This window comes from Brachyistius frenatus, unplaced genomic scaffold (genome assembly GCF_029030835.1).
Source record: "Brachyistius frenatus isolate BFR_SWC_R1_liver_20210118 unplaced genomic scaffold, ASM2903083v1 Contig_101, whole genome shotgun sequence".
Classification (NCBI taxonomy): Eukaryota; Metazoa; Chordata; class Actinopteri; family Embiotocidae; genus Brachyistius; species Brachyistius frenatus.
Window position 1 is genome coordinate 645,729 of NW_027210700.1, and position 136,166 is coordinate 781,894.

General features: G+C 41.4%; 3 protein-coding genes, 1 long non-coding RNA gene and 4 other non-coding genes across 12 annotated transcripts; 4 read left to right on the plus strand and 4 right to left on the minus strand.

Moving 5' to 3' along the window:
• The first annotated feature begins 69,053 nt into the window (after nt 1–69,053).
• ctps1a (CTP synthase 1a) lies at nt 69,054–80,164 on the plus strand. The gene is made up of 18 exons (XM_069711528.1): nt 69,054–69,239; nt 70,511–70,685; nt 70,757–70,927; nt 71,019–71,119; nt 72,265–72,381; nt 72,974–73,057; nt 74,476–74,556; nt 74,641–74,792; nt 74,927–75,059; nt 77,272–77,360; nt 77,459–77,553; nt 77,658–77,720; nt 78,908–78,951; nt 79,033–79,129; nt 79,198–79,253; nt 79,337–79,433; nt 79,519–79,663; nt 79,742–80,164. The coding sequence occupies exons 2-18, from the start codon at nt 70,517–70,519 to the stop codon at nt 79,824–79,826; spliced, it is 1,779 nt and encodes a 592-aa protein (XP_069567629.1). The 5' UTR covers nt 69,054–69,239; nt 70,511–70,516; the 3' UTR covers nt 79,827–80,164.
• Nucleotides 80,165–80,298: 134 nt separating this feature from the next.
• Nucleotides 80,299–81,687, minus strand: LOC138628469 (uncharacterized). Its single transcript, XR_011311463.1, has 4 exons — nt 81,080–81,687; nt 80,856–80,906; nt 80,542–80,624; nt 80,299–80,345 (listed from the first exon to the last, which is right to left on the minus strand). It is a non-coding gene; the product is annotated as an uncharacterized lncRNA (long non-coding RNA).
• On the minus strand, nt 80,423–80,498 carry LOC138628476 (small nucleolar RNA SNORD99). Its single transcript, XR_011311467.1, has one exon. It is a non-coding gene; the product is annotated as a small nucleolar RNA SNORD99 (small nucleolar RNA).
• Nucleotides 80,691–80,821, minus strand: LOC138628474 (small nucleolar RNA SNORA44). The gene has a single exon (XR_011311465.1). It is a non-coding gene; the product is annotated as a small nucleolar RNA SNORA44 (small nucleolar RNA).
• On the minus strand, nt 81,224–81,361 carry LOC138628473 (small nucleolar RNA SNORA16B/SNORA16A family). The gene has a single exon (XR_011311464.1). It is a non-coding gene; the product is annotated as a small nucleolar RNA SNORA16B/SNORA16A family (small nucleolar RNA).
• Nucleotides 81,688–83,005: 1,318 nt separating the features above from the next.
• rab42a (RAB42, member RAS oncogene family a) lies at nt 83,006–88,447 on the plus strand. The gene is made up of 2 exons (XM_069711514.1): nt 83,006–83,382; nt 85,456–88,447. The coding sequence occupies exons 1-2, from the start codon at nt 83,168–83,170 to the stop codon at nt 85,895–85,897; spliced, it is 657 nt and encodes a 218-aa protein (XP_069567615.1). The 5' UTR covers nt 83,006–83,167; the 3' UTR covers nt 85,898–88,447.
• Nucleotides 88,448–91,207: 2,760 nt separating this feature from the next.
• LOC138628475 (U11 spliceosomal RNA) lies at nt 91,208–91,341 on the plus strand. The gene has a single exon (XR_011311466.1). It is a non-coding gene; the product is annotated as a U11 spliceosomal RNA (small nuclear RNA).
• A 229-nt stretch (nt 91,342–91,570) lies between these two features.
• On the plus strand, nt 91,571–107,311 carry gmeb1 (glucocorticoid modulatory element binding protein 1). Of its 5 annotated transcripts, none has more exons than XM_069711516.1 (10): nt 91,571–92,700; nt 93,056–93,252; nt 93,397–93,449; nt 93,550–93,665; nt 95,976–96,079; nt 98,232–98,380; nt 99,465–99,590; nt 99,699–99,836; nt 100,096–100,233; nt 103,991–107,311. In XM_069711516.1, exons 2-10 carry the CDS (start codon nt 93,116–93,118, stop codon nt 104,842–104,844), a joined length of 1,815 nt encoding a protein of 604 aa, XP_069567617.1. In that variant the 5' UTR covers nt 91,571–92,700; nt 93,056–93,115; the 3' UTR covers nt 104,845–107,311. The 5 variants fall into 5 exon arrangements, with proteins under 5 accessions (XP_069567617.1, XP_069567621.1, XP_069567620.1 ...); XM_069711520.1 differs by having other exon boundaries at nt 100,111–100,233; XM_069711519.1 differs by having other exon boundaries at nt 91,571–91,886.
• Nucleotides 107,312–136,166: the final 28,855 nt, after the last annotated feature.

Here is a 136,166-nt window from a genome sequence, read left to right on the forward strand (position 1 = left end):
CATTATTGAATACTTGTCCCTCCTGATCCACCTCCATCTACAGTAATACTAATACATGAATGTTATCAGTCAGTGAAGTTTATCATTTGATTATTAAAGACTTTTAGCATATCTGTTCCACTCTATTGAGAAATGAAGTATTAAATGATGTCGAATATGTGTTATCATCACCAGCGCAGAGTTTATTGAATATCTTCCTGTTTACAACTAGCCAGACACTGCACATGGACTTCTCTACAATATACTAGAAGCCATTGCAAGCTCTACTGTCTTGGAGTAGGCAACAAATTAATTGTCAATAGTAAAATGGCTGCATATTAACCAAATAGATCATTTTCAAGAAAGAAAGTAGAATTTGACAGCTAAGACATTACAATATCTTTTATATATATATATATATATGTGTGTGTGTTAACAGAAAAAAAAATGTTTTGTTGCAGTATTAGCATTGAATTTAAATTTAAATAAACATTATTTTCAGAAAGTAGTCAAGCTGCTTTTTGACCAAACAGCCAAAGGAACTAAACGTTCCTTGTACACATTCCTGTTCCTGTTTGTACTGCATCTAGAAAAGTGTGACAGTTATGCAGATTAGTGAAGCTGTGTTGCATGAGAGTAAATTTTTCCCACCCAAAACGAAACTGTGAGATTAAAACTGTGCACAAGCTGCAGCAGCTGCAGTGTAGTGAACTCTGCTATGAGTCATGGGCCACCAGAAAGTACTACCTCAAGAAGGAGCCTTTTTTGAGGCCAGGAACTGTATTGCAAATTAACTGAATGTACTTGTACTTTGTGGTCTTTCTGGTCTTAACACAGATACGCTTAAAGATGCTGTAGAGTAGACATGAAAATGAGTTATTCACACCACAGAAGTATGGGTTGTTAACTATCCATCCAAATTTTAATGAATAAAAACACAGACAAGTTTGTTAAATTAGGCTTTGAAATTGTGAGAAAATCATCATTATATCACATGTTAATTCACTATATCACATGTCAATTCATCACCACATGTTAATGAATTATATCACATGTTAATTCATTATATCACATGTCAATTAATTGTATCACATGTTAATGAATTATATCACATGTTAATTCATTATATCACATGTTAATTCATTATATCATGTTGATTCATTATATCACATGTTAATTCATTACATCACATGTTAATTCATTACATCACATGTTAATTCATTACATCACATGTTAATTCATTACATCACATGTGCCGGTGCGACGGAGGGTGAACGGCCGGGAGGGTGAAGCTCGGTTCGGCTCCGCTGCAGGAGGAGCGGTGCGTCCGTGAACTCCGTCCGTCTCCGGTGGAAGTTGAAACTATCCACCATGAAATGGTCCCTGTTGGTGTTAATCCTAAACTCTCCATCAGCGAGGCTCTTCATGAAATCAATCCACCTCTTTTTCCTTTCTTCATCAGTTGGACATTTAAATAGTGATGCAGCGCTGCTTTGGAGGTTCTTGCTTCCAGGAAAGATGAACTTCCAGGTGGAGGGAGACGTCCTGTAGCAGCTGGCTGATGTACAATAACTATCTGACTACAGCAGGAGTAGAACTGAAGTCCAGTGGGACGACCTCTTATGCAAATGAGCTCCAGGCTTGTATAGCGTTTCACCGTGAGAGGAGGAGCCATGCAGAAGGTCATATAAACCGTCTGTGTGTTAGCTCGGTGACATACTGAAGCTAACTTTTAGCCCCGCCTTAAAAAACCTGAGCTGAAGACGGATGAGAAACTGTTCAACGGTCTAACGCCACATTTCAGTGCGACAGCGTTTTCAAACTTTGCACATGCTTTCAGCAACTCATTTCAGACGTATATGTTGTATTGAGAAGAAAATCTTGGAATTTGCTTTACAGCATCTTTAAATACTTAAATGGTTCCTGGGCCTTCAGAAAAGTTCCTGCATGTAAATGAGCTACTGGTTGTAACGTAGATCTGCAGAAGTATTTTATGAAAAGGAGACAGAAAACATTCATCTTTTTTTCCAGTCGCAAATATTCAGGGTTGCAAGCACTGACCCTGAAAAGTTCCATCTGAAACTGTCCGCAGAGCTGTAACAATTTTGGGGCTGGAATCGATGATCCATAGATAACGGGTTTAATCTTAGTCAAAACAAAGTGTCTCCCCCCCAAGTCATTCAGCCAGATTCGAGTCTGGAAACCTTGTTTGCATTAAGGTTTGCTCAGCCACATTGAAGTGTGGCTGAATCAGCAACCAGTGGGGTCAAAGTGCGATGACATTGATGTAGTTTTAATAATGGCAGGGGTGGCAGAGTTTCAGCACACAACATAAGGTGTATGGTAATCAGTGTCGATTGGTTAAAGGCTGTTCCAAAATTAACAAAATTAACTTGAGGTTATATCCAGTAGGACGCAACAACTTAAAACTATCCTCAATCGTGGACAGACACAGATATTCAACTTGGATTTGGTAATAATTGGCTAATCAAAACTGAGATGAGATTTTAAAAAAAGAAAAAATGAGATAAAGAATACAGATTTATGTCATGAACCAAAAAGTGTAAACAAAGCAAAATACTGTGTATATAATACATTTAATTTCAACAATATGATCACATTTTGCTTTGATAACAACCTCACACAGTTTTGGCTTCATGAGGTCGATATGGTTACATAAGGTTCCTGTCATTGGCAGCACCTGATTAATGTTTGGTAAAGATCATGGTCAGGTGTAATTCAGGAAAGATCCACAGTGACTTGTGATAAAACATGTTTTTTAGCACTTCATCAAAACAACAATACTTCCTCAACTGTATCCAAAGTGATATTTTTTGCCTTAACCAAATGACAGAGGGACTCTGGAAGACAAACCTCAGTCTCTGGATGTTTGCTTTGTATGACCATCCTCCACCCAAACTATCTCACGCTGACTCAGTTCTTCAGTTCATATATGAGGTGCTTCATTCATTAAAGAAAAGTTGACTCTGATTGTAATCTAGCCAGTTATTATATTGTACCTGAAGGTCATCGGGAAAATTCAGTTGTATATGAACACCATTTTCAGGAGACAGGTAGAACAAGAAGACTTTAACAAATAATGACAAAAATTTCACAAAAGCATATACTGTATATGCATATATTTCCATCAAGAGACTAAAACTACATCAAAACCAGGTCCCAAAATTTACACCGGATCTGATGACATGTTAAATAACTGAGAACACACAGGCCTTAAATGTTGACTTTGGGTCCTCCAGGCGAAGTACAGGTAAAGTTCCTGAGTTTTTCAGAAGGTCCCTGTGTTCCTGGAAGTTCCTATGGTAGGAAGTGAGGCATTCTCTCTTTTTAAAAAGCATTTACCAAGAGCTCACTCCCTGGCTCCAAGCTTTATGCTCCTAATCAGCCAACACATTGCTGTCCCCTCTGGATGCTACTAATGCAAAATTGGTTAATCCTACACATTGCAGTATTGATTTTGCTGCTGTATCTTCATTCATGTAGCTTCTGACTGTGTGATGATTGTGGGGTGTCAGTATTTATTTAGTCATGAGGTGTGAAAAGGAAGAGCTGATTCTGTAATCACAGTCACACAGCGTCGGATCAATACAGTTGGAGATGCATGTTGCTGCAGAATATGGCTCTGCTGACTCTAGGGGCACTTTACCAGAGCCATGCTTCATAATCAAGTGCTCAAATCACAGGAGATGTTTTTATTCTAGTGTGAAACGGGCTTCAATAGCCAAACGATCATTTTTTAGCATTCAGTGTAGCCTGTGTGAAATGGACGTAAAATAAGGATGAGCAGCCACTGGCATCAAAAGGTATCAGTCAAATGGAGCAAAGAGGCTAAAAGAAAAGGACAGTGGAACGAGGACAGTGGATCTTTGCTGCCTTTCTCTCTGCTCTCTGTCAGTTCAGTCAGCTGTGATTTCCATATCAATATTTGAGTGACACTGAATAATTTAGAGGCGTGCAGTGACACAACGGGATGCAAGGCTGAGTGGCGCCCTGCCACCACTCCTATTGTTTGTGTGTGTGTGTGTGTGTGTGTGTGTGTGTGTGTGTGTGTGTGTGTGTGTGTGTGTGTGTGTGTGTGTGTGTGTGTGTGTGTGTGTGTGTGTGTGTGCGTGTGCGTGTGTGTGCGTGTGTATTTGTGCGTTTTGCTGGTTGCATTCAGAATATATATTTGAATGTCAACTGACAGAAATTGAAAAAGCAATCATGTATGTGAAATGCAGCATTGGTAGAATAGGCTGTGAAATGGCCTGCCAAAAAGCACCTCGCTTCTAAGGTGCACTCTGCGAGCAGTTCAGACTAATACAAGAACCGTTGAGTATTTAGTATTTATAAAGCAAACATTCATAGGATGAATGATGCCAACTGAACACAGCTTATCTGTCAGATGATATTATAGTAATATTGTGTATTCATGGAGTACAGAAAAAAACATGCCACAGAAGTAGCATCTGTTTTCCTAGATTATAAAGACAACAGATATTTCCGATTTTGTCAGCTTGTAGATCACAAGAGCCCCAAATCTCTCGCTAATTGTCGTAGTTACAGCTGATGAACCCTCCCGATGAGTACAACTACAGCAGAAGTCATATATTTCCCTCATCAGATGGAAGCATGTTAAACTTATACTTATTTATACTGTTATATAGAAAGGATATAGAATGCATTTTTAAATGTAATAGCATATTATTGTCTGTCTCTCTGTAAAGTGCATTAAAATATTATAGCTTCTATCTTCAACTTGATTATTCACTGTAGCGTATAACAATATGATACAGAGCAGTATAGGAGAGACAATATAAAAGACGATATAACAGTATTGTAAGATTTAATGAAGAAAGGAAGTTTTATAAAACCAAATACCCACGTCCTGTGGAACACAGTTTTAAGGGGGTTATTTAGGTGTAGATAGATTTGAGTTAAATGAAAGATAGTATACAGTAATGTGATGTATTACAATATATCATTATATACAGTAGTATACTATACTATGAAAATGTGATGATTGCTGTACTGTTTTAGCATAGTCTAGCATACAATGATGGTAGTATAACATATGCCATACCATGGTGTAATATTTTGTACTATACCATATTATTGCAAGAAATGTATTATGCAATATTGTATGTTCTGAAATATGCTACCATACAATGGCATACTTTACTGTAGTATTCCAGTATATACCCTGATGTAGCTTACTGTAGTATACAATATATACCTTGATGTAACCTTCATCCTTCATCATGTATTGTACTACATTATACCATAAAAGCACATTCTGTCAGGCTGTAAGATTAGTTGGACACACGGTCGGTACACGTGGAGGCTGAACCAGGTTCTGAGGTACTCGGCTGTTGCCATCGTGAAGAGGAGAGTGGAGGCAAGAGCAGGGAAGAGTGGAAACAGTAAGGCAGCTAGTAGTTTTGTTAGAGAGGGAGAGAAAAGCAGAAGAGGAAAAGGGTAGGGGTGCGTCCAATAGCGGTAGGTTGTCCAGGGTTCATTGCTTGGTCAACAACAGCGATATTGAGGGAGCTTTGAATCTGTGGACGAACCTGCAGCAGACAGTGAGGGAGATGAAGCAGCTGAACAGGCCGGTCTTTGGATTTGGTGTGAAAGTAATGGAGTTGGTGGTCATGGGTTGCAGGTATGAACTTGTGGCTTTGAGCAAAGATAACATTTCCAAAATATGTAGGCACAGGTCATACTAGGTTCGATGGTAAACAGGTAGAGCAGGGTGGTGGGTGGGACTATTGAGGGGAGACGTTCTGGGACGCCAGGACTCCTGTTGAGTCTTCCCGAAACACCGGTGAAGTGAGGTGCCCACTTAATAACCCCCGTGAGATACTGCACACTCTCACTGTGTTCCCGAGGCTTTGTTATGGGTGGTTTCTAAGTTGTAATATGACCATAGCATGTAAAATGTTAGTTAGTGAAATGTTTGGCAGAAAATGAGTCAGTTGACCCCTGCAGGGTTATCCTGCATTCATTTGGCACTTTGTGTTTTGTAAAACTAATGCAGCATATACTGTAGTATACCAGAGTGTAATATACAATTATATACAGTATCTATTATTAAAGTTGAATAAAAAAAAGTTAAATATTTGTATTATAGTACACTATAAATTAACAATTAATTGAGTATGCTAAATTATTCAATTAAGCCCAATTTACATACAATTGTACACATTATATATTAGTATAACTGTTGCATTGGTATAGTATGACTTATTTAGGATGGTTTAACATTGTATACATGATATGCACAGGCTGGTAGTATAACACAGCACAGTATGGTATAACATGGTCTAATGCAGTAGTAGTCTATCAGTACTGTAGTATAGTGCCAGTATGTGTGTAGAATAGACTGGTGCTGTGGTCAGTGTGTGCTTTACAGCAAGTGAGCGGCTGCTCTTTGTATTCCACTCAGCCACTGTTGACCCAAAGACTTTGCCCCTGTCTCTGTGACTGATCAGCCATTTATCAGCTCCAGATCTTGTGACTAGAGGCTGCTGTCACTGCCTTCCTCACTCTGAGTTGCCTGGAGACTGTTGCCCCTCTATCCACTTCAGGTACAAGGACAAAGGGGATGATGCACTAATCCGCTCTGGAATATCGTGGCACAGAGCAGTGTTTTTTAGTGGACTGCCTGATCATTGCTTAATGTGAAAAGGGAGAGTCAGGGTGTCAGTTTAATGGTGCACATTCTGATCCACTTAGAGGACTATTTATATCCCCATGCATTAACTCAGTACGTACAAAATGGCTTTACATCAGATTGTAGAAATATGTCAGAGTTAAACATGTTCTGTGAAGTCTGAAAAGCAGGATCAGAGTCATATCAGCCAAACCAACCTTCCAATCAACTCTTAGGTCCTCATAATAGTAATTGAAACACTTGAGTATCTGACATGCAGACAGTCAATCAGTCTGGATGCTCTCACTCCCGTTCTTTTTTCTTGATGCCATCAAGGAGCTAAATGAGAGTCTTGAGGCCTTTGCTTTGATAACCCATGCAGCGGCATTGAAGGATGTTAGTCAGCTAGAAAGCAATAATTATTCTGATAAACAAGAGTATACAACAGAAACTCATCAACTAATAGCACCACATGTTGCTCATTTTCAATATCTGGTTTCAAGAAAAAGGATTTCTCAATATTTTTCTGTTATTAATATCAACAGTAAAGAAAATAAATCATAATAATTAGAGAATTGGAAGAGCTGAGCAAAATCTAAATTTGTAAGTTTATCTCAGACATGGATGTGATGAACCAAGGTGTTCTATTCTGTGTTCATGAAGCATTACCCGGAAAGACATACCAATCTGCTAAAGTTGTTGAATCCACAAAACTCAGTCCCCCCACCAGTTAGTGGTGTTACAAAGTCAATCTTTCTCTCCCACAATGGGCTTCTCAAGGGTCGTGGGTGAAAACAGACACCTGACTGCAGTAACAACAAAGTTGAATGTTGGTCTGTTATCTGTCACCAGTAACATTTTGTCATTTTAAGCAGCAAAAGATAAGAAGAAGCTGCTACTTTTGTGCAGCTGAGGAAAAACATCCGGTGTAAACCACCTGAATTTTGCGCTTTCTGCTTAATTTTAGTTCGATGGTGAAATTGCAAATGTGCAGGTACCAGTGGTAACAAAAACACAAGCAACTTGTTGATCAACCGACATACCTTGGAATATTTCCTCACAAGAGTTAAAGCTTGTGTACCTCACTGTGCTGGGCTCTGTTTTCGCTACAGGAACGTTTGAATCAACCATTGTATAGTGAGATGCAGGTTGAGGTTGACAAATCACAGCAGAGAATGAATGTCCTTATTGTAACTGATATTAATCCATTAATTGAATCAGTTAATCAAAATATGCTTGAAAACAAGTCAACATTCTATTGAACTATAGTATATCAGCCAACCCATTAAAACCCATTCAAATATTCACCAGTCAGGTCTGATAATGATCAGTTCAAATATTCCAGGAACAAAACCATGACCAGTCTATTAAGATTGATTGGAACTGGTCCAATACTGAACCATTAAAAATGTCTGGGTCAGGTCTGATACTGATTATCCAAATTAGTTGGATCAGGGTTGATACTGATCTATTACAATATGCCTGATCAAATCCAATACTGTTACATAAAAGTATACCAGGATCATGTCCAATTAAGATCCATTAATTTCCTTCGGATCATCACGGGACATCTGTACAACTACCTGACGTCTTCCACATCAGCGCAGATTTGTATCAGTAACGGAAGATGGCAAAGAATTTAGGAAAAAAAAGTTGCCTCTGGAGGCATGATTTCATGCCAATGTTACTGGGTTTTCTTATCATTCATTACTGGATGGAATAGAATAAAAAATATTCAACTAATCAGTATCTTGTGAAACATCAACTGCTATCTCTGGGCACCAGCCACTAAACAGCTTTTGCGGACTTTATTTTGGTTCCACAAACATAACAGGGACAGATATGACTGCTCCTACCTCCCTTTGATTTCTGCCTTCATCTCTCTGACCGTTTGTCAGCCTTGTCAATTTCAGCCTCCCCAGGCAGCTGGATGGTAGCATGTAGCCAGGCTCATTGTTTCATTGCACCAACTATTTCCTTCTTCTTTCTAGCCTCTGGATACATGAACCAGGCTCCACTTGGCACATGCACACACATTCATGGAGAGAAAAAACAACAACAGGAAATCAAGAGAAAGTGAAAATGGGTAGAGAGGGGAGGGGTGGAGGTAAGACAGACATATGACTGGAGGCCATGTTTCCAATCTAATTCTCTGTTTGTCTTACAGGATCTCTACTTTTAAAGGGCTTGACATCAAATTCAATAAGCAGATCTCCGGCTGGCATACTACAGTGCTCATTGGCTTTCAGTCCCATCTCTCTGTGCAAGCTCCTACCACTCAATACTCTGTGGGTTTTAGGGGTCACAGTGATGAAGGCCCTGCTCGAATCTGATTTAAAAGGGCAGCCATGATCTGAGCACATCATGCCAAAATGGGAACAATGTTCTCCCTGGTCATAAAAGCTTGCGCTGACACACCTCTGCTGCTTTGAAGCCTGACCTCGAAATAAACTTGATACCCTTCGTTGTTCTTTGAAGAGAATTCATTGTGTCTACCATGTGTGGTCTTTACGTTTAAATTTATGCAGAAACTTCTGTTTTTCCACATTTGCTGATGTGAACAATCCTCCCACGCAAAGTCCTTGAGTGTGGTCACCTTCACCGTGGTCACACATCAGAATATAGCCTGGAAGAAGGGGGAGAAAAGAGGGGGAGAGACGGAGGGATAGAGGACGAAAGGAGACGCTGAGGGATTTTGGGGAAAATAGCAAAGGTGGAGGGCTGTCGTTTTACTCATTATGACAGACAGAGTCAGGGTGGTAAATATCCCTGCATCCTTAAACAGAGAGCTCTGGAGAGCGGTAGTACAAAATACTGGAGACACTTACACATATTCATATGTCTATGTTGTTTAGTGTTCATGTTGTTGCTTGGTTTTAGTCATAATGAGTCTGTACACACTGCAGGTCTGTGGTTGATCCAGGAACAATCGTAAGCAAAAATGACAATGTTAGTGAAAATATGAATGTTCCTAGTATTATAGAAAAAAAGGATATAATTTGTTTTCACACCCCTAACAGCATCAGAAACTACATTTAACAAAATTCCATTTCACTTTAATGCAATATGTTCTATTGCTGCTTTTTCATGCCATTAATTTAATATTTTTTCAAAAATATTTTTGTCAGAAGTACGTGAACGTTACACAGCGAAAAAGCAACTTTTTTGTTCGCAAGGAGCTTTAACACTACATGGCATCAAATAATCAGATTGTGTCAGTGAAACGGATTTCACATCACAACCCCGAAGGACAATGTTGGCTGTCGCCACCGTGTTATATGACATATGGCATGGACAATGATCTAAAGGGCAAAGTATGAAGTAACTTCACTGAACAACTGCTCTATCAGGATAGTGAGTAGTTAATGTAGTTTACTTTTGCATGTAATAGGGTTGATAGTAAACAGGCATTAGTGTCACAGTGGGTTTGGCTAATGTACCAAAATCTCAGAACAAGATTTTTTATCATCACTGGGTGATATTGATGATTGTTTTTCTGAATGAGCTGACGCAAATCTGTTTTTGAACAGCTGTCACAAACACTTATCGTCATGTGTAAATGCGTCCAGGTTAATAATCCTTCTTCTAATATTCTGATGATCCTTAGCTTTAGTCAGACAGTTACTGGAAGTGCCACTCTATGTGCGCAGTATTTGGTATCTAGTCCCATCACATTCAGCGGTCTGTTTCTCTAATTTTTATAAAGTGTTTTCCCTTGTGGTGTTAGCAAAAAAAACTGCAAGAACTCTGTAAATAATCATAATCGCTTGCTTACCTTTCCCTCAAGGTGACTGCATTGATTCAGACTTCTGTGCTGTGGATTGAAAGTAAAATGTTTTTTGGTCCATCTTTGTAAGATTGCCATTGTGAAGCTGTCTTGAGACATAAAGGTTTAAATCTTGAGGTCTTACCTTGTTTAATATCTGATCTTAGCAGCAAAAACCTTAAGGCGTCTCGAGAAGAACATTCATCCATCCATCAGTTGAGATCCTTCAGTGTGGCCTCACTGACCAGCATTGGCATCTGTAGAGCCACACTGCTACCGTTACCAAAACACTGTAGCCCAAGTATTTACTCATTTATTTTTGTGGAGAAAATTGCCTTTGAAATGTTTTCTTTGTAGACACGGGTTGAGCCTTTGGATCTGAAGTTGTTTGGCACCACCTGCTCCAGACCTAAATGCTCCAACATGTCAATGTTATGGCTTTCAGATAGAATTTTTCAGCCTAGTGCTCTTTACTGTAATCCACCACTATCCTAGACCAGAGTATGTCATGTACCCATACTCTGTCATATCCAATTTATGTGTAAATGATTCTGTCTGACTGTATTTTTATTTCTCACTCCTGATATATCTCTCCACGAATAGGCTCAAAAACAGCAGGTCTGTAACTGTTATAGGTAGGGAGCGGGGGTAAACAGTGAGTGGACGGGGGTACTTGGGGAGTGGTCAGAGGGATGGGGAAGCTTGCTCTCATTGATTTTCTAGGGGCTGCAGCCAAGCAGTTTCTAACCACTCCTGTAATAAAAGGTCTGTGCTGAAAAATAATCAATGTGCAGAGATTCTTGCCTATTTGTTGGTACATTGTTTTTCCTGCTCGAGGTTCATGGCCTTATTACAGCTGACACATCTGGCAGTAAAGACATAAATTTCCCCACTGAGCATATAGATTGATTCAATGATTCGTAACAGCTTCAGTAATAATAAAGCCTTTTAAAAGACAAATGTTATTCGGAAAGCAGACTCCCCCAACTGCGGTGGGGCTACTGTGGCTACTGTTGCAGCTGTAAAACGTTGGATTAATTGTTTTGAGCATTACAACCCCAACAAAACAACTCAAAATGATATGATAAAATGATAGAAGTGCTGCAATAGAGAAAAGTGACATATTGTATCCTTCAAGTTAGCATTAGGCTAAACCGTAAGTCTTTGGCACAGATGCTCTCCACACAGAGGATGGTCTATATGCATCCATCTGGCCAGTGTGGAAACCAGGGGCTCTATTGTTATACCCAGCACAACACAGGCGCACCGTAAATCCAGGCATATTGGCATTTTGGTGTGGTGGAAAGGGCTTTTATCAACTCTTCCACCAATTTACAATTTTCATATATCAACATGAACCCGGCTATGCCGAGATGGTCCAAATGGTGCAACAAGGAATGTGACATTAAAAATGTGCCCGTGCAGTGCAATTTTGGTGTCAAAGTTAGGCCTTGCGCCTCCGCCAGTTTAAACCAGATCTAAGTGCTGCAACAAAACACCAAAAGAAGTGGGACACACCTACACAAGTAGCTCCTGATGCACCTGCACTTGCGTTGCGCCTAGTCAGACAAAAAAAAGGGCCCTAGGTCATAAAACTTTGTATACTGTGAAATACAAATCATGTGAACGGTGATAGGTTTAACCAGCATTGTGCAAATGTTTAGCAAGGGTTTGAATAGTCATTAATTTTTATGTAAAAGTTCAGCACTATAGTTTTAACACTTAGACGTGAGACAGGTTTTGATATTCTCGTCAAAAGGATGTAAATAAGTCCTGTCAAAACACATTAGATATTTATATTGAAAAAGGAAACTATAAATGATAATCTAGAGGGCAAACTAGTTTGAAAGATGCAGACAAAAGAAACTAAATGTAAAATAGTCTTAAACAGCCTGAAAAGGATTAATAAGAATTCCAGGACAGTCAGTAGTGTATGTTATACGTGACAGTAGTGGACATCATAAAATGTATTTTTTTTTTTTTTTTTTAACTTACATTCTTCCAGGCAGGATTGACTATGACTTGAAGGTACTTATTTTAAACAATCATCCACAAGCTTTCACAGCGGGGGCTGCTTCAAACCAACTACATCAATATCTTGTTTCTACTTGTTATAAATGGCCACACTTGAAGGCAGGGCAAAAAGTCTGCTATTACAGCCTTCTCCAGGCTGTCTTTGTTGACTCACTTTTAGACAGTCTCTCCTGGAAGGCATTCATGGCATACAGATGAAAAGTGACAGACTTTGTAAAGAATAAAAAAAAGCTTGAGAAAGGAGTTCAAACTCTGCCAGCTTTTGTACACCTTTCCAATTGTTACATAATGTGGGTCATATTATGTGTTTCCATCCACCCGTTTCCATGCATATTTTCAATTTGTGTATAAAGATGAGTGGAAAATGTCTGAGAATTTTTTTTTTTTTTAAGTATCAATAACAACAAAGTGCAGCAAATGGAAACTTGGCAAATAAATCATGAGGCTTGTGGCTTAAGGGACCACTACTCCATTAGACCTGACGAATAACTGAATATGTTTGGGAAACTCCTGCCCACATTGTTTTGACCTCGGATTAGGGGCTTATATGTCTGACTGTAACATTTGATTTCTGACTATAGACTGTAGGTAAAAGTGGACGCTGCTTCCGGGTCTAAAAAGTGAGGAAGTGACATAAAATGCAATACCATCAAGTGCCAGTCGAGGTTGGCTCTTAAACAGGCTCTGGCTCCATAGACTCCCATACAACTTATTTCATGAAATACAAAGTCAATAGATTCTTTCCATAAGTCATAATGGTGTCATTGGCTAAAGTCACCCTTCTTATTCGTTTTCTGGTGGTCCATCTGAAAATAATTCCATCATTAATTAGATATTAGGCCTCAAAAAGTGGTATGATTGGGGGTATTTCTGTTTGATTGACAGGCTTGTGGTGCAGTCAGGGTTCCACTGTAGGTATGCGGGTGTACTTTTTTTGGGTTGCTAATCAAATTGAATCAGATTCACTGCTTGCTCCTCCCCAACTTGTCAAAATATGGTCAATTCTGGCCCCAAAATAGCAAGATGGCAACAGACGAAATGCTGAATGTAAGGCTTAACAAACTAATGGGTGAAGTTACCGATACAGCCATGAGAAACTTCTTAAGGTTTAGTTCTGATTTAGCTTATTCCAGCACTCTATTAATAGATGAAAACATCAGATGTGTCTTAAGGGAGAGTGTACTAACCAAATTAAATGTTCCTGTTTTTTTAAATTACATCACTTGTTGCAGCCTCTTCTTCTGCAGTGGTTTAATAGCAAGTGATTATTTATTTCAATGACGGCATTATGACACACCATTTATTCGAGAAGCACAGTCTTGTAATCATGTCATACTCTACAAAGTGAATGTACTCACATGGAGCCATTTCAACAAGTTCATTGACTAAACCATAAAGCAAAGGCTTGTTTTCTTGCCAGTGTATTGAATCTTGCTTGAAACAGACAACAGTGATGGAGCAGATGCTGTTGAATGAAGGCCCTGTCAAGACCAGCGGTCTCAGACAGTCTGTCCTTTCTTCTGGAGTCTTTCTGTGCTTTCCGAGAGCCCTCCGGCCATGCAGCCTCTTCCTCATCATCTGTCGGTGGCAGACGTCAGGTCTGCTCAAAGAGGCAGCAGGTGGTCTGTAGTGACAGTCAACCTTTCCACTCCTGACTGACTGAATTGTGAAACGGCTCAACACACAACATTATCGGCTCAGCCCATCTCGGCAAGGCCTCTGCATAGCAGTGTGCTCGTACCTGTACTGACAAGTCAACAGCTGCTGATCTAATTTGACAGTAGAAAGTCCTGTGTTTTCAACTAACTCAACATGTGGTGAAAAGTTACTGGAAGCTACAGTTGAGAAGTTGCATTCAATGTGTGTTTTTTTTTTTTTTTTTTCCCATGGTGTAATCAAGCATGATACCCATCCAGTCAAACTCAAGATTGATTTCCCTTTGAGTCGTTCTCTGACAAAGAAGAAAATACAGCACTAGGTTGAAAGGTTCAGACATAACCTATAGAAGTTGGACTCTTAAGATGACAGGAATCAACAGCTTCAAAGGTGGACAAGAACATTTTGACAATACATTTTCAAGTTCTTGATTTCAAGGATGTTGCCTGGAAGCCTCATCTCAGAGGATGTTACACTGGCTGGACCGGTAGCCCTTCAGCTTCTTATTCTCTCTTGAGCTACGTGGTTATTGTAGGCATACTGGACTGCTATCAAAACTGGATAATCAACCACAAACCTTAACCTCAAAACCTCAAAAGCCACTGGTTTACCCTTCTCCACTGATTTTTGCAATCTCATTCAAATCAGTAAAATATCATTCAAGGTTTAGTCCTGCATCGTTGGCTGATAATCTCTCCCAGTGTTGTGGATGGGTTCTGTGTCAGACAATAGGTAAAAGAGCTTCATCATTTCAGTTGATATTTTCATAGCAAATTAAGAGGACCATTTACGTGGACCTTTATTTTCCAACGTCACACATGCCTTTTGTTTACAAGTGTTACCCCCCAAAAATCTTAGACTTCTCCATCTTGTCTTGACTTTGGTGCATGCAGGTTATAATGACTGTGGCAAGCTCTTGTTAGCGTGTTGCTGGAAGGCTAACCCAGGTCTAATTCATTAGCTGACTTATTAGTCAGTTAGTGAGCTAAGCTAACAAATCAGGTATGGTGAGTATAGATACTGATACCTGCTTATTAGTGGCAATATGTCAATAGAATAAAAATGATTTGCACTCAACGAAAGAACTTGCGCGGGCTTCTTGGATGGTATGATAGTACAATTAATTGCACAGTAAGGTATATTGTTCTCTACTTACCTACAGTACAAACATGTTTAAAACAAATGAGTTCAGTGATTTGAATTAGCTAAATTGACTGGTGATGCACAATTGCAGCTGGCAGCTGTCAGGCTTCGACCAACCAGTCACTCAAAGCAGCCCGCCCTTTAAATTATGCATAACTTTAAGCATTATTATAGTTTAAATGGGTGCGTTATATTAAATATTCACCCTGCCGTACAGTTGTCATGAATGGAGATGTTAGCTTTAGTGTGCTAATGTATTGGACTCAATTGAACAACCAATGACAACCAGGTAAAAGTTCACGTTCTTTACATGAGGCAGGTGTAAAAAAGGCTAAAGCACCAAGGTAGAATCCAGAGGTCAAATACACAGAACAGTCCAATGGTCAAAAACAGGTAAGCAGCAATCAACCATGGTACAAAAGGGCCAAGCAACACACTGGGTCAAAAAGGCAAAACAAGTCAGTACACAGGTAAAACTCACAAAAACGAGGAAACAAAGCTGGAACGAGGAGCACAAGGACGACAACAATCTATTGCTGCGTTCAAATGTGTTGGTACTCACCGTAGACACCAGAAGAGTTCATATGAACGCCCCAGAGAGGGCTTCACAACGTCGGAACTCTGAATTTTCTATTCGCCTCAAATTCACGCGTTGTGAACGGAAACGGCAGAGGCCTTGGAAGTTCATTTTCCGTTGGATGTTTAGCTAATATGCCACAAATGTAGAGTTTGCCTTCATAAGGTAAATAACAGCCTCCGTCTGAGGATAATGTTGATCTTTCCAACGGCCTCATCTTTTCCTTCTCTGTGCATTACGTTCCCCCCGTTAGCTTGCTAAATTGTTAGCCTCATGGGGCTTTGAAAAGCCGTCAATTTTGCCGTTACCCAGCCGTGGCATATTTAGGGCTTAAACGCCGAGCATACGGTGCACACAACTTCCCGTGTTGTAACCACGAGCTCATGAGTTCCATTTGAGCAGAGAATAAAAACACAGGAGGGCGGGGAGATGATGGAACACAGGTGGAAACAATCAAAGCGGACAAGACACTCACCACAGCGGGAAGACACCTGAAATGAGAAAATACAGTAAGTATCAAAATAAAACAGTAAAAGAAAAAACTAAGAAACACAACTTAATGATGAGCACGAGGTCATACAGAGACCAAAACGTTCTTTCTACCAGACTGTAAACATGTTTATTCCATTTGTAAAGTTGGGCATTTTAACATAGCGGTCGATGGGGATTGACTTACTTTTAGAGCCAGACTCAAGTGGCCATTTGAGGAACTACATTTTCTAACCCTTCTTCACTTTCAGCCCCCCGAGTTTGCTACACAAAAAACACACAAAGTGTGTCAGACAGCTGTTAGCCGTTGGTTGCCTGGTCTATGATATGAACTCTCTTCAAATGAGCACTGGGCCATGAGTAATGCACTACTTCTCTCTGTAATCATTGGTATGCTAAAGAAATTAATGACTTGAATAAAACACTACGACTGTCAGTGACTAAAAGCTGAAAATAGAACATGATGTAGTCTAATACTGAAGCAACAATCCTCAAAAATAGAAAAACAAGGAAAAAAACCTTGAGCCTCTTCTTTTATTCATTGATTTTCTCAATTTAGTCACGCTGCGTTAAAGGTCCAGAGCTTACGCAACCTGCCTGCTTCTGTCAGAAATAATTTACTTGTTGCATTCACATCAGGTCTGCAGGCATGTTTAAAATAAGTCAGGTCTCTAAATTAGATCACCAGTCGGCATTTTTTCACTCAAATCTGATTTAAAGTCCTTGTCTTCAGTCTACACCTCTGGCTGTTAAATTCTATATTTTGACACAATTTCAATTTATGTCATTTAATAAGACAAATTCCTGTACCCTGATGCATGAATTCTAAACAGACATGGCCAAATCCTGTCAGACATTTGACAAGTTGTGTAGTGGAAGCAGGGAGTAGCTCTTGGGATGGGCTCAAATTACAATGAGAACATCTGTGGTTTATGGCAGTCTGGGATAGTACGTTACTTGCCACACCCTGGCTGAAATGGTTCCAAATGTATTTAGTGTAGATTATGAAGTAGCACAAACATCAGGAGAAGTTCCTTTATTCACTTTGTATTCTCTTCAATTTGACATGTTTTCACTTCCAGGCTTACACTGCTCATTCACAAGTAAACCAGCCCATTTGAGCCAAAATTACACACAGTTTAGTCATTCCACCAGGATGAAAGCCAAAGGGTGCAGTCAAAACCAACCTGATTCCAGGCCCAGTATGTTTCACTCAGTATAATTGGACTTGTTTGCACCTTTCATTTAAATTCTCGTGTTGATGCATGAGCACAAACCTTTGTATTGTGAGGATTTTTGATAGTTTAAATGGTTTCTTTCTAATCTGGCCCAACAAACTTGCCTAAAGGGTTAAATGCTTAAATAGTAAAGAATCAGTGATACATTTGAGTTCAGCTTGTTGGAATTCAGGACTGCTTGGACAGATGCATACGCTGTGTTATTGTTGAATGCTGGTCAAACACATGTTGATTAAAACCTTGATTAAAATGACAACAAACTCCATTGTTAACAGCACTAAGCTTAATGCTGTCATATCTGAGTTACTAAAACCAGTAGTTTCCTATTTTGTAAATAAGTCGCATTACTGAAAGCTAGATTTAGCTCAAAATTTAAAAAAAATAAATAAATTTAATTAAATTTAAAAAAAAATTCAAATGAAGGCAAGCAACCACAGATGTCCTACATCAGCCAAAGTTGGCTATTAAAGGTAGTTAAACACTGTAATTTGATTGGTCTGACAATTTGGTCCAGAGTGTATTAAATGGATTATCCTAAATATGTTTGCACCAGCTAGTCAATAGCTTGTTTTAAACTAATCTTTTTGACCTTATCCTTTTGGCTTTGAGGACAATAAGTCAAAAATACATGGCAAAAGCAGCACCCCAAATCTGATTCATTTTTATCCAGAAAGTGTGCTGAATCATACCGAACTGAGCAGGACCCAGGTTGATACTGGACTTTGACCTTAAATGTAATAACTGAAGAGCTGTTGAACTACAACATTGCAGCTCTTTATATCCTCTGAATGCTATTTTTGACACTGAAATGGCACCACATTCAAGTTGAAAGTAAATTCTTAGAATTTTCTTCCCGTTGAGTGTTCTACTCACAAATGCATGGAATGAAAGTAATGTCAGCTGCCTGTGGATAAGAAGGTGCTGTGTGTGGCAGTAGGTAGTTCACTCCCCAGGAGGAGAGTGTTGGAGAGACTGCCGGCCGTGACCTCCTTTCTCGGCTTTAGTGTTGTTCCTTAATGTGCTGAAGAGCCCCAGAAAAGTCTCGATTTTACATTACACAGTTTTTAGATGAAGGGAAATGCATGCGGACGTGTCTCCATGTTACTGTTGTGCAACGGTACTACAACGAGGCTCACCACTGGTTTAATCACTTCTCCTTATTGTATGTCCCCGGCTGGAGGAAGGACTGGATGGAGAAAGATTGCATTTCCTTTCAACAAACGGTCACCTTGTGGGTTTCTGTTGAGCAGACGTGCATTCAGCAGGCTCTAATAGGCAGCTGCTGGTGTCTTTTTTTTTTTTTTTTTCTTTACTGAATGGTTGTAGTTGTAGTTGGTGGTTGTGACGGTGGTGGTGGATGGAGGGATGGCAAGAGGGAGATTTGTAACCCGAGAAGAGGTGCATCCCTGGGGTGTTAAGTTTAGTAAGAGGACAAGAGCCGAGAGAGGCAGAGCGTGAAAAGAGAGATTGAGATGCAAGCAGAGATAGCCCAACTGAAGAGGGAAGGAACATTATCTGATTGGGTTTTAATGGCAACAAGGAAGAATTAAAAAAAAGAGCTAAACGTAGGCTAGACTTGGCTGTAAGTCAAGTATTACTGGTTTGACTTTGATAAACACATGTATTCTCTCATGCCATGCTCACTTGTGCACAAAGCAATCAACATATTACGTCTATAATGACCATAACCTTTCCAAAATGCAATGCCAGTCAATGTTTCATACCTTAATTTGAAGGCAGCATTTCAGCGCTTTTACATTCCTGTAATAACATCATTCAATGTAAATTCATACATATTGATTACAAATGATCAGTTTCTGTAAACCCACAAGCATCAGTCTTTAAGAGTCCCATATCACTCCAGCCCTGAACAACATACAGTGTTTTGCCCTGTTCTCTGCACGTCCGTGGGGTAATGCTACACTCACAATAGCACGTGCGCACCCAGTCCATGAATCATTAACCATCTGCTTGTTGGGTGGAAAGGGAGAGGGAGGAAGGGATGACAGAGAGAAAGAGGGAGCGCAGAACAAAGTCTGCTTTTTTATGGCTTGTCTAAGACTCAAAACAAAGGATCTGTTTAGTTGCCTGAAGCATGATGGGATGATTGGGATTGGAAAGGAGGGGGGTGTAAAACAGGCCAGAACATAACAGCTCAGTAATATGTTGCAGTGGTTAGGAGGGATTGATATTGATATTTGATATTTTCTTTGAATCATGATACATGTGAAAATTATGAGGTGATCAAAAAGTTCAAAGACTGTTTCTGCAAACAGAGCGTAACACAGGGACGTGCACGGAGCAGAGGGAAGCAATAGGACTGATTAACATCAGCACCTGTGTTACGCATATTGACTGTATATAAAAGTGAACGTAGCATCCGGATTGTAAAAAGTAGGCCAATGCGAAAGTGAGTAAGCTGCAATACTACTGAGTGCCACTAGAGGTTAGTTCCAAAAAGCCTCAGGCTTCATAGACTCCCATTAAACTAGTCTCATTAAGTTCTAAGTCACTCTTTCTTATTAGTTTTCAGGCAGTCCATCATGAAATAATCCTGTTATTTCTTAAAAAATAATGTTCAAAAAGCCGTGTTTTTGGGCGTCTATTTGATTGACAGTTCTGTGGTGCAGTCAGGTTACGGCTATCGGTAGGCGGGACATAGCATCGCCGGGTTTCCAATCAGATCGAGTCAGATCCATCGCTCTCTCTCCTCACCTCGCCGGAATAACCGTCCAAACGCTCGGAAGAACAAGATGGCACCAACCGAAACCCGAACTCGAGGATTCATTACAGCCGTTCACAAGCCAATGGATGATGACACTGTTGGTTAATGCTTGGTTACACATGTTTTTGTGACCACTGGTACGTACGCATGTGTAATTTACACATGAAGTTGTGCAGAGAGCACAATACATTTAGTGTCAAACCTGGAAATTAGCAACAGAGACCCATGAAATGTTTCAGAAAGTGTGAAGTCAGTAACTAGATGGGTTTTCTTTGTGAGGTTGTGCACCATTAATTCCTGATTGTCAACACTGAGTTCTACTTTGACATTCTGAAACATCACAGGGAAAACATTCTTCACGAGCAACCTAAACTCTTGTCTTGGCGCTTGAGTTCTCCAGCAGGACAACGCAGCCTGTCTTTATGACAGTCAAGTATGACAGGGAAGAAAGCGACCACTAAGCTAACTATCTTAAGTAATAATTATTAAAATCAACAATAGCTGCTAACAGTCATCTTTAACTGGTGTTGAGAGCAGATTGACTTGCGTTTGTTGTTGACTTTTATAGTAATGCATAAGTAGTACATCTTGATGTCATCCGGGCATTTTTGTCAAACATAACTGCAACTGTTTTTGCAGTTGTTCATAAGGACTAAACTGATCTTGTGTAAAACTGGTTTCGGCATGAACGTTCTGGACCTCAGATGAGCACAGAAAGCAGTTTTGAAAGCTTCCAGCAAAAGAAACACTTCTGAGGTCAAGAACAAACTTACTTAAACCTTAGTTAGTAGGGACGAGCAAGTACACTGTTATCTGTATCTGGTAAATCAACTAAATTATCTTTATCCGTATCCGTACTCAGAAGGGGCGGGGCTTAATCCGGAAGTGGACTGTGCCTAGACAATAATGGTAGGGAACTAACCTAAATTGATAGGTAGTTGATCCGAAAATGCTATATTTATTATTCATTAGAAACCTATTTACCAGCCCAGAACCTCCTTGCTTTGAAGTGGCAGTTCTCACTACTGTGCCACCCCGTGAAAAATATCCAAATGCCAAATAGATGAGTACAAAGTCTTGTGCAGACATTCAGAGGAAACAGAATTGAGTTTGTCAAACAATGCAGCAAGCATGCCCTCTTTCTGCAGCGATTAGCAGAGAACTTTGAACTTTGCTCTCTATGTCACACTTCAACAACATGAAAGCCTGCTGAGAGACTCTTTAACAGTGATCACCGTTCCCCAGATTTGTAGAATTTAGTGTTTAGGAATACAAAGGGCCGCCTTAGAGGGTGGCCATTGTGAATAGGCTTAAACACTCTTGCCTTTAGTCGTGGTTGACATACACCCCCCCCCCCTCCTTCATGATGGTTGGCATTTCACTCTGCTGTTTTGAGACAAAGGATTTACAAACTAGCTCTGATCAAGCATAACCTGACGCTCACTAATCACAGTAATGCTCCGTTACCTAGACAGTTTGGGGGTCTACTTGTTCATTGTCTAAGTGTGGATTTGAATAGAGAGTCACTCTTGTTTGATTTAGTGGGCAGTTAAGCCAGCTACGGGTCTTTTAATTCCTGATTAGTACAAACTGTACAGAGAATCTTTTGAAATGAGTATTCCCATGTTTAATTGATGGTGGCTGACTTTTTACTTTGACTTTTTACCCTTGGAGTTTGGCTGTTCCGACCTGGTCTGAAAATGCTTTTGATTTTTGCAACTCGATCGAACACCATGCTGTACAAACTGGTTCTGATCAAGCATTACTGATTCCTTACTAATCACAGCAATGCAACGTTGGTCTTGGTTGGTTTAATGGACATCCAGCTAATGGTTGTTAGCCTGGAGAAGAGACTGGAGGTATGGGAAGGTGGTTAGCTTTAACTAAAAGAGGAGAAATGCCATAGTTGTGTGTTGTTATCTGGCCTGCTCTCATCCACTGGTATGCCAACACTTGGGAATGAGCTATCTCTGTTCAGAGGTGGAGAGTGTGTGAGCCCTCGCTTTGTAAAACACAACTTTTCAATTTCTTGACAGTTTAATACAGATCGTGTAAAGTGCAGCTGCGGAGGAGTTGGAGTCATTTTAAGGCCTCTTTTAACTTGCCGAGTTCAAAAGTCGGTAATAAGTAACATATCTTATTACTCTGACTGTTGAAGAATTAGTGAAGCTGTGTAAACAATTTTTCAGCGAGAAATATGAATTAATCAAAAGAACACAGTTTTCAAGAACTCATTCAACACTTTCAACGAGCCACTTCATTTCAAGCAGACCGAGCTCAGCCTGCTGCTGGTGCAAACTGATTTATTGAGTTTGGTGCAAAAATGTATCTGTATGAGCAAACAGTAATCGTGGTTTGTACAAATGTTTGAGCATCCAAGTCAGTGCTTCGTAAACTTCACTTTGGCAGATATCATAGACTGTAAAAGGCTTTTTGTAGCTTGTAGTGAAAAAAGGAATCATTTTTGGCTGCAGGGGTTGTATTTACTTCTTTTCACTTCAAAAATCAACGAAATGTGTGATGTACGAGTGCTCAGGCTTTTACATACATATGTATAGCATGTCTGATTTAACAATGGCGCTTTCAGCCACAGCTGAAGGAAGCTTCAAAGCAAGAAGCGACTGATCCAGTTAGTGACAGTGATGATTCAGTACACTCAGCGTTGAGGACTCATTCATGTACTGAACCTCTCTAATTGCCATTTGGTGGATTGGCTGAATGTGTAAGCTTGTGAGGCCAGAACATCTCGGGAGTCTCATAATGCAAAAAGCACTGCAGTCGAAATTAGTAGGTATAAATATGGGTCATTGAGTGCTGACTCAGCCGTGGAGAGCGAGGGAGATGAATGACACCGATGACAAATGCTATAATTCATAGGTCCCATATTACTCTTTATTGTGGCATTTTCTTCTTACAAACTGTATGAGCCACTAGAAAAACACCATTCAGCCCTGCCAAGCAGCACTTTCCCTTTAAGCTGATGCATAGCAGTAAAAAAATGCTTTTGATTTCTTAATGGTGCCTCATGACAGTTATTACAAAGGAAAATTAACATCATAAAAATCAGTAACCTGTGGTGAGTGTTTAAACACCTCTCTGACAGCGTCAACAAAAACGGGAAGCAATTACATGCCAGAAGCAGATTAGTGCGGAGCTGTGCGGTTAGATTGCAGTGGATTGTACAGGTGGGTCCAAACAAAATTGTCTCATTACTGCATAAGATTCAATATCTTTAACTTCATGGAAACTGCAAAGAGGGACAAACAGGGCTCATACTGATAAGCCAAAATACTATGACCACCCCTGTTGTTGGTCCTTTGAATTCCTCCATAACACCTCAGACCGGCCGAGGCGTTAACGCCACAAGACCTCTGAAGGTGTTCTGTGATATCTGCAGCGAGAGGTTCTGTTGTGAGTTGGAGCTACTGCGGTTCAGATCTTCAGCACCCTGATGCCGGTTCATGGTTGGGTGACTGTCAGTCGGTACATTGCTGCTGTATGGCACCACTCCATCAACCTGGCTGTTTCTGAGATGCTAAGACCCAGACATCTGGCAACCACAGCCTGGCCCTGGTCGAAGTGGCTCGATCTTTACATCTGGCTATTTCTCCCACATCTAACAAATTGATATGAAAACCGACCAATATCTCAAACTAGCGCAGCTGATAACTCCTTTTATTTGCATCATCAGGTTGTGGTCGGAATGTTTTGGCTCATATTTAGCCATACCTAGCCTCACAAACTTGACATGATGACATAATAATCCATCTAGGTAGAGTAGGTAGGTAATTACTTTATTAATCCCCAAGGGGAAATTACTGAAATCTACCGTAGTCTATAACAATTTCCAATTTAAAAAAAAAAAAAATTGGAAAAGAAAGCAAGGCTTTAAAAAAAAAAAGATGAATGCTTGTAATAATGTTTTCAAAATGTTTTTCAATCTAAAGAAGAAAAATCCAGTTTCCATTACTACAAAATGCAAAATTTGGGAAATATCATCAAAAGGTGAACTGGAATCCAACATCATATTTTTAGTGAGTAGCAGCAACACAACATTTTTTTGTGTTTCCTTAAGTATGTAAAATGATGTATGTATATGGGGAGATATCTTCCACGGTTACATTAATAGAAGATTAACTGATCTGGCATTGTAAAGGCCATTATTGATTATTTAGTTGAAAATACACCAGGCTACTCATAAAAGCTCCCAAAAATAAGCTAATAATTCTCTCGGATAGAAAAATAGAACATGTGCTATGGTTTTGGAAATGTAATCTAATTAAATATAATTAATTAAATATAATAACGTCCTCACAGGCTATAAAAAAAAGTCTAATAGCCTATTTTTAATTTTTTTATTACTATTGCACATAATAATAAATAGGCTAAATAATACAGCCTTGTTGACAATGCAACAGCTAGTCTAAAGGCAAACAGAGCAGAAAAGATTGCTTGGATCTCTTGCGGGTGTTTCCAGAGAGCACACTAACACGCCAAAGTCACGAGCGTCGTTAGTTGCCGATGTTTTCATTGCGGTCTGCGGTCACCTTTACTCATCTTGACAGTGGAAAATGAATGCCCATACATAGCGATGAAGGCATCGAAGGGCATATTTAATTGCGGGGATATTAGGCGTGACCTTCAGAGCCTTTCGATGTGCTGCAAGAACCTTATAGATCATCAGCTTTTGCTTCACGGCCTCTCCATCCTTTTCTGTAGCACAAGACGTAAACACAGGAAACAATATGTGAACTCGATGTCTTCCTCTACATCATATCCTCCATAACTTGCATCTTGTCTTGATTTGACTACTGGAGGAGAACAGATCCATTCTCTGATATGCAAATTACTGTTGCATATTTGGATGAATAGCCTGCATGGATGAGCGCTTGTTGTGTAACCTGTTGTGACACAAACATATACATAAATAAATTAATAAACATGATAGTGGATGGGAGTAGGTGAGGGTCTCTTCATTGGTCTAAAACCCTGAAGCCCTTCAGCTGTGTTCAGTTGAAAATTACAAATTGTTATCATTTCTTTATTATTACTAGAAATTGTGCATTTGCTGGCTGTAATGCTGCCAAAAAGTGAACAACACCATCCTGATGCGGATGCTCTTCATACTGTGAACAGGGTTCCTCTGACCCTGCATATTGTAGGCACCCCACTGTTGTTCTGCACTTTTTCTGTGCTTATTTATAGACTGGAAACAACCTTCAAATAACTGAACTCCCAATGTTGTATCTGTTGCTACTGATGTTGAAGGGTCAAGGTTAATATTAACCCCACAGACGATTTCGTATCAATTTGTGAATGAAAAAAACACATTTTTAGTTTTTTTTTCCATAAATTAGATTTGGTGTTAGTAGATGGTTTGATATCCATTTAAAAAAAAAAAATCTGTTACGAAACCATTTTGTTTTTCTGTTTTCTGATTTACATTTCAGAACAGGAAAGGTACACAGATGGGATACAGATTTGACACAGAAGTTTTGCCTAAAGTCTGCAAGAGTCCAGTCTGCAAGTCCAGGTGGGCATTTATATTCCGCCGCAGAAGATCAAGTAAAAATTACAGGGCAGGTCACGAGGCCACTCGAATCATGCCACATAAAGGCTTTTTACACCTAAGTGGCACTGCAGAGCTTTTGTCTGAAGTTTTAAACTTTTTGAGCTTTGACATACAAATGAACAATTACTTTCTGACTTGTGAGGGAACAGAGGCTAAAGACTTTAAAAAGAAGAAACCACCATATCAGCTGTGTCACACCTTCCAGTTTTATCTGGAACCTGCTCTGCAGGGTGAGCTGCTTCATAAAAGAGGTGCAGCATGTTTTACTGTCACACAGACAAAGGAGTGGATGGTATAAACACGTCCCATTGAATTGGTAGTGTTAACTGTAAAGTAAGAAATCCTTAACTGCATTACACCGAGTGACTTTATACACCTGAATTACTGCATCCAGGCGAACCCATTCTGTAAGAATGCAAAAACTAATTTCACAGTCGCACTTTCTGGTCTTATCTGCCACTAAGTAATGTTAGGTAATATTACTTAATGACTGTATCTGCAACTACTAACTCTGTGGCTGCAAAATACAAATTAAAAAGCCACTAGGTGGACCTTGCATTGGGATTGTTTTGTTAAACTAAATCTGGTTTATTCAAGTCTTAAGTTTAAGATTGTTATTTTAATTATTTGATTTAGCCTCTACAGGACTTCTTGCCTGAACACCAGCTGATTTCACCTTTTATGGTCCATGGTTTTATTATAGCACTTTGCATTTTTCCCAGCAGCCACAACACATCACAAAATAAAAGCATCACAAAAATAAAAGCCACTGAAAATTCATTAACCAAAACATCCTTGGTGGGCCTGTTTTGTTTGCCTCAGTGTGTCATTGTGCACGAGATAATGCTTTCAGAGTGTATGTGTGTGGCAGCAAACAGCAGTGTGTAGCAGTAATGGCAGGGGGGCAAGGATCGAGCATAGCTGCAAGCTGTCACACTCCTGACTTAAAGAGGCAGTGCGCTAACTCTGCACACACACACATTCACAGCCAGTCACACACCAGCTATTATACCCAAGCAGCCAGTCTGGAGGAAATGAAGCATCATTGTCATATGCAAGCACACACACAAGAAAACACACATCACAGCCTCAAGTGTTCTCTTTTGTTGAGGGGGACAACAAAAGACAGTGGGACAATGAGAGGAGGAGATGGCTGCCTCTGAGGGAGCCAGTGAATAAAAAGAAGAGATGGAGGGAGGAGAATGAGAACAGAGGTGGTGGTGTTGTGATGGACAGGTGAAGGCATGCTGGGAAATTGGGGGGCTGGATGAGCAAATGTCCATTTGTATGGCATTTAACCACTAGCCCCATGTTAGTGTTATTGTGTAGGTGGTGGTGAAGGGGAAATTAGTGTGCAGCACAAGATTAGGTCACTTGCATGCAGGCAGCAGACAGCTCTACAATAACCTTGTCTTTTTATCTAGGTATGGGGCTTTCTGCATAAACAGCATACGTGAAAAGCCAGGGACATGACTTGTAGCACAGTTGCCATATTTCTTGTATTTATCGCAGCCCAAGGTCATTAACCTGTTCCTGCTCTGACCAAACCCTGTGATTTGTCCTTCACTTTTAAATCCCAGCCTCTCCACTCAGATCGCCTCAACATTCACATCACACTAACACCTTCCACCCGCCGTGCACACACAGCTGTGCACAGACGCGCACCCAGATACAGCTCCACCCGCACCCCCTCCAGAGCCAAAGCAGAGAGGGGCTGCAGATCCCTGATACCTCTGTCAGGGACCCAGTGGCAGGAAAGTGGTCGAATACATGTGCAAGGATGGGGGAGGGATTAGAGCTATTTAAAGCTGTGCGCGTCTGTCTCTCCAGCCTCAAGCACCACATACCCCTCCTCTTCTTTTTTTTCTTCCTTTTTTTTCCACAGAAAGCATCCAATGCACCACTGTGGCTCGGTAAAGCAGGCATGCAGGCCTCTGCTCCTGGGCTCAATCCACTTATGTAACATCGTCATTGGTGGAGAAGGAGCACCATCTGGGCCTCGGGCTACTGTACTCACTGTCCTCTGTGTGTGCTGTGTGTACGTGCCTTTGTGAGTTTGTGTAACTGAAAGGGAAAGGGTACTGCTACTTATCATCTGGTCTCCCGGACATTAAAGGTCACGTTTTGTCACATGAATCTATCAATGTAACATTAATTGTGATGTTTCTGTATGATAAGTCTGAAAGAAGACGATGGAGATGGAGAGTGGTTCAAATTTAAGACCAAGGTTGTCATCAAATTGTAGGATTTCAGAGTTGTTTTGCATAAACTGTGGGTGAAAGACAGGACTTATCTTTCTGCCTTTGGGTTTCTTGTTTCTATTCATTCTATTTATGTAGTTGCTGTTGCTAATGGGGCAGAGAGATCATCTGGAGGAGATAAGCAATCCAACACGGGGCGCCTCAGGGCTTCATCCTTTGCTCAGATTTGTTTTGTGAATTTATATGTTCCTCCGAAGGCCTTTCCTTTTGAGACTGAATCAGAAGCTATTTGACACTGATTCCCACCTTTAAATCGAGTGCCACAGATGTTCCAGATGTTGTACTTGTGTACTAACATTCACTACTATGAGTGCATCAGTTTGTTCACACTGTCAAGTACAGAAACATGCAGTGAACTACAAGTACCAGGATGATGCACTCTAAACGGTGTGAAACATTGCACACTTTCCACTCTAAACGGTCGCCATCTTGGCTTCATAGAGGAAGGGGCGGGGCCACAGACTTAAAGGATTTTCAAATTAAGGTGTCTGAGGAAGCTGCAGCTGTTCCTGAACACAAAGTCTTTCTTTTTCACTGCTGCTGCTGGACACAAGAATCTGTGTTTATTGAGTGTGTTAAACAGAGGACACGAAAACCTGTTCATTTCTGAGTAAAATAATTCAAGATGCAGGTATTTCATCAGGTGATGCTGAGGTCATTTCCAATTTGAAACAACACTACTCTGTCAAAATGTCTGTATTAAGTAAGAGTCCCAACATGTGAGAGCAGTATTTGTTCGTGTACTAAGGGAAGTATGTCATTTGGAAGACACCATAGGTGTTCTTAATGTCTCGATGTTTTCAACATTTTACTTTCAGAAGCAGCTGTTAATGCTCGATTATCACTGGAAGAGAAATTCCATTAATCAACAAACTGGGTCCTTATGCTCCTTATTTTGGTTATGTTGACCAACAAGCCCTCCAAATTAAATGCCAAACATGTTTCTTGTTCACACAATCAGGAATGAGGCATACATATTTTTGGATCTTATGCAGGACAGGACATCGCTGGATTGGTATACAGTATGGTTAAGGTTTTGTTTAGGCACAAAACCAACTGGTTACAGTAATAAACACGTTCTAATGTTTTGAGGATGACCATGGTTGGGGCTACAAGAAATGACCGGTAGGAAACTGGAAATGAACAACAGCCTCCTGTGTTGTACTGCAGCATTTTGTTGATGCATCCATATTCGCACTGACCTCCTTTCCCTTCCATCTTTGTGATCTTATAACACAATCACACTATGTTCTCCTTTGCTCCCAACAGTCAAGAGTCATATTTACTATATTTACTGTATCTATAATGCTGCTGCAGCAAAAATATGTCCCCTTGTGGGATTAATAAAGTAACTATATATCTATCACTGTTAAAAGGCTTTCTCACTAGGAAGTTCATGTTTGTGGTTATTTGCTGAATTGACTTCCACGTTCTCCTCTGACGATGGGTCATACTAACTTTGCACTTGGTACCCCCACTATTGACATTCAGGAAACACAGCTTGCATAAAACAACATGCATCTGACAAGCAACATGAAGCTCTGAATGCTTTACAAAAGTTAGTTTCCGTGCTTGTCTTTGAGTATAACAGGAAGTAAAGGCATGTTTGCCCTCTAGATTAACTACTGCAGTGAAGTCTAAACTCATTACAGCAACATAATAATCTCATGTTGTTCTTTCTTGTGAAACCATTGGTTTACGCTCAACAATTACTTTTGTCACTTTTCAACATCATTTTAATGTAGCGACTCACAGCCACACTGACATCCACAGACTTGGACCTAATCTCATACCTCATAACCATAGATCTTTGTCACGGCTGCATTTCCACCAAGGACAGGTCAAAATGTCTGAGGTGAAAAAGATCTGTTAATGTTAAAATGTCCCTTATAACACTATAATAATTGCATTTTAGAAATGCTCTAATGAGCCATGCTACTGGTCCTTTCCATACCAACAAAACAGCTCCGACCCACTGAAGGAATCCATTCTTTAAAACTTCTGAAGGTGACCTGTGGTATCTAGCACCAATCTGTTTGCAGATCCTGTAGGTTTGTGGTTTGTTTGTGGTTTGTTTCTCCGTGAGAGACAAATCTTCATTATTGCTTTGGATCAGACTTGTTTTAGCACATCCCTTAACACTCTGTTACCAGTTCATTATTTGTCCTGACTAGAGGCACAACACAAGCCGTGCAGTTTCGTAGATAATCTGATCCAGTCATCTGGCCATAACACTTTAACACTTGTCAAAGGGTCAAAACATGTTCATGACGAGATCCAACTGTTCAATTATTGTCTAATATATTCCAGACCTTGACATGCAGCAATGTATCAATATAATCAATATTATTGGCCTCATCTGTGAGCAGTCATAATGGTACTTTACTTAGTCAACTAAGATGTCAGTTATTTTTGTTGGGTCTCTTGAAAGTAGGAGTAACCACCATTCGTCATGAATAATCCCTTTCCTTCAGTATTCAAAGAGTCAAACAATCAGAACCGTGTAGGAATTGACGATGATGATGCTGTCTTTACATTCTTGAGAAATAACATCTTTACCATCTTCTTCACTAGCCACCACTGGAGTTTGTCTTCTTTGTCTCACCTGATCTGTCCACTCAGCTGCTATTCAGGTTCAACCAGTCACAGTCCATTGACTAAAAAGATTATTTTATTTGTTTCATTAATTGTCTAGTCTTTATCCTACTCTGCCTATTGCTTCCTTTTGACTGAGTTTTAAACAGTGTTTTAACATGGCTGCTCTGCCTCCTGAGTCTGCTTTTGGGAGCAGATCTATAATCTAGTGTCACACCTGCGGTTTTTAACAGGAGTGCAATGATTATATTCTCATATGCATATGAGAATATAATCATTGCAGTTAGATGGCGTCAAACAAGCAGGGGGGCACACTTTGGAGTTCATCTTGTCATCTGATATGGCTATGCCATTATTTGTATAATATACCTCATCACTGTGTAATCAGAGCCATTGTTTTCAGTATGAATCTCTTTTGTTTGAAGTTATGAATGCTGTTGTTCTGGTAAGTAATTTATGCGGCAGATGATTGAATGTGAGTTATCATGGATTGTGGAAGTGAAAGTGGAAATCAATGCGTTGTCTACCTTAACAATACTACAGCTGGTTGGAACTTTTGATCCAGGTACATTTAAGATCTGAATCATCAATACAAAGATTTGAAACTATATTAGAAAATGCTTTTATGAACCAACAAGTTGTTTTTGACTTTGGGAACTGAATGTGTAACAAAATATTTACAACTTTTAGGTTTACTCACATTTGTAAGACCTTAGCTTGGTATTTCAAGACCCAAATTGATTTCTTAATGCGATATCATATGACATCGGTTGTGTGCTGACACTCAAGCTGTAAATGTAAATGTTGGTAAATAACCAGTGCAGACTTTGCAGACTCCGGTTTTAATTCCTCGATATTTGCTAGCATTGCTACAACTGTTTGCATAGCTTTATTGAGTTTCACAACTGCTGCCACTGTTGGAGCTACACTTAGAAATAACCACTAGACTTTAACATCATTGCACTAAGCCACCCCGTTGGTGGCTGACTAGTCCGATCTTCTGAGTGGCTGAACAGACCTTCAAGCAAACAGGGTTTCTGTGAGCAGGAGGCGGGTGGACTAATCCCTTCTCAGGACAGAGCCAGAGTAAGACAGCTACCTTTGTATAGGGGATGCTATTGTTACGCTGGTTGACACATGTACAGTCGTGACAATAAATGTATTGTAGGTACACAAGTGGGCCTACTGAAACTCCATATAATCATGTGAAAAAATAAGCACTTCCCATTGAAATTGTTGGCTCTTTTGACATCCTGTATTTAGACCAGCAAACATTTGATCTTTGATATAGTTGTTGTTCATAAATGTCAAATAAATTGACATTTTGTGGAATTTTTATTCTTATATTTATTTTTATTTTTATTTGAATAAATTGAAATTAAAAAAAAGAGATCTGTCCCATGGAAAAAGTAAGTATACTTTTACATTTATCATACCTTCAAATTCATAAAATTAGAATCCAGATTAGGTGACAATGATTGGGACCTCCTTAGGGAGGTGGAACTTCTTATTTAAACCTCTGAGACTGAAGGTGTTATATTCTCTTTGCTAATGAAGTGTGTGCTGTAATGATGCCAAGATCTGAAGATCTCTCTAAGGCCTTTAGAAAAAAGGTTGTAGATGTCTATGATTCTAGCAAAGGATACAAAAAGAACTCCACATTAATTTAAATAAATCATTCAACTGTATCAGGGTTACAGTAGTCTTTTATTTGACTCTGGGTTTTGTTCTTCCCATTTTACATTGTACAACATAGTTCAGTAGTCTTTAAATCAGGTTGTTTTTTTGGGCTTTCTGTTTAATTTTGAAATTGTTCACCTCTTCTGTCTGTCTTGTTTCACTTCCTGCACTTTGTATGATTTTCTGCCCCGCCCTTATTAGTTTCACCTGTCCCTCAATGTCCTTCCACCCTATTATGTGAGTTCACCTTCCCTATTTTGTACTTTGTGTCAGTTGCCTGTCCGTTCCCATTTTGAAAACGTGTACGTTCTTTTTCCTGTCTTAGCTCCTCATGGCAGTTTAGTCTTAGTTCATTCTGTGTTCTAGTCAGTTTCAGTATCTTAGTTATATGATTTTGCATTTTAAGTTTGTTTTTGGATCTGGCTAAAGCAGACCCACTTTTTTTTTGTTGTTGTTGTTTTTTTTTTTTAAATGCCTTGCCTTTAGTTATTAAAGCCTTTTTGTTTTTGATGAAAACCTCATGTTCCTGTGCCATGCGTTTGGGTCCTGCCTGCCTCTGAATCACAACACCACTGTATGAAAAATCATCTACAAGAAGACTTCAAATGATTACAGATTTGTCCAGGATCAGTCGCCCCACATATTCAGCCCAAGAGCAGATTGGTTGATACAAAAAGAAGTCTCCAACAACCCTTACATTTCATCCCAGGATCTGCATGTAACTGGCAACTGTTGGTGTCAAAATGCATGTGTCTACAATAGGAAAAAGATTTTACAAATTGGACCTAAAAAGGGACTGTACCTTTGTTGTTCAAAAAGGACGCTTGACCAAAACTACAGTTTTCCAATAAAAATACAAACAAAGACCAGAACTTTTGGAATAATGTGCTCTGGCCAGACAGATTAAAAACAGAGTTGTTTGACTGCAGTAGCAGTAGACATGTTTGTATGTTTGCTCATCAAAAGGACGTAGAGTCCGCTGGAATGGCCTAGTCAAAGTTTGGGTGGGTGAAATGGGCAGTACATGCAAGATAACCCTCAAACATTTTAAAACTGAAAAAATGTTGCATTGAAGAGTAGTCAAACATTTCAGCAAGCTGATGTCAGAGACTGGTGTGCAATTATACAAAATGCTGACAAGAAGTTATTTCTGCTATAGCATGCAATACTATTGCCTCTGAGGCCAAAGGCAATGTTGCTTTTTCTACAGAAGAACATTATATCTATTGGTATTAAGATTAATAATCTATAGAAACTGTTTCAAACAGAATCAAGTGTTTACTTGTTCACATATGTTAAAAAATTTTTTTAAAGAATTCCATGGAAATTACTGTTTGCTTTGTCAGTGGACCCCCTGAATACCTGCAATACATGCATTATCACAGATGTACTAACGATTCAATCAAGAAGTCAATTTAAAACACAATTCCAACCCTTCCCCTCAGCATACTGGTTTTACAACATTATTTCCATTACAGTTATATACTGTCCCCGGTGTGTCTGTTTTGAAAAGTAGACTTGATATTCACCATATTGTGAAAACCAGATTATCAATACAATCAATGAACTGTGGTCTTGTACTGGATCTGTATGAACTGATCCCACTCAAAAACGTCCAGAGACAGTTAGTGTGCAGGTCAAACTGATCATATTCTCTCCAATTTGCTAAAATCTCCCTGAGTTCTCTGTCCATGTTATTTCATGCCTCAGCAACTAAATGGCCTCAGTTGTTCTGCTGCAGGTTACAAAAAACTCAGTAAGTGGTTTCAGTTCAAATGTGACCTGCTGCATTTTAGCAGAGAAAAAAAGGCCAGCACAGGAGAGTGTGTGAATGCTGTATCGAGCCCCTGCAGCAACTTTACACCCACCCCACCCCTCCATGTTTCCTCCTCCTGTGCAGAAGGGCCAGCAGTAATGACCTCCCTCTGCTCTGCAGAGCACCTTCAGCCTGGCCGTGGGCTGAGGCAATCTGTCGCTTGTTTGTGCCGGTGACATCTGCTCCCACGGGGACCTAGGATTGTTCCTCCTCTCTTTTCCAAAGTTGTTGAATGTGAACCTGTGTGTTTGGGGATTTTATTGCATGTGGGGGTGTGATGGCTGGGAGAGACCGTGAGAAGAGCACTTGCATACACAGATACTGCTGTTAAGTGAAAATTACCCTTTTGACCAGTATGGACTCCTGAGGGCCGAGGCTGATACTTTAACACTCTGAAGGGTAAATACGCTGTATGTTAAAAAACAAAAAACAAAACAGAAGATATGACATGCATGCAATTGCTTGTTGTTGCGTGTATCGAGCAATTGATAACCCAGGAGTAGTAATGTAAACTTCGTTGTACTGGTGTGCAATGACAATAATGGCAATCTATTCTATTCAGTTCTATTATATTCTATACTAACAGTTGATTTAAATATGTAAGTGGCTCTCAATGATGGATAGCAATGATGGTCAGCTTGAGTGTGCTGATACACGACATACTCTGCTAACTGCACAAATGATACCTATCCTTTGCAACTGTGCCTTTGCTTGCCAGCAGAAGTGCAATACAGCCTTGATAGAGTCATAGAACAGTACACTCACTTTATTAGACCAAAGATTCAAGACTGAACAATTCTAAATTTGCAACTACTCATAAATCACCAGTCTACAGTAGTCTGAAACCTGCCACTTCACACCAAAGCAACCAGACGAGACAGTGTTACATCTCCACAGCAACGACTTGCTGTACTTCTGTTTTAACTGCAGGCTTTTCAAGCTTTTTTGTAGCAGGGTATAATTGGTAGTGTCTTACAACACTAATGAGGACAGTGACAGTGACTTACTTGCAACAGTTGAATTTTTAGTGATGAAACGGTGACAACATAAAAATCAAGAGGGTCGATGGGGTTTATGCAGATTTATGCAAAGGAGATATCTTTTGTCAACTTCTGGCATTTTCTTCTTCTGGCAGAGCAGCTCTGTCGTTTAGAAGAGTTGGCGTATCCTCTAATATGCAGAAGAAACACTATCATGTTTTACATTCTCAAACTGCCCACATGTGATTTATCAACCTGAGTCACAGGCAACAACATTAGCCAACTTGAGTTCAAATGAGACAGTCCAGTTCACACTGTTGCAACTTAAACGCTCTAAAATAGCTTTGTCTCATCTCAAATCTTTGGTCTGAACCAAGAGGCAAACAACAATGACATCACCCATTGGTTTGCAAACTACCATTCTGCGGCCTTGAGTTTGATATATTGGCTGTCGTCTTCTTGCAATATTGGAGCCAGAAGTTACCATATTTGGATCTGGGGAGGAGGCACTACACCCAGCCCACCGGAGTGCACCACAGGCCTGTCAATCAAACAGACTCGCCCCAGAATACTGCCGTTTGAGGCTTAATATCTCATTAATGATGGGATTATTTTAAGATGGACTGCCAGAAAAGTAATAAGCTGGAGTGACTTTAGAGAATGACACCATTTCAAATGTTTTGAAAAAATGTATTGACTTTGTATTTCATTAGATAAGTTAAAACGGAGTCAAACCCTTGTGGCCCTCTGTGGTATTGCAGGCTAAGGCCGTTCTGCATTGACCTAATTTTCCCGGAAGTTACATCCACTTCTATGTGCAGTCTATGGTCTGAACTGGACTTCAGGATCACCTGTACACCTACTTATGAGGTGGATGGGCTATAAAAGCAAAAGACCATGTCTGGTTCCAGAAATTTAAAGCTGTAGTGGGCACAGACTCACCAAAACTGTACCGTTGAAGGCTGGAGCTTGGTCTAATGAATCTTAATGTCTGCTGAGGCTGCAGATGGTGGGGTCACATATTGTTATTAACAGCATGAATCCACAGAGCCAACCTGCCTTGTGTCAACAGTTCAGGCTGCTGCCTCCCCAGTCACCAGATCTGAGTCCAGTGAACCCCTTCGCGTTGGGGAGGAACAGCAGATTGACAGTGTGAATGTGCAGCTGACAGATTTGCAGATATGATGTGATGCAATCATGCGAACATGAATCTCACCCAGTATGGTGTTCCCAATAAAGTGCTCAGGAGTGTAAAGTGTGATGACTTCCCAAAGCTGTAGAGTGTCGAGTGGCATTATAAACAACGTGCTTGTTTTCTTTGGTTTGGTTTGATAATCCTTCAAACAAATGGATCTGTTTTTAAACCAGAATTGCTGGTGTACTGTATATTTCATGAGTTACAGGCGCTGCCAATGCATCATTTTGCATTACAAGTCATGTTAGACAGAAGTGTCGGCCGGTCCATTACTATGGTCCATACGGAGGTCTCTACAACTATTCAGTAGATTTCTGTGAAACTTTGTAAAGACATTCTGGTATAAATAATATAAACGATTTCAAAGTGAAAATCCTGGTAGACTACATTTAAAGCATTTCAATCGAAAAGAGCAATTTCATGTCAACTGACCTCCGTGTATCTCAATACACAGTCCTCTCCTGTCAGGTGTTTACAGAGAGACTGAGGGGAATGTTTGTGTGTAGCCATGATGGGGATCCAAGTCAAACCCACCAACTGAAACTCTTGTTTCAATTGGAGCCCATTATGAACTATTCAACTTGCTTTTTCATTTAAAGGTTTTTCATTTTAAATACATTTTTTTGATGCAAAAAGAGGCTCCATAAGCAAAATGCTCAAGTCTGTGACTGAAACCAACAAAACGGTAAGGATCATTTGTTTGTTTCTCAGTTAATCTATTTTTACATCGAAATGTGTTTTTTTTGCAAGTGCAAGAAATTTGCTGTCTAAACTATCTTTTATGTTTTCATTAAAAGCTTCATACATTCTCCTTGACCTCATTTAATAATGACTGGAGTTTTAGTCTTTTTTACTGCAGTTTTTTTTTATTCATCTCCTTCTTGCCAAAGTATACTGTGGAGCTGGGATTAGAGGTATTGTGAACTACTCTGTGTTTCATGTGTGCAGCAGAATCAGCTACGAGTTTATTTCTTCCTCACAGAGCAGAGCTGCAGGCTTTACAGCTAAAACTCCTCTCTACTAAGAAAACACAAGTATAAAAATTCCTCATAAGGATAATGGTACAAACAAGTGTGTGCGTGTTTGATTCTCAACGTGCCCCGTGCAGTAGCCCCACAGCAGTGTTGACTGATATTTTTTATGACCACAATAAAAGCCTCCTGAGCTAGATTATGACTGCAAACACCACGCACCAGAGGAAACAGTGTGAAGAGGAGGAAAACAGTGAGTTACAATGTCCCTGGGCTGTGAAGCATTGGCAGAGTGGGGGAGAGGATAACTGTATATATGGTAATGTATGTGTTTTACATTCTTTGCACGAATACACAGCAGTGCTCTGGACCCAGTCGCAACTTACTCTCAGTCAGCATTCAAACAATCTGACTGCTCCCTGCACAGCAGATTCAAGCCATCGACTTGCTGTGAATCAGAACCAATTATGTCCGCTCACATGGACACAGAAAGGAGAGAGGGAGAGAGAGGAAAAGGCTCTTGAGGGGAGGAACAGAGCATGTTAAAGATCATTTTAGGTTATGATATTAAGCAGTGATGTCGTCTTAAGTCAAAGGTTGTGTAAATTGAAGCCCCCAGGCAAGAAGTATTTTGCATCGTTGTCATATATCGACCCAAGTGTTTCTCCGGTGTGTCATTACACTTAAAAATGGACACCATATTGGAAAATGATCTGAAATATAAGTCTTGCAGAAAATGTGCAGGTGCCTTCAGTCACTCCCAGGCAGCTTTTCATCATTCAGCAGTTCAAAACTGTCAGACTTTTCCTTTTGAAATCCATTAAGTCTATCACAGAGCACATATGGTAATCTCATAAAGGTAAAAATATGTTAAAATAGTTCAACAGAATCGAAGAGCCAAAGGCATGACAACCAGGAGGGTCAAATTCAATGAGAAAGGTTTTATTTAACTAAATAGGAGTTGAAATATAAGAAAAGAAAAGCAAGTCTAAACTGGGCGGAAATCCAAAACCTAAAGTCCAAAACATAAACTGGCGACAAACTGACAGAAACACGGAAACCCCCAAAAATACAAAGACAAAGAAAGGGTTGAACATGTCCGGCGGACTTGATATGAGGAGTCACAAACATTGCACCATAATATTTTTATCCCAAACTTCCTCTGTAATATTAATGCCATCTGTGATGGAGCGGCCCCGTCACTGACCGCGTGAGGAGCATTCAGACACATACAGACACGCACACATGCACACACACCGTTCATTCACACTCCATACAGATTACTATGTTGGAACCTGGGAAACTTCACACTTATTTGCCAGTAAATTATCAAAGTGCACACCTGGTAGTTTTAGCACAACTTGACACCGCCGGTCACTTACTGTAGATCCTGTTCCCGGGGCTTCCCGTTCAAACTGAGGCAGAGGCCAATCACTTGTTTATACACCTGTAGCAGTGTGCAGCTTTGTGGCATCATCAGTATGTGACGGTCCCCGCTATTAAAAATACAATTGTTAATCATAAAGACAGGTTTATCTGAGAGCTATTTGTTGCACTCAGTAAAGGAAAAAAATATTTTTTTTTCTGTTTTGTTTTCTGCGGTAAGTAGACGAATGATAACCTCTGGGTGAAGATATCTGCTTTATTGTATGTTTTATTATAATCAATTAGCCTGATGTGAGGGACTTACTATATTTAAAGGGGCCTCCTCAGGATGGCGGGGCAGCGTGAGCCTGGTTACAGAGAAGTTAACAGATACGCCATTGACTTTTGTTTGTTGGTACCTTTTTCTACTTGTAAATATTTTTGCCACCAATCTGCACTTCCGGGAGACAAGCACAATAAATGTCACCATCTCTCTACTTAACACTATGTTTTTGTTATGAGGGCCGAGGTTGAACCCTGTCACCCATCCAAATGGCTGTCACGCCAGAAGCTTTGTGCCAAGGCACAGTGTTGCTTTGAGCTAAATGCTAACATGCTGATGTTCAGCAGGCATTGTTAACCTCCTAAAGTAAACATGTTTGCTTGGTCTGCTGCCCCACCACGACCCGATCCCGGATAAGCGGGTGAAAATGGATGGATGGAGTATCATTTTTCCGTGTATTTGCATAATTGCATTTGCTAATTAGCACAAAACACAAAGTATAGCTGAGGCTGATTGGTGTGACATTTGACGTTTTTCAAATTCATCCTTTGCTTTAAAAACGGGATTTATGGGGAGGTCAAGGCTGGTTGTTAATCACAGCATTTTTGTGTTAGAGCTCTTCATTTTCAACACAGAATACTTTATTAGTATACTACAAACAGCAATCTTTCCAACCTCCTCCAAGAATACCACATAATATATTTATTTATTTATCAAATACAAGAAGATCCATTATTACATTTTGCCCCACTACCAGGGTACAATGTAACTATAAGAGTGAAGAATTAGAGATTGATACCACACCACAAAACATCCTCCTGAATAAGTTTATTTACCACATTGCAACACTTTGTGTGGTCAGACAAAAATAACTCACGTCTCACTACGAACACGTTTTAAGAATGACTGTAATCCACACTATCAAGCTGTTGATACTTTTGCAACTTTAAGTCTGTCTGTAAAAGTCTGTAAAGTAGGCCTTTTTCACGGCAGACATTTCGACTTGTTATTGTAGGGAAAAAAAGAGGTGTATCAACTGTGGCTCAGTTACAAGAAGTGTCCAAGTAATGAGAGTGATCCAGGACACACAAAAGCAGGAATGCATCCATCATTAATCCACCTGGGCTTTCCCTTTCCTTGACAAGTCAAAATGTCGGCGTTCAAATGGAACTTGTAAGCTTGTGGTTACACCATGGGAAGTCACGTGCACCGTATGCTCGGCGTTCAAGTTGTTAAGCTGTAAAAACACAGTTGCTAGGCAACGGCAACATGGACCGCGTCTAACAGCCACAGAGGCGAACAATTTAATGCAGGAAATGCAAAGTCACAAAGGGAAAAGATGAGGCTGTTGGGAAGAGCAACAATTTCCTCAGACGTAGGCTCTTATCTAAGTTATGAAGAGAAACGTTACATGATTCAAATTGCAATACATTTAACATCTAATTAAAAATTAATTTCTATGTCTTCTGTCTTTTCCATAAACGTCAGCACACACGTTACAACACGTGAACTCGATGCTTATAAAAGATTCAGGTTGCCGATGACGTGAATACCACGAGGACATCGTTCATATGGATTCCTCTCGTGCACACCGTAATTACGACCCCATTTGAACGCTACAAAAATGACTGCTGTGAAAAAGGCCTTTATCCTCAACAGGTGATATGCAAGCATAATGCACGTTGGTTCGTTTATGGTACCGGGCAGAAGTTTGGACACATCTACTCATATTCATTCAAGTTTTTTTCTTGTCTTTTTACTATTTTCTACGGTGTGAAACAAAACTTTAAACTATGAAATAGCACATATGGAATTATGCAGTAAGCAAATAAATGTAAAATTAAAAAAAAAAAAAAAATACACTATGTTTCATGTTTTTCTTTGAATTAGCCAGTTTTCTTTATTGACAACTTTTCAGTGTCAGCAACATCATAAACAGCTTTATGAGGTCATCACTTGACAGGTGAACCTCTTCTAAAGGTAACCAATCAGATGTCTTGCCTTCTTAATGTGTTTAAGATCAGAACAGTTGTGTTGTGCTGCAGCAGTGTTAGTATTGAATGAAATGAATAATGGAAATTATAAAGAAATTTTGAAAGAGTAATTGTGTCCAAACCTTCAAGAAGAGAGCAAACGTTTAAAATATGTTACAGAAGACCACAAAGAGACTGAACTTTTAAAATGAAATTGGTTTAAGACAAAATAAAAGCGACAGAAGAATAACGACTGGTTTTAATGATAGAAGAATAACGACTGGTTTTAATGATAGAAGAATAACGACTGGTTTTAATGATAGAAGAATAAGCAGGTGAAAATGTTAAGCATCTGAAAAGATGGTACTTTCCTCAGGCGGGCCGTGTGGGTGTGTTCCTGCTCTGCTGATCTCACTCTGTGTACTTGTTTTCCTTTGAACTGTTCTGATGACACAACATTTATAGGAATTTGTTTTGGAGCTGGAGGAGTAATTGACCAGAGTAATGAGTGTTTTTACACACAGACTCAGAGCCTTATCAGCAAACTGCATGTTTGAAGTTAGTGAGACATTCTGTTCTGCAGGGTCACAGGAAAAAACAACTCGTCTCCATCTCTGTCTCCGTACACAAACAGGGTTGACTCAGAACAAAGACGGGTTCGACCAATGCAACTGTCTGGGTAGTACTGGTCTTTTTAAAATTTCTCATTTTGTACAGTCAAAGGCAGCATTCACTAACATTTCTCTAACATGGAAATATGTCCCCACTGACTACTTCATGCTGCTGCTGTGTCTTTTACAGTCTTAAACTTCCCAAAAGTGATTTTCCACACAAGCAGAATCAGACAGCAGCCATGGAAGGACAGTGATGAGTCAAATCAGCTCCCCATCCAATGGTTTACTGTTAGCAACTAAGAAGTGTCCAGTTCCAGAGAAAGAAAAGAGAGGCTAACTGTTGGCAACTTATCATCAGGTAGTATCACTCGCCAATCAGCTGATAGATCAGTCAGCAGTGGTGACAGTGGCCTGTGAAGGGATGAGCCATGATCCGGTGACAGGGTGTTGAGGGATGTGCTAGAACAAGTCTGATCCATGTCAGTTTCGACTTACAAGTCTCCGTGTCTCGTTGGGTTAGAGCTGGTTCAGGGACACAGTGTGGGCATTCAAACGCTCAGTGTTTTATAGGAATTCTGCTCATATTGGACATCGATGCCAACATCAAGCACCAATACAGGAAAGAGTGCGTCCTTTATGTAACAAAGCCTTCTGGCCAACATGCATCCCATTAGAGACCAGCACTTAATGTTTGCTTCTTGTAGACTTCACCATGACACTTCCCGTACCTTCTGCACTGAGCTTTGTGCATACATGTACAAAAAAAATTGTTTTTGCCAGAACAGCCATATACACACTTTCTGTTTGGATATTGTTGGTTCAAATCCTTCAGTAGCTGCTTCCTGACATTTGTACAATGCTCTATGATAAGACTTTTATGTTTATACAGACAGGCGTATGTATTTCTTCCTATATGGTACAGAGTGGTTATATCCAGCAGTACCATAAATGAAGGACGCAGCCACTATACTCAGCTGATGTTCACACAGTATGTTGAACAGCATCATTTGGATTTGTACGTGCAGACTTAAATAATAGCTAGCCACAAGGTGACCAGTCTTTGGTTTAACATTGGAGACCAGATCACCTGTTCATTGCAGATCCTCTCAAGATGTTTTCATGGGATGGTCAGTTCGTTGGTTTCTTCTAGCCTGGCTGTCACTCACAGCTTCAGTTTTCTTCACTGTGAATACAGTCTGGGAACTCGGCTCGTGTTAGCATTTGCACATCCACTCTGAAGGGCAGACCCTGTAAACTCCACAGGGTACCATTAAGGCCTACAAATATTGAATGTATTTTTGACTTCCTAAAACATCACAGAGCTTTTTATCTACATGTTTTGAAACCACAATCTGCATTTTAAAGTTTACTTCTAGCCAAGTACATTCCAAATTACTGAAAGGGTTGTTGCGCCACTCGTTTAATTGAGGATGCTTTGAGAGCAGACTTGGGTTAGCGTTGGACTAGCTGCGTATCCGAGTTTGCGTTTTGCCTCAACCAGTAATCAGGGTGAACATTTTTAGTCCAAGCTTAAAACTGTTCTCCAAATAGTTTTTTTGAAATCTGCACCAACTTTTAGAGATGGTGAGACCAGCATCTGGATGATGATCCAACTGCAAATACTCAACCCGTCTTCTGGAGTCTGTACTCCCGATTGGAACTTGCCAAGTTTAAAGCACCAGGTACACAGGTCTGAACTTGGCACACTCTGTATTGAGAAAAGTCTTTTGTCTTGTGTTTTTCTATCACCTTCTTCTCATTTTTGGGCATTTTCCTAAACTTCACATATGGAACTTCACAAACAAGCAATATGTAACAATTCACCAGTCTTAAGAGGTAAACTATATTTGTATAAAGTTACAACAAATGAGGCAGTTTGTTGCACAGGCCTGGCTTGGTATCAGTAACGAGTGACATCTTATCCGTTTCTGGGCAACAACGGACATTATCAGTGAGGGGAGGAAAGTCTTCATCTTAATCAACTTCGTTCCAGAGTGAGAGGAGATCTCACTCTTGTGTTTCTTCTTCCTTCTTCAGACCTCTATGTGCTCATTTCACAGCTCTTTAAATGCAAACTGTATGAAACTAAATAAATGCTGTAATTTGTCTTCTGCTTTACAAGATGACACCACAATGCTTCCCATTGCCTCGGTCAAATTGAAATTAGAGCCAGTGGAGATTTGTTTTATTGAATATGAATAAATGATTCAGTCCTATTCAGGCGCAATTGCTCGCATTTAAAAGTCAGAAATTTGACGGCACAATGTGTTCATTTTACTCACATCATTGCAATCAGTGGATTTGCTTGTAGGAGCTTGTAGTAAACTTGTGTGAGAATTTTGCATCACATTTAAGAGAAACTTTGACACCTAATTTCACACCACTGAGCAACAGAAAACTATCTTGTCAAAGCTGACTTGTCAGGGAACAAAGAGATGAGGATTCCAATTTATTTAACTCTTCTTTAAGGAGAGAAATTAGTTTCAATAAGAATGGCAAATGAATGTTAGATGATTTACAAGTAATTAAAAAAAAGTGTTCAAACCAACAAATATAAAATAGAGATAAATACATTACATCTTAATATGTATTTGACATATAGGGTCTACAGTGGATCCAAAAGTCCACCAGTGAAGATCTTTCAAGTTTGCATTGACTTTGAATTTAATGGAAAATAGTTCATTACAAAAGAATTCCCTCCAGGTTTTCACATATTTGTGTCTCAAGATTCACTTTCATCCCAATATAATAGAGGTGAATGGACTAAAAAGGACTGAAAACGTGCATTAAAAATGTGACTGAGACATCCCCGTCACTTTGAATAAGTCAGACTTTGACAGATTTCAGACCTGTTTCCATAATTCAAATGCATGCTGTCACTCGAGTGCATTCTTAAATTCAATTTCATTATGCATATGGTGGCTTATGCTTTGAAGACCACTGAAAATTACTTGAAAATTGAGTTTCTATTTTCATTTTGGCTGCAGTAATCCATTTATAGACATCAAAAGAATTTGAAAGTAGTTTAAAATTTTGTTGTATAATTACAGAAATTTCAAAATTTTCAGCTAATGTCAATCCAGGACTACCATACCAAATTAAATGGACACAAATTACATCAATAGATTAACTCGAAATAAAATAAATGTGAGCTTTCCTATGACATTTTTCTTGACAACTTCTTTTCCTCAGGCAGCTGAACATCTCTGGTGCTGCTGTGGAACTGGAACAAACTCTGCACACTCTGCTCCTGGGCTCCTTCTCAACAACTCTCTGCAACAGCACCAGCATCGCCTTTATTCCCTCAACCAGGCAACCAGAAGTAGCACAAATCAGTCAACAGCACACTCACATGTGGTGATAGACAGTAATCAACAGATTTTCACCAGGCTGAAACAATTCCTTTACTCAATAGGCTGTACCTCTCTATTGAGGCGAGTTGTTTGACAAAAACCCATACTTGGTCTTGATTGGACTGTGGAGAGCACTTACTGTTTTCCCCTATGGCCCTGCAATCAGTGTAGGATCAGGATGAAACAGCCCAACTCTCCGCTGACAACACCCACATCAGTAACTTGCAACTAAAATCTTCACATCACTTTATGACTCCTGACAAGTGCTATTTCAATCCGCTGCCATGACTAATTCCTTTGTTGCCATTCATCATCATGGTTATAATAACCACTTGGTCAGGGTTTATGGAACATGATTAGAAGAAACCAGTGTTGTCTGTCTGCAGGGAAGCAGCAAATGAACAGCGGTCTCCAGTGTTAACATCTTATGTTGAATTTTGTCTGAAGAAGATATTCTAAGGTTAGATTGTTGTTTAAATGTTTTCTAAATGTGACCTTCTGTTGTCTTCTAATGTTTAAATAATCTCTTTGACATCCTCAGCATCTAAATATTGGTCTTAAATACAAGGCAATAGCTGACAAGAACAAATAAAGGCTGGGTAAAAGCCAGTAAGGGAAAGCTTGGAGTACACGTAGTATCATGGGTCACAGGGTAAATTAACCATGAAGTAAATTTCTACAGGTCCAGTTTCTGCTGCTAATCTAGTCCTTGGCTAATCCACTAAGCACATGGCACAAACACCAAGGCATGTGCAGGCCAGAACAGATGTATAATCCCTACAGTTTATCTGGACCTTTCCAAGGCTGCCCTCCCACTAGGACAGGCATGGGGTACCTCCATAAGTTCAGAGGGTATCCACCTTTTTGGGCAGAGTCCCATGGCCTCAACATCTCAGGGGTTTTAGGGATAACAGTCAAGGCAAAGTAGCTTCCTTCTCCTATTTGGATTCCAAGGCATTCCCTGTAGGTCAGATGAGAAACATAAACCCTCCAGTGTCCGGGTCTGCCCTCAAAATTATCCACAAGTTTGAGACAGCCAGAATACATTTTAATCAGATGCTTGAACCACTCATTTGCTCTTATCCTACATGAAGGAGAACTGGTTTTACTCCAAGCTCTGTCCAGAAGTTCGAGCTCTCTGCTTTCCCCCAAAGGTGAGTCCAAACAACCTGTCATGATAACTTCTTTTGGTTGTATCCCCAATGCTGCAATGTCTGTCTCTACCCAAACTTCATGACCACAATTGTAAAAATGTAGATTAACTGTTAAACAAAGGTCCATCATCATTTTTGCTCCCTCTTTACCACTACAGTGAGATGAAGCACCCATATCACTGCTGACACTGCGCAAATCCACTTTAACGCTCCACCTATGAGCAAGATCCCAACATACCTGAGCTCCTCCACTTGGGTTAATAGTTCATTCTCAATTCAAAGGGAGCAAACCACCATTTTCAAGCAGAGTACAACAGCCTCAGGCTCTGACTGCCCCCAAAATGAAGAGGCATCAAGGAGACGAACCAATCAGATACCTTAACCAGCTCTTCTGCTTTATTTTAAAACAAAGTAGCAGTGGGTGTTTAGCAAGGTCCTCCTTGATATAGCTAAGCATGAATTCAGAGCAGCCCATAAAGAAAGTGCATTTTGACTGGCCGTGTCAGTCACTCCCAAAAGCTAATAGAGCACCACAGATGAAAACATAACCATAAATTGAGACCTTAACTTTCCTGTGGACACAGTACTAATATTTGTATTGATTTCCTGGTCTTCACTTTACATTCACTTGCAAACACCAACACTTCAAGTTACTTTAACTCCTTTACTTGGGGCAGCAGCTCATCCATGTTTCGTAGGGGCCAGTCTAATGTTTTCAGACTGAATATCATGGCCTTAGATTTGACAACTCGTACTTAACTGCAAACTACCAACATGCACGTCAATGAACTACAGGTATAACAGCTGTCAAAAGCAAAGAAAGAGTCCAAAGTTTACCAGCTGAGCGTTCTTTGGGGGGGTCTTAGCGTCACCTGGAAAATCCATCTGTTAAATAGACCTTTTGAGTGTGGACATGTGGTGTAGATTTTTCCACCCCAAATGGTGTGCTCACTCTGTGTTGCCATAAAAGCATGATTCAATGTGTAATTGCTAATGGACTCATGAGTGTGGGGGAGACGTATGAGAGGGGAAAGGGAAGCATCCAGTGTTGTGATGCAGCTTCTTCTGATGTTAAATATCCTGTATCAATGTGCTGTAGTTACATGCTATTTGATGTGTTTGTGCTTCTCAAATTCAATTTGGGAAATTTGGTAATTGCAGTTGGGTTTTGCTCTCTGCAATGCAATGACAAAAGCATCACTTGTTTTCTTCCTCACTTGGCAACAAAACACACAGTTACGAGCAGCCGTGTCCTCAAGGAGCAACCAAAGGACACAGTGTGAAGTGTTGGGAATAAACGTGTGGACACATGAGTATGCTGACTGCTGGCCAGAGGCAAAATGTGGTATAAGAGAAGAAAAGAGGTGCATAGAAAATATTCCTGGAAGGATTCTGTGAACTGAACCTAATTCATAGAACTTATAGTTATCATAATAGTAGGCTTCTACTTGGGGGAAAGAGGAGACAACAAAACACATGCTGAGAATTACCCTGAATTACCCTGAATTACCCTGAATTACCCTGCAGTGAACGGTTTCTTGTTTTATAGCCACGGGTAGAAATCAACTGCTCCTGAACGTGGCCAAGACCAGAGAGATGGTGGTCGACTTCAGGAGGAAGACGACAGCTCCACAACCGCTGAGAGTTCTGGGAGAGGAGGTGGACATGGTGGAGGAGTACAAGTACCTGGTGTCTCCATGACAACAGACTGAACTGGAAGACCAACATCAACGCTGTCTACAAGAAGGTGATGAGTCGACTCTTTTTCTTGAGGAAACTTTGATCCTTCAATGTGTGCAGCGAGATGTTGGAGATGTTCTACCATCTGTTGTGGCCAGTGAACTGTACTTCTAGTAGTCTGCTGGGGGAGCAGCATTGGAGCCGACGACACTAGCAGACTTAACAAACTGGTTAAGAAGGCCGGCTCCATCATTGGTTGCAAACTGGACAGTCTGGAAAAGGTGGTGGAGAGGGTTGTTTTATTGCTTTCCTGTACCTACAATGCTACTGTAGCGAAACAATTTCCACTTGTGAGATTAATAAAGTATCTATCTATCTATCTATCTATCTATCTATCTATCTATCTATCTATCTATCTATCTATCTATCTATCTATCTATCTATCTATCTATCTATCTATCTATCTATCTATCTATCTATCTATCTATCTATCTATATATATATATATACCTAACACGTGCTGTTTGTTTATTAGCATCTTAATTTCATTTGACTACATACAATAGGTGTTTAATTGCTGTAGATGCATAAAACCTTATGGAGTTAGAGAACACATTGTTAGTGACCGTGATTGAAAAAGGCCAATGGTTAGTCCCCCCACTATGTAACTTTTACCATGCAATAACAGCCTCATCATTTTGATAGTAGACTGGCTTGAAATAGGGAGAGTGGTCCCGTGTTCATGCCCACTCCACGCCCTCAGCGCCTGTTCTGGTACAATGTAACATTGGTGAGCAGGTTGGATCGCACACAAAAAGTGCACTCTTATGGAAGTTGTGGTGGAAGCAGGTTGAGCAAGTTAGCCCAGACTTCCCCCTCCCTGGCAACATTTTCCAGCTCATCTTCGGGAACCCCAAGGATTCCCATGCCAGATGAGTTATTTAGTCCCTCCAGCGTGTTCTGGGTCTCCTACCAGTTGGGAGTGCCTGGAAAACCTCTAGTGTGAGACGCCCAGGAGGAACGTTAGCCACCTTATCTGAATCCTTTTGATGTCAAGCAGTAGGGGCTGTTCTCCAAGCTCCCTCCTGGATGTCAGAGTTCCTTACTCTATCTCTAAGGCTGAGCACAGCCACCCTGCAGGGGAAACACATTTCAGCCACTGGGATCTCATTCTTTTCGGTCACTCATTTTTTTATGACGTATTTTTTTGTGTTTTTGCCCTTATTTGATCGGTACAATGAGAAAGATGGGCAATGTGTTGGGGACTCATAGTACAGAGTCTACGCGCCCATGCCCCAACCCATGAGCCATCAGGTCGCCCCATTCATATTTTTTTGTTGTTGTTGTTTTGGCCATGTAGGGAGGATCTCGAAAACATTTTAAAAACCAAGTTTGAGACACCATTGCCTTGTGAAGTTGCCCTAGCAAATACAATATTACCTGTTTGCATAGTCGATAAGACAGAGATTAGCGTTCATGACATTTTAGCTGCTATATGTTCCACTGCGTTCACCAGCTAGTCGCTAAATTTGTCCTGAAAGCTGTTTGATGCTGGTCAGATGATGTACTGTGGGTCTGTGTTGAATAAAGCTACTAAAACCAAAACAATGAGCTAAAGACAGACAGAGGGGAGCTGCAAGTTGGGTGATAATTCCCGGTGGGGTTGTTACGACAATTGACCCCTTTTCACATTACGCACAAGACTTTTATCTGTGGATAATATCAAATTAACAATTCCTTCAGCGTTAATTATTAGCCTTTCACTGTTCCCAAAATACAGCAACATTTTGTTCCATACTGAATATAACTAGAAGGGATCTAATTCAATTAAAAATACTGAGTAAAGTCCATTAAAACTAATCAATAGTTTATTAGGTAGCTTCTGCATTGTTTTCAGTGAAGCTACAAAAAACACAGAAATAGCACTGCTGTATGATTCAAATAAAGTTATCAAAATTGTTATTGTACTTTATCTCTGTCTGCTTGGATTTCCTGTGCTCCAAGTCAACGTACCTGCTTTTTTAAGGCTGTAGGAATTTTGCTTTTATAACCTGTTTTGTGCCCACACTCTGTCGCCTGAATAAACCAAAGGCACCAAGTTAAGTTTTCATAAGTTGTAAGTGCTACATTAACCTCAGTGTCAAATTGTTGCAAGTCATTTCTGCAAACATTAAATGCCATTGCAAAGGGCACAAAAGCATTTGGTATAATTTAAAGATCATACATTTTCAAATGAATTCATTTTGATTTAAATCTCACAAGGGTCTGTTTTTCACGACTGTGACTCACGAGAAAAAAATATCATTAACTTCACTTTGAAGTGATTTCATAAAATGAAATTAACGGGAATAAATGAAAGCAACAGCTAAACATTTTGTGAAATGATATTAGTAGCTCTTTTAGTAACTCAATTGTCTTCCAAAGTCTGATGTGAGGCTCAATAACGATTCAGTTCACTTACATTTTATTAATTTAGTGTCAAGTTATTTTCGCGCACTTTATAAAGCAAGGTCGAGACCTCACAATATCACAGAAGGAAACCCAACAATTTAACAATTCTCACATGAGAAAAGGAAAAACTCCTTTTTAACAAGAAGAAACATCTGACAGAACCAGGCTCAGAGGTCGGCGTGCGGGCATCAGCCTCGACTGGTTGAGGTAAGAGGATGGAGGAGAGAGAAAAGAACAGAATACAGAAACCAAAAACCAAAAACAATACAAAATATAAAGCTGCTATAGGAAGAGGAAATATTGAAATAACTTTTGTGTTTCATTGAGGATGAAACGTTGGTGTAGCGATAGAAGCAAGATGCAACAAAATGCACTGGACTGGAAAAAGACTTGAGCAAATAAATCACGACATGAAGCGACAATAATTCACTGAAGCTTCGCTGGAGAGATGAAAAATGGGAACAAAAACATCTGTGTGGAGCAACGAGGAGACTAACCTTCCTCTAACGTCAATTTATTTACCTTTTTTGGGGTTTTGGTTTTCCAGTATTTAAAGTTTGAGTCTAATTATGTCATCTTGTTGTGGCAACTTCCTCTGTGATGGTTTTAACAACTGGAGAATCTGTGCCACCGACTGTTCAATAATAATAATAATAATAATAATAATAATAATAATAATAATTAATAGTTGCAGGTTGACAGTAGTGGATGAAAATTCACACGTTTTCTTTTGGTAATTTTTTTTAAAATGTAGTTAACATTTGCACTTAATTTCAATCGAAATGGCTAAAACTATTTTGTCTTTTGCTAAAAAATACCATCTTTTTTTTATTACACATGAATGCATGTTTAGTTCACTTTTCATGGACCTGGGTTTTGTAGCCACAGTTTGGTAGGTTCTCTGAACATCATGCCTTGCTCTCATTTTACCAGCCAGTTAAGACCAATATCAGGAAGAGACCAGTTTCCCTTTCTACTCTTATCAGCAGCCACTTGGCTAAAGTGCAAAAACGGAACATTTAGGAAAAAAGCTATGTTAAAATAGCACCCATAAAACCACAATTTGCCATTTGTGCACTGCAGACCAGTTCTGTTATGCTCAGACAAAGCTAAATAGCCGTATTTGCTAAGCTAACCAGGTGTTCTGTTTATAGAAATGCGAGTGTTATCAATCTTGCAACTCTCAACAACAGATTACAAATTTTGAACTATCAATAAATATCTGGTTTTCCAGAAAACTCGTCGAGCAAACAGGAAATCATGAAATTAACATATTTGGTTTGTTTGGAATAGATATAGCCTAGTTAATGGTCAGCTTTTTCTGAAAGATGCAGATAACAGTAAGTCCAATGTTAGGAACAGCAAATTCCAGTACAGAATTCCCGGTGCTGCAGACACATTGATTGACTGGTGATCCCTGGGAAAAAGAACCCTTTCTATGGGATTATCACTTTAAACGGTTTAGCAGGAAAACTTTCAGAGATACAGTAGTTTGCAGGAGGGTGGCCTCTTCAGATTCAGGCCACACGTCCATCAGCTAAGTTGTGATGACTCATGCTGTTACACCATGCCTACGCATCTATCCCTCTGCTGCACACCAGCTTTATCAGTTTCTGTCTTTCCCTTCCCATCCCTCACTGCTATTGTCTCTCACATGCACAGTCAAACACACACACACACACACACACACACACACACACACACACACACACACACACACACACACACACACACACACACACACACACACACACACACACACATTTATGGACTAACCTCTTCCCCCTTTATTCTGCAAAGCAAAAAGCTGGAACACGGTATTCTTCACTGCCACCAATCCGTGCCCTCATTTTAAACATATCTCCTGCCTAATTCACTCAGTTACGTAACAGACAATTATACAACCAATTCAGTGCTCCTCAATGACTCGCCTCACAAGGGCACTCCAAGCACAGCGGTAAGCAGAGCACTGGTGATAGGGGGAAGAGGAGGAAATGTGTAAGTAATTTTAATAAAGAGATGGAATACAGTTAAGACCCATCATGGACTAATGATAGGAAATGAATAACGGGGGAGGGAAGGAGCCAGTGTGAAATTGTCAATTAGGATTTTCTTCCTGTGGTGACTAGAGGGAATTCAATAAGCCAGAGGCAATAGCAGACTGCTTCTATATGGAGATCATAGAGGCCTGCTTCTCCCTCTCTGTATGAGCTGAAGCTCTGCAAGCTAAAGGCAAACTATGGATTAGAAGATCAGCTTCAATGAATGCACTGAAGTGGTCAAGTAGGCGGGTGTTTTATTATCCACTTAGTGTCATCCACCTCTGCAGCTTGACTGTCGACACTTATCAAGTTTTTGTATATTTGTACATGCAAATTAAATCTGCGTTTTTTTTTTTTTTTTTTTTTTTTTTTAACAGTGGGGGCGTTTTTTTGTTGCTTTTTTCTTACAATTAATCCGCACGTCACTATATTGTTTCTTCAAAGTGTCATTTTGGTCATAAGTACTTTTGCACAGAGCCCTATGTAGGTGTGTGGCCCTCATACGGAGGGACGCAAACTGTCTGCAACTGGTGGTTGGCTAGCAACCCTCCACCATAAAACAAATAAATACTACGAAAGCCACCCGGTGTAAGCTACTGAGCCGATGACCATCATTTCTACCAGGACTACTACCACCATCGGAACATTGAATGTGAGCACCATGGTTGAAACTGGAAAAACTGTACAAGTGGCTGCTGAGATGAGGAACTTCAAACTCACCATCTTTGGAATTGGCAAGTCAAGATGAAGTGGATCTGGTCGGAGGAGGCTTGCAAGGTGCTCAACCAATTCATGCTGAACAGGATGAAGGACATTGTTGACTCACAGCTTCAATATTAACAGGTTGGCTTTTGCCAGGAAAGATCCTGCATTGACCAGATATTGATCATGTTGGAACAGCCACTGGAATTGACCTCGTCTCCATCTGCTTAATCCAAAATTTCTTTGAGGGGATGACCTGCGAGGTGGTACAAGGCAGCCAACTCACCAAAGCCTTCCAAATACCGTAGAGGAGAGGCTTCACCTGGGGAGAACTGGAGCGACTGGCTCAGGACGCCTGGAGAACCTTTATTGGTGGCCTATCAGATCCTGCTCCTAAGGGTGAAAAGCTCTGATGTGGTACGCTGATGTAAAGCAATATCAAGACTTTAATGGTATGTACAGGGGGTTCCAAATATCAGAAACCACGTGGAAAATTGATCGTATTATCGTACGCATCTTGAAATAATTAGAAAGTTTGAGGAGTTAGACATTAGAAATATGACTGTGACTCAGGTTTGCAGCAGGAAATTCCTAACTAGCATTGTGATAGAGAGAAACATGATGTTATTCAAAGCGAAGAGGAGCTTTCTCAAAGTCAAATCATAGCTAGACAAAAGGTCTCTAAGGGGGCAGTGCATGGAGCTCTAAAACACTGTGTGGAAACTGGATCAGTTATATCCAAAGTACAATCAGGCAAACCCAAAGTGAGCACAACATCAGAAGATCAATACATCAAGCTTTGTTCACTGAGAGAAAGAAAAGCAAGTTCAGAGTTTGCTAACTAAAGAATGCAACACTCCAATTAGCTAAAGTCCTGTCAAAAAAAAGGTTGTCTAGTCGTGGTCTCGGAGGACGAATAGTGTCTCTAAAACCACTTCTAAGGAGGGGAAAAAGTTAGCCCTTTGGTGTGGATCACGGTTCGAAGTCACACTGGTTCAGACCAAACTGAAAAGTCTGAAAGGTCCAGATCAAACCAGGTGAGTGCGAAAACAACCTGAGACTTCATAAAGGTATAACTGTATGTTCAGATCAAACGCAAAGTGAATTTCCGCCTCACATTGCTCGCTCAATTACGGACGCTCAAGTGAAGTAGGAGGTTTAAGGTTCGTGTCCTTTCGCGTTGCCAAATTCGCAGACATTTGTGTCTTTGCATTGACTTTGTATGTAATCGCTCCGTGGGAATAATTCGCTTCGCGTTTGGTCTGAACACAGCTTAAGAGTCATAAATCTAAAAGCCTGTAATATTTGCGAGTATGACGCTCTTCCCTGTGTCTCTGTTCCATGACTGACTCGTACCATTCAAAGGTATAAGCTTTGTTTATAGAGCTCTTTTCAAACCAGTCGATGCAATGTTTGAGTAGTTTTGAAAAGGTGTAAAAATAACAAAGAGATTCCATTCTACTCTACGGAGGCTCTGCTCTCACTAACAGTCTTAATGAAATTCTAAATTGGTCTACTATTTCTATGGTACTGTAAATTGTACACTTTTATGAAACCCAAACAACAGAGCATTCTGGATGATGGCATCATGTAGTTTGAGTAACTAATGTTTAGAGAAAATGATCCTGTTACTACTGCCTTTTATAGGTTAGTTTCTTGTGGACATGTTCTAGTGAGTCACAGGTCATATTATCAACAGTCAGTGGCTCCATTGTAAGCAACATTAGTCCAGAAACATAGTCCGTTGCTCTCCAAACTTCGCATAACCAAGCTCCTCTAATATTTTCATGCTGATAGCCTCCCACTGCTCACCCACAACAGAGTCTAACATTCCTGCTAACATGTGATTTTCCCCTCTGATTCCCTGCCCCCCACCTGCCCCGACTTCCCAGACCATCCTGCCACGTGACCACAGAGCTGCTACTCCCTGGAAAACAGCCCAGCCAGGAAGTTAGGAGGGCTGAAACTGCAGGGAGAGCAACTTTAGTGTTCTAAATGGCTCCTGATAACACTGCTAATATCAGTTCTGCTAATACTGCTGCTGCTTCTGCTACACAAACTAAAAGTTCTGCAACTACAGCAATTACTAATACTACTATCATTCACACTATAATTGGTGCTGCTACCAGCTCTTCTGCCACTAATGCTAATATAACAACTTCCGGTAGTTCTAATACTAATTCTGACATTGCTCTACTAATACTGCTACTAAAATGAATACTACCATTGCTGCTGCAACTATGACTACTACTGGGTAAGGCGAGTTCATTTGTAAAGCACATTTCAATAACAAAGTAATTCAAAGTGCTTTACATAAAAACATTAAAAGCACCAAAACATCAAGCAAAAGAAACACCATAAAAAGACATTTAAATACAATTATATAGCACTATTTTCATTGGTTCTTAACTATTGTTTTTATTAAGACTTACTTATTTAAGACTGCTGCTTGTATTGCTGCTGGAATCCCTGCCAGACAACCTGCAGGACAATATGTGGTAAATGACCCGAAATACAACAAGTCTCTGATTGCCTCAGTGATACTACAGCTTGTACTACAAGCTCTACTACTCCAGATGCCACTGCTCGTAACCACTCATGCGAATGCTTGTACTTCTACTGTAGATGCTACTGCTACTCCTATTGATGCTGCACGCTACTACAGATGCAGCTGCTAGTACTGATAGTACTCCTACAGATGCTACTCCTTCTACTGATGCAGCTGCTAGTACTACCACTGTGAATGCTAAGGCCAGCACAGCAGTCCTACAGTCAACTACATAATACAGTACATGCTACTATATCATAAAACATCTGAGTGTCTCCATAGATGAGAGCTGAGTTTAATGTGTAGTTCAGGAGGTCCTGGAACAGGGAGGATGTTCTGGTGGGTCAGTGGCAAAGAAAAAGTCACAGAACACATCACAAAATCTTGCTTAATATTAGGTATCAGCTACTGTCATGGCTTTTAAGGATTTTTTCCCCCCCTCCTACCTTCTGACATTTACAATGTTTACAACTCTAATTAATACTGCAGTACGAATACTACTTTTAGTAACTGAGCATATGAAGCATGTCATTCATTTTACAGTCCACAGTAAATTGACTATGGTGTGAATTACAGCAACCTGCTGGCTAATCAAGTCGAAACTTTAATACTAAAATCACAAATGTTAAAGGAGACCAAACTGCTTTTGAAGCGGCAGTAGCTATACTGCTATGACTACTAGAGATGCCACTGCTAGTACTACTACCACCAATTTAGTTGTACCAAATTTAGGCCTTTTCACACCTGCTATTTTGGTTCAGACCAAACTGAAAAGTCTGAAAGGTCCAGACCAAAGTAGGTGAGTGTGAAAGCACCATGAGACATCATAAAGGTCTAAGAGGGTACATTTGTCAATCTAAAAGTCTGTAATGTTTTCATGGTTTGCAGGGACACTACAGCTAGCACTACTTCAATACTGTACAGTAGCACATGGTACTGCTATTATCACTGCCTATTATTGCTGTTACTTTGCTACGTGTGCTACTACAAAAAAAAGTCATTTGTCCAGAAGATAGATGTCAGGATTACTGTTTAGAGATGGACAGTCTGTATCAGTCCTAGCCACAATGAAACTGCGCGGTGTGGTGCAACACACTCCTATCATGTACTGTCCAAGAAGGTCACCAGGCCAGCTGTTAAAACGAAGCCACATCTGCTTCTCTGAGGAAAAACTCTTATACCAGCCCACCTGTGGAATAACTTGCTGCCAAATGAACAGAGAAGAAGACATGAGCACTCTGTCGGGTTTCTGCTGCAGCAATAAAAGCCAAGGTCGAATGGGTTTTGTGGAGCAAAGTTTAAAAGCCACAATTTTCCACATTATTTGTTCTTGCGGTGGTGAGAGATTTTGTTGGATGAGGACTTAAGCACTGCAAATATCTGCTCTATACTGGCCTTGTTTTTTTTCACAGCTGAACTTGTCCGCTTGGTATCTCTGTAGATTCCAGCTGGGACTGATACAAAGATGTGTGAAGAAAAAATCCTTTTAATATTCCAAAACTGGTTCAAAGCATGATGTGGCACCACCATTCAAATATCCAGTGAAGAGAAGCTGCTTAAACATGTTAAACATAAATTAACTATATATATATATATATATATATTGCAAAAAAGGTATGAAATAAAAATTGCTTTCTGGTACTATGCGTTTGGTAGTAATGTCAGATAATCTTAAAAATATTTTTTTAGTTCTGTGCGTAAACATGTACTTCCTGTGTGAGGAACGATGCCGAAATAAGTGTGTATGTAGGTACTTCAGCTTCTGATTAAACAGCTACTATAATGGTCTACTATTACTACTGCAGCAGATTGAGCTGGCCCGTCTCAGCTCGACTCAGCTTGTCAAGTTACAAGTGGCCACTTTTAGAATTTAAGACACAATTGTTAGTGTTTTTTCTGCCTATCGGAGGAGACACCAACTCCTTGAAACAATGGAACTGCTTCGGAAAAACAGGGAATATACTGACAGAACAGGGTCGGTCTCTTGTCCCTAGGCTATTGTGTTGACACACCTGTGGTCGCTACCAAACTCTCAACTGACTTCAAAAGGTCATACTCAAAAATGCAAATGTTCAAAGTAACTCTCCATCATCATCCTCATTCCTGTTTTAAGATGCTACAAATTATGTCGAGCAACAACAAAAGCCTAAAAAGCTGGCCGTTGAAACAGAAGTAGGGAGTTGTTGCTATGGAGATGTTACACTGTCTCGTCTAATTGCTTTGGTGTAAACTGGCAGGTTTCAGGATGTTACAGACTGGGTGAGAACATGTACATTTTAAATCATCTCCTCATCAATCTTTAGTCTGCACTGCACCTTAATTATCAAGGGTGAGTAACAGGTGTACTTGGACAGCTGATTTTTAGACATAAACTGTGGTCAAAAGTATTTCCTCTCAGTTCTCTGATCTCTGGCTGTGGCTGTGCTTTAGAGGACAGTTTCAACAACAAGGGAAGGACCAGCTCTGAATGTCACGGTCAGGACAGTCCAAATGAGATGAAAAAAAGGACACAAACATAAACCTTTCTCGAGGCCAAGTTCAGATAGGAACAACCCAACCAAGGCCAGCATGCGTGACATTCAAACTGCCTTCCCTGCTCAGCCTGTAATATTTACATGAACGAGGTCCTGAAGAACAAAAGAGGAGGACAAGAGGAGGGTTTGCCCTTCTCATCCTTTCCCTCTGTCTCAGTCAAAGGCAGCAGGAGGAGTTTTGATTTATGTTTCCCAGGATCTGTGCTCCAGGAACAAACCCAGCTGTTCCACTGACACGGCTGAGGCCAGGGGAGAGACGAGTAATGTAATTAACCAGTGAATGAAAGGAGGAAGATGGAGAGATCGGTCAGCCTGAGAGGGGGGCGCAGGGGTACAGTTGCCCACTTATGTTCCCACACAACAGGGCCATGTTTCAGCGTGTGCCAGTGCCCCGCTCCAATGTCATCCTCTAAGCATAATTAAAAGAGATAAACATGGCAGAAGAGCAGCGAGCTTTAAAGGCAGACAACTGCATCAGTTTCACACATGCTGGAGCAGCAACAGATAGGGAGGGAGGCTGCAGGAGAGGAGGCGAGTACAGGCACCAGTACCACTGCTGACAGACTCGCATTTAAGCTGATTTAATACTAATATTCAGAATTAAAGGCATGTCACACCTAATATTTTATTATTTATAAATGCTTGGGGAAAATACATGGTTTTGAAAGTTTCCACATGGGAATCAATGTGGGCTTCACACATTACGGCATGAAAATGTCCCAAAAACAAATGTTTCACATGTGCCAAATACATGTTTCACGTGCCCAATCCCATGTGTATGTGGTCATGAGATCACAAGTTTTTGCACATGTGAAATTTGTGTGTTGTCAAGCACAATCTACTTCTCAGATATTGATTCATATAGTACATTCCAAGAAAGATAAAGCATGACCAGGAAGTAGTATAATTATTATCTATTGGAACTGCTGTGAATTAAAGCTAATATGAACATAATGGTGCGAGCTATAAATATTTCAGATCCCCATTGTGAGCCCATAAACATTTAGTTTATTAGTCCTTACAGTCAGCTGTTACACTGGAAAATATAAAGAGATTTAGTGGACTCAGCAAATTTTCATTTCTTAATCTGTGGTGGTTTTGTTTCTTTCAAGCAATTTTTTTTTTAATAACAATGTGCATCAAAGGGATAAATTAATGTCCAAATCATTGTACATCTGGCAATGCTGGTCTAGTGTTTACAGATTGTTACATGGTGGCGACTCCCCAGTTTCCACTCTGGACCTGTTCTGCTCTGCCAGCCACCGGCCCAGTTCTTTATGAACTCTGGATGATAACTTCTTTTTTTAGTTACGCTACTGGGAATAAATGCAGACAGATTTTCTTTTTTACAGTTGATTTATCTTTTTACCGATTAATTTTTTTTTAAATAAACTGCAGGCTACAACACATACAAAAAACAATGACTGTGGTGTTTTATGTTGGGAATAAAGACACATCTGTCTCTCTCTCTCTCACACACACACACACACACACACACACACACACACACACACACACACAGCTTTGGCTTTGTTATTACAACAACAGACAGCTAACTTGGACACCACCTGCCACAGCAACTATACAGTCAAGATAAGACACATAAGATCTTATCATGCAGCAACAGATTTGCAGGCATTTTCTTACCAAATCAAGAAAATATACACACACACACACACACACACACACACACACACACACACACACACACACACACACACACACACACACACACACACACACACACACACACACACACACACACTACTCACAATCGGCACACAGGCCATACATTTTCATGTTGCACGCTCCACTGTAATCATGCACGTCTTAGTTGTTTCTGCTGTGGTGAGCTCACCACGTAACTCCAAGCTCAGAGATGAACACTCAGCTGGTCATATTTGTGTCCATGCAGCTCCATACAGGACCCACGCATTCATTGCTGCCATGTCCAGCATGTTACACAAGACCACGAATGGTCATCTTCTGGCAGCAGCTCAGGTAAAGTGTTGCCTCAACATCTTGTCCAGCACTCCCACCTTCATCTTGTTCTAATAGTGACCTGTCTCTGGCTTCTTCTTTGCATCATTGCCTATCTCCACCGCTTTGTCCCTGGTGTCGGATACACATGTTCTTCTTCTCTTTCCCCTGGGAGATGGGAAATGTGGCTTTGTCGCTTTGCATCACTTTTGCTCTGACGGTCTCTTTTTCTGGTGCGCAGAGGGAGGCAGTGACCACTTGTTTTTGTTGATGGTGCCCACCAGGCTGCAGTTTTTGGCCAGGGTCCGTTTTTGTAAAAGTTTTGTGAAGAAAAAAAAAAAAAAAAAGAAAGGTAAACCAATAATAAAATGCAAATATAAGTTAAAAATGAGCTTTAAAATTGGCATGACAACTGCCAACATAAATATCTGATAAAATCTTTATTTCATTGAACAAAATCCTGGGAGACTTGATAGGAAACGTCAAACACAGTTAATTTCTGTAAATTCCAGATGGTAAAAATGTCTTTGCCACCAAAGCAAAGCAGCACGCTGCAGCTTTGACCTCTGCAGTGCACAAACTGACCAGCAGAGCATGACATTATTATTTTTGCCCATGCAGCTTCCTCATCAAGCCTCCATACACTGTGGCACGTTAAGTGGTTAATGACGTCATGTAATTAATGTTTCCTGACTGCGCTGCTCTGGAGCTCTCCAGTAGAGAGGAGACGTCATCAGATGAAACCAGTGAGTGTGTTAAGCTTTGCACACACCACCACATCCTCTGCAGCGATTTGACTTGTTTACATGCCAGAATTCGAGTAAACTCTCCCCTGAAACCCAGAAACATAAAATCCCTTTGGATGGATTAGCAGCTTTTTAAGGGAGAGTGACACTGTACCTATGAAGGCACTGACAAGCTAATACTTTTTTTGTTATTTTTTTTTACCTTCGAGTGCTATTGAGATACACATGAATAATTATTAAATAAGAATAATTAATGGATAAAATAATAAATCAAACTGGTTTAAATCGGCACACTTAAAACTGACCAAATAACATGAAAGCTGTCCCCAAAGGGCCCCTTTATATCCATCGTAAACCCACAGAGTCTGATATGTTCTAACATTTATTAACCTAGCTCTGAATGACTTCACCTCATCAGAGGTCTAATCAGACCTTTGTGGTTGTGCAGGGCCTTTAATTTGTACCTTTATAGCTGTGATTCCCACTAAGGGGGACGTGCACCGCAGGGAGTCCTTCTGCAGCTGTCAGTGAGTGTGTGGGTTGATGTGTGGAAACAGATCTCTCCCATATTTGATTCTCTTCATTGGCTTGCTGTAAAATCCTCCTCCTTGGATACAAAGCTCCATCGTAGTACCCTTTAAAGACTTCACAGTAAAGAACTCATAGTACCCTTTAATGACAACAGAACGCTTCGCTCTCAGAGTGCATGCCTACCCCTGGGACACACTGCCTGTGTGGCTGTCTCGAAACGTCTTGATTTTCCTTTCACTGGCAATGTTAACAGTTTAGAGCAGCCACGCAGCCTGCGTGAGATGCGTGTCACACGCATCATGCCTCATGGCTGCGGCGTCATCTAGAGAATAGGTGTCTCGCCTGCTTTTCATGCATGATGTGCGCAATTCCCAGCAAAAATAGGCAGCAAAAAAAGATCTGTGATTTTTGTTCACTAAATGTTCATAGAAAAAACCCAGTGTAGGCTCAAAATATATGATGTCAGCAATTTAACAGGTGAATGATTGTATTTTTCTGGTGCGCTCCCTCTCTCTCCCTCTCAATTCATCTTTGTGTTTGTTTTGCTCTGGACGAGGGTCAGCAAAAATCACGTTTCAGTGAAAACTATTCATTTGTTGGACCTCAAACATTCGATCACTGATGGCCATTATCAAATGGAAACTCACTGTAGAAAGATCGGACTGGCAGTAGCAGCGCTGCAGTAGACCTACTGGCAGTGAACTCACCGGTCGGTAGATGTAACGCTGTGGAGGTGTTTCAGGCGTTACATGTGGTTCCTACAGTTTCCAAAAGTAAAATGGGAAGCAAAGACTTCAGCTTTCAGACGCCTCTCTTGTGGAACCAGCTCCCAGTTTGGGTTGGAGAGACAGACTCTACTTTTAAGATTAGGCATAAAACTTTCCTTTTTAATTAAGTGTATAGTCAGGTTATGCTGCTATAGGCCTATGCTGCAGGGGGACCTCCCATGATGCACTGAGCACCTCTACTATATTTTTTTCACCTTGTATGGCACTAATGCATGTCATTACTTTGTCTTCTCTCCCCTGTGTCTTTCTGCAGAAGTCTTTGGCCAACCAAGTATGACGCCACCCATTGGTATGTGAAGTGACGTTGACACCTCGAGTTTGAATTTTGGCCCGTCGCCATCTTGCTAGCTTGGAGCAGTTTGGAGGCAGAAGTGACCATATTTGGAAGAGCAGTGGATCCTAGTCGATCTGATGGGAAACCTGCATTACAACATCCTGTCCACCTATAACAGCAACCTGACTGTACCACAGGCCTGTCAATTAAACAGACACACCCTCAAAAATATGGCTTTTTGAGGCTTATTTTTCTACTTAATGACAGATTATTTTCAAATGGACTACCAGATATCTAAGAAGAAGGAGCGACTTCAGCTAAAAATACCAAGATAACTTGTGGAAAAAAATGTATTGACTTTGCATTTCCTGAGAAGTTGAAAGGCAGTCTATGGAGCTGGAGGCTTTTTGGAGCCGACTCCTTGCTATATTGGTGGAATTGCACTTTATGGCACGTCTGCATTGGCCTTATTTTTCACCCACAATCTACGTCCACTTATATAGTCAATAATAATACACCTGTCAGTTTACGACAGCATATCAGTGTACCATGTTAGTACCACGTTTGCCTCACATTGGCATGAAAAGTAAGATACTGATGGAAAGGAAAGATTCGTCTCTTCCTCTTGTTTGCATTGTGGCTCCGGAAAGTCTCTTTGTCAAGCAGGCCCCGAAAAGTTTCCTTTGTTTTCTGTCTTATTTGCAAGTGATTCTTTCTGCAACTAATTGACGACTATCTTGTGACCTACAACCAACTCTGTATTACCATACAAAAGCAGGTACAAAGGGAATGGGGGTGATGGTCTACTGTTTGTCCCACTGAATAAAAGCTGACCTACAGAGGAGGGAAGGCCCCTTCTTTGCTGGACACCTCTCTTTGAGGGTGCATGCATGTGTTCCTTCTTGCAAGAATAAATGTCCGATGTGTTTGATTTTGAACCAAGCCTCTTGAGTAATTTTTTTAACAGATACCTTAGGTTTAGGCATCAAAACTACATAGTTAAATTAAGGGAAACATTACGGTTTCGGTTAAATGTGACTACTTAGTTAAGGTTAGGAAAAGTACCTTTTATGATATGAAATGATGTTTGTTTAATGCTGAATGATATTTGTTAGGTTTTGAGGGGAATTTACCCTTAAAAAACTAAACTGAGAAGATAATCCAATAAAATATACAAAATGTGGGATATTATTTTCAGCAGAAATCTTTCCTTGAAGCTCTTAAACTTTAATCATTTTTTACGGTTTATTTACAAGTTGCTATTAAAGGGTTTTGTTTAAATTTTTCTGGATTAAGGGAGGACTGCCATACAAAACCAAATATTTTCAATTGTAAATGAAAAATCATGGGATTTTTAAGGGATTCTTGTATTTAATAGAGAAGGTAGGCTTTAAATCAGACCTCATAGAAAAGAGTTTACTGTACACAGGGAATCATTTTGAAATCGTAAAAAAAAAAGTGTGTTGTACATGTACACTATGTGGTTGTGGTGAGTGTGGAGGAGGCGGATGATATAGTCATATCATCGTGAATGACAGCATGTGGAATCAGCTTATTACATGAACCAATCTCCTCCGTATAGCGCTCTAAATGGAGAGAGGCTGAGAGCAGGAAAGGAAACCGTCAGCAGGAGAGATATCATCATGGTGTAAAACAAAGTAATCTGCCCATCCCCCTCCACAGCTCCACTCCACTCTGCTGTGGGCTCACACACACTTGCATGTAAAGGCAGTCCTCAGCATTAAACAGCTTCAGCATGGTTTTAACCCCCCACATTAATACGAAGGCAGAAGTAAGACAGATCTACATTTTTCACGGTGGATGAGTGGGATAAGGCTCATACCTATAATATACTGGTGTTCTACTAAAAAGCTGTCACTTACATTTTTGCTAGAGGTCAGAACATGATTAGCCTAACTTGGCATAATAGCAGTGGAGGAAAAAAAGTAATTTACTTTGTTTTTACATAAATTTTGTGCAAAGTGAGCTTTAAGGTCTTTACACACTGGGGGTGTTTTACTATATGATTAGCTCGCACATCAATATATTTTTTTAAACTGTTGCTTTTCTCATGAGTATATATTATATATATATATATATATATATAATGTATAGGGGGAAAAAGCAACTTTCAAAAACAGATTTCTTCCAAGACAGATGATTTTTCTGAATTTTCACACCGTGAGTTCATCCAATCATATTTTGTAGAAGCAGAACAGACGCCACATTTCTTCTCCAAGTGTAAAATGTTAATTGTTTGTGTCTCCATCCACTCAATATGACACAGGGCACAAAAATGCAACCCAGTATCACAGCAAAACTTGAGCTAGCCACGCTTTGGGCTGTCTTCAGGTGAAAGTTACACGTTTCTGATTCTGATTAAAATGAAACTTACTGCATGCTTTGAGCCATGTGATCTACAGGAAATGAAAACTTGTTTCTAAAGTGACAAAAAACATGGCTGGGTTTAGGAAAAAGAAAATGAGGTGACAATACCCCCTGCTTGGCACGGGACGATTAGGAAAAAGAACATGTCTGGGGTTAGGCAAAAACAAAATATGGTTGGGGTTAAGAAACCAAAAACAAATCTAGAAAAGTGTTGCCCCCCTTTTATAAACAATTATTGCAAATTTGAATAGTTTTGATGCAAAATATTTGCAAAGGAGTATTTTGTATTTCTGTGTTGTGTATTTGTCACGCCCCCTCATATGTAAAAGCCTTTATAGCTGATAATCGGTGTGTAGACATGTGCTGACTTGTGAGTTTAGGGGGCGTGTTAGAACTTTTTGACAAATGTTCTTGATTCATCGATGAGGTATTTATCCACAGAGTCATCGACTATAGTGTGGGTTGATGTGGCTTGTGAGCATAGGTTTTGGTTCTTGTAAATGAGGGCATCCTACCAGGCAACATCAGGCTCTGGTTAAGCAAAATGAGAAACGTAACATTTTTCCCACTGGCCCTCCTGGATAGTAAGTTTTACTGGCCTCTTATGTATTTTTACTGGCCCAGTGCTCTAATAATGAAAACACCTTTTTCCATATTCAGGTGGATTGTTATCCATAAAACATACATGAGTGTGGTGCTTTTTAGATTTGGCTGTTTATGACAGCCTAAAGGAAAAGATAAGAGCACAAAATGAGAGCACATGCTGTATTGGATTCTGACCTTCCCCCGTGTATTTCAGCGAGTCACGATGCCTTTCATTGGTCACGAATCTGGAAAACAATGACAACATCTAAAACATCGCAGACTCTCATTGAGTGGTCACTGGCCAATCCAAACTAGAAACTTACTCTGTATTAACTTGTGCTTTCATGGTCGTGAGAGAAACCATAGCAAAGTGTACCTTTTTGTCAACCTCAACCTCCTCCCTCTGTGGACCCAATAACAGAACATCACTAACGAATGCCTTCTGTCTTTGTCCAGACAGGCTGCATTACATTTTGTATTGGTTTCTTTTGTTTGAATTGACAAAGCCTCACATCTACTAATCAAATCATTGAGCATTGATCTAAGCAACAATGCCGAGGTAGTTGGCCATGTTGTCAAATAAGAGGAGGAGATTTTTTTTTTTTCATTCAGGAGACAATGTCAAAATCCTATGACCAGCAGCCATCCCTGTTGATAGGGATTTTTCCTTCACTGGAGTCAGCTGTGATCGACATACTCCTGATTTGTTTTGGTGGTTGTACTTTATTGAAGAACCTTTCATAAAGGTTTGACAGCATTCGGCGCTGAGTTCTGTGTGGAGGTTTACAATGGCTAGTTTACTTTTAGTTTTGATGATTTTTCAGCTTTGTTATCCAGTTTAAAACATTTTTAAGAAAATAATCAAATGGAATAAATTCCATCACCTTGATGAAGTAACTAAAACTGTTACAAGACATATTACAATTTTAACAGGGTAACTAACTATCTGTGACATTTCAGAGGTAGAACTTCCGAACACTGAAACAGAAGAAGTGATACAAGCAGCTCGATAGTGAGCCTGGTTTACTATACATTTCTATGGAAAGGTATTGGACCCGCTCCTGATTTCTGTTATTTTTGTGCCAGTTTCATTCTGAACTTTGTCACATTTTCAAACCAAAACTAGCATGCAGAAAGGGGCAGGGTTTAGCTTGGCAAAATAAGCCCTGCTGAATTCTTCAGGATGAAATGTGCGAATAATACAGTAGGTACTACAACAAGATAAATTCGACAGTCTGCATATTTTGTAACAGAGACACACCAACTGTTTTCTCCTGTTTCCATTCTCTAGACTAAGCTGGGCTAAATGCAACACATGTACACAACGCAGCTGCATCAGAACATCAGCAGACCACAAGGTGCACCTGCAGCAGACACGTGCACTCTGTTAGGAAATATGCTTCCATAAAAGTAAGTAAAAAGAAAAACAGTCATCTTAGACTGACCTGCCTCCCTGCCTGCTGCTTCTGTTACATCTCTAATAGGAGGAAATGGCTTGCGGTGTAGAGAGGATCCAGCCCTTCTGTGGGAGTTTAATTCAATCACAGCTCCGGTCAAAAATGAATTAAAAACTCTCATTAAGCCCCCTCCTGTGTTCCACAGACTAAGCTGGCTGCTACGGCTTCACAAGCAGAGATTTGGGTGTTACATAGAAGCATCAGTTAGCTCTGCAGCTATCTCTCTGTGAGTCAGCCATCGCTCACTAACTCCCCATCATTTGGTTATTTTAATTTTCAGCACCAGCGCTCCCCCACACAGGGAACCTGGTTGCAGATGATCCAAACAAACAGCAGGCCTTGTCGACGTCTCGCTGTTCGAAACTGAGCGAGTCACAGTTTGGCCAAATTGAGAGCCTTCGTGGACTTCATATCTCACTGAGCACAATGAGGATAATACACCCTGATCCACATCACAGTACCATTGACCTTTCCACCGCACACTGTAACTAACCACTTTGGACGGCAGCCAGTCATTATATGGGGCAGCGTGGCATAAAGTGTTGTTTTGTGTCAGCAAGAGAAAGAGGAACCTGTGTGTTGTAACCCCGCAGGAAAACATCTCTGTGCCTCCAGCCACTTATGGCTTTCTGCTGCGGGACCAATTCAGCCTCGCTTTGTCGCCGCTGAGCAGCAGCTTCTATTATCACTGGAGTCACACTGGCACATTGTTACATCTATTGTCAGGACACAATGGCTTATTCTATTCCTGGCCCCATATACTCATTCTTTTATGCATTAAAAAAGAAAGAAAGAAAGAAAGATGTAAGTAAATTAATTTTCTCAGATAAAATGCTCAAGACATTTCGATTCTCTGCCACTTATGATATGAACAATGTAAGGAGCTCTGAGCAAAATGATCTAATGCAGATAGAAGCCTGCTGCAATCTGGAAAGCTTAAAGCAAACACGTCATGTAATCAGCTGCCTCTATACATGGGGAAAATGCTTCTTCTTTCTTTTTCCTTTGTGAGTATTAGCATTCAAACACGAGACATGAGCTCCCCCTGCTGATCCAACAACAGAAGGTGTGATGCCTTCAGGGACCCACAACAAAAGGCCTTATAAAGTGATGAAGAATGAGAAACAGAAATCCACTGACCACAAAGCCACTCAAAACAACAACAAAGAGACACAGCAACACCTGACAAATACAATTACTCTAAACAGACACAAGATAATCTCAAAGAGAAAAAAATATTCCAGAGACACCCAACACTCCAAGGACAAATACAGCCTCAAAGGAACATGAAATGACCCAGAGACACAAAGATAGCTATATCCAAAACACCAATCACAAAACAATCACAGAGAAAAAATAGCCTCAAGAGACACAAAATCACCCCAAATACACACAAAATCACTTGAAAGACACAAAAACAAACTCAAAGACACAACATGACAAAAAAGTAAAACAACCCCAAAGAGTCATAAAGAATAATAGAGACCCAAAATGACCTCAAAGACCCAAAACACCATCAGAGATACCTCTCATTTCATATCATTTAATCAGTCTTTTAGATGTTTAAGAGAAAACTAGTTATTCTGCTAACTGATAAATTGTTGAAGTCATCCTTGATAAGTAAAACTCCATATATTCACTACAACCAGCTTTTTAAATGGGAATGTCTTCATTTTTCTGCGACAGTAAACTCATCACCTTCGGTATTTGAACAGCTGGTCAGAAAAGACAATACCTTATCTGACCAGCTGTTCTTACACATTTTATAAAAACTCAAAATATATGGCCTAGATATTTTAAAATGTCATTAATATCATAAACATGCAGCGACTATTGGCTTAAAATGAAGGCTGTTTGTCAACTCAGAGAATCTAGAGATGTGAAAGCTGTAATGTAAACCGTAGGCTTCAGTGATCACGTTTATACTCGTTAACCCACTACACAGTCCACATGTACAATCATCAGTTACGAAACAAAACAGAATAAAATATAGCGGGACGAAAACTGCAGAAACTTGAGTGGGACTGGACGCTTGGCTGATTTACTGTCGCCTCAACATACCGGTGATATAAGATGACGGGACTTAAACCTTGCATGTTGCACCTTTAATGAATCTAACTCAAATTGAAAAGATGTACTAATCGCGGCTGTACGGAGACACGGGGCCTTTAACCTCTTTCACCTTGACATGGCACGTTGGAAACGTTCCCAAAGCGGGCAGCCTCAGTTTCCGAGGCGTACCTGAAGGTAACACAACGTTGTCGGGAGCATTTGGAGGCGCAATGTCGGCCGGTCCCGAGTCGTGCGTACACGTGTAGCACCAGTCTGAGGACAGATGGGACCGTGAGGAGCGACAACCTCAAAAAGCGCCAGTACTTGAACCGAAATTTCGTCTCTGCCAAAAGGTCCCGTGAGCTGTCCCCGTCGGTGTTGGCGGGACGGTCTGGCTGGAGAACATCTCGGTGAGTTTAAACCTGATGCTGCTGCAGAGGCTGCTGGCTAGCTAGCAAACACCGTGAAGCTGCATGCGTTAAATCAGTTCGACTTCCGGTTAAAAAAATAAAAATAAAAAAAAGAGTCGAAATAAAATGACAGAAAATACAATGCGTTGTTTGCCGTTGCATTGACTGAGTATTAGCAGCGTTTTGTTTTAATCCAAAACAGTCCGACGTTGTTTGTAGTGATTTAACGCGCAGGGGACACGTGTTCACTCACTTCCTGTGTGAGCAGCGAGCCTCGCTTTTATTTTGAATGTACCGGAGGACGTCACGCGGCGCGTACGTTTGGTAGCTTTTTCAACAAACCTTTGTATTTCAAGAAACTGACAAAACCTGTAAGCTTGTTCAGCAAACGTTAAAGTGAAGTGAAGACCCATTAAGGCCTTGTTTTATCCGGTGAACTGTCGCGTCGCTATCAGCCAGCGGAGCAGGCGGTGCTGTAGTTCGGTTGACTTCGTTCACCGTCGTGCCCGGACGGGGCGGTCCGCTCGCGTCCTCCTTACGGAGTTTGGAAGTCACCGCCCGCTCGGCCTGCGCGGTGTATGAAAAACGAGCACTTCAAATGGACCACGCTTTAGATGGCGAGACCCGTGTTTTGAGAAGGAGTGAAAACTTTTAACACGTTTTGTTTTTACAGCTACTTGGTAAATCCGGTGACCCCCCGAGTTTTTGTAATTCTAATGAACCAGTCGTTATGTGGAATTAAAAGTGTATTGTTTATTTCCGTGTTACTGAGGCAACAACTCACTCAGTGTGGGGTCTCTTACAGCTGGGACATGGATGTGGATCTTTTACTGAACTGTTTTCCGTCCTTATTGTGAGCTTTTGTCAAGTCTGCTAATATAATGACCGAATCCTGATTAGATAGTGAAACAGCCTCCAGACGCTCTAAAGGAGTGAAAAGGCTTTATTCAATAGTCTGTTATCTTTTATATTGTCATTCAACACCAATACACAGTCACATGCAACATAGTTCTATAGTCTCGCATCATAATACAGTTTCAGAATACCAAAGTGTGGATGAACATTTTTAACTCAAGCTCCACCTACTGCTCTTTACAAAGCTTTCAGCCACTTGAAATGGCCTTCATTAGCATGTGGAGTTTGCTCAGGTCAGGTCATGATAAGCAGGTCACATGGAGTTGCTCATGTGTGGTGATGAAGGCCTCTCCAATCTCTGAATATCTTTTAACGTTGTACTTTTTGACTGTAATTTGTCTGTCTGCTGATACCAGAGCTCGATGATGAAGTACATCCTTGTGACCGGAGGGGTCATCTCCGGCATCGGTAAAGGCATCATTGCGAGCAGTGTGGGCACGATCCTCAAGTCCTGCGGCTTACATGTAACTGCGATCAAGATCGACCCTTACATCAACATAGACGCAGGCACCTTCTCGCCCTACGAGCACGGTAAGTGGAAATGATCAGTATGAATGAACACGTGTGGTCTGAGGTCTGATTGTTCATCCCACTCTGTCCAGGTGAAGTGTTTGTGCTGGACGACGGCGGCGAGGTGGACTTGGATCTGGGGAACTACGAACGCTTCCTTGACATCCGGCTGACGAAAGACAACAACCTGACGACCGGCAAGATCTATCAGGCGGTCATCAATAAGGAGAGGAAGGGAGACTACCTGGGCAAGACCGTGCAGGGTAAGCAGCTGCTGCGTCACTGAGAGAGGGTGTTCATGATCAGGAAATAAGTACTTCTCTAAGAATGCTTTTCTACTTCTCTCTTCTCCAGTGGTGCCACACATCACAGATGCGATCCAGGAATGGGTTGTAAAACAGGCCAGGGTACCAGTTGAGGACGATGATGTACAACCTCAAGTCTGTGTTATAGAGGTAAGCTGGGGGATGAAGAAAAACAAAATAGCTATTAAGATCACTGTTATTATCTTTTACAGCTCTGAATCGACTCGGATGCTAAAAATCTATTTCTTCGTCATAACGTTAGTTAATGATACGTCAATGGACTCAATAAGGGCTGGATTTCAAGAGGACCGTGTGTGTTGTGTTCTGGCTCCGACACCAAAGCTGATCGCGTCTATTCGAGACGATGCTTGTTATTACACCCGACACGCTGCAGCGCATTTCAGAAGTGTCGCAGAAGCAGCTCTACGCTATGTTTTGATAAAAAATACGTCTGTAATCTATTTTTGATGGAAGTGACATCAAGCTGCATGGCTCTGTTGGGCAGGAAGTCAGACAGAGGAAAGATGCAGAACATCCTATCAATGTTCACAATAACAATCCCAATTATATGTCACCAATACATCAACGTCTACACTGGGGCCTTTAAAGTAGCTAACAGCCTGTATGTGAAATATAGATATGAAATAATTATTAGAAATACTGTTTTGTTTAACAGTTAAAATACAGCAAACATTATTACCTCGGTCTGTTGGCTGCAACACAACAAAGTAGAAAATAAACAATGAACAGTAAAAGGACAAAAATAAAACATTAAACAACATTTACCTGGTAGAAGCTCGGAAATCCAGGAAAAAAATGGCCAAATCAGGAAGTCAACAAGTGACAGACAAAAGGCTTCGCTTCTGAAATGCTTCTGGTCGGATATGAACTGAATGTGATATACCCAGAGTGGCCGGGCCAATATATCCCCAGTGAACTTGGGTCTGGTTATACCAGGGAAGCTGTTTTCAGCTCAGTGGTCGGACGTTTGTCACACCGTGAACTCCATTAACAGCCAAACTATATACATGCTCCTCTTTCTTTTTATTGAATCGAGAATCTTTTTTAAATCAGGAGTTGATTCTGAATCGAGCCGTGACACCAAGAATTTTAAATTAAGTCAAATCGAACGTCTGCCAAAAGTTTGCCACCCTCAGTTCAAAATATCATGAGACTTTTTTTTTCCTCTAAATTGTTCAGCTTCAGTGTTTTGTTGTAAAGTATTAATCTGCTGTGTCGAGGCTTTGCCGAGTCAAAGGCTGCCGTGATCATCACTGCTTTATTTGTGTTTGCAGCTCGGAGGCACCGTGGGAGACATCGAGAGTATGCCCTTCATCGAGGCCTTCAGGCAGTTCCAGTTTAAAGTGAAGAGGGAGAACTTCTGTAATATTCACGTCAGTCTGATACCACAGGTAAGACCTTCGACCACAGGCAAACATGTTCAGAGCATCTCCAGATGAAAACACTGGATGACGCAGTGAAACACTCGGTGTTGTGTTTCTGCAGGCTTTGCTTTAATCTGATGGTTGGTTACGTTACTCGGCCCAACCAATTATTCAAAGCAGCGGGATCTGCCTGAGCACAGGCAAACAAAATGTAGACAGATGAGAAATCGTTCACACGGGCGCAAAGAAAAAAGTGTAATATGGAAAACAAAAAGGACTTCTCAAATGGAACTGGTACAAGGTGCTCCATATTTACAACGCTTCTATTTATTTGTCAATAGTTACTCAGATCTATCAGAATCGCCAAATTTGTGACACAAAATTTGACTGAACCTCCAAACAGCGTGTCCACAGTTAGTCTGCTTTAAACACTCGGTCCACACTTCTGCACTTTATATTTGTATCTTCTTGTCTACCTGTGTGACATAATGGAAACTGCAGGTTTGTGTCTGGCTCCACACAGTCTGTTGATGGTGTGTGTGTGTGTGTGTGTGTGTGTGTGTGTGTGTGTGTGTGTGTGTGTGTGTGTGTGTGTGTGTGTGTGTGTGTGTGTGTGTAGCCCAGTGCAACAGGAGAACAGAAAACCAAACCAACACAGAGCAGCGTCAGAGAGCTGAGAGGACTGGGACTGTCTCCTGACCTGGTGAGTCACCTGCTGTTCAGGCGTCTTATAAAATGTGCTAAGTTTTCTGGAACTGGTTTTATTATTTATATTTAACTAGTTGTGTTTTAAAATGTTGGAGAATCCTGAAAGTAATTGTTTTTTGGATGGTTTTATCCAACAAGTCTGGGATGTTGGATGCCAAGGATGGTGTATGATTTAGATTTTTCCCATTTGACGACATAATGTCGCTGTTGTCTCTCTGCATAGTTAGACACAATGAAGAAGCCTGTTGTTATTATTAGCTTATAGTCACTGTTAGAAAAATTACTCAAGAGGCTCGGTTCAAAATCAAACACATCGGACATTTTATTTTTGCAAGAAGGAGCAACTACATGCACCCTCAAAGAGAGGTGCAGCAGCAGTGCTCCCCCCAGCAGCTCCCGAGCAGGGCTCTCCCATCCCCCCAGCAGTCCTCTGTTTCTCACTTTCCACCTCGTCCTCTTAGGGCAGCTTCTATACAGTTGACAAACAGTAGACCATCACCCCCATTCCCTTTGTATCTGCTTTTGTACGGTAATACAGAGTTGGTTGTAGGTAACAACATCAGATAGTCGTCAATTAGATGCGGAAAGAATCACTTGCAAATAAGACAGAAAACAAAGGAAACTTTTCGGAGCCTTCTTGACAAAGAGACTTTCCGGAGCCACAATGCAAACAAGAGGAAGAGACAAATCCTTTTTTTCCATCAGTCACAGTAACATGATTGATGTCGTTTTACAAAAGAGAGTCTGTCACAGCAGTAAAGAGCACGTTGGCTGCATCTTCTGTGAAAACAAGTGCTGTTAATGGTCTTTAAATAATAATAATCCAACACATACTATCTGTAAGAAAACATTGTGCAACCTCTCATTGATATAAGGGTCTTAACATATTCTGTGTGATTAGACTGACGCAGGGATAAGTGAGAGAGTTGGCAGCCAAATTATCATAAGACCAAGTTTCCCTTCAGCCCCGTCCCGTCTGGTGTTACCTCCTGCAGAACTTCTCTTCAGTACCTTTACTGTGGAGGAATCGCTGGAGGTTTGCAAAACTGCAAGCTCATGCAAATATTGTACAGATTGGTTGAATTTGTATTAATTATTGGGATTTCCTGAAGAGACTGATTATCTTTGATATTGGGGAGTTTTGATGAGGAGGAGTTGGGTTTTGTGTCATTCATCAATCAGATAATTACACAACAGTGAAGATGCTCAGTTAGATGTGATTCTTACACATCGGGATTGTTGGCAGGAAAAAAAGCGCACACAGATTGTCGTAAAGTAAGTAACGGAGTCACAGCTCTTCATAAAGTACGACACACACCGAGATCTCGGTTGTCAATGCTTCATGATGCTCTTCTTCATCTTCTGTGTTTTTTCCTCTGAGAGCTCATTAACGTTTCTCCTCTCTGCTGACAGATCATGTGCCGCTGTTCAACTGCTCTGGAGAACTCCGTCAAAGAAAAGATCTCAATGTTCTGCCACGTAGAACCTGAACAGGTGGGTGTGAAGCACAAGTCAGCTTTGATGAAGGAGAGTCGAGACTCTGAGCAGCACTAAACTCGCTGACCTGTCTGTCTCCAGGTGATCTGCGTGCACGACGTGTCATCCATCTACAGAGTACCGTTACTGCTGGAGGACCAGGGCGTGGTGAGCTACCTGAGCAAGAGGCTGAACATGCCCATAGAGACCCGACACAGGAAAATGCTGACTAAGTGGAAGGTGATGTCCGACAGGTGTGTCGGCAGCAGAGGTCAAGGATCAGCTGAAAAACGCTCTTGTCGGGGTTCAGCGTTTCCTGTGAGATCAGATTCCTGCTTCACTCCAGAGGAGGTCAGACAGTGTACTCATGCTCATGTTGTCCTCTCAGGTCCGACCGACTGCTGGAGCGCTGCTCCATCACTCTGGTGGGGAAGTACACCAAGTTCTCCGACTCCTATGCTTCTGTTATAAAGGCGCTGGAGCACTCGGCCCTGGCCATCAGCCATAAACTGGAGATTAAGGTATGTACACCGTGTTGTTAAGCTCCAGTGGTCGTAGCCACGTTTGTATTCATATAGACAGTAGACGCACTACATATTTGTTGGAATGGTTTTCGACACCGGTGTCGGTGAAAAGTGCAGAAGGAGCTCAGGCAGGCTGTGGACTTATGAAGAAGCATTTTTTTGTGTGATTTCTAAGTGGGTTTATGGACATTTATTTGCAATAAACATCAGAGGTAACGATATAGTCAGGGAGTGTAAGTCACCCTGAATCTAAAAAAAAATATCTTTTTTTCACTTAAATCTTTATTTATTCTTAACTCCATATTAATAACTCGTAAACAGCCTGAGAAATACAATTCCTCTCTTCCGTCGTACAGCTCTGCTTTTTTCCACAGTTCCCTTCTTAAGTTGCCAGTTCAGATGTTGAATTCTGTCCATTTTCTCTACTTCATCGACTTGTGCTTTTTCTAATCTCATTACGTGTCAGTTTTTCTATTGTGTAGATTTCTTCTAGGATTGTTGTCCATTGATCTTTTGTTGGTGGTTCGACCTTTCCCCAGTTCTTTGTTATTGTTTTTTACATGCTACTAAGAGTATTTTCACCAAATATCTGTCATTTCCAGTAATTGTTTCTTCAGTGAAACTAGAGATAAAGTGTCTTACAGTTCAATGGCATCTTATATCCTAATATTTGTTGTAGCACTTTACATCCATCCATTATTTATACCCGCTTTTATCCCGGGCTAGAGCCTATCCCAGCTCACATTGGGCGAAGGCAGGGTTCACCCTGGACAGATCACCAGTCCATCACAGGACCAACACATAGAGACAGATGGAAACAAAGACCATTCACGCTCTCATTCACACCTAAGGGCCATTTGTAGAACAATCAATGAACCTGATATGCATGTCTTTGGATGGTGGGAGGAAGCTGGAGTACCCAGAGAGAACCCACGCAGGCACAACATGCAAACTCCACACAGAAAGGCCCGGATCGAACCCGGAACCTTTTTACTGTGAGGCGACAATGCTAACCACTGCACCACTGCACCGCCCCGCACTTTACATACCATTTCCCAAAACACAGTTCTTTTCTCACATTGCCAGAACACATGTTCGTGATCTCCATCTCCTGATCCACTCTCTCTCCAACACCTTTGGTGTCTTTTTATTTGTTTACTCTTCACCTTTGGTGTAATGAAAAAAGGTTTTCCACTTGAACTCCCTCCAAGTCCGCAAGCTGGTGGATGTCTGATGGATTTTCCTAATTTATCATGTCTGTATTTTAACCTGATGGACACAAATTGCCTCCAAATTCCCACCCGTTCTTCTTAGTTGAATAGTGCAGCGAGTATTTATCACCGAGATGCAACACACACCCCGTGAAACTGCACAACTTGAGCTTTGTAGAAATGTCAGTCCTTCGTCTGTGATGAAGCGTTGCAGAGAAACTTCAAAGTTGCATCATCGTTACAGTCTGCGTGAAGCGCTGCGTCCATCTTCACACCAGCTAATCTTAATTGAATAATTCCCAAAGTCCCAATAGCTTCACAACGTGCTGAAACTCAAAACAAACAGCAGAACGTAACTTTTCTGATGAGACCCTTCGTTTCTCTGTACGGCAAAGTGTTTTCAACACATCCAGTTTTGAAATCACAACTGACTCGGATTGTCTCCAACATAAGGCTGACATGACATCCCACTTTGTATGAAAAAATGAACAATAACAACATATATATGTAGGCCCACACCACAGCGGAGTTATTAGCACACATTGCAGGGGTGTCTTCCCTCTGTGTGACTCCCTGGTTTGGACCTCAGGCCATTCATGACATGTATTCCCCATCAGGCACTAAACACATGTTTGTCCTCCAGTGTCCCACAAACATGGTTCAGATATTGTCATATTGTAGACAATCTCCTCTACTCAATTACAAAAAGATATGTCTACTGTAACACTGGAAGCGCCGGGTCAGATACGAACGCAGGAACACGGTGCAGAGAGCTGCGTTCAGTATTTCTGTTTATTCAGAGGACATCAGCTGAGTCCTTTAATGTAGGTCAGGACACATTAGTGTTCACTCTGCTTAAAGAGCAGATCCGATCTCAATTCGTCCTGGGTGTGTTCAGTGGAGCAGAGCGTTCACTGCTTCCTGTAGCTCGTGGTGTGTTTACCCACTGGTTGTCTGCCTGTAAACGCACCATCTAAAGTGTGTTCACCTCTCCTCAGTATATCGACTCGGCGTATTTGGAGCCGAGCACTCTGAAGGAGGACCCGGTGAAATACCACAAAGCATGGCAGAAGCTCTGCAGCGCTGAGTGAGTGTTACACACAAAGAGGACGTCCTGTTCTGAGAGGTGATGCAGCATAAATATTAAAGGAACAGTTTATAACAATGGCTTGTTTTTGTCCTCAGTGGCATCCTGGTTCCTGGAGGTTTTGGTGTCAGAGGAACTGAAGGAAAGATTCACGCCATTAATTGGGCCAGGACACAGAAGAAACCCTTCCTAGGTACAAAACAGATGAACTGTCTGCTTAACTCGGTCTTACTTCATGTTCCATGGAAATGAACAGCAGCAATAGTAGAGCACATTGTGTCTGTGATGTTTCTGCAGGTGTTTGTCTCGGGATGCAGCTGGCTGTATGTGAATTTGCCAGGAACGAGCTGGACTGGACAGGTAATGTTACTGCCAGAGTGTTTGCTTTTTATACGACAAAGAAACCTTTTATATGAGATTTGATCAAAAAGCTCCAAGGCGGGTCCTGCTGCGCACAAACAGGGTGAAAGCACCATGCCGTGCACAGAGCAGTGGGAAGCTATAACCTTCGTAAGTTCTATCACTTCATCATCACCTGAGTTCCACACGTTTTGGTGAGTGGTGGTACCACCGAGACTTCACCTTGAATTTCAGCAGAGAAACGTCACATTTTGTGTGTTGTGATGTTTTTGAGGGCGAACATTCAGTGTAAAGCAGCTGAACTGTGGCGCCGTGGCAACTTGACAATGTGTTTCCTCTCCATGCGATGAAAACAAGTTTTCCGCCCTCAACAACACAATCGTCGCTCCCCACCAATCCTACTCAACGAATTTGGCTCCCTGCTACTTCTTTCTGTTCCCCAAAAATTTGACACAAACTTTGATGTGCGCTCTGCTTAAGTTTCAGGTCCATGTTAAAATAACAAATGTGCACACATCAGGGTTACAAAAATGGAACTCGGGTCCTGATTTTGAGTTAGTGATGCGTCACAGTGCTGCGTGGTGAAATAATTCCATGATTATTAGATTTAAGGATTCAGAGACTCATGTCTGGTTTGATTGACAGGCCTCGGGTGAAGTCAGGTTTTTGGTATAGGTACGTGATCGTAGTGTCTTCAGGTTGTCGGTCACATCCACCCTTCGCTCATCCAAATATGGTCACTTCTGATCCAAAAAACAAGATGCCAAAATGCCAGACTGGATCCTTCAACATGGATGTTTCCAATCCAGTGGGTCGGTTGCCATCGAGTTCTGTCACAATCAGCTGCCCATCAAGAGTCCAACACAGTGGTGTGATGCAGCCTCGGTGGAGGAATGAGTGAACTGAGAGTCGGGGTTCCTCTGAATGTTCATCTGTATTACTCCGACCAGCTGCCCTGTCAGCTGTTATCTGCCTGTGTGTGTGTGTGTGTGTGTGTGTGTGTGTGTGTGTGTGTGTGAGCACGCTGAACAGTGAGTGGGTAGAGCGAACAGATGAATGAATGAAACTGCATGTTTTAGTTAGTGATTGTAAAAGGCATTCATGTTTGTACCTTCCAGGAGGTCGGCAGCAGCAGCAGCAGCAGCAGCAAACGTAGCTAACAGCAAGTCTTTGTGTTTCTCACTTAGATGCCAACTCAACTGAATTTAACCCGGAATCAAAGCATCCTGTGGTATGTTTTTATAATAACTGAATAATCAGACTCGTGTAGGAAGTACTAAGTTATTCAAACTGTTTGACGTAACCTCTGCAGGTGATCGATATGCCAGAACACAACCCCGGGCAGATGGGAGGCACCATGAGGCTCGGGAAGAGACGGACCGTTTTCAAAACCACCAGCAGTGTACTACGTAAGAACAGCTTTCCGTTCACCGCGGACCAGCTGCTGCTCTGTGCTCACAGCTCTTCTGTTTTCCAGGCAAGCTTTACGGGAATGCAGATTATGTGGATGAACGGCACAGACATCGCTTTGAGGTAAATCTGACCTCCCGGTTCGTCATCATTTTACAATAGCGCCGTTGAGAGGATGTCGTTTTAACTTTTGTCTCCTTGCGCAGGTCAACCCTGAGCTGAGAGGTCACTTTGAAGAAAAGGGCTTCCGCTTCGTGGGTCAGGATGTAGAAGGAGAGAGGATGGAGATCATAGAGCTGGATGGTGAGGAAAGCAATACTTGGAATTACTTTCAGGGTCTTAAAAGTGAACCATTCCTCTGATCTAAAATTGAATGATCTATTTTCAGATCATCCCTATTTTGTTGGAGTGCAGTACCACCCCGAGTTCACCTCTCGCCCCATCAAGCCATCACCTCCCTACCTGGGTTTGCTACTGGCTACTGCAGGGAAACTGCAGAGTTACTTACAAAAAGGCTGCCGTCTGTCGCCACGGTAATCAGATCACATATCTCAACATACCTGTACATTAAAGGTGTGGACGCTAACGGGACTGTTTTGTGTCTGACACAGGGACACGTACAGTGACCAGAGCGGCAGCAGCACTCCAGACTCCGAAATATCAGAACTGAAATTACCCTCCAGCTCCAGTGAATGACTAATGGAAGACCCATCGTGCAGTTCAGTGTTTTGTAAACTATCATCTTCGTTACAAACTCTTAAGTGACTTGCAGCTCATACCCCTGATGTGACTGGCTCATTCTTCAGTGTAGTAGTGACTACAAGGCATGTCAGACCTGGAATGAACTACTCTACAAACCTGCTGCCATTGCATGTAGGTTTGCTGGGAGACATGAAACTGCAGGTCCAGTAAGTTGTCTCGTCTGTACTATTGGGGCCTTATTGTAAAATAAGTACAGCCAAGTCAATGCAGCGAGTTTAAATATTTTTCTTCTTATCTTAATGTGAATGGACAATAAAGACATTCCAAAAGTACTTGTTCAGTTTGTTTTATTGAGTTCAACAGAATTATCAGGGTTTCCATTAACAACTATGCGTAGAGGTTTATAAGCTTCCCCCCCCCGCACCAGTCCAGTCGTGTTTAAGAGGTGAGCCTGTCTGGGTTTCTGGCAGCAGTTCATCCAGGCAGACCATTTCCACCAACATGGCACCGAACCTGAGAATTAAAAAACAAAACAAAAAAAAAACACTTTAGTGCAGTTCAGTAGCATTTTCTGAACAGATTCATTGAAGGCCTGATCTCAGTCCCATATCCGCAAGCTTCATCCAGCAGTCCACATTGTATTCATCATCATCATCATGGATCAGAACAAAGCATCTACAAGTGGTTTTATTTTAGAAAACATGCATACCTTCAAACACGGCCACATCTGGGCCACATGAGCCCCCAGAGAGCCCAGCTACACCAGTCTGGAGATCATGACCAGATTAATGCCTGGAAGAAATAACGGTCCATTAGATACCTGGAGTGTTAATTACTTGCCTGCCTCACTAGCAGGACTAGTGTTGGACAGTTGAGTGGCTGCTGATGGCACCAAGTGGCCACAGCAGTCAAAGACCACCCCATTTTCTAGCATGCACTTGGAGAACCACGAGCTACAGACAAGCCCAGGTCCTTAGGATAGCACGCTGGAACGTAGACAAGATAAGAAGAAGCTGAAATTACCTGAACATGAGCAGTCTTCATCCAGTGATTTATTTGTCATCCATCAGTCACCTAAGAGAAAGAGGATTTTAATTAGTCATTTTATTTCCCAATCTCTACTTCCTACAAATTTGAGTAAATATGGCTCAGTTACAAATGTCTCAAGCATGACTTAATCTCAGTGAGGGCAAGTTTGTCATCACAGCCAGGTGTGTTTCAGTTGAGGTCACTGTTCAGCAATTTACCTGCATGTGATGGCCTTATTGTCATCGTTCTCCTTTGCTCCTTTGGCACCAGCCAGGATCTACAGAAAGATGGAGGAAGGCAAGTTAATATCACATGCAGCTACTTCACAGACTGACCAACAAACAGATTGCGGGTTTCAGTTCAAATGTCCTTCCCCTTAATGTTGCTGAAGCAGTTATTTTACAAACTGAACAGCGACCGTCGGTGAAAGTCTTGATCTCGGCTTCCTGTTGACCGTTCACTGCTACATCAGAGCACGAACGGCTTCGATAGGAGCCCGTTTTAGACAGCAGAGGGAAGTCTGGATAGAAAACCTCACCTGCTCCAGGGCTGGAGGCGCTCCGTACAGCTGCCATTTGCATTCGACCCTGTAAAGAGGAAAAGGACAGTCGGTGCATGTCATAAAGATGGAGCCAGAGGGACTGTTCACAGGTTCTCCCACATTAAAAAGGAGGGCACGTTCTTGTAGGGCAGGACAGACGTTTGTCATTTAAGGAGCATAATGAAGCAGTCACATGTATTTTCAACATGTATGATAATAACCCTCAGCTGAAGCTTTTTGTTCGTTCATGCAGGTGAGAAGTTCCAGATCAAATGAATGCATCAATCACATGGTTCGTAGCTCCACCGGTTCAGGCAGCGTGTAGTTAGTATTCAATAAAGTTCAACACCAAACCTCCTAGTCTGTCTGGTCAGGAGTTGTGTGTCTGGTCATGAGTCGTGTGTCTGGTCATGAGTTGTGTGTCTGGTCATGAGTTGTGTGTCTGGTCATGAGTTGTGTGTCTGGTCATGAGTTGTGTGTCTGGTCATGAGTCGTGTGTCTGGTCATGAGTTGTGTGTCTGGTCATGAGTCGTGTGTCTGGTCATGAGTGCCCGAGGGAGAGAGGACTTCAACACAGCCACGTGCTCCGCACGCATTAGCGTTCAATTCGGCTAAGCTAGCGCTAGCCCTTGCCTCGTCCAGGCTGACGTTTCTTCCACGTCAAAGTAAGTCTGTGCAGAAGGACTTCTCGTACAGGTGCAACACTGTCGTGGTCCTCACTGTGAAGCAGGACTTGTCTCGGGCATGTCCGCGGTAGTTACAAACTCAGCACATCTGCCCGCTAAAACGTTTCGCGCAGTTGCTACTCGTTTAAAATACATTATATCCTCAAGAAGTTGACGTCACATGCTGAAAGTACAGTTATCAAACAAACACATGTGCACAACATTTGGTAAAGACGAGAAGACGGGCTGAGGCCTTACTGAAGCGGAGTCCTCCTGTCTGCTGTCCCGTGGAGGAGCCGGAGAGGAAGAGGGCGGAGGGAGGGTCCGCTGCCCTTATATATACGGTCGTGACCGGCAGCGGCCCGGTGATTGGCCCGCAGAGCTCACGTGGACCGCTTTGCATGACGGGATATGTATTTTGTCGGGTTTTTCAGATCGCGCCGTATTTCGAGGTCTATTATCAGTTAGACGCATGAATAATAACGCACACCGAGTTTTATACACGTCATTAACCACACAGTTTTTCACAAGGAAGGGCAGAAGTGAATATATTGTGTATGAAGAGCGATATGAGGTAGAAGCAGGTCATCTCTGGAGGAGAGGACGGTTGGACGTGGTTCAGAACCACGGACAGCACCACTGACCGAGGCTCGTGGTTTGGGGATAGCAGCATTGCAGGATGTCAAACGCAAAATAAACGTGCAAATATTGCTCTTACACGGCCATAATGGTATTTAAAATAAATAGAGGTATCTACGTTTAAACCCAGCAGAGTTAGAGCTGAATTGCGGCTGAAAAACGAATAAGTTCTGCTTTCCTGCGGCTTAAAAATAACACGAAAGACTTTATTCCTAACAGCCAATTGTCTCATTCACGGCTGCAGCAGGTTTACAGGAGTCATATCCGGACTGGTGGAGCATCGGTGCATCTATCACATGATTCCTGCGGGTCGCTGTGCTCCGCGTCTCTTCCTCAGCAGAAGGCAGCAGCAGCCGGGGCTCCATGTAAACACGCCGCGCACAGGGCTTTGTTTAACACTCACTCACTCACTCACTCACTCACTCACTCACTCCGCTGGTATCTCCCTCTCTAGTCATGCCATGGATATTTTGTGGCAATACCAGTTCCGAATCATCCTCCTCGGGGACTCCACGGTGGGGAAGTCGTCGCTGCTGAAGCGTTTCACGGACGGGATTTACAGCGATGTGGCGGATCCGACGGTCGGCGTAGATTTTTATGCCCGCTCGCTTGATATCGAGCCCGGGGTGAAAATAAAGCTGCAGCTCTGGGACACAGCCGGCCAGGAGCGATTCAGGTACAACACCGTGTGCGTTCATGTCAGGGGCATGTAGCTCAAATCAAATGTATCTGCACTGAATGCATAGCGATCATTCCTCAGAGAGATGGTCGTTGAATAATTAGAGGCCTTGGTTCGCTGTTGCGTTTGGCTGCTAAACAAAACCCTCTAAATGAAATCAGGGCCATTCCCTGTCTTATTGAGATGGAATGAATCGAGTAAAGACGGTGGTGAAAAGGGTCAGGGCAGATTTGGATGCTCTGGCCTGTATAAATTCTGTGCCTATAGAGTTGCATCATGCATTCATGGATGATGGGCAGCCTCCTCATATTTAGGCCCCACTTGATTCCCTCACATACTGACTCTACAGTCTCCAGGGCAACGCAGGGATGACAAATCTATCCAAATCTAGGCGTTTTTTGCATTCATCGGCCCTGTTGCTTGTTGTGCTTTTCATGTGCCTCTGCTGTCATAGATAATTTCCTGTCAAGCACTTCTGTGTCTGGAGAAGTAGCTTTGCTCTCAGATCTGCTTTCCCTTTTGAAGCTCGAGCTTCTGAGGGTGTTTTCCTTCAGGCTTCACCACACTTTAGTCTTTCACTTCTGCCTTAGTGGGTCTGACTGTGGGAAGTGTTTGTGAAATCAATCATCAGTTTTCAAACCAGCATGTGCATAGATTACGACATGTATGGAAACTCTGGGGCACCAGATATTTAAGGGGCTTTGGGGACTCTTTGTTTACTGTCTGATTTGGTGGAATTTGATTAATTGGATTTCAATTCAATATCTTTGTTCATTCAGTAAAATTAAAGTGCAAATTTGTTTCTACCCGTAAAGCACAGCAACTCAAATCAAATCAGTTTATATTGTGCCGATGCCGTGTATATGCCTAAATACATCTAAATTTGCAGATACAAACTGACACACGACAGGAATGGTAATCCAGAATAGCACCACCAATGTGGTTTGGGCTTGTCTTGGGCCCCATTTACACATGTGATCTGTATTTGGATGTCTTATCTGGATATGGAAAAACAAGTCACTGCAAGGAATGCATGCAGAAATCCTGAGGTGATCAGGCTCACATGGTGAACAGGTCTCAGGCAGGTGCAAATGAAATCCATAGTGAGGCCACATTCCAACAAGTTTAAAGGTCCCCTAACTGGGAATCAGCATTGCTATATTTGCCAATGCCCACAGGAATTTGGCTCGGAGATGCGGTGCAGAATAAGCCACAGAACAATCTACTAAAATGAAGTAGAAATGAGAAAGAAAATATGATGGAATAAAATAACCAATGAGAATGATGTTTGTGCAGTAGCATGTTACAATAGCAATAGTGTATGTAACATTATGCTACATATTGCACAGTCATGGCATGTAGTCCATATTTGAGTTAAACTGTCCCCTGTTGGATGAGGTGGGAGCTCGGACGGTTTGCTGAGTGGAGGGATGGTCTCTGTTGAGTTGTCTGGTGGAGCAGAACCTGTGGCTGGATGGACATTTTCTGATGAAGCAGTGAGCGAGGTGTGATGACTTTTCAACCGCCAGCTTCCTGCCACTGGCATCCTGCAGAACACTCACTGGCACTTGTTCCTGTCCTGTCAGCCGGTTGGCTGTTCACACAATGCATTAGAGTCAACTACACCTCCTCCTGACCAATTAGAACAAAGGCAAAATCTAAAAATCTATACCAAGCGTTAATGCAAAAATCTCCAAAAACATACTTGTATTTTGCAGATGATGCAGATTCCATCTTAATACTTTGTGATAATAAGATATTACAAACAGAAACCATACACAATGCACACAGAGTCAAAATACTTGTTTTGAAATGTTGATGAACAGAGTTGAGTTTTTCAAGGTTTAATCCATGCCAAGAGAGGAACTTTAAGAATTGTCCAGAAACCTACTTACAAAACTTTTACTTGACTACCTTGAGACTTAAACTCATCTCTTGACTTTATATAGAATGTTTTCCAGAAGGTTTCTATTCTGTGTTCATCGTAGTAATCCAAGATGCTATAAAGTGACAGATCAATATAATTTCGCCTTGAGTTCCTAACATGTCGGCAATGTGTCTACCCACCAGGTCCATCACAACATCATATTACCGCAACTCTGTTGGGGGCCTGCTAGTCTTTGATCTCACCAACCGCAAGACCTTTGAGCATGTGAGAGAATGGCACAAGGAGGTGAGTGAGCACATCCTCCCTCACCACATGGTCTACATCCTCATCGGCCACAAGAGCGACCTCAACAAGGACCGCAAGGTGAGCCGGGACGAGGCGGAGCAGCTCGCTGCCGACTTGGGCATCCGCTACGTGGAGACGTCGGCCAAGTGCAACAGCAACGTGGACCGGGCCTTCGAGCTGCTGACCAGAGACATCTACGAGCTGATGAAGATGGGGGAGATCGTCACCCGTGACGGCTGGGACGGCGTGAAGAGCGGCCTCACCGCCAAGGTGCTCTACCCAGCCGAGAACGAAGAGGAACTAGCTACCACGTCCGCCGAAAAGGGCTGCCACTGCTGACTGAGAACTCTCTGTGTCCAAACACTGTCCCGTCACACCAAGAGCTCAGCTCGTCTCACAGTCGTCCATTGAAACCAAGTCACTCAGGCTCAGCACCCTGTGATATATCACCATCCATCACTTCCTCACCTTGTGCTTCGTGCCCTCTTTGTGTGTGGGATCTTCTAAACAACTGGGATTGTTTTCTTACAGGGCGCTAGTGTACATCCCGATGTGTATCTAATAGGCAAGTCGTATCTTTAAATCCATGTGGTGTAGCATGAGTTGAGCTGTTTTGGGGCTTGTCAGGTTCAAAAAAACACAGAAAATGTGTCATTGTGATCAGGTCCTGGGGCTTAGAGTGTAGCCAATGCTCCTTTTCACAGGACAGGAGCTGATGGACTGCCGACTTTAGGAAAGTACAGAGGGACTATTACTGTGGTCTCGCGTCACCTCAATTTCATATGACACTAGTGTGGGTGTCTGCCTGTCAGAAGTTTGTGTGATGCTTTGCCTGCAATCTTTTGTGACCGTCATATTGTAAATAATAGTGAAATCTATAGAGATGAGAGCTAAAAGGTCACTGAAAGCTATTTAATTGATAGTGTGAACAGACACAGCACACTCTGCATTAAATGTCACCATATCAAATCAATGTGCTCCGCCTGCTACTGTGAGCTGTGTGCACTGACGCCAAACTAACTTAAACCTTTGATCATTCTGTGAATAGATAAGTAACGTTTTTGTAAAAAGATAGAGATTATAGAGTTGTAGTGAAGGTGTCGACATAGAGGTAAATCATTGCAATTAGCTGTCCCATTTAGGTATTTGTATTAAAGCAGCAGCAGCAGCAGCAAGATATAAAGTCAGAGGTTCATCTCTCCTTTAATAATGATGAAAAGGGGGTCGAGTTTCACCTGCAGCTGGCAGCTTCAAAAAAACACGTGTTTGTGTTCGTACTCGGTTCCCAAGTTCTCAGCTCACATTCAGGCCCGATGTGGTGATGACCAACTTAGTGAACCCACTGATATGGATAGATGTGTTGCAGAGGTGACAAACAGTTGAAACTTAAACTTAAATTTTTCAGACCTGATGATGCCATATCAACATAGCGCCATACACTGCAATAGTTAATAACTTAAAACGTGGCTATTATGGGCCTCTAAACTGACTTAAGTTCAGTTCATCTGAGGGATAAGCTTTGTCACTTTTTTTTTCTGACAGTTAAATGAGTAAATTGATATCTGCCTGTTGCCTGTGTGTTAAGGAGATAGAGTCAGGACACAACAGGCACAGCTGAGCTTGTAGACTGAAGACAACTCACCTGTCTCTCTTTGTAGTTTAAAAATACACATAACAGGCGTCAGGAATTAGTAATGTGTTCAGTCAGATTAATTATGCGTTTAACTGCGCCTGTAATGACAGTAAAACATGTTGCCACTGACTTTATCTGCTGTGCTGCACTAGCTGGAGACACCTGACAGAAGTGAAGCAGTCAGTTTGTAACTTCCTCTAAAATCTTTAATACAAGTTGTTTTGACATTTCTGTTTAGTTACTAATTCAAATATATATATATTGTTGTAGTAAGCTTTAAATGTGTTTGTACGTGCATTTTTTTCACTTTGTAAAGCGCCCCACTGGCTGTTTCCCCCGCTTGTCAGGATGAAATGTCATGCTAAGCTCGGCTAGTTGTGGCTCCAGACACGATACTGGCATCCATCTCCGCTAACGCTCATCAAGGAAGAACCATTTCTTTAAACCTATCATGAGGATCTGACAGAAGTTAATACCTGCATCATTATTCAAGGGAAGCATTTTTATCCTCAACTGTAAAGGTGCACCTACAGTCGCTAAAATTCTTTGTTATCTGACTAATGCTAACAAACCATCGATGTAACTTGGCTGAGATTATTTGGATTACTGACTTGTTTTAATTTGGTTAATTTGCTGCTCTGAGCAGTGACCTGCATTTATAACGAATGCATGTCTGCACACGTGACTTCCACACATGGCAGTAAACACCTTTAACACAAGGGATCCCGAATTCTTTCCCTGCACAGCATAATAATCTGCTGCTTACGGGCCCGAAGCGACAATAGACTTAAATCCACTTTGCCTGGGACGTCACCTCTCCTCCCGCCACTCACTCACCTTCCACCAGCATCTCACCAAAAAACCTCTCCACACACACACACACACACACACACACACACACACACACACACACACACACACACACACACACACACACACACACACACACACACACACACACACACACACACACACACACACACACACACACACACACACACACACACACACAGCAAGAGAGTATGCATTCTGCAATTTTTACTTTGTGTTCATGTGACCAACCTGACTTTTTGTTTTTCGTTGAATGGGTGATCCGGTAAATACTGTTTTTATGTGGTTGCAGCGTAATATTTGGTAAAGAATGTATTCTAATTCACTTGCACCATCCCTTTATTTTCACTTTGTGCACATATTCAAACTGGGCTCTTTGTGAATCCACCTGGTAAAACAGATGAAATACAAAATACTAAACTGTGTGTATGTTTTTTGTGTGTTTGACATTCGGATGTCAGCGTTTCATGTTCTCGGTGCAGGTGAGGACTTCATCGTCGGGCTGCGACGCCTTCACATCTTGCTAAACATCCATTGAAACCAACCAGTCTGACTATGTCTGTACAACTACCTTCCTTAATTTTGCCTCTCATCCAAACAGGGTTAAATTGTATGATATTGTATGTTAATACTGTGCTGTAAGCTACCTGTTCTCCAGTGAGCATGACTCCCATTTCTGAGCACTGCACACCAAGATGGAGGCCTCATTTAGCTTAATGGACACCTCTGGAAAGAAGTACTCTTTTGAAAGACTGAAATATGGGAAGAATAGACACATTATTAGACACCTCTATTGTTTCTCACAATTTTCGCTATTTGTCATCGGTGCATACACCGATGACAAATAGCGAAAATTGTGAGAAACAACCTTTTCAACTGCATTTGTAATCTTTCAGGCTGCATGAGCAGCAACCGTCCTGAGTAATGACGATGTTATTGGATATGATGACCGTAACCAACCAAATCAGCGTCTCTCGCTGTATTTTTCAAAGAGAAGCTCGATATTTGTGGAAATACGTTTATTTACTTTCTTTCCAAGTGTGAGATGAGAAGATGCCATATTGTTTCTGTGCGTTGGAACTGGAGCCAGGAGACAGAGCTTCGTGTAAAAACAAAAAGCAAGAGGAAGCAGCTCGCTTTTCTGTCTTAATTATAAACTATGCCTCCTGCTACTGTCCTGCAAAGGTGAAAAGAAGAAACTACAATTGAGAAAAAAGGGTTTGAAGTTTGAAGGCTTTTAGCCAAAATAAGTAACAAATATTTAAATTCTAAAACCTTGATTTTGTGCTCTTTGAGGCTGATTATTAAATCAGTGTCAACTACAACCAATCTTTATTTTGTCTATCTTTCATTATACATTTAAATGCATTTATGATTTAAATGTAGCTTTATGAAACAGAATCCCATGAATTGCACAAGTCCGAGGCTGCAGACTCTGCAGTTGCTGCTACTCAGCTAAGATTGGCAAGTTAGCTTTTCACACCAATTTGTTTGGGATCATTTATCTTATGTTCTGATTCAGCTGCTGCATTATTTTTGTGAAAGATATTACACACCAAATTACTGACTTGTTCATCAAAATGTGGTTTTTTTTTTTAGAAGAAAATAATTATTTGCTGCATTTTGGCTTTGTAGAGCAGAACATCTCCAGAACTCACCAATCAATGTGTTGTAGCATATTTGTTTAAACAGTGATGTAAAAATGACAATTTACATGCTGGAACCATTTCTTGGTGAACTACAGCCGAGTATCAACCCCAATGTGCTTTCAATATGTTGGGAGTCCTACTCTGACACTAGACTAAATCAAGTAACCCCCACAACTCCCCCACCCCGCCCTCTCCTGTCTCTGAACTAAGCTCAGCAAACCGCATCCTGTCCTGGCTGCAATTATGTTCTCACAGATGTGACAGTGACATCAGTTGTCATCTCGCCCCACTCTCAGAAAGAAATCGAATAAGCAGATTGAAAAAAATATTTAAAAAAAAATAGAGTGCCGTGTTATTAATAATGTGCTTTTAGGTTATCCAGCGGACGGATCAAACCAAACTACTGGTAAGGCTTCTGTACCAGAAAACATCAGCGGCCCCAGCTTCTGATCCCCACGGTCACATTCCACAGCATTATTGAATACATGTTATTTATTTTATATATTATGTATACGGGAGTTACGTTTATTTGATGTGATTTTACTGATTGGTTCAAAAAAATAAATAGATGTCCAATGGAAAATGTAGTGACTATTTTTTTTTTTTTTTTTTTTAAAGAAGAGTTTGGCGCCCTCTTCTGACAGTTTGAACAAGGATCATCATGACCCAGATTGGTCCCTTTGTTTTAATTTGGTGGTCAAAGTAAAGACTTGGATAACATGTAATTACAGAGAAGAGCCGAGAGTCACATAAATCCAGATGAGATTAAGTTCAGCCAAAAGACGCATGTTCCTCAGCAATAAGGAAACCAGAAAAAGATCATTGATATGATAATCAAAATATATTCAACGGTCTCACCACCACTGAGTTTATGAATTGGGCCTGGGAATTTGAGTATGTCAGAACCAGAAAAGTTGTTTCTATCTCCAACTTCCAACTAATCGATTCAGGCTACATATCTTTAAATTTGACAAGGAATGTTTTATTTGGTATTTACGTATTAATATTTAATTTCAATATAATAAATTTGGGGTTTCTCTATTCTAACCGTGTGGACATCAAATTCGTATGATTAATATGATCAAATACAACCGTTTATTTTGAACTATCTCTGATGAACTGTGCAGGGCTGAGGGAGAGCGACAGAAAACCATCGTCCTGATGGCTTGTGGCATTTTGAAGCTGCTGTCAACATGTTTTGGGGATTAAGAGTATTATTGAGTTCCCCGCATTACACGAACGCAACACTGAGAAGATGCGCGCACAGCAGCCAATGACAACCTACAACACTTCATTACCACGCCTTTTCTTACCCATCATGCCTTTCGGCCATGAAATGTGCCAGCCAACGCCGGTCAAACCTCGATGTGAATCGATTCACATGTTCGCCTTAGAGTCCCAGTGATCGTCTCACTTCCATAAAACGGAGAACGTGATAAAACAGTCCCGACTCGGAGGGGACGTCCCACTCCGTGAACCTCTGACTGAGAACCCGGTTACGTGTCGTCATATTGTGGGGTGTTCAAGTGCAGCGTTAAAAAGGGCTTCTGCTATGTTTGGCACAGGAGGGGTGGGGATTACCACTCCTCCTGCGGAATCGCCATCAAGAGATTTCGGAAGCACAATTTTTAAACCAGGGGCTGCCGGTGATCTCCCGTCCTGGCGCCCCGCCGCACCGTGTACAAAGTCAACACCTCCTCCGTCCCGGAGACGAACCGGACGACTCGCGGCCGATATTTGAATCCTGCAACCGACGCGCTCAGGACGCGTGCGGTTGTGTTTGGCGGGCAGAGCGCGCAGACCCGACCTGACAAAGTGAAGCACATATTCAGGTGTCGCCGCGCCTGGAGGCGCTTCTGCGCCGCGTGTGTCGCGTAATAAAAAGCTGCTTTAAGTCGAGTTTCTGCAGACTTTACAGAGCGCGAGGAAACAGGGCGAGCGCTGTTCAGCAGGAAGTCATGCTATAACTGCGAAATGCGCATGCGCCGCAGCTCTCCACAAATCTAGGGATGCGTTTGTCTTCATAAAACGGTAAGGACAGGCTCACGTTGTACCGGCTGCTTTTAAATACACGCGCCTGCAAAATGCCATCCGTTGTTACGACGCAAGCAGCGGTTTTTACCCGGGGGGGTCTCGGGTTTATTGCGGAGCGGGTTCGGCCGGCCAGCCTCGTACAGACTGGAGGGGCAACGCCGTCGCCGTGCCGTTGTTTGCTGTACGTGCCGCCGCACAGGGAGACGTCATTTTGAGGGGGAGCGGAGAGTTAAAATGCAGAGTTACGAAGGGACGTACGGTTCATAGACAAGCGGCACGTAGCCGTCACACTGTAAATGCAAAGCTATCCCCGTCTCGGACAGTATAGTTCACAATATCGACCGGATTCACGCACGTCAAGTTACGCCCTTGCGTTAGCTGTAATGGCTACCGCCGAGCCCCGTCTGAGCAGCTGTGAGGACCTCGGAGGACAGAAACAGTCCCGTCTCCCGAAAACCGAGACAACTCCGACAGATACGAGACTGTTACCTGCAACGACGCGGGCGGATGCAGCTTGTAGTGGAGCAGGAGCGGTGTCCTCCTCCCCCATGTTGGGGAGCATCCTGCCGCTTCTTCTCCTCCGTGGAGGAAGAAGAAGAAGAAGACACGAAACCTTCCTGTTTAAAAAGCGTCTCAAAATAACTTACGAATTAACTTACGACGGGACGCGTTACACGTGGCCGTGGAAATGTGGCCCCCACGTACACACCGCGGATCTCTCTTTATTAAAAGATGCTTTATATAGAAACGGAGTTGATATTGCTCGCTATAATATTTAATATATATTAAAAAAATATATTTTTTTTAAAAACATTTGTTTAATTTTAGCTATATAACTTTACCTAATGCTACATTAGTATTACTGAATTTGTACATTTATATTATTTTAATTGTCATTTGCTACAAGTGGGTGTTAGTTACTGTTTCTATTAGCTGGCAAGACAACAGCAACATTAAAAGGACAAATTTCCAGATGAAGTTTGGTTTTGTTAATGGTAAATGGAGGGAAATGTATTATATATATATATATATATATATATATATATATATATACACACACATACATATATATATATACACATATATATGTATGTGTATATATATATATATATGTGTGTGTATATATATATATATATATATATATATATAATATACATATGATATATTGCAGAAAGATTAAATTATATTTGAACACCTAACTATGTTCTAACGTGCCAACATGTACACAGTGTTTACATTTGGGTTAAAGTAGTCAGTGTAGCTCTAGTTGTGATATCAGATCATGTTTGTTTGTTTGTTTATCATATCATGTTTGTTTTTTTTTTTTTTTTAATGTGTTCATCCTGTCAGATGAACAAACTCCTGGATAGCTGTGGCATTAAAGCAGCCCCCCCCCTCTAGTCTACCCTCATGAGTGTGATGGCGACCACCGAAGAGGTCACGGTGTCCATGGGGGAGGTGGTGATGGTGAAGACCGACGGTGAAGGTGACCCTGACGACCCGAATAAGACTCAGGTCATCCTGCAGCTCCAACCAATCACCGCCGGGTATGTACTGATGCCAGCGTGCAGAGGAAAATTACAGTTCACTTCAGAACAATTTAACACAACAAGCATAGCTACATACAGGAGAAGCCAGCTGATCCGCCATTATGGAGAGTCATGTCAAAATACCAACTATTTTCTTTTCAGGGACGAATCTGCTGAAACGGATGCTGCTGTCATGGCTGTTGAAGCTCATCCAGGTAAGAGGCTGTCACAATGATGTTTGGACAACGTGGAAGTTGTACTCGCGTATAAGGATTGTAAATTACACGTTAGTGAACGTGTGTTTCGGTCCTGCAGACCAAACCGAGGGAGATGAAGTTGAAATCGGCTGTCCGATAACATGCGGAGACTGTAAAGCTGTGCTGCTGGTGAAGAAGTTCGTGTGCCCGGGAATCAATGTGAAATGCGTGAAGGTTGGTATTCATCAGTTCATATAAATACGTGCTGCTGACACGTGTCCCCATATTGAGTCACCTATTTATTATTTATTTCCTCTCACTGTAAACTTGGTGGCTTCAGATCACTGTATGCTGAGTACAGCTGTCAGTAGACGTGTGCCTACGCTGACTAAGCTGAATCTCTCCCGGCTGGTTAGATGATATAAATGTTCTCTTTCATACTGTTTGAAACAGATTTACTCGCTAATTTTTTTAAACATTGGAGTTATGAACGAGTTGAATTAAACAGGCGCTCACGATCATCCTTCATAGCTACTGTAGCTGTGCCTGTAATGAACAGCTAAGTACAACAAATGTTCTGAACCACATGAAATGTTTTATAAGCATCAAGTCGAAGAAAAGAAATCTATCTACGTTTGTCACTTTAACCTTTGAAGCGATGGTCAGCAGCAGATAACAGCGAGAAGCTGCTGTCTTTCATCACCGTGTTGTTCCCTGATGTTGATAATTATCATTGAAGCTCAGCAAATCTGTGCATTTTAAAGACCTCAGGAGCAGAAGTCTCCTGTGCTCTCTGAAAAAAAAAAAAATTGCACATTCACACACCAATTACAACTCTCTGTAATGTGCAGTGAACTGCTCACAGTGTTGAAGAATGCCCCCTTGTGGGATCAGTAAAGTATATCTATGTATATATCTATCTAGAACCCAGCTGTGGTAAAGGAGAGCAGCGCTGCAACACCAGCAGGCTGAGATGAAGGAAACACAGTAAATTACAGTAAAGACGGGCACAGAGTTTGATCAGCTTTCATTTAGCAGCATAGGCAGTGCTAAGGCGTTAGGTATGGGGGAGTTCAATTACTAGAGGGAGAGGGGGGGGGGCACAAAGTGTTGGTCTGGTGCTCCTCACGGCCAACCAGACTCTGGCTTAACAGCAACGCTTACAAATAAGAAAGTCCTCATGTTGCTAAAATACTAATTGCTTAATGAACCTTATCCAGCTGTGAGCTTCTGATTTAAAAAGGACAGTTGAACTTCCTATCAGTCATGTATAAATGTGCTGGTGTCATTAAACTGAGAAGGCGCAACAGAATAATTCAACTCATTCTTCACTCAGATTGATATTAATCCATCTTGAGATGTTTGTTTTCTTGTTGTTAAAGAGGATCACAGTCATACATTGAAAATGGTGTTTGCACGTGTCTGCGAGACAAAAGAGTTCAAACCTGAGCTCATTCGGACCTTTATTATTTTAACCAGCATGTTTTCTTCTCCCCCTCTGCTTTCTCTCTCTCTGCTTCTGGACTTCTGTCCTGCATCTTTCCATGATACAGGCTATAATTAGGAAACAACAGAAACAGCTCAAAGCAAACTCTGCAGGACTTTCCGTGACTGCAGTAGACACTCTCTTCCAGCTAGTTTCAGCTCCTGTGCATGATGTAAAGGAAATTATGCAGGTAGCCTAGGTTACCATATATCATTATTAAAAGTATAGCAATAATAGCTTTAAGTTTGTGGTGAGTATTAATGGTTCCTAGTTGTACACTGTCCAAAAAACAAAATCATGATTTTGTTGAGGTTATTTTTTTCAGATTTTAAAAATACTTCAGTGATAATTATTAAGCTCCGCCTCAGTTTACCAGATAGGAATACATCAAAATACTCCCAGATGGACATCTCACGTGTTCCCGACTCAAGTTTAGTATAGCAAAGTAGTGAATTGTCTTATGCTTCATACAGTTTGTTTTAAATTGTGGTTGCTGCTGGGCTCATTGTGATTGCAGATTGTGCAGCAAGAGACTGTTGAGGTTTTTTTTTTAGGAGTGAACCTCAAAAGAATGATAGACTTTCAATTGGTCCATCCATCCCCCCTTTATCTCTCAGTAATCTGGGTCCAGGTTGTATCGATTTAATTAATCATATTCTGAATTATTTTGATATACTGCTGGGAAGAAATAAAAAAGAATTGCTATGACAATACAATATTTTATTCAGATATTAAGTCAGATTTTAAAATAACAATCTGCCCACATTTAGTACACAGCAGTCGAGAAATCCGCCCCGGAAACTAAAAAAACAAACTTAAAAACATCAAAAATTATGGGAAAAATGTTTTGTATTCCCTCTTGATATAAAATAGTAAAGAGCATCAATCCTGTGTTTCAGCTTCATACATCCAAAATGATTCATAAACCACAGTACACCTATTTTTTTCAGCACATAGAAGAAATATGATACTATAAATGATGTCTATTGTTTCTGGTGTTTCATCATCTACATAATGAGCTAAATTTAACAACTTGACCATCTCTCTCTCTCCACTAGTATGAAGACCAGCTGATCAGTCCCAAGCAGTTTGTGCACATTTCTGGAAAAGCCACTCTGAAGGACTGGAAGAGAGCCATCAGGATGGGGGGAGTCATGCTCAGGTGAGGCTGTTTACTCTTTCAACACTCAGCCAAAACCATATTATACCATATTATTTCATTATTCGGAGTGCTGGCTGGTTGTACGACACCTCATGCTAATTAGTCCTTATCACAGCCTCCATGCAGGCTCATACATATGTATTTCTGCAGACGTAAGGAGCAGAGATGTGACTTGTCTAGAATAAATATCCAACATATGACACCATCAAATAGTCTGTGTGGCTTTCTGAGCAGAAACTAAGTAGATCCTCTCTTCTGAGCTGTAAAGAACATGACAATAAAATCTCTCTGAGTTTTATTACATTTCCTGTCCTGTTTCTGTTCATCAGGTTAAAGCTGCACTAATCACTAATTTAATATTGACAATGTATCAAGTAACCGTGGTTAACGTAAAAGGCGTTACATATTGTATTTCATAATGGAAAATCTGGCTGTGACTGCAGTTCCCCTCAGCTCTATAGATCTTTTTAGCCTCTTTTAGCTCTTTATTATAATGAAGAGCCCATCATCAACCTTGTTTTTAGCTTAAGCTGTAAATTATTTCAACTACGAGCTGAGAAAAGTTGAGACTTTATTATCCTCACAGGGGAAATTCACTTGTTTTAACAGCACAAAAGTAGCCTGGTGTTATTAGATCCAAATTCACTGTGCTGTAACTGTTAAGGGAAGTTTCCAGTTGTTGCATCCTGATTGGCTCGGCCTCGGCCTAATTTTGAAACTATTGCAGCAGCCTTGACCAATCAGCATTGACCACCATATGATGCATGTTATCTAACGAAACTCACCCGAGTTGTGAACAACAGAGAGCCTTCCTCAATGTGAGCAGAGTTTAATGTCATGTCAGGAAATGACTTTTTGTATTTGTATTTTTATTTTTATTTGTATTTGTATTTGTATTTGTATTTTTATTTTTATTTGTATTTGTATTTGTATTGCTCCGGCTTTGATACCACTATACATGGTAGAGTTGCTACAACTGTTCACATAGTTCATCAAGCTTTATCACCACCGACATTGGAACTACTTTTGGAAACAAACACTTAAAAACGTCTTCACACTTCGTCACCCTCACTGGCTCCTGTTTGGTCCGTCCTTCTGATTCTGATGAATTCAACATTAATGCAAAGGAGGTTTACTGACTATTACTACAATATAGACTGAAGCTGTGAGCAATAGGCAGGCGGAGCCACTGAGGCATAAAGGTGGAAGAAAGTAGTGAATATGTAACCAGGAAAAAAAATTCTAAAAACATACAAACTCTCAACAAATATGTACATTTACAAAATAAACACAAATATGTAAAATACACATTTGGGATGGGGCTTGATTTTAGAATGTATTATATCATAATAAATCTAAAAGTTTATGCAACTATTGTCTTGTATTAAAAACTATGTTTTCCCTTGTTTTTACTGGTGCCTGGCAGAGACACTGCACCTGTTAAAACTATTCCATTAAGAAACAAAAGAGGAAGAAGAGCACGGTACTAACAGGTGTCAGTGAAACATGTGTGGCGCTGTGAGATTTGATGCTACGGTACAAACAGGAAAAACACCTGAGGGCGACTACAGAAGAAGAAAGAAGTTGTGTATGCAGCTCAAAACTATAAACAAAAATAAAGATGCAGGAAATACTCTCCAGAGAAACACAAAGAGAGAGTGTGACTGTAAAAGACTGTAGCTCTGAAAAACCAACGCTTCTGAAGCTTCATATTAACTTCACATCAATGTTCCACTCCAGGTAATGAACAGAAAAAGTCGCTCCAGCAAGCAAAACCTTATTTAGAAACCCACAAATATTCTACTGCACGACTGCTCTTCCTGCACTGTGGGAGGCTCGTATGTGCTCCTCACATGTTTTGTGTGAACTGCTCTGAATATTGCTGCCACTCAGGCTGTTTGTGTGGGCAACTCCTGCACATGAATCAGCCGCTGCACTTTATGCAGTCGCCCTCGTCAGTTGAACTGCCAAACAAGTGGAATAAGTGTACAGAGTCCGAAAGGTTCTCCACTTGCAACCAGAAAATGTAACTCAGGAAGTGACATATCAAATATGGCAGGTCAGTTCTGAGGGATGTGAACGGTTTTGACAGCATTGATGGTGTCAACAGTGAAACTAAACTCTTTTTATTTCCTTCATCTTTGCCCTCCAGAAAAATGATGGATTCTGGTCAGCTGGACTTCTACCAGCACAGCACACTGTGTACCAACACGTGTCGCAGCACCAAGTTTGACCTTTTAATCAACAACACACGCTTCCCTCCGGACGGCAGTGGGCTCACTACGCCCACGACCTCTCAGGGTGAGAATATATACAGAGTGTACTGGAAAAAACATGTCAAAGGAAACTTCATATGTATTTCAGGCACATTTGGGTTGCTTTATATTAAGTGTGTTGGCAGTAAAACAAGTTTAAAAACCAAGTAAAAAAATAAAAATCAAAGTCTTCTCCATGATGTCATTTACAAGTTACATGTTTGCTGTTTAGTGCACGTTTCTGGTGAACTTGATGACAGCTTCATCAGGTTAGACAGACATACTTCCCTGATGACTCACCTCTGATCCCAAAGCTTCTTCAGGTTTTTAGGATGCCAGCTGAAACATCTTCAAGAAACTAAAAGAAGTCCAGTTGCCTTGTGATAAAACTGACTGTGACCTGGACCTCTTTTTTCACTGTTTTTGAAAGCTCAGCTTCACTAAGCCCGGCCCACCGTATACAAAACACTATAGAAGTGTGGGAGTCTCTCTGAGGGCGCTACAACCTGTCATGTGACAGAAAGGGGAAGCTCAGCTTGAACTTGAGCCAGCCAGCTACTGTACGAGCATGACATCATGTTGAATCACTTGCTAAAAGAATGCCCTGTTATATTCCATGATATTAATACAATATTGTATGATAATATTAATGATAATTTGATAACCACTGCACCGATTCCCTCCAGAAACCTAGAGAAATCCCAAACCAATGTTCAGAATGAATAAAAGATGAGTGGTTTGTTACAGAAAGAAGAGATCTACCTGTGATATATACAGAATAAACAGTATAAACAATAGATAATATACAATATATAATATAAAAGAGACAGTGCACCTTAAGATGGTAGAAGTAGACAAACAAAAAGAAGCTCACTGCTGTACTGCTTCTGTTCCTGATCTTCCCCTCACATGTTGTAGCCTTGAGAGTCTCCCAGAGACGAGCAGCAGCGGCGTCGACAGAAGTGCCGAAGATCCAACTTCCTCCAAAACAGGCATCCTCTGTTTACAATATACAGACTCCCGCTCTGTTCACCTTATAGCTGACACACAAGCACAGAGATTTTTCCGGGTCAGTTTTTGTGTTCATCTATGATACAAGTGTAATGTGTTATCCCATGTGTAAACTGCAGCTCAGGTGGTGCTGGGTAACGGTGGTGCAGTGGGAGAGGACCGAGTCGAAGTCCTGAGTGGGAAGTCGGAGTGGAGCTCGAGCTCGCTGGAGTCTGCAGACAAGAAGGGATCAAATGAGATCTCAGGTTACATCCCAGCTCAGATCTTTACATTCACAATGAATATGATATCAGCTGGAGAGCATTCATTCATATAAACACAGAGACTCGTCTGTGCCGTGTGTTCGTCCACAGAGGACACGCTGAACTTCTGGAAGGGCATCGCTGACGTGGGTCTGCTGGGTGAAGTGGTGACCAACATCAACACGGAGCTGCTGGAGCTGCTGAACAGCGTGCAGCTGCACAGCGAGCCGGCTGCCTTACAGGACACAGGTACACTACTACGCTAACACCTACTGACTGCTGCAAACAGAAGCGCGTGCAGGCGCATGTGCGTGAAAGAAATGGAAAGAAAGAACAAATTCAGCTGCTGTTGGAAGCTGATGGATGAAAATCCAACCTCAAACGGCTTTAAGAGCGGTTTCTGTAACAGTAAAGACCGTACATTATGCTTTATAGTACAACCGCTGAGTTTGTTCCTCCTTTCTGACTGACCAAGTGACCCTGTGATTGATTGCCGCACTGATCCCAGATTCCTGTCTGGTAGAGGTGGCGGTGCTCAGTAACCTCGCCCAAGTCTTCGGCCTGCTCGACTCGGTCAAGAAGATTGTGGAGAGGAGGAGGCAGCAGACGGATCCCAGCCAGGAGCAGATCCTCAGCACGCTCACCAGTGAGTACACAGCCAGTACAACACTCCCCTCCGGGAGACACCACCGATCCACTGAACACGTCTGAAACATTTTTATTAACTCGTTTTCAAATGTCTTATTTGTCTCGTTTGTTTTGTTGGTAATGAGCTGTTTTATTTTCATTCAGTAACCAAACAGATTACTGCAGTTACAAAATATACTGAAGAATGTAGCTTCTTTGATTGAAACACAGTCGGCCATTTTAATTGTGATTTTGGGACTCGTTACCAGACAAGCATGACTCTGATGAAAACTCCTCTCATTAACCATCAAACGTGAGCCTCACGTTGTGTCGCTGCTCTGTGATGTTCATCAGCTTCACCTTGTGTCTGACTGGAGGGACTCTGCTGCAGCTGCACTAGAGAAAGTGGAAATAATCTCCTTTTCCATTCATTGAACATCAATTAAATAAATCGCTGATGCTTTGAATTCATTTAAAGTTACCTGAGATTGAACTCGTTGAACTGCTGCAGGCCACAGACTACAGGGCAACACCTTACTTTAACCTGCTGAATGGTGCATGAATATTTACACATTGTGAGTACCTGTCATGGAAATATGGCATCTTATAGTTGTTTTGTGGATTTTAGATCATTTAAATCTGTTCACGACAGCACTGCTAAGTTATCTCACATTTGTACACTTTCTTTCCTTCGCTGATGCCTGTTAGAGAGAGAGGGAGATGAAGGGGATTTGTTGGCTGCAGAATGATTCATTATATTTCACATTTCTGTTGCTTGACTCTGAACCTTGTTGTTGAACATCAGAGCAGCTAAAACAACACAAAGGTTGCAGTTTCGTTACCAGTTTTTAGTTGTAATAATTACAACGTCCATAGCAAGTCTCTGTGTTGTGATAAAAGATAACCCGTCTCTGCCTCCTGAACGTGCCGGGTCTATGTTTGCCAGCTCGCGCCTCTCAAGCATCAAATTCACATGTATGTGACTGCGCGTATTTGTTTTCATTGCTCCATTTCATTTCTCGAGCTTTCTCTTGAAGCAGCAGTGTGTAGGATATGGTGGTTCCCCTCTGATAGTCAACGTGTTGAATTATTAGTCGGTGGCTCCGTCAATGGAGGTAGAGGCACATTTCACACGCAGATATTGAACCCTCGGGTTGAAGGGAGTTTAGTTGGACACTGCAGGCACACAGAGGAGAACCAGGACCAAGCTGCTGCTCCGCGCTGAGGTTCAGGTTCTGAGTGGCGGGCTAAGACCGGGTGTCGCCGGGCGGGAACTCTGCACTGGTTTCTGTGTGCATCCTCATGTAAGTCCATCAGGCCTTGGCGAGGGGGTGGGGGGCACAAAGTTGTCGAGAGCGAGGCCCAGACTACGGAGGGTTTTGCACTGGCACTGAAGGGGTCGGACTCGTGTGCCTCAGGAGACTCGCATGGAGGTCCCCGGGGGAGCGACTGAGTTCAACACCTTCTGCCACGCGCCCCTGGAAACAAGAAAGCCTCAGCGATCCGTAGAGAAAGGAGAGAACACTGCTTGTTTTCTAAGTGTCAGGTAGTCCGTATGATAAATAAACATTAACAGAGTCAAATCTTTGTATTGAACATCCAAATCTGATCCGACTGACAAAATTGAGAGTCGACTACAGCCTTCGTAAAACACGGCGGTGACCTGCTCCCAACCTGGATATTTAGAGCTCGTTCTAAGATGACACAAACCCAATGATTAGTTTGAGGTGAATACACACTAATAAATGACACACGAGGGTGATGACATGGTTCTGACCCGTCCTGCTCCCTGAGATCACCCACACTGTTTTTATCCCGCTGAATGCAACAGCTCATCGTTCTCATTTACATATCTTTCTGTTTTTCTTGTTTGATGCTGGAACTGGTGTGAAATATGATCACAGCTCAGAAATGGACTAATATGTTTACCGGCAGTCCCCACCAAGGTGGTGAGCGTCAGGCATTATTGCTACATCATCTCACAAAATAAAACGCAGCCAACATAGTTTTCCAACACATATTTCTCTGATAGAGTGAAATAGAAGTAAATGACAGCAGCTGTGTCGTGAGATCGACTGTACTGACATCTAAAATGAGTGATGACACCCAGCGCTCTCATCTCCTGTAACGACGAAGATATGAAAACACAGATGGCTGTCCAACCTCGGAGGACATATTTATGTGTTCCCTTTACCATCTCTGGGCTTCAGTTGTTTTTTTGTTTCTGATTTATCTGCCTCAGTGTCCCTCTTCCTGTCTACAGTTTGTCATCCGTTAATGCAGTTTCGGGAGAAATTAGGAGTGTTTGTTTTGTTGCAGAAGATCACCCACTAATACAAACACGGCAGACTCGCAGTGGCATAAAAATGAGACCGCTCGGAGCCGATCGTATTTCAATTAACCTCGCAGACCTTTTTCAACCTGGCAAGAAAGCAAATGGAAAAAGTGTGTTTATGCTGATGGAGAATCAATGGACGACACCACACCGCTCCACCAGCACCGAAGTCACTGTTTGGAAGTGAGGGAGAGGAAGAGTGATGCATCAATTAAACCCCGCTCACAAGTTGTTTATGGTTACATGTGTCCCTCAAACTTCAACTGTAACATCAGCATCACTGCCAGTTCACAGTATTCAGAATTCTGTCTTCAGCTCTGGGTGAAACATCCTGAATACATTATCTTGGATACATTTTTCCGAATGTTTGTGGTTCACCTGTAAAAATCGTTCAGTCGACAGGAAGGAGGCTAATAACTGTCAGCCACACATCAAAGAAAAGAGTTGTGTTCACTTTTCTTTGCATCAGAACGGGGAAATAAATATATGTAGAATGTAACTACACGTAGAGTTGGAAGCAGCTACTTCAGGCTTGGTTTGCTCTGAAAGTAAAAGTCCTGTTAAAAAATGTGAGGTGACTCACTTCTCCAGGGTCGATGCCTGTGGACATAAAAACTTGAGGGCAGAAGTTGCCTCTGACTCCTGATGTGCAATTTGGTAACAAACATCTATCTAGTGTCATCGGTAATGTTGCATTTAGATTTTGTACAACCGCCGTGTGTTGAGGAGTCGGTATTTATCATCAGAGGTGGGAACCTTTGATGATCTCGTGATTCCATTCGAATTTTCATTTGAAAACGGAGCAGTTCACTGAGATGCATCAGAGTGGTTCACTGAGTTGTTCAACTTTTGTTTCACAGCCACTCTGCTGTAACGTTCAACATCACAGGGCTTCTGAAGTGAAGCACATAAAAAGTTATTTTCTTCGCCTTATCTTAGTTGGCTAAGTTTTGCAAAGTGCTGCAGTGTGTGTTGGTCAGCTGGTGTCAGTTTGTTAGTGCAGGAGTTTGTTGGTGATGGGATGTAACTTATTCATAAAATACTTCCCCTTTATGTTGCAAATCAAATTATTGGCGGCCGTGGAGCCGCCTCGGAGCTGTTCACAACAATGTTATTAACTCACTGAAGTTGATTTCTGTTATTGGATTCAAAATCACAACAGATAAAAGAAGAGACGTTTTGTGTCTCCCACATTTGTCCTGTTAGCACAGTGTTTGAATACTAAATGTGAAACAAGACGGATGACGTTTTTATTAAGTCACTGTTTATGTTTGGAGACTGGACTTGGCATTTGCTGGCTTAAGGGTGCCCACCATGTCTGATGAATATTGATGTCAAAGATCAATATTAGGCCGTACACAATCTGTGGTGGGGAAAATGAAATGTTTGATGCTTGATGATCGCACACTGAGTCATTGTGAGTCCTGTTGTGTGTCTGCAGACCTGGAGGTGCAGCTGGAGGAACAGAGGAAGCAGCAGCAGGTGCGAGCGTTTCTCTCCTGCCCGCAGCCCGCCAAAACCAAAACTCCCACCAAGCGGCCGACCAAGCGGCCTCGTCTCCAGAGGCCCGCCTCCACCACCACCCTCCTGACCTCGCCCATCACCCAGCAGGCCGCGCTGCAATCCCAGCAGTTCACCGTCCTCTCCCCCATCTCGCTGTCCTCCGTGGGCCAGCCGTTTACCGTGGCCGGCCTCCCCATCGCCTCCCTGGGCCAGTCCTCCAACGCGGTCACCCTGCTCCCCGCCGGCTCGCAGCTCTTCACCCGCTACATGGTGACCGGAGACGGGAAGGCGGACACCATCACCTTGCACCCGTCCTCGGGGCTCACGCTGCTGGGCACCACCGCCATGCAGGACTCCAGCCAGCTGGGCACGGTGGTGAGCCCCATGGAGCTGGTGCACCTGAGCCAGCACACCGGCGGCGGCGATATGGTGCCCATAGAAGGCCAGGTGGTGGACGGCACCATGCTGGTGCAGCAAGAGGTGATGCAGGCTGAGGTGGAGGCCGGCCAGGAGCACACGGTCATCGAGATCAACCCGGCTCCGGTGGAGCAGGCGGTGGGAGTGATGGAGCTGCAGCTGACCGAGGCGCCGGGCCGAGACGGGGCCACCATGGTGGTCCAGAGCGGGATGGAGGTGACGATGGCAGCGGAGTCGGTGGAAACGCAGTGCCAAATGCAGGAGGCGCAGACTGAAGGGGTTCAGGGGCTGCAGCTGGACGCCAGCGGACAGTTGTCAGGCGTCCAGATAGTGGTGATAGGAGACAATTCTCAGGAAGAAAACAAGGTCAAATGAGACTCACTTTTATTTTATCCAGCACAGGTAGGAACTCATGGCTGACAGACTCGTGAAACTGTAAATATCCAGAATTTCCAAATTCACACACTGCTTTGGCCTCAGACTGAGCACTAGCGTACATGCTCCTCTCAGCGTGTTCATTCTTACTGAAACAAACAGGCATCACAACAAAGAACACGAATGCCTCCGTTTGTTTTGTATTTGAAGGATAGTTCTGGTTTATGACAACTTCGCTCTTATTTTTGGAGTTCTGGCCGTCATTTCTATTTTCAGTATTTATCCTTCACTCACCGAACTGCAGACATCGTAAAGCACGGAGACGTTGCTGGGAGGAGAGCAGGGAGGTGATCAGACAGGCTGTAAACGGGCTGAGACCTAACCGAACATGTAAACATCCACCGCGGTTTACAGGCTGACTGATTCGCTGAGGACTGTGTTTCCTGTACAGTGATGCATCATAGGTCCTGAACCAAACCTCTACGCAAGGGTTATTTTTGTGGAGATGATCTCGAACTAAAGTATGTCAGCACGTATCACGTACAGTCGATCTGCAGCTACTCAATCTGGAGCATTTACCACAAATTTGCTTTTGCAACCAACGAGCTAACGTTTATAAAGGAAGGTTTGACAGAGCTGGACTGTCCCTCTACCAAAACCTCTGTTTGTGATTTTATCTCCAAACTTTGGACAGACTCTGTTAAACAGTGCAGGAGGCGCTCAGTGAGGCCTGCTGGTGAGATGGATTAATGCATTTAAAGACTTACCACAGGCCTGTCTCAGATGAGACAGGAATAGTGCGTCGGTTAATCAACTACGTGCATGTGCACTACGTAAGCTGTGTTTCAGAGAAAGTCCCATTTTTATTTTGCCGTCATTATAAAAACCGTCTGTGGTGCAACAAAGTTTCCAGGTTTATTAATCTGGATAATCTTTGTCTTGTTCCCGGCCTGCGTGAGCGTCTCCTCACTCGTACGGTATCCCGGTGTCCACGAGGGTCTGTGTGACGTCCTCACAGCAAAACGTGTGACACAAGCAAACTGGACACTTGTTTTGTGTTCCGTGTGTCTGTCGTCATGCGTGTTCCAGATTCACAGCTCTGTTCTCCTTTTCCTATTTCCTAACATCCGGCCAAACACAGTAAACAAAGCAGCTCTTGTTTTGCTGCCACGAGGTCTCCGTCGTGTTTCTCAGTGTGCCTCCAGTTGTAGTAGAAGCCTGTGCAATTACACTGACGCCCACAGAAACCATGAAGTTTGTTGTACAGATATGTTGTTCTCATAAAGCTCATCAGTTATTTTCAATTACTCTGCAGATTTTTGAAAATGTTGAAATACCAGCAAGTTTACTGATAGTTTCCTGTAGCTCAAGCTTGTGTATTCCAATAGCTTGTTTTATTTGACGCAAATCCCCAAATCTAAATATTTTCAGTTTACTGTTACATATGACAAAGAAAAGCAGCAAATCATCACGTTTATGAAGGTTGAAGATGAATATATTTGGAACTTTCATGAAAACTCGACCAAAACAATGCATCTATCGTCCATACATCATCTAATACGTTTACTGTTGATGAACCGATCGTTGCAGCTTTAATACCAGTATTATTATCAGTAATGAAAATGACGGCCAAAACTAAGAAAATTAGTCCTGCGTTGTGGTAAACCATAATTTTCCTTTGAGCCTCCAGGAACAACCTGAGGACGAGACGACGCACTGCAGCTGTGTGCTGATCAGCCCTCATCCTCGTCCTCGTCCTCGTCCTCGTCTTACAGACTCGGCAGCAGCCGGCTGCAGATCTCTGCTGCCCGTCGGACTCTTTACCAGGAACAGTGTTGGCGGTACGGGAGGCTGGGAAAGTTTGCACTGTGTGTTATTGTCGTAGTTTCGCACCCGAGCTGTGTTGGGTTGTTTTTGCACTGTGTGACGTCCTGCTGGGACGACAGGAAGACGACGACGCCTGCTCTCTCCACATTTCTTCAGAATAGGGCCACGCTATTGGTCCCATTGTTTCTGTGCAGCGGTGAATGAACACAGACCGAACTCCTCACTGAAACTTCATCGCTGCTGCACTTCTTCTCAGTGGTTTCTTACTGCCTGATAGATCTTTTTCCACTATTCTTTTATCGCGAACACCGATTTGCTTTAGTTTTCTCAGTATCATAGATAGTGTGAGCTACTGGGCTGATTGTTTGAGTCAGGATATAAAAGAACATATATATACTTAATGTCAAACTTGCCTGTATTTTACACTTCTAAAGTAGTGTTTTTATTTATTAGTTTTCAAACTGAAAATAAGGGCCTCTCTGTTTAAGGTGCAAACATGAATTAATTTGAGTTCATGGTTAGAGCTCACATCAGCAAAGACCTGTTCAAGACTTGTGCTTTTCCAATAATTTAATTTAACAAATGAGGGTATTTGCATACTGACTTTGTAATGTGTTTTAATATCAGATTAAAACTTAAAGAAACACAGGTGGGAGTGGTTGTTTCAGTGTTTGACCAGCAGAGCGCGCTGCGTGTTCGCTGCACTACGGGCTCAAACATGAGACCAGAGCTACAGCTGCATTAAGAGACGGTGGAAATAGTGCGCCGCTGTAATCTCGGACTCCTCCGTGTGTCAGGTTTATTGCGGTGGACGGCATATAATCTGCGCCGCCGAGGTCCGTGATGGGCAGGCCTCTCTGGAGGATGAGCCGTGCTGACAGGGCACCGGGGCTCGCTTGGTTATTACATTTCCCTCTTCTTGTAGCCCCCCTAACACTCCCAGACAGGCTGCATGAGGGGAAGGCATCAGGATTCGAGTTGTACAAGAACAAAGACGCGCAAATGTACAAACCAGAGGGCTGAAACACACACCGAGATGAACTAATTGTGTGTGTGTGTGTGTGTGTGTGTGTGTGTGTGTGTGTGTGTGTGTGTGTGTGTGTGTGTGTGTGGGGAGTGTAATACGAGGGAAACATCATCATCAACAGTGGCTGAATGCGATGCTACTCGGGGGGGCCAGGTGGGGGCTAAAAGGTTGAGAAACTGAGCCTCGGGGGTCATTGTGTGGTGCAGGAGGAGAGGACACGCTGTCTGAGTAAATTACAGACATGTTCCACAGACTGTAGATTGGATTTCCTCAGGCATCGGTTACATGTCGGAAATGTCTCGGAGGCTCCTGAGGGCTCGGAAGGCGGCTAAAAGACGGGCCGACGCGGCTGTGGAGCTGAGAACAGATCCGTGAGCGTGACATCCAGTAGTCGGTGAATATTACAGGCTTCGAGCTCTACAGCATCAGAAGAGACTCATAAAAAGATGAAACTCTTATGCCTGACTTCATAATTCAATGATAGACACGGTGACAAAAACATGCATGTCTGTCTTTTACATGCTGATTGTAACCAGGCCTGCTTCCATCGTCATGACATTCCTTATGTTTCGCTTGATGACTACTGAGAGCAAGAGTTTACAATGTTTTGAAAACTTTAGCAAATATTTCTGGGTTGATGATACGAACCTTTTATACCACATGTACCTAAAAATTAACAAGTTCTTAGTGTCTACTCCAGAAAACATGATTTAAACCACTGCATACTGAAAGTAGTTCATTAACTCAATGAACTAAGATGGAAAAATACTCAATTTTGATCATCTGCATTCATTTTTTGTTAACTCGGTGCAGCTGAACAGTTAAAAAGACATAATTGTGTTGGGTAATGTTACACACATACATCAAATCTTTAGGGAGGGCCTTTTCTACTCATCCAAAATAGAAATAGTCAAATTCCCTTTCTAGCATACTTCTACAACAACCCTGAAACACACAGGGCTTAGTGTTACTTTGGAAAGTCAACATGCCTATCGTTATCATGTACTGCTTGTTTTCACATCCAAACTGAGAGTCATTTACTCAACTGAAAAGAAAGATAGAAAATTGCTCAATTTTGATGACCAATTGTTTTACTTAAGGCTGCATCTGTTTCATTTTTGGTCTACTTCGGGCAGGTGACGAAGCTGAAAATGGCCGACTGTGCTATGGCTAACGTGTTCTACGTATCTAAAGTAGAAATTGTTAAATTCCTAAGAAGAATACCAAAACAATCTAAAACTTAAAACCATTGGATACATTATTGACTTACTGTATAAAGTTGACATGCAAATATGTTAGCAACAGGCTTAGTTTAGAGTTTATTTCTGGCGAGCTGACGACTTTAAGTCCAATCACACCACCTTTTAGCTCTGTTCTGGTCTCCACCAACTCCTGAAGTAAATATGTAGCTTTCTCGCTGCGATGCTCCCCGGGTCAGTCCCTAACTTTGTCTGACCGGTGTTTTCGGTGTACAATAGCCTGCGTAGAAACTGTGAATGCACTAATATCAGCACATCATTGGTAACGGCTTTAAAATGAAACTGGCATCAGTCCAAAATGAACCTTTCTGTCATTATGGCGGCAGATAAAATTATGCTTAAATATGCCTGAAGATATGTTCTTTCAGTTGGCTTTAATTGCTCTATGGTTGTACACTGCAACTCCACACAGTCCGTGTAGACAGAGATTACATTTGATTTATTTGGCAACAAGTGAAATCGCTCCCATTTGCCCTGGTTGAGCCTTATGACAGAATTGTCTCATTGGATCATTAGGATTGTCTATGGACAATCTTATATAAGCTCAGTTGAAGAAGTTTTTGTATTCATTTTTAAAAAGCATCCTATTTTTGTCTGCATCTGCCAGTGACTAAAAATCCAAAATACTAAGTCCTCCATGAGCAAAAAGATCTGAAAAGAGCTGCAGAGTTGAGTGATAGTTCTTTGTGGGTTTGTAATTATACGTGACACCGTAGTCAAGGCATGTATTCAGTTGAATTGTTAATAAACAAGACAGATCTGCATTCTGTAGCAATAGTAGCCTTGAGGCTGAGCACATGCATAATATTAGAAGTGGATACATGATTAAAAGATGGCTCTGATCATGTGTTTGCCTGGCGTATGAGACAAAATCTTTTTCTACCTTCAAGGTTTGCTCCTGCATTATGTGGTCCACTGCATTCATCAGTCTTCCCAACAATTTGCAAACCAAAGTAGCTTAATCCGCTCAGAACTTTGCTCAACGATGTTACAACCTAATTTCCAGATTTGTGATTTCATGATGCAACTTCTCTATTCACATTTGTTTGACATTTTTCAAAATAAAAGTAAAAACATTAGGTTAAATTAAATGCTTTTGCATTAGATATATTGCTTTTCAAGCTGGCCTTCAACCTCATAGACTTTACAATGCAATGACATGGAAATCGAAATAGCCTTTCTGGACTCTGGAAAACTTTTACAAATATAAAACCGCCATAAATTAAAGAATCCATAATATATAGAGCATGAATCAATCTCGTTTGCAGTCTGAGGTATGAAGAGTTTTGCAGATATCTTTTTTTACAAGGGGCCATCAAAAAGTTGTGAGATCGCTCCTGCGTACAAACAGAAAGCATACAGGATTGTGCACGGAGCAGGTGGAGGTCAGGTTACATCACTTGATCAACGGCAGCACCGGTGTCACACACATTTTTGTGACCACTGGTGTGTGCGTATTTGTGACGTTTCTTTATGGACTTGAGCAGAGAGTGCACTGTAAACTTTCTGTCACCTCAGCAACAGAGACCTTTAGGTTGGTCGGAGTGGCTTTTGTGTTTCAAGACGGGCAGAGCATCCCGGTCCAAGACCAAAGGAGGATGCTAGCGCTTTTCTTCAACATCCTTGGGATTGTGCACCGTCAATTTGTATCTAACGTTGTCGTGTCGGTTCTGATGTTTCTGCTTTTGAGTCCTAACAGGGGACACATTGGACACAAACAACATGAATTGTAGCTGGAAGGAAATAAGCTCCATCCATGGACTATATAAAAGAGGACGTAGCTTGCGGGTGTGAAAAATGAGGCGGACGCGTAAGTGCCTTCAGCTGTAATACCACAGGGTGCCTCTAGAGGTTGGCTTCAAAAAGCCTCCGGCTCCATAGACTCACTCGTCTAGTGAGTCTCAACTCAACTAGTCAACTAGTTTCATAAAATTATCAGTCAATATAAATTCTCCAAGAGTTATCTCTGTGTTGTTAGCTAAAGTCGCGCCTTCTTATTAGTTTTCTGGAGGTCCATCTGAAAATAACCACATCATGAATTATAAAATAAGCTTTAAAAAGATGTGTTTTTGGGGGTGTGTCTGTTTGATTGACAGGCTTGTGGTGCAATCAGGTTACAGCTATCGGTGGACGGGAATAGTATCGTCGGGTTTCCAATCTGATAGAGTCAAATCCACCGCTCGCTCCCAGCTCGTCCAAATATGGTCACTTCCTGCTCCAAACTGCTCCAAATTCACACACTACAGTCACAGTCTTCTTCAGCCTCTCAAATATGGTAATTTGCTGCTTTCCTCTGTTTAATGTCACTCCAAATGAAACAAAAGAAGCAATCAGAGGACATTACCTCGGGCTCTGGGACCTCGCTATTTGGTATTTTCACATTTTCCTAACATTTTACAGACAAACAATTCAGTGATTAATTGAAAAATAATCTTCAGACCAAGAATGAAAATTATCATTAGTTGCAGCCCGACTTTAAATCACAAGAAACGAGGACTGGATTGCAGCCCAGGACTTCTTCTTTCAGAGGGAACGAGCAGCGCTTTAAAGCTTAACTAAGCAGGATTTAAAACCTTCCTTATCGGTCTGAAGTGGCAATTATGGTGAAGTGGTGAGGGTGGGAGCTGCTGCCAAAAGATTTTATAGACCATCTTCACCTCTACTTCGGGTCCATGCGATGTACAGTTTACTGATGTAACATAACGTGATTTCTGGGTAGCGGTGGGGAGGAAACACCTCTCAGGGTTGCCAGATCATAGGGTTGCCAGGTGCAGCTGTAGGGCAGAGTAAGGTGTCACAGGATCCTCAGGAGTAAAAAAAATAACAACTCAGGCGTAAAGCCCAGCTGGCAGCCCCGAGAGGATGAAATGTTCCTTCCTCTCTACATTCAAAAAAGAAAAAATGATACTGGAGACGTTGCTGTTCTGAGAGCCTCATCAGTAGAGGCTCTAAATGTAAGTGTTAAAGGATCATTCTTAGGTGCGACATAAGACATTTTCACCATTTTTTTGTTATTCTGCAGCTAAATGTGAATTGATTTGCTGAGAGGCTGCGATGGCAAGTTGTTTTAACATATAACAACGAGACTGGATATGTATTGCAGATATTGTAATTCAGTTCTTCTTTGTCAGAAACAACATTTCAAACATCCACGATGAAATTCTTCCTGTCTGCAGTCGTCACTTCAAATATCCACAATGTCATTCTGCCCAGGACAAATGACATCACTTTGCCGTCTGTGTGTATTGTGTTCGTCATGACAGATATCTGCAGTACAGTTCGGTGCATCTGCAACTCTGCAACGTCTTGTCTGCTTGTTAAAAACTCAAAATCTCAATAACTCTTATTTCTGTAATTACATTCTGAATGGACGGAGTGCAAATTGAAGATATCTCTAATTTAAACTGTCTCATACTGGAATTATGATGAGTCAGAATTAAATTCTAGATATCTGAAACTGGGATTACAGCCAGTCATAATTCAGTCGCAGTTATCAGCAGTAAACATTGCTGATATTTGCATCTGATTAGTAGATATCTGTAATGACAGACTACATACAGATGAATGGGGAATCTGACGTCATTTGTCCTGAGGAAGAAAGTCATCGTTGATATCTGAAATGTTCGGAACTAAATTACAGACATTTGCTACAAACATCCAGTCTAGCTTGTGAATATTAAAACAGTTCACATGCTGGTGTCGTTATTAATCATTCATGAGAGTTTGGCAGAGATCCAAAAGGTAAAACTGGAGTGATGGTGAGATTGTAAAGTGGCAGAAGGGTTCTGCTCCTGGTTCGGTGACACAGATTATGTGCCTGATAATGGTGACCGGCTATCAGACTGTAACATCATTATGTCATTTTAATGCCATTGACATAATTTCAAGAAAAGTAGTGCACTAAATATATATTTTGATTTATATATTTGAATTCATATATCTTTATATATTAAAGGTCAAAGTAATAAAAGCTTCTATCAAGAGTTGAGCTAACATGGCCACCGCTAGTCTGTCCAAATAACAACAGGGCTCGAGCCATCCAACCACACGTGTCCAGATAAATGAACCTTTCCAGAGTGTCTCCGCTGCTGTGGACGAAGGGGGCGGGCTCAGTCTCACAGCGGTCAGTCTGGTGTGTTGGAAATGACATGATAGAAACTGAAAGAAAAAAGAAATGAATTCTGTGCAGGCTTTGGTGAAACAAGCATCATGTGTTTAGTCACAAACAGCTGATTTAAGGCTCCAAGTTTGCAGTAAATCTCTCCTGTTTTCTGCACTGTCCAGCTGTGCGCGGCACAATCACACAAGACATTAACTAAAATGAATGAAGAGCAGGCAGAGATCCTCAGATGAACAACTAAGTAAAAAAAGGTCCAAAACGAATGAACCTGCTCAACTGCAGGCTGCTGTTTGAATTTATGTTACATGAAGTGGCAAACAACGCATGCGATGGACTTTCTTTTCAAAATGGTGCAGGGATGTTCAACATCTCAATGTCCACATTTTTGGGCAACAAGGGAGGTAATTGATCAATTTTTTTGCAGGTATTATGTTTCTGTTGCTAATTATCAAATTCTTTGTTAAATCTGAGTCTGAACTTAAATTTAGTAAGATTTAAGAAGTGTAGTCATTTTAACCCTTCCAAAATGTTTTAAATAATGTTATAGTGTTCAGATGTGTCTCCCTAAACTAACTGTTCTTATGTTTCATAAATGAAAAGAAATTTTAATAGAAATATACATCAAAAATAATAAAACATATTTACAATATAATCAACCAAGACCCGACGTTCACTACAAGGGACATGTAATAAAAAAATGAATTAATAATATTTTAGTTTTTTTTTAATGCTTTAACATCTTTCTTTCAACCACAATACTTAAATTAACTAAAAACATTCTAAATTGCATCTCTGCATCTGTTGATCCTTCAAACTCCTCTGATCTGTTACCACTGAATCTGAAACATAAGATGCAATAAAGTAAAATACCTGCAGTATCAGTGTGCCTCTGGTGAAACTACTGACACCAGAAGCTGAGGTGTTGGTGGGCTGCTAATCCAAGCTACTGTATCATCCCAAACACTCCACTCAGTCTTGCTTGAAGGGATTTCTGGCTCTGAGGACCACTATGTGTTTACAGTGCAGACAAAGAGGATTGTCGACCTTGTCTGTTTGTGTGTGTGTGTGTGTGTGTGTGTGTGTGTGTGTGTGTGTGTGTGTGTGTGTGTGTGTGTGTGTGTGTGTGTGTGTGTTGCGGGGTTGTAACCGCGGCTGTAGAGGGAACTAATAAACCCCTGGCAGCCTGCGCCGCCATGTGCCGCCGCATCGCCTCCCTCCCCTCCCCTCCTGCCCCCCTCCCCGCCCTCCCTGGCAGCCATGTTGGCGCACGCCTGCAGCAGAAGGTGCGACTTTCCTTCTCCTGACAGGCAGACTTAAGGGGGAGGTGGGAGTGCCACCCCCCACCCCCACCCCGTGAGCGATGACGGGGGGCCCAGCTGATGGACAGAGGTGTTAACCCCGTGGTCGGGCGGGGAGAGATTGCGGTGTTCTTGTTTACACACACTGAGGCCGGATTGTCACCTTGTCTGTCAGGGAAACAGCCTATCTGCCTTCGTCTTATCTCGCCGTGAAACAGTCAGCGACTCTGTTGGAGAAACCTGCTGCAGATTCACGTCACCATAAATCATTTCTTTCCACCACACCATTGTGGCTTTCCCTCCAGATACCATCCTCCTCCTCCTGTCTTCAGATCGCCGGCACTTTTTTGTAAACTCTCCGGTGTTTCAGCTGACGATGACCCCGTGACCTCATTCTCCTGTGAAACACTGAAGTGTGTATTATTTCCATAAAACCTGCATTGAGATGAAAACTTACCATGAGGACACAGTGGGGTCAGAAGCACTTTCTGAAAAAGAAGTGTGCAATCTGTAAACTTTTGTACCATATACATATTTTTGTATGTAAATTGTGCTGATTGTTAATTTGTGTGAACTGTTTAAATGTTGTAACCTTGCACAGAATTAATTTTCACTTCAGTAAAGTGGATGCTGAGCATTTAAGTTGTGAAGGACATTTAACTCTGGCTTTCGTTTTACAATTAAACACATTAAACACAGGTATTTGTCAGCTTCAATGTGGGAATTACAAGTACAGCAGGTGGGTTAAAATGAATTAAAAACACAGGAGGGATGCACACAGGAGCAAATGAAGCGCACTCTGTATAAGAAGAGTTTAAAGAGCCGGAGGATATAAAGAGGCTGTGTGGATGTGCTGCAGCGGTGATGGACAGTTACACTGCTATAAATTTCAAGGACTGAGGGGGCGAGAGCAGCCGAGAGAGGAGAAGAGAGGAGTCCCAGGAGCTAAACATGTTCATAAATTGATGACTGCTATTGTAGGAAGCAGAAGTGGAGAAACAAATTGAAGAGCGAGAGATGAGGATTTTTGCAAAAAAGCTTGTCTGTCTCTTATTCGCTCATTAAAAACGCAGGAGATAAAATGTTATCAATGGCAGAGTGGGACTTCCTACTTAAAATTAAAAAAGGCAAATTCGTGTGTGTGTGTGGTGTCAAGAAAAGATAAGACGGAGAAAGCAGAGAACACGAGGCGTGTGGGGGTGGAGTTAAAGTTGTGGTGTTGTGGTCAGATAGAGGAGATGTTCTATTCCTGTATGCATGACTGACTGTACGAGAGCACATTTCTGTACGTGCGTGTGTATATATGTTTTTTTGTATTTCACAAGTGGTGCTTAGTCAGTGTGAAACGGCTCACACAGAAGCACAGCATGTCTCTAAATGACTACCAGAATACAGTGGGTGCTATTGAGGCTGTAAAAAGAATTTCAAAGCACGAGCAGAGAACTCTATGGTTTATCAAATGACTAAACCTCAGTAAAAATCTATTTTATATCTTTTTCAGAACGTGAAGTGAAGCTGAATTGATTGTCGTTGGGAAAGTGGGACATTGAAAAAGCAAATTGTTTACAATACTCTAGTCTGAGAAATTCTGTACAGCACATCATAAAGTGGGCCGAATTCTGGGTGTTTAAATTCAAGTGTAAATTGTCCATTGAGCTTTGAGACAATGCGAACGTCAGAATGCTAATGTATACTAAGATGCAAATTCAATTCAATTCAATGTTATTTATATAGGGACATATATATATCAGGACACGTAACACAGGAAAGTTCTTACAACAGAACTTTACAACATTATACAGAGGAACCCAACAATTCAACAATTCCCACGTGAGCAAGGAGGAAAAAACTCCTCTTTAACAGGAAGAAACTTCCAACAGAACCAGGCTCATTGGTGGGCGGCCATTGGCCTCGACCGGTTGGGGTGAGAGGAGCGCAGAGAGAGAAAAGAACAGCATAGAGATCCAGCATTATGTGTTCCCATTAAGCCTCCAGAAACAGCCGTGCGGCCATTTCAGTGGTCAAACTTTCTGCAACTTGTCCCACCCGTGATTGACTGAGGTCATGTTTTTTTTTTTTTCCATTTTCAATACACTTTATTTCCTGTTTTATTTTGTTACTAATCCTCTCCTATCATTTCAGGTGTCTTGACTTCTTGCCCTTGTGTGTGATTACCTACCTCCTCCCTGATTCTCTCCTCCTGTGTCTAACTGTGTAAATAGTCTGCGTGTTTCTGTCAGCCTGTTCCAGTTCATTGTTGACCTCCGTGCTGTTTGGTTCTGGTGTTATCCTTCACTGTGTTCACGGTTCCTGATCCTCATCTGTACATTGACTCGTAGCCTCAGGTCTCGCCCTTTGTCCTATCGCCCTTCTTTTTCACTTCTTTTTGGAAAGTCTCTGCCTCATCCCTGTGATCAACTTCTGCTCTGCTTTGAACTTTGTGAAAGCTTTGAGTAAAGGCTTTAACTTTTGGGTCCGGTGTGTGATTGCTGTGCATTACACAACCTCCATGTTCATCGTGTGATGTTCCAAGGTTACACTGCTAATATGGCTGATAGAAACAGCATCCTGGGAAGTCTGATTCTCCTGTCAACAATTGCTTTATTGGCACAATCCGGCCGAAATATCCAGTCGTACCCAAGAATGGTTGAGTTTTAGACCACCTGGTAGCATCGTGTTTGGGATCATATAAGATCTCTAATGCTGGCGGTTGTTACAGTGTCTCTTATTAGTTAGTATGTGAATAGATGACAACAAATCTTAATAAAGGGCAAACATTTTACATTTGACCTGATGGTGCTGCAAGATGTAGTAAAAACAAACAATCATCTTGAGGGGGACAGGACTGTCCAATTTCATGGTAATTCCTTTAAGGAGACATTTCACTCAAAACCAAATCATCCTCACTGGAGGAAAAGTCAGAGTCTTCAGGATTTATCTCCGGAGGCCATGAATGTCTGTATGAATTAATGCCATAGTTGTAGAGATATTACAGTCTGGACCAAAGCTGTGTACTGACCAGCTGAATCAACAACAGACCTGCTGCTGTGTCTGGAATTAAACATTTCAGAAGATCAACTCGTTTCTTATAAAGATTGAACACTTTGCATGTACATGTATGCGTGCAGTGTTTCTGTGACAGCCCAGGCTCAGTTAAACTGATGAATGAAGCTTTTTCCCTTCTTGGAGCTCAATTCAAACCAAAACACTGTTTTTATCCCAAACACAGCAAGAAACAGATGGTGGCAGCAGCACTGCATGTCATTGTTGCCTTGAATTATACCCAGAAGGGGAAGAAGCACTGACTGTATATAAAAAGGGATGTAGATTCTTGGCCGGAAAAGTGAAGCCAGTGTTGAAGGGCCTTAAAATGCAACACCACTGAGAGCTACTAGGGGCTGGCCCCGGAAAACCTGTGGCTCCAAAAGACACCCATTCAAAAATCATCTTCTCTCATGAAATACAAAGTCATTAGAGTCATTGTGGTGTCATTTGTTAAGTTCACTCCTTCTGATCAGTGTTCTGTTGGTCCTTCTGAATCAACCTCTGTAGATGCATGTTGTTGTTGTTGTTGTTTAAATTCAGCCCATTTAATATAGATGTAGTCTCTGAACTCAGAAACCCCAGTTATTAGTTTTTTTTACTCCAGACACTTCTCTTCTTTTTTATCTCTGTGTTTATGAATTGAACATACAGAACCTTCAAAAATGCTGTAAAGGTCACAGCATGCTGTTCTTTCAAGCTGCACTCAAAGGCAACATCACACGGCTGTCCTTATAGATTCATAAAGACTGCAGCTATTTCCCCCAAACTTTTCTCCTTCAAATAATAAAAAAAAAGACTGAACGATGGTCACAAAGGTGGGATGTCTCTCTACCTCTCATCATCCGTGTTTCCATAAACTCCCACAGACTTTCTAGCGTGTCACGTCTTAAGCAGGACTGGTGCATCCATCAAAGCCTGATCGAAGCGAGCGTCAACGTCAATGACTTGACGGACGCCGGAGGTGTGAATTGATGTGCTGTTTCAAGTGGAAAAGATATGATTTACTGCCTGACGCCGTGACGTGCTGTGTGGTGTTTGATCACGGTGGGTGTAGATCACACAGCTGGGCCTGAAGTACAGAATCCAGTCCACTTTAATTTGGTGAAACTTTGGTTATCAGCGGAAAAACCTCCTCTCACACAGACCAAGACAAATTAAAACTTCAGTGGAAGTTCCTATCACTGAGTCTATGAACTACCACCCAGCTACCCAATGCTGCGCTCAAAGTGTAGCGTGGAGATGGAGTATGATGCTAAAGGCAACAAACGTTTCAACATTGCTTTCAGAAGATCATGTAGTATCACTATAAAAGCAGTAAAATAGTGTTATATATAGATTTAATAATCTAGTTGGTCTTGTTTTATCAAGAATGGGTCATCTACTGTTTTCTCAGGCAGATCATTTGACTTAATTGAAGTAACATTTCTTGCCTTTTCTTAAAAAACACTTTTGTCCTTATTTGATTTACTTATAAGTAGATAAAAGGAATATGCCATTAAAACATCCACTGCAAGGCTATACGTGTTATTTTAAGCAGTTTGTCAGGAAAATAATGTTTCAAGCATCACATTGCAAATCGTTCTGTTTGCTGATAATTAACTCGTAGATCTGAAAATATGAGATGATTTTTTTTCTATCTTTCAATTCATGGTATGTTATGTAGATGGCAGTTTGTGGGGGCTGTGGATCAGATGATACAGTGGGTTTAATTGTCCAAGCAAATTTAGAAGACAAGAAGCAGATGAAAGTAAATCACATGAAAACATTGCAACTTTGTTGACTGGTTGTACTTGTCCTCTAGTGGATACAAACCATGGATCTTCGGCTCTCCAGAGAAGATAACTTACAGACTGCACCACCAGGGACACAAGCACAACCGTCTAGTAACTTGAGACAAAGACATTACATTACAAATTACAGGAAGATATTGAATATCACTGTGCGCTCACCGTTTAACCAAACAGAACCGCTTTGAAAACATGTGATATCTGGTATCCAAAGAAGGCTGTCTGGAAAGTTGAAGGAATGATACTTCTGAATTGACTATAGAGCCAAAAGCTTTAATGCAATGCACAGGATGCCCTGAGAATATTTCAGCTCTGGAGGACGTGATTTTTCCACTGGTATTAAATCAATATCTCCAAATTTCAGTGTATTTTTCTTGTATTTGGGCTGAGGTTTCTTGCGGTGGTTTTCAAGATGGCACGTTTTTTCACCAACAATACTGTAATTCTACTTGTTGTAAACACGTGAACTTAGAAGTTTCTGAGAATCCAAACCAGCATTTTCCCATGTTGGTGGCTCAAATGAACAAAACATAACTGCATAACCTTCCACAAGAGTACAATTTTGCTCCCCTTTGATTTCAGTATGTCAAAGCACGCATTGATTCAGCCTGAACTCACAACTGAACTTTGACTTGTGAAGTATCAAATCTCTTTAAGTCCAATTTCAAACAAAGGGCATGCTCTGTTGTTTCAGAAGTATTGATTGTTGACAGTGCAAGGACAGGGAAAGTGGGTTGAAAGTGTTTGAGGAAAATGTGCGAGTCTCAGGAATACCTGTTTTTTCATCTTTTCACAACAGCAGAGAAGTAAAGTTAGAGTGGCAAGTTTTACCCCAAAAGGTGCTTTCATACAACAGGTGGCTGCTGCGTCTGTCGCCCGGCCATGTCAGAGTTCTGTATTTGTATCGCTAAGGTGATTAAGACCCTTTACCATTTACATAACTTACACAGAACAGAAAAAAAACACCATATCTACAAATATACAGTTGCATACAGCATATACAAACTTCTATTTTACCAGACCAAAATTGAAATAAATAGAATTCCAGATGTAGTTCTATCAATGCAAATGAAATGTAAATGTGAAAAAACTACAAACTACAGCTGGACACTCTCCACCCTAAACGGTCGCCATCTTGACTACGTACAGGAAGAGGCGGGACCACCGACTTAAAGAAGCTCCAGATTTTAACAACACTACTTTGTAGAAATTCCTGCACTTCACAAGTCAGAGTCATAACATGTACAGCACTAAGGGAAGTCTGTCATTTGGAAGACAGCACAATTTAGCTGGAAATAGAAGCAATGGTTTTGAGTGTGACATATTAAGACAGAAAGTTTGGCTAATTCTAATATCCAATAATTGTTTTTTTGGTCCAGGTCAGATAAAAGGTTTACGTTGTTCTTATTTAACTGATACGCAGCCTGGTGAAGAGAAGCATAATTGAAGGAAGTCAGAGTCCAGTAAAGTTCACAAACAAGTGGAGCCACACTAGCAAGTTGTGACTTTCACGAACTGCTCCCATTATGTGTGCATTAGAAATAAGTGATCATGATTGTCTGAAAGTACCCTCAAACAGTAAGGGTTTCTGGGTAATGAAGTCCTTCCTATGAGGGACCTATGAAAAGGAGTCCTGCAGAGTCTGAGGTCATTGTCAGGATCTCATTTTACTCTTTCCAAGAAACCGACAAGTACAAATTCTGTTAATAATTCATTTTAAGATTAAACAGTTTACTTAAAGCACTGATTCTGATCCACAAAATTACAGTATGAACACAGTATTTCCTACTGTTTATACAACCTTTTAATGGATCCTTCTGCGAGCAATTGGAACTGAACCATTAAGGATATTGTTTCCAACATAAATTGAATTGTTCTAATTTTCTTAAATTTTTTCCTTCTTCTTTGGTCAAACAGTAATCTGATAGGCTATATCTAAAATCCTAAAAAAAATAAACAACAAAAACCCAGACAGATCTGATTCAAGACATGAAATGCAAACAGTTCTATTTTGGTGAGAAGAACTTTTGAAAGGTCGCAGTCGGCACTTGTGGCAGTGTGTTCCAGTTATTTCCGTACGTTGTGAGCGATTGTATGGAATATGTTTATATATAGGTATATATATCCACAACTTCAAATGGAAAAAGAGAAAAAAAAAAACCATGCATTCGTATTATAAAACACCCTCTCTGCGCACACAGTCTCTCCACCGCGAGGGACTGATATTTTTAGTCGTGCTTTTCGATCAACCTGGCTGGCCGCTATAATGAGGCGAGGGAGATGGAGGCTGGTTCCTTTCACAGGTCAGCAGACTGACAAAGCCCAGCGTCCCGGTCTGGACCCGGGGAGCTGTCTGCTTGCTGGGGTTTGTGTGTGTGCCTGTATGGAAGTGATCTGTATTCACCTCCACCGTTGTGGCCCGCTCCTGTTTAATATGGGCCTGCTGTAGCCTCCTAGCCATCATCTGGCACCGCAGAGTTCATTCTCAGCGTGTGTTTTTATCAGCACCCCTAGGGGCATATGTAATTGCTCGGTGCTGATGAGAACAGGCCCGGCTCAAAGTGCCATCTCATTCCGCAATTACAGCCGCGGAAGTGCAGGGGCGGAAAAAACAGTGAAAATCAAGAAAGTACCTGGTGCGGCGTGGCAGGTGAAAGACTACGGCCTCACCTCCTCCTGCTGAGCCGAGCCGGGGCTGATAGAGCACTAAAAGTCAGCCATCTCCTTGGGGATAAAGAGTTTTTAAGCTGTTAATCCTCCATCTGTGGATGATTGAGGTGAACATCTGACATTTGAAGCCCTTTAAGTTAAACTTTCCAAAGCTTACGGCTGTCTGTGTGTGTGTGTGTTCTGTGGCACTGCAGCTCTACCGAGACAATAAAGGTGGTAAACTTTCAGAGAGGAACTTCCTGTGTCCTGTGTGTGTGTGTGTGTGTTGTACACACAGGAGGAGGGACGTGAGTGGCGCTCTTGGCTGGACTGTGACAGCTCGCCGCTCCTCCGCTTATGAAAATAAATGCTGACGAGTGTTGAACCGGCCGGGGCGCTCGGGTGTCAGCTGGGGAAGAGAGACGGCTCTACGGGCTGACAGGCCGACGCGCCTGGTTTGCATTGAGATGCATGACGCAGCCCTTCGCCTCGGCCGCCTTCTATTCAGATTCAGTGGCCCCCCGGTCGCTCCCTCCTCGAGGGAGGTGGATGGCGGTTGGAGCGGAGCTGAGGCCAGGGCGGCCGAGGCTCACAGCCAAGGCAGCATGTCCTCTATCAGTATTCCGCTGTGACGAGTGCTGATGTCGCCCTCGCTGTCGCTTCGCCTCCCTGCAAAACTTCAGCCCGTCTTTGTTTTGGTCTGTCGTTGCACTTTTCTTCTGACATCTGAAGCTTTTGCTTTGAGGCTGTCTTTGCACGAGAGCATGTTTTTGTGTGACTCTCTGCATTTGAATGTAGCTGAATATTTGAAGTGGTCCACTGCCAGCCACTTCTGTTTACATGCCTTTCAAATTTAATATTTAAATACTAATACTAGCAGGTTTCCTTAAAAACTAAACTTATTATGCAATTTATTCATAAACTCCAAGCCTGCTGCTGGCCAGTCATATAGTCAATATGAAGGGATGGTAAAACCAAGACTTGTCAAGATGAGGTAATGTTATAATTACCTGCCCTGGTCATTGATCTGAGTAAGTTGTCTCATGGCTAAACATGACATGTTCTGTCAGAGGTTTCTTCCTTTTGTTGGAGGTTTTTCTCCCTTAGAGAGGAGTTTTTTCCTCCTAGCTTATGTGGGAATTGTTGAATTGTTGGGTTCCTCTATATAATGTTATAAAAGTTCTGTTGTAAGGACTTTACTGCGTTTAGTGCATTGAAATAACCTGTGTTGTGATTTGGTGCTATATAAATAAAATTGAATTGAATTGAATGTCGGGATGTTGCAAAACCACAAATAGAAACTTGATGATGGCAAAAGAGGAGAAGTTCATACTCTGGAGACGATGAAGATTTGCATCAAATTTGATGCCAGTCATTTGAGACATTTCTGGTGCTGGACTGAACAGACAGCGGACCTACTTTCAGATCCCTTGAGCCACACTGCTAAAACCTTAGTAAATGCATTATATCCTGTGGTAGCTGTTTTGGATTGGGCTTTAAGAAGGGCACTAAATAAATATCACTTTACTCTTTCAACACTTGTTTCTTTTAACAGGAAGAAACCTCAGTAAAAAAAAAAAAAAAAAAAAGCAGACTCAGATGTGGGTGGCCATGTGCCTTGATCAGTTAGGGTGAGTGGAGAGAGAAAAGAAGAGCATAGAGAGAGGAACAGGTTGGTGGGACCAGTAATCAGAGATCAGAAACATGCCGCTCTAGAGCAAAACATACCTGCAGAGAGGTACAGGGAGAGAGGACAGAGAGGGAAAACTACATTCTTCCACCCACCAGACGTCCTCTGGCTTCCCTCCTGTTTCCACCCACCCCACCTGTTTCCAATTCCCAGAATCAGCTAAAGTCATATATACCTGCCATCTTGCCTTTGCTTTTTGTGAGACTGTTGAGAACCAGTGTGGTTCCTTCTGTTGTTCTGCCCTTGCAGTCCAATTCCTACTTGTTCCTGTTTTCTGCTTGTAAACTTCAATTTGCACCTAAATAAGCCCCTAAATCTGCTCCTGCTGGCCTGGTCATGTCTGCACTCAAGTCAGCTATGTTGTAAATTTCAGGATATGTTTGGCTATTAATATGAGCTATGCTCAAGAACATGGAAGTGATGCTATTGGCAGTTATTGATGATCGTACACCAAAGGCCGGAAAAAATGCGGTAAACCACCTGTGAATTTTTCAGAGGTAAAAGAAGAGAAAGGTGTTTGTCCTCCATAGAAGACAGAGTTGAAGTGTTAAGTGACCATACCTTTAGCTGTGGGCTAAGTGATGCGTTTAAGGACTTTACAATGGATGAACATCTGAGACACCGCCACACGAGGTGAGTCACACTAATTCCTTTTGCATACATGTATGTCCAGGACCCACAGAAGTTCTGTCATTTGGCTTCAAAGTGTTTCAGTTTTGTATGCAGAAAAAACTGTGTTTCTATTGCAGTGTATCTAAAAGTACAATTCTAAAATGCCAGTAAGAGCATTTCTATCACACATAATAGAGGCTGGTGGCAACAGTTCAACTCCAAACACAACATCAGGTACAGTGAGGTAGCTCTGCTCTGCCTCTGGCTCTGGTTGAATGACGGCACATTATCTGACCTGAATTTGACTCCTGATGAACACATCTTTTGGCAGTCGGTGAAATAGCTATTTTTCTTTTTCAACTTATCAACCCAGTTTGCATTAAAACACCATATGTGACCTTTTTCTACATTTGTCTCGTGCAACTTGCAATTTTTGTAACAGTTCTGACAATTTTACACCAAAAAAAACATAAATCTGTAAAAATTGCTTCTCTATTTTTGAGAAAAGATGCTGCAAACATCAACCAAAAAAACTTCAGAAATCCTGGAGGATGTGATTAATTCTGAGCAGTAGGGTCAGAGAACCACCATCACAATTTTAGAAAAACATTTTTAAAATTGTTAAAGTTATCCATTTGCTTTTAATATGCAGTGTTGGAGCAGAAGCGTAGGATTTCTGTTGCTCTCTACATGCTTCATTTTCTTCTTTTTTTTGGTTCTTGCACTGCCTCCTGCCTTATAATTTGTCAGAATCTTTTATTCCTTTGACTGTAATCTCTTTTTGTTCTGTGAGCTCCCAGACTGCGACATCAATTTCTCATATTGATGATGAAAAGTCCCCCAAAGGTTTTATAGCAAAAGAGTTATTGTATAACAATACATTTTCATGAAGTTAAAAACTTGCTGCCCTCCCATGGTTTAACTTCCCACTGTGCTGCAGTGATGTACGAGTGTACTACAGGACACGGTGACATCACAGATGGGTGTGGTTACAGGTGCAACCAAAGCACACTCTCAACCACAGCCTTTATAAACGGACTTTTAAACCTGATTTAATCTCTCCATAAAACAGAACAAGCCCATAGTAGAGGAAGTATTCATTTCCTTTACTCAAGTACAAATGTAAAAGTACAACATTACAGGTAAAAGTTCTTTATTACAAAAGTTACTTTGTATTTTTTATGTTTTGTCACTTATCAATCCACAGTCTGAGTACACACCTCACATATCGTACATTAAAAGTGCTCCGTCTCGATGAAGCACTGCCTTCATCCCCCCCTTCAACATTAATCATCGGCGACTCCATAACACGGGATGTGCGTTTCTTTAATGCAGTGACGCACTGTTGTCCTGGTGCCACTGCCCCGGATTTCTGGGAAAGCTCCAGGATTTACTTCTTTCACTGCCATCCTCCATACATAGAGTGATAGTCCACGTAGGAATAAATGACCCTGCCCTTCAACAGTCAGAGCAAATCAATTCTCATTTTAACCAGATTTTGTAACTTTTTAAAGTGCCTGGGAAAGTCTGCTATTATTTCAGGTCCCATTCTCACAATGGGCCGCGGTGCTAGTCGTTTCGTTAGGCTGGTTTATCTCAACGATTGGTCCCTGCCGAGTTGGCTGTGTCTCAGCTTACTTTAAGCATGCAATCGTCCAGGCACTTCTGAAAAAAACTAACCTTGATCCATCCCTTCCTCAAAACTACAGGCCTTTATCCAAGCTGCCTTTCATTTCAAAAATTGTAGTGAAAGTTGTTGCCAATCAGCTCACTGCTGCTTTGACTGCAGACAACATCTTTGATAAATTTCAGTCGGGGTTACGTCAGAAAACTCCACCGAAACAGCTCTTCTGAGAATCTCCAATGACATAATGATGTCTGCTGATCGGGGTAATTGCTCCATTCTGGGATGTTAGCGCAGCATTTGACACTGTTGAGCACAATATATTGATTGAGAGGCTCAGGCAGTGGGTGGGTGTTTGTGGTACCGCCCTGAACTGGTTCTCCTCCTATTTGTTGGATAGGTTTTCTGTGTCGTGGGTCCCTACATGTCTGAAACAGCAGCTCTGTCCTGGGTCCCATTTTCACCCCCATTTTATCCTCCCTTCACTGGTTGCTCATCAGGTTCAGGATTCAGTTCAAAGTCCTTGTTCTTACTTATAGAGCCCTCCATGGTCAGGCCCCGGAGTATATAACTGACCTGCTCCATCATTTTACAACCAGTAGGTCACTTAGGTCTTCTGATCAGAGCTTACTGTCCCCGTTTAAAAGCAAAAGGTGAAACGGTTGCTCCAACTCTATGGGACGCTCTTCCCCTTGACGTATGTTTGTCCGTGTCTGTTGACGCCTTCAAAAAACGACTTAAGACATATCTTTTCAGCTCGGCCTTTGTCTCACCTCATAATATCTAGTGCTTGTATTTCAGTAGTCTGTTGTTGTCTACTGTGATTGTAGGTTGCTTTCAATATTGTTGTATTCTGCTGTTACTTCTGTTGTGAAGCACTTTTGTGACTTTGTTTGTGAAAGGTGCTATATTAAATAAACTTTCTTACTTAAGTAAACATATTTTAAGTATAATCAGCAGATTGTAAATAATGTATTAAATGTAAAAGTACTCAATGCAGAAAAATGCAGTCATGTTTTATCAACTCTATATGTTTGTTTTTATCTGCAAATGGTCATTTAAATTTAGAAGCATCATGAAAAGAAAATACTCAAAATAATGTGTTCTAATGTGACATCTTTGGTCAGGGTAGAAGCTGGTGAAGGAAATTTGTTTCCACTGCCTTTAAACCATCAAGCAGCCTAAATCCCTTATTTATGTGTTAAATGTTTATCACAGTTAATGCAGTTGTCTGTTTAAAACCGGTGATCCTGTTGTTGTCTTACTGCCTGTTCTCCTTTAAATGCAAGGGGACAACTGTTGCTGCTTTCTCAGTCAGCATCTTAATATGAGCAACATAAACACACTATTTTTAAACAGTCCTAGGCTGTAAGGGCCTGATAAAGTGTGTGGGGCTTATTTGGAAAAAATATCTTTCACAATTCCTTTCATCAATTCACAGTTTATCAATGTTTGAATCACAATATGATGGCAGTTGTGAGGTTTGGAGCTTTTTTTTTACATCATGAAGCACAGGCTGACATAGCAGATAAACTATTATCATTCTGTTGAATGGTTAACATAAATGTCAATCCATTCTTAAAATGTATTGGGATGATAAGTAGCTGTGTAAAACTATGGTAGGACACCACACTTCACATTCTGTTCTGCTAGGTATATAAGGTAGCAGTAGTCTGCGTCTCTGTATCCACACACAGCGCCTCGACATTGCCCTTATTAAGTGAAGTGTTCTTTTGGAGGGGAGATTGAATGTGTACATTCATCATAAAGCTGCTGTGTGCTTGATGTGGATGTGCATTCAGCAGAGAGCACACAGTTGGAAAGACGCAGGCAGGGTGTGTTTGATTTGTGCAGGGTGTGTTTGATTTGTACAGGTCCTAAAAGATGGGGAAAAAGAAGGCCAGGTGCCTCTGGACTATGTTTTAGGAATAGCTGAGGTTTTGTGGTTGATGAAAGACTAAGTCTGCATTATAAGATTTGTTGTTGTTCATTGTTAACAAGCTGATAAACATTTTTACATTTTATGCTGTCATTTAGCGAGTTTACATTCACACTAGTTTTTTGGTCATAGTCAGGTTTTGAGCATGCGGTCATACATGCGTGTGCTTTAAAGGCTCGGATGTGTCACTGCTGCATGTAAGTTCATGCAGGTTCCTCCAGTGAGTCTGCCCGAGTTGTTTTGTAGCCATTCAGTGAAACCAAAATTGGATCTTTTGGTCACCCTCATACAGTGTCTACAAATCTTTTTACATATCAAAGACTGTTTATACGTTTTGGCAAGCTCGACTGCACAACATTTATTGATGTATTCATTTTTTTTTGGGCGGGCACAAAATCTCAATCTGGTGACACACACTCTTTATGTACAGTACACCACTGCAGATGGGAGACTGTCGGTGTGTTTCTTGATTTAGTTTTAGAGAAAATTAAATGTAACATCTGTTGCACCAGCTTGCAAATTCTTCCATTACATGTCCGCGTGACTGAATGATGAAGTTTTCTTTGTTGTTTAAAAAAAAAAAAAAAATGACACCATTTTCATACTGTTGTAATGTGATCATAACTGGTAAATGAGTTCATTCAAGGGACATTTTCACCAATGCAGAACTGGTTCTGCCCTGGTTTGTAAATCAAAATTGTATTTGTGTCGTGTTTTCACGAAAAAAAAACAAAAAGTTGATTCATGTTGGAAAACACAAAATAGTAGGAAATTAAGCACAAACCATGGTGACATCATCAGTGGGTGAATGTCTGTAAGGGGAAAAACTATAAAAAGTTCTATGAAATACTTGAATTGATGTAAATTGCATGATTTGTGTTATCGAGATATATAGATAAAAAAAATGAATCGACTTGTCTTCGTTGAGCTATGTTGACAAATATAAAAGTCAAAATCCTTGTATTAGGTTAGGTTAGGTAGTTACTTTATTAATCCCCGAGGGGACATTTTTTCGCTACAGCAACATACAGAAGCAATAAGATAATAATAGAATAATAGAAAAGCAATAAAATAGCAGTAAAAATATAAATATAAAATATAAAATGCACAGTATATACAGTACAATATATATCTATATATATTATATACAAACAACCAAGAAACACAGACAACGGTGTTATTGTTGTGTGATGGATTTTGCCAGAGGTGAGTTATTGTACAGTCTTATTGCAGTGGGCAGGAATGATCTCCTGTATCTGGAATGATCTCCTGTATTAAAGAATGATCTCCTGTATTAAAGAATGATGTCATGTATCAGGAATGATCTCCTGTATCAGGAATGATCTCCTGTATCAGGAATGATGTCCTGTATCAGGAATGATCTCCTGTATTAAAGAATGATCTCCTGTATTAAAGAATGATTTCCTGTATCAGGAATGATCTCCTGTATCTGGAATGATCTCCTGTATCAGGAATGATCTCCTGTATCAGGAATGATCTCCTGTATCTGGAATGATCTCCTGTATCAGGAATGATCTCCTGTATCTGGAATGATCTCCTGTATCTGGAATGATCTCCTGTATCAGGAATGATCTCCTGTATCGGGAATGATCTCCTGTATCAGGAATGATCTCCTGTATTAAAGAATGATCTCCTGTATTAAAGAATGATCTCCTGTATTAAAGAATGATCTCCTGTATCTGGAATGATCTCCTGTATCGGGAATGATCTCCTGTATCAGGAATGATCTCCTGTATTAAAGAATGATCTCCTGTATCAGGAATGATCTCCTGTATCAGGAATGATCTCCTGTATTAAAGAATGATCTCCTGTATCAGGAATGATCTCCTGTATATGTCCTTGTGACAGCAGAGCTGGAGGAGTCTTTTGGAGAAAGTGCTCCTCTGTCCCTGCAGCAGGTGGAGAGGGTGGTCAGGATTATCCAATATGGATAATAGTTTGTTCAGCGTCCTCCTCTCCACCACCTTTTCCAGACTATCCAGATTGTAGCCGATGATGGTGGTATTGTTGTTTGTGTAGACTTTTAAGTAAACAAAATCCATCTTCTTGCTCGGTTTTCCCTGAACTACATTTGCTGTTATGGTGACGCAATGGTTCTGCTACAAATTGATGGAAAATGTAAGCTGGTTTCACAGCTCCAGAACAGTTCTGGGACTAAAACAGTCTCAGCTGATCACCCACAGAGGTGTTAAAGTAACTCCACTGCCAGTACCGGCTCCTCTGTGCTTGACTGCTCTCTATCTGTACTGATGATGACACTCAATGCAGCGTTCTAACCATAGCCATGAAACTGCCATGATGTCATCTTTTAATGCAACAAACATGAACAATGGAGGACATGCAGGGATGTTGTTCTGGACTCTTGGTGTCCTTTTGTTGGTCACCAAGCAGAGGAACATCTTCCCACCGCACCCACAGACCACCGCAAGGTTTGGCAGCTTCTGTTAATCGAGTAGTTCAGCGAACAAAACATTGTGGGTGCTGTAGTAACTTGGCTACTTTGGCCAGTTCACAATCACGGGGTGACACAGTGATGGTAAGTATTTTGTCTCATCAATCAGTGGTCTGCAGTGTTTTATGTTACTTTTTTAATATGGGCTCACTTGAAACCTCGGCAGATGTGACACCGAAATAGTACAGGGTACCATCGATACATTTTGCCCAAAGGAAAACCAAAGGGCGAGTAGTAACTGACAGTGGAAAAGAGGTTCAAGATTCTAGTTTGGTGCAGAACAGCAGTGATTAGAAAAAGTTCTGTCCATGCAATTTGTATTTTATTCACTGGTTTTGTTTGTTTTCAAAGTACGTCACTCACTATTATCACTTCTAATACAGCATGCTGTGTACGATGTTTCCATGCTGCCTCCTCAACTCCTTAGCTATAAGGGTGAGTACACTTATTACAGTCATGGTCTCTGATACTTAATAACCACCCACACATTCCCTTCCCTAACACACCACTTTTATTTTTCCTTTTGACACTGATTAAATTCCCCCGCAAATGTAACTCAGGTTTATTGGAAAATTGATGTTTGGGAATGAAAACATTGTCCACAAAGTGCTCTGTAATTACAGTGTTGGCCCAATACAACGGTCTACTGAGTGGGCTTTCTACCACACTAACTGAGCTTTACTACAACAGCTTTAGATTGTGGTGCACTCAGCAGATATTTTTTTAATTTACGTGGACTTGGTCGGTGAACAACACGCTGCATGTGAAAAGTCGGCTCAGAGATATCGGTTGTGTTTGAAGATTCACATGCTTTGCTCGAGAAAAATCTCATTTCTGGAGGCTGAAAAAAAAATTTGCTGAAAGTGAACTGTGTCTTGCTGTGACAGCTTAAGTAAATTGTGTTGTCTATGATCATACATTTTTCTATAACACCAACTGCTCTACTACAGACATAACAAAATGGACACAGGCTCAACTTCACAATTAAAGTTTGTTAACTTTAAGGTCGACTCTTGTTTTGATAGAATTTTGCTGAACATATAGAATTGGAGTGTATAAGAGGTTGAAACCTTCATTTCACCTCGTACAAGGTGACTTTTGACTTGTATCCTGTCAATGTAAACCCATTTACCTGGACATGTGGACACAACTGACCATTTGGAAAGGAACTTTTCGCTTCAGTGTGACTTTCAGATGAATAAAACATTTTGTGCATCCATCTGTTTGTTTATCTGATCTCGTCAACTAGCTTTTCAGTGGGGTGTGCTGCTGGGATGTCGGGGCAGCTGACAAACTGCTGCAGCTAGCTGACACGTAACCACACAGGGGTGAGATGGGAAAACAAATTATGCTTTTAACCAATTATACACCAATCAACCGTGATTGTTGTTTTGTATAATGACAACATGATGGATGTTAGACGATCCAGGATCAGGGCTAAGCGAGCACTCGCATTAGAAAACTGGACTGTAGACCACTGGCCATTAGTTAAAGCTTTTATCACCACTGAGTGTTTAATTCAATTTTATTTTTATTGGCATGCAGTTAACTTGCATATAATTATCTTTGCACTAAATTAGTAATTGTTCTGTCAGGCAGAGGCGGCCTTAGCTATGTTTCATCTGTGTCAAGTGAAACTGCCATGGGGTCCCAATTGCGATGTAAGAATTGAAAACTCCACCGACTTTTGACCACAACAGCGGTGGTTACTTCATATTGAGATGACGTACTTTACTCCACTCCACTCACCAGTGGACACTCAGCTGAGTCACATTTCTTCTCAGGTTGCTTAGTCGTTTGATTGCCCTCCTCTGGCCCACTGATTATTTACGCTGATGTGTGACATCGTCATTTGCAGCACCATATAACGTTTGATGTTTTGTGTAGGCTATTTGAATTAGGGTTTGTTGAGCTACCCCAACACGGCATGTTTTATCAAAAAATGAAGGTAATTTCTACCAATCACCAACATCTATTTGACGTAGTTGCTTTGTTCTTATAGGTTACGTAGGATCTGGGCATGCTGGGTAATGGCAGAGGAGGAGTCCAAGGGGGACTACTGGGAGTTTCCAAGCATTCCCTCTGAAAATGTGTTTGTGTTTAAATACACGGTTCTAAACTACCACAAGTGTCTTGAGGCGAACAGTATTCGGTTTATTGTTTCTCAGTCTAACTCTACTGTTTCTAGAGTTGCACGGTTAGTTGTCGTGACAAGTCTATAACAATCTATGGGAATGTCTACCGCTGTGTTTAAATATGGGCAGTTGGGGTATATAGACATGACCTTATACTTTCTTACAAAAGTGACCGGCAAATACAAACAGGTCGGGCTCCGTGCCAGCCTTTGAGATGGACCCCAGAGAGGTGCACTACAAAGTAAGTTCATCATACTCTCATCATATGCTCTCTTTACCTGAGCTGGCTCAACAAAGCAGAAACTCTCAGTCAGAGATAATCGTTACTATGACGCTGGTTATCAGCTTTCTCTGTTAACTCAGGCTTTCTGCTTTCAGCTCTGAGTGCGTTCACATAAAAGAGGAAGAGTTTGGAGCATCTGATCAATCAAACATTGTCAATTGTTCTGACAGCAGAGCCACATATTTTAAAAACGAGGCGCAAACTATAATCTTAAAAAACTATAATGAATTTAAACATATAATTCATCTGAAAGCAACATATCTGTAGTTGCTAAATGATGGAAGGATGTGCGAAGAAATCGCTGACTGTGTGATTGTGTCACTGAAGTTGAAAGACTTATCCTATAATATCACCTTACCATAAAGTGCACAGGAAGATTGTACTAATTACACGTGGATATTTCATTAATTACATGTATTATTAGATGTATTCTCATGAGGTGTATGAACATTTTAGTCTTATCATTTCACCTGCAGCCCTGGAAGTGTCAAATGGACCGAGGAGCAAATAAGAAATAAATATAAAATCACAATTAAAAGCGAGAAGTAGGTTTACTGTCAGATCTGAAAAGTACAAGTGCAATGCTTTAGTTCATCAATCAGTCCCTGTTGTAGGATGATATCAGTAAAGAACTGTGAAATTAATCTATACCTCATATACAGTAAAAATCAATGGGAAAAGACACAGAGGTTTGTTGGTCACTCTGCCCCCCCGCAGAGGACCGTCTCACTCCTCAGCAGACCGCCTCACTCCTCAGAGGACCATCTCACTCCTCAGCAGACCGCCTCACTCCTCAGAGGACCGTCTCACTCTGCAGAGGACCGTCTCACTCCTCAGAGGACCGTCTCACTCCGCAGAGGACCGTCTCACTCCGCAGAGGACCGTCTCACTCCGCAGAGGACCGTCTCACTCTGCAGAGGACCGTCTCACTCCGCAGAGGACCGTCTCACTCCTCAGAGGACCGTCTCACTGCAGCGGACTGTCTCACTCCGTGCATCGAACTCCACAGGATCTTCTCCGATTGGAGATGACCAGTGCCATCTCCGTCTCTATGGCTCTGATATAGTGATAATATTTTTCAGAGAGAAGTGATTGGTCAGTAGGCGGTACTTTTGTACGTTTTGATCCGATATCTCCAACATAACCTGCTCTGGATCAGGTTTAGTTTGCAGCAGCACTTACCGTGGTGATCTAGCCAGCTTAAAAGAGAGCGACCTTCGTGACACCGACAACTCTGGCTTTAGTCTCAACATACCTCGCTAACCCACTAATCTCACTTCGTAGTACATCACTCACATGCTGAAGGTCGGCTCTGACCACAACACGATTATTCACTTGATTAAACAGAGAGCAGCATGTTTTCTAAAGGCTGTAACATAATGACATAATTAGGCGAGAATTCTTCTACCAGTATTTTACACCAATTTTTCTCTTAATTATCTTCAATAATCATCATCATTACTGGTGCTTTGTTGGAGACTAATGTGTTTGTTTCACAAACAGAATGTTGGAAAACCAGAAGGCCCGACTATAAACTAAATCAAAAAGAACGGATCAGTCACATGGAAAAATGAAGCACATTCCTCCATTCATCAAACTTTCAGATCCATTCAAATAGAATCAGGAGTTCCAGGTCATTAAAACCTCCTCAGGAGGTCGACAGGTGGAGCCTGTCTTATTTAAACATCATTGTTTTGCTTCAGAAGTGTGTGATGTCATCATGCCTCAAGATCTTTACAGCTCTCTGAGGCCTCCAGATATCAGGTTGGTGATGCCTTTGAGTCTTGTGGATAATGTTGCAAAACACTTGAGAAGGTATTTCTACTGAAGGAGCAACACTAGCTTTTGAGGCCAGAGGTGTACACTGTACACATATTTTACAGAAGAATATTACATCTGTTGATATTTGTCTCAAATTAATGGTTTTAAAAGCTAATTTTGCTTGTGTTAGTGTTCATGAATAACACCTTCATCTGTTGGCACTGTTTTAAAGAGAATAAAATGTTTATTTTTACATGTATCTCACAATGCCAACAATTTCCTGTGGATGTATTTTTATTGTACCTGTAGCTTATACAATTATAATTCATTGTCTATCTAAAAGGAACTTTTTCTATGGTTTGCTAAAAACGTCTTGAAATTTCCAGGTGTAAAAGAGCAGGCCAGCCAAACATGCCACTCATCAAGGACCAATCCAATCTGCCCACACAGAAAAAAAGCTACACAAAAAGCCAATGCCAGCTGAATAATGAAGTGAAAGCAAAATGGACATTCAGCTTAAATATTAGCCCAGCTTCATAAATGTATGGGGGGTGTTTCAAGGACACCTCAAGATGAGCGATAAACGACAGATTGGACATGCGACCAACTGAAGCTCGGAGCACAGCAAGACCTTACAGGTTGGGAGTGTGGGACATCTAACACACATAAATGTTTTGACTGGTTTTGACTCTGCTGCTGCAGTTGAAAGCCATGTTACACCATCTGACAAAGACATTCCAACCACAGAAGTACTGCTCAAACCAGTCTTGAATGTCTTTTGACTGGTCATTTGTGGAGGATCACCCTGTGAAAATGAGAGCAAGTTATATACAAACAAGAACATACTTGAAATGAGCAACACTGCAGTTTGACAGTCTTATCCCAGACTATATTATCTCTTCCTGTTTGTGATTGGTAAGCACTGCATGAAAAATGAATGAGGGTTTGCACTGCATTGTTTATTACTGGAGGTACTATCACGAATTCATTTAACTGCTATGTAAATTGTGTCACAGCATTCTACTACAGTCATTGTGAATAATTGATGGTGTCTGGCTGATATTGACTTCCCACACACAGAAACATGCTGATCATATTAAATGGTTTTGATCTAAATGGGCAGGTTATAAAAACACAGCAGCTAGGTTGGGTAGAAATTAAGCTTTACAGCTGCACTGATCAATATTTCTATATTAACAGTGGTTCAATTGACTTTGTGTAATATGGCTTGTAGTGACAAAACAGAGAATTACTGTCTGCATTACTCTACAGAGAGATGTAGATCTTTGTCGTTTTAGTTTTATGGCTGACAATCTTACTGTCGTGGTTCAGTCTCAGTGTTTTCTTTCAAGTCATTTCCAGCTTCTTCAATGAAAAAGATCTGAGAAAATGACAAAGTTAGCATTGAGCATTTAGCATGCGGATACTTCTTTCTCAGGAGTTGATATAAAGGAGGAGATATAAACACAACTACAGTGAGAGTGAGTACAGACACATTTAGACAAATACCAGCACATGAAATCCAGTCAGCACCACCATAAGAACAGTGACAGCTGATCCCAGTGCTGTGCAGGACAGCTGATGTAATAAATAGCAGCTGTTGATGGTTAACAACACAACATCAATGTGGTGTAGAGAGGAAGTTCACTTCCTGGTTGCCAAAACATGCCAAAATAAAACACAAGAGTCGATCAAAAAGTTCAGGGACCGTTGAACCCGAATGGAGCGCAGTGCAGTAATGACCACGGATCAGGGGGGAGCTATAACTTTCGTGAGTCGTGCTGCATTCAAAT

Bases quoted from the DNA above. Each gene is read 5' to 3' on its own strand.
- ctps1a (XM_069711528.1), top strand. From the start codon at position 70,517: ATGATGAAGTACATCCTTGTGACCGGAGGGGTCATCTCCGGCATCGGT. The intron at 77,361-77,458 runs GTGAGTGTTACA...TTTTGTCCTCAG, and splicing joins CAGAAGCTCTGCAGCGCTGA to TGGCATCCTGGTTCCTGGAG. The intron at 79,434-79,518 runs GTGAGGAAAGCA...ATCTATTTTCAG, and splicing joins GGAGATCATAGAGCTGGATG to ATCATCCCTATTTTGTTGGA.
- rab42a (XM_069711514.1), top strand. From the start codon at position 83,168: ATGGATATTTTGTGGCAATACCAGTTCCGAATCATCCTCCTCGGGGAC. The intron at 83,383-85,455 runs GTACAACACCGT...TCTACCCACCAG, and splicing joins GCCGGCCAGGAGCGATTCAG to GTCCATCACAACATCATATT.
- gmeb1 (XM_069711516.1), top strand. From the start codon at position 93,116: ATGAGTGTGATGGCGACCACCGAAGAGGTCACGGTGTCCATGGGGGAG. The intron at 96,080-98,231 runs GTGAGGCTGTTT...TTTGCCCTCCAG, and splicing joins ATGGGGGGAGTCATGCTCAG to AAAAATGATGGATTCTGGTC. The intron at 98,381-99,464 runs GTGAGAATATAT...TGTAAACTGCAG, and splicing joins TACGCCCACGACCTCTCAGG to CTCAGGTGGTGCTGGGTAAC.